The sequence below is a fragment of the Epinephelus fuscoguttatus genome, linkage group LG6 (assembly GCF_011397635.1).
Source record: "Epinephelus fuscoguttatus linkage group LG6, E.fuscoguttatus.final_Chr_v1".
Taxonomy (NCBI): Eukaryota; Metazoa; Chordata; class Actinopteri; order Perciformes; family Serranidae; genus Epinephelus; species Epinephelus fuscoguttatus.
The window spans coordinates 936,035-1,080,213 of record NC_064757.1 but is presented as its reverse complement, the minus strand read 5'-3'; the positions used below and the strand labels follow the sequence as shown (position 1 = coordinate 1,080,213).

The following is a 144,179-nucleotide window of genomic DNA, read 5'->3' as shown; positions in this document are numbered from 1 at the left end:
CATGTCTTTGCAGATGTTCTGATCGAAGTAGTGGTGACGTGAGGGTTCAGACAGAGGAGGCTCACAAGTAAGAATGGACATTGAAAGCACATCGTCAGCACACCGTTGACAGGCAGCGAGTTCGGTGCCTAAGGGGTTCAGAGGGAAACGAGAGGATCCCTGTAAGAGCTGCACGTGGGAATTTTGTTGCGTCAGTGAGTCATAGAGCTCTTGGCTGATAGCTGATGCGTCGGCCCAGGGAGCCAAGGTTACGTCATTGACGTTGGCATTTCCAAGTTTGATACCGTTCACCACTTTTGGGCAGTATTCACTTTCTTCATCAGAATCAGTGAATGAACACAGGAAGGTGTCTCGTTGTGCCAACGATTTGTTTTGATGCCATGGTGATGTTGGCGAAGTTTCAGAAGTTGTGCTTGGCGTATCGTCTTCCCTAGTAACCTCTGGTGGGTAGACTTGGGCCTTGAGTGACACTGACTCGGTGTCAAGAACACAGCACTGAGCTGTACCGTGTTGAGGAAGGGAGACAGGCAGAGGTTGACGAACCTGTGCCCAGATGTTTAGTCATTTGAAATCAATTAGTGGTTCGAACCGATTGAGAAGATCCGACTAGAAGAGGAATGGTGTCGAGCGATGACACGTACACGGGGTGGACAAGAGTCATTGGTCCGATAGTCAGCTGCACCAGTGCCATGACTCTCAAGGTGGTGCTATGCGGACTGTTGGGAAGAGGAGGAGCTAAATATGATCATTGGCAATAATTCATAATTATTAATATTAATTATGGATTATTAAAATATTTGATTAATTAATTAATAAATAATTAATTAATTATTACATAAGCATAATAATCGAATTAGCTTACAGCGGGGCACCACCGGGAAAACCGGACCAATGATCACACGTAAATTCAGTCTCAAGATTGTTCACTTAGGGAGCTAATTCTAGGGAGATATCAGCAACTATAAGATGAACAGGAAGGAGTGGAGCTCAGGCACTGACTTTGTCAACCAGCTTCATCACAGTATACAATGAAAAACCAAAGCAACTTCTCTTTGCAGTATAACAGGGTTTATTCACACTGATGACATTAATTTACAACCAACATCAACATTGCTCTATAAACCCTATCAACTATAAAACATTACCGAATCAACCAGCAAGCATCAAGAAGGGTGTGTGTGTGTGTGTGTGTGTGTGTGTGTGTGTGTGTGTGTGTGTGTATGTCTGAGCGAGTGGGTGTGTGAGGGAGAGAGATGCGTGTGAGCGTAGCAAGATGGCGGCTGTGACGCTGCGAGCTACGTCACGCAATGGCGGCTTGCCAAGAAAGCACGCACTCAGAAAAAGGAGGGGAGCCGGTAGAGAGGGAAGTTCGAATTGCTCGGCTCCAAGTGTAGGTTAGTGGAAGAGAGGAAGAGAGAAAGGGAAGCACTCAGAAGTGTGGTCACGCAGGCGGTATTGAGATGCAGTAACCCGTCTGTGTTACGCAGAGACGCGCTCGGCTCAGCTGGTGAGCGTGAATCTGGACATTGAACCAACACAGCGAAGTACTGATCAATCGCGTGCGGGCGACACAATAGCGGTCCGACGAGGTCGGATCACTGCATATTACAAGCAGACACAAACGGGCAGGAGAATAACAGACAGCAGCAACACAGGCAATATTTTTACAATATCAATGCAGCCAAAATCGGACGCGGCGGTCCGTATCAACAAGCCCTTACAAAACTTAAAAAGAAACACACACTAACTACTATCTGCCCAAAGCTAAAGCCTCTTACTGTTGCAGAAGGTGGAGTGATGTGTCGGTCGTTCCTCGTGCGTCCTTTGTTACGGCAGAGGTGAAGTGGTTAGCGGCTCACAGCGGCTAACGGGTCCTTGGCAAGGGGGCAAGTCTCTGACGAGGTGAGTTAATTCCGGCTCATAGCGGGGAATCACTCGGGGAAAGAAGGGGGTCCTTGTCCTTCTTCTTGAAGCAGGCAGTCCTTGTTATCTACCAAACTTCGCATCCGCGGGCATCCGGGTGAGAGGGTCAATCCGTGGCTGCTCTGTGTTCCTCGGCGCACAGAGTGAGGGAGAGGAGAGGAGATCAGCTCGACCAGCGAGGGAAATCCGTAGGCCTAAAACGCGTCTAACTGTGCACAGTAATAACTCTTTCTAAAGCGTTCGCCACGTGGGACGAGTTGCTAAGCTTTAGGAACAGTTGTGGGTACTTCTATTAGCTATGAGGATCACAGCCAGAAGCGTTTCCCTCAGGTACACTCTGTGATGATATACCCCGGCGTGACGTCACCGGTGCGGGGTTGGCCGTGGCGGATTTCACCCAATGGGAGCTGTGTATTTCAGGGGACCTCTGCTGGTCAGCTGGGGTGCTGTGTTGGGGTTGAATCAGCTGATTCACACAGAGAAAGGGGGTTGACTGATTCCTTTGTTCTTTTGGGCGCCAACATGTGGTCTCAGGCTTTGATTGTTACATGTAGGCCCAAAAGTTTATGGATAAAGTGTAGGCCTTTGTTATAAATCCTTGTACGGCACAACACGGACCATATGGTTGGACCTCGAGAGAGCAGGTCTGCAGTTTCAACTCCTTGTTGGAGTGACGTGCTATTGCTCGCAGTCAATCAATCAATTTTATTTATAAAGCCCAATATCACAAATCACAATTTGCCTCGCAGGGCTTTACAGCATACGACATCCCCCTGTCCTTTGGACCCTCACAGCGGATAAGGAAAAACTCCCCCAAAAAAAACCCTTTAACAGGGGAAAAAAACGGTAGAAACCTCAGGAAGAGCAACTGAGAAAGGATCCCTCTTCCAGGACGGACAGACGAGCAATAGATGTCATACAGAACAGATCAACATAATAAATTAACAGTAAACCGTATGACACAATGAGACAGAAAGAGAGAGAGAGACAGAGACAGAGAGAAATCTGGAAAGGACTGAGCGCTAAGATTCATGGGAGCATTTTGTACCGGCCGAACCGATATGCTGCAAAACTAAACTGAATTATCACCGACTTCACCAACCCAAACTGGAATCGTTCGTGGAAGAATCCATTGAAGATTTGGAACTTAATATCGACACGATCTACGACAATATGTCTAATCGGCACGATAGCAAGCGTGGAAGAGCGCAGCTGAGCTCGAGTGAACAAGATGACTCGAGCATTTCAGAAGATCTGCTTCGCATAAGAGAGTCAATGAACACCATGGAAAAACAACTTACGAAGCTAGATCTACTAAAAAAGTTGTCAGACGACAGAGGATCTAAAATAAGCCATGGACTTTAACAACTCTTTGATCGAAGTCCTCAAGCAAGATAACGCCTCACTCACAGTCGAAGTAAACAATCTTGAAGAAGTGAACTCCACCATGGCTGCTTCACCCCACCATGACAGAGGCACGGAAAAATGACAAAAAGGTCCGTCTTGTCATTGACAAACTTTACATCGACGGGAAGCTCCACAGTAACCCCGAAATTACTTACTGGCTTGGTGGAGGAGATGTAAACGCGAGCCGGTAAAATTTCAACTTGTTGCTGTTTGCTCATGTAAACAGTCGCATACATCAAACGTCAGAGCGACGGGTTACCATGGATACTTGTCAACAAGTCCGGGCTATGCTGTGATAAGAAACTGCAGATTCGTTACGGTGATGTAGTCCACGGTTTTCCTTTTCTTCAATCGTTCTTTTTCTTTTCCTTTTTTTTCTTTTTGCATTTCCTTCTCATTCTAAGTGACTTCAAATTATGCAGCTAGGGTATGGCTGATACATATCTTTTTTTTCTTGCTTGCTTTCTTCCTTAATTTTTTTCTTTTTTTTGTTCTGTCTGTTTGTTCGTCTTGTTTGGTTTTTGTTTTCTCTCTCGTCGGATAATGTTTAATCCCCTTATCCCGTTTTTTGTCTTATGTATTGATCGCTTTGTTTTGTGTTTTTACCTGCAGGAGGGCATTGGGAACATGGGGGAGGGGCTGGGACGGGTCAAGGGGAAATGTTTAATGTTATGAATGGGGAGGAATCAACACACACACACACACACACACACACACACACACACACACATATAAATCAAATCAAGTCACTTTATTACTTTTTCTCAAAAACACAGCAAGAAAAAAAAAAAGAAAACAAAACAAAGCACACATATTTCTGTTTATTGAATCATGTCCACAATTAAATTTGTAAGCTGGAACATATGTGGAATTGGGAGTGAGGCAAAACAACTAAAAGTCATTAATCATTTGCTCAAAATACAAGCTGACATTTGTCTATTGCCAGAAACTCATTTAACTGATATTAGAAACACTGTTCTGAAATCTACACATTTTCCTCATATCTTTACTTCAAATTACAATTCAGGACAAAGAGGGGTTGCAATTATGATTAATAACAAAGTTAAATTCAATCACAATAACACAATTTCAGATCCGGAAGGACGATATATTATTATTAACATATCCACTGATAGCAACCCTCTCACAATAGTTAATCTTTATGGCCCTAATAATGATGACCCCTCTTTCTTTCAGTCTTTTCTCTATCCTTAAAAACCTACCCAGCTCAGACTTAATCATAGGTGGAGATTTCAATACAATACTTGATCCAACAATAGATAAATCAAACACAACAGGAAATATCAGAACACTTAAATCTACTATCGTTTTAAAACAGTATATGGAGGATTGTGGTCGTGGTGATAACTGGAGGCTAAATCATCCTAATGACAGAGAATACACCCATTTTTCAAAAGTACACCATACAAACTCTAGAATTGACTTTTCTCACTAGCAACTCATTACATTCTGACATATTTGAAACACAAATCCATCCAAACACAATCAGTGATCCCGCACTAGTCTCGGTTAAACTGCACACAAAGACAACTTTCAGTACTTCTTCCAGATGGAGGTTCAACACATCACTGCTAGAGGATCAAGAATTTGACAGTTATTTTAAGAGACAGTGGACATTCTTTATGGAAATGAATGACTCTCCAAATACCTCGCCAACTCTACTCTGGCAAACCGGGAAAGCTGTTTTAAGAGGTAAAATAATTTCATACTCATCATACAAAAAACGAAAAGACACAAAGTCACAACTGGAAATGGAAAAGAAAATTAAAGAACTTGAAAACGCTCATGTAACCAATCCTACTGATAACATTTTTTGCGAACTACAGAAATACAAAATAGAACTGAACAATCTGTTAAATAAAAAAAAGAAGTTTCTTATTGAAAGACTCAGACTTAATACATCTCAAAACAGTAATAAATCAACCACATATCCGGCAAATATGGTTAAACAAAATAAAGATAGAACAACTATAACAGTAATTAAAGACTCAGCAGGGAAGCCATACCATAATCCAAAAGATAAACACTGTATTTAAGAATCAAGATTTATACACATCCTCTCACAACCCAAATGCTTCTGACATACATCAATTCCTCATGTGGCAACACGAGGGAATGATTATTAATTTATATAGTAGAGGATCTCTTTACCGACAACGCCACCTTGGGGTAGGGCCCAAGGACCCATATTAAAGGTGAACTATCACCAGAGGAGGAGACGGAGTTCAATGATCATAAAAAAAATATTTTATTTATTAAAACAACGGGGTTTGGCACAATAACCAAAAAGGAGAAGAGAGCCCAACTAAAGGAAGGGGACACAGACTGAGGCTTACCGGCTGGAGGAGGGGGTGACAAGGGGGAGTGAAGTCCAAAAGAAAAGGGAGAACACCCCAACAAAAACGTGAAGTGTACACAAAGCAAATCTCGAACAGGGGTCACACAGCACACAGGGGATCCCCACCACCCAGGGAAACCACCACCACCACCGTCGGCCTTCAGCTGTAGGGAAAAAGGAGAGACAGAGTCAAGGCTCAAGGATAAAAAAGAAAGAAAACAAACAATCTCCCGTAACATAAGGAAACAAACTGTAATGAATTAATAAACTGACAAGTATGGATTTAGATCAATAATAAATCAACCAACAAAAGAACCACAAAAGGAAACTAAGGAGTCTCTGGCCAGAGATATCAACCCAACAGTTAATCATCATAGCTGATATACACAAATAACTGAGGACTCAAAATGAGGAGTTCCCCTCCCAAATGAAACTTAATTACAATAAATTCCCCAAAACAAAACAAGGAACTAAACTAAGAAATTCAGGAGAATCGACCAATAATTAAATAAGAAAATAAAACAATTAAGCCAAACCTTGATTAACACTCACACATACACACGCACACACACACAGCCCAGTCCAGATGGGTGGCTGAAAGTTCTGATGGAGCTTGTGGCGTCCCACTGATCGGGAGCCCGGTCAGCACGAGCGGCAGCCACACACATCCAGCAGCACCACACTCGCAGAAGCAGGAAAGCAAGCCAACAGCAGGAAGCAGGTTGACACACACACAGCCGACAGGAAGCCCAGTCCAAGCCGGCGAAGCAGCAGTAGCCGCAGTAACAGTAGTAGCAGTGGTAGCAGCGGCAGCAGTAGCCGTGGCTAAGAGTAGTAGCAGCGGCAGTAGCGGCAGCAGTAGCCGTGGCTAAGCGTAGTAGCAGCGGTAGCAGTAACCGTGGCTAAAAGACCATAATTAAACAGCAATGCTCCTACTTAGCTTAGCGTCCGTGTGTTCTGGTAGCCAGCTGGGTAGAACCGGCGTCCGCCCAAAGAGGGAGAGGGGTGAAGAGAGTCACTGCGGCAGGGGAAGGCAGCCAACGCGTATCCCACGTGCAGCAGGCTATGCTCCAGTCGGCAGCGATAGACCACCCTGGATAATCGCCTCGACTGCAGGTGAGACGCCAGACCTAATAAAAAGGTTACGGTTTCAGATACATAACATGCAGCCGAATGTAAATACAGTGCTAAGGTGTGCATACCTGTATTCTGCAGCGAGCGGCAAGTACAACGACCTGGAAGTGGGCGGGGTAAAGAGGCAGGAAGCGAGAGGTCAGGAGGAGGGACACGGCCTTCCTTTATCCCCTTCGCCTGAACGGTGATAGGCTAATAGCCCAGAAAGGGCGTGGTGAAGCCACGACTTGCGTTCAGTGTGGCAGTGGTATCTCATACCACTACACTCAATAATATTAACGTACCCCATTTAACAACAGAACAAACTAATTTACTTGAACAACCATTAACCCCAGCTGAATTTCATAACGCACTCAATAAAATGGAAAATAATAGAGCATGCGGTCCTGATGGCTTCCCTGCTGAGTTCTATAAACATTTCTGGTCCATCATCTCACCCCTTTTTCTCAGAATGATTGATGAATTCCTCATAACCAACAGTATACCTCCAACGATAAACACAGCCGTAATTACCCTGCTTTTAAAACCTGGCAAAGATCCTACTCACCTATCTAGTTACCGACCTCTCTCACTAATTAACAGACATTAAAATCATAAGCAAGGCACTGTGAAATAGAATTGAAAAAGTCATTCCCTTCATAATACATCCAGACCAAACCGGATTTATCAAAGGAAGGCAGTCATCTTAGAACACACGGAAATTATTTAACCTAATGCAGCTCTCAAACAAAAAGAAAACCGAAACCATAATCCTCTCATTAGACGCACAAAAAGCATTTGATAGAGTCAACTGGTCCTTCCTATTCGCAACATTACAAAAATTTGGATTCTGAGAGTCATTCATTAACTGGATTAAGGCACTATAGACTTCACTGACAGCCACTATCACAACTAATGGGTTAACTTCACAACAATTCACGCTTCACAACGGCACTAGACAAAGATGTCCACTCTCTCCGTCACTTTTTGCAATTTTCTTGGAGCCACTTGCAGCTAGCATACGACAAAACAATAACATCAAAAAGGTATCAGATCAATATCCACGGAACACAAAACAATCCTCTATGCAGACGATGTGTTGATCCTCCTCCAGGAACCCTACTCATCACTACAAGAATGTCTGTCATTAAAGCATTCTCATCTGTATCCAGCTACTCCATCAACTTATCAAAATCTACCATTCTACCCCTCTGCATGGACCAAAGGGATGTGGCAGCCTTCACCTCACAGTTTCACCTTCCCATAGGAAATATTAAATATTTAGGAATCCACATATCCCCCAAGCTGTCAGAGCTGTTCAATCTAAATTACACACCATTACTCAAATCAATACAAAATGACCTCAGTTGCTGGACAAATCTACCAATCTCACTGTCAGAAAGAATCTCAACAATAAAAATGTCAGTCCTCCCTAAAATTAATTACCTATTCACCATGATCCCTTCAATTCCAAATTTATCCTGGCTTAATTCCCTCAATACAGCAATATCTCAATTCTACTGGAAAAATAAAACACCTTGTATAAAACTGTCAACACTACAAAAACCCAAGTTTCAAGGAGGACTAGATGCACCCAACTTTGAATTATATCACTTGTCAAGTCAGTTAAAATACTTAAAACAATGGCTCACCTCTTCACATCATGATTCTCACTGGTTAGAAACCGAACAGGCACTATAGAAGAATATAAAGCAAGAATATAAACCTTTCAGAGCTCCCATTCATCAGCCAAACAATTAAAAATGACACTTGTTTTCAGAATATTTCCATAGCCTCAGCTCTGACAGCTTGGTGGAAAATATTTCCTATCAAAGGCTCCACGGTTGCACCATTCACTCGCTCACCAATATGGAACAACCCAGATTTTACAATAAACAGGAAACCATTAAACTTCACGTCATGGAAACACAAAGGTATCACACATCTCCACCATATTGTACAGGATTCCAAAATCATCAATTTTCCTTTTACTTACAGCTTAAGTCCACCATTCTCCCCAAAATCAACAGTACATTTAACACGCAAGATCAAACAATTATTATAGATGAATTTTCAAAGATTTCCAGCTCTGTTAAATTACTCTCAAGGATATATACATTTCTAAATGTAGCAAGTACACAGGCTAAATTATGGTGATATGGTATGATTATTATATTAGTATTAAGCTAGCTTTTGGGCCTAGGTCTACAGAAGACAGGTTCGATTCTTAGAGGTAGTGGTACAATAAAACACAACAAATAGCACTTCAGATGCGGTTGGTACCATATATTAATGCGTGACAATACATACAGTGACCAATATTTACAGTCTGCAGAGTACATGAATTAAATAGAAAAGTGCACTTGACACGTCTGATGCATCAACAACATTCAAATCAAAACCAGTCTCAGTTGTAGCCAATATGGCAGCAGTTCCACACACGATGTTGTGTATCGCAAAGGCACAGAATTCATAGAGGATGAGGTGCTCAAAACAGTCCAGCATGTGCGCCGCAAAAGGTATAGTCCAATATGTCAACTGTCCATGGGCTAGAAGCCTCAAAGTGCGAGTGCGTGTGTGTGTGTGTGTGTGTGTGTGTGTGTGTGTGGGTGTAAGAGAAGGTGAGGGGGGAACAAGGCTGCCAGAGCCTCCTACCAGACCAGGAGAGCTCTTAACTGGGACTGCTCGGCTCCAAGCCAGTGTCTTAGCTCGCCATCGATTCGATTCTGCGTCCGTACAAGCACCTAGCCTGTATAATGTAAACAGGACCATATTTCAATAAAACATTTCACTAACTAGTTATATTCAGTGTACACCATAATTAATACATAATTCAATACTTCATGAGCAACAACAGAATAACCATCTCTCAATAAAGTGCATTTGGTTTAAACACCTTAACATCAATCCACTTCATAAATAAGCATGACAAATCTTCAAAAATTAGTGTCACTCATTTCTTAAATAACATGTCAACATTCACAAAATTATTCACAAATCAAAGTAAACATTCTATAATTGTGCTGTAGTGGCACATCAATCTCATGACACTCATTACTATGGATTCAAAAGCCAGCATTAGCATTTAGAAGCTAGGTGTGCCGTAGCCAGTCCATATAAATGCATTGACATGTGCTAATGCTAATGCTAACGCTAACGCTAACAACAAACAGGCAGACTCACCAATTCCAGAATATATCCGACGCACCACACGACCAACTTATCCCTCCCCGACGCTGGTTGATGTCTAAAAGGGTTGAATGATGTAACGGCGGCATTTAGAATGATATAACCAAAAATTTATGAGTGAAAATAGTATTTGTTTGTAGCGACCGACCTGTAGCAGCTGCTCCGCATGCTTCCCCTCACCTTCTGAATGAGAGACGGAGCAGACAGCTTTTAACAGGCGCTACGAGCGACGCGATTGGACAGCCGCGGCCTCCAGGTACGTACGTGACGACGCAACACTACGTGACCGGAACTTACGCACTCATATGGCGGACTTTGTTATATTAATAATGAACATAACATAACATAACATAAAATAACCATTAAATAACGGACGTCCTCCTTGGATTAAATAGATTTTCATCCCGGTTACATAAACACTACTGACACTTTAATTTTTCTCCCAACCTCAAAGTGGGAACAGGATCTTTCCATCACTCCAAATGCAGATTTCTGGTCTCAAATATGCAAAAATAACTTCACTCACTGCAAAATCCCAAATTTACAACTCATTCAATTTAAGGTTAACTACAGAACACACTACACAGGTGAGAGATTACATAAAATGGGTTTCACTACATCAGATCGATGCACTTATTGCACACAGCACACCACATGCATGTTCTCTGGCACTGTACACCAATTAGACAATTTTGGATACAAGTCACAGATCACTTACCACATATACTAGGCTGCCACATTCCCCTATCCCCTCAACTCTATCATCTGTACAAGTACATAATCACATTAAAACTACACTGTTCACAGCCCTAGCTGTCGCCAAGAAAACAGTCCTCCTAAACTGGAAAACAAGAAATCAACTGAACATCACACACTGGAAGAATCTGTGAATAGATCAAATCACAATAGAAAAAATGTCTGCATCAATTAATCACAGCATACCCCGTTTCAACAAAACTTGGTCCACATTTATTCAAAATCCATCTCTACAAATGCCTGATCTCAATTCCACAGAATCTTGCAACACACCTCGTTTTTTTTCCTTCTCTTTTTTTCTTTTTTCCTCTTATTTATTCTATTATTATTATTATTATTATTATTTATTTTTATTTATTTATTTATTCTTTCTTTGCTGCTGTTGCTATTAATATCATCATTATCACTGAAATATCCACACATATATACAAGCACTTATAAATACAGATTACACACATACTTACACACACACACACACACACACAATCACACACACATACACATGTGCAGCATATACACAAAAATCCCCAATTAGTTAGGCTACCTCCTTGTCTATCCATTTGTCTGTCCGTCTCATCATCTGTCTGTCTGTCTGTCTGTCTGTTTTGTCTACCTATCTATCTGTCTGTTTGTCTGTCTGTCTGCTGGTCTGTTTGTCAGTATATATGTAAGGCCACACAATAACCCTCCTACTTGTTTACCATCAAAGATCAATGTTAACAACACAAGGTGTATTACTATGCAAATATTTACTTTCTGTTTGATTATTTACCTTACTTCTTCCTTATGTTGTTTAACATTTTTTTAGTTCTGTAAATAAAAATAAAGTTGTCTTCCAAAAGTGGGGGGGTGGTGGCGGGCCAAAAAAAAAAAAATGAGACAGAGAGAGATGCAGGATAGATGGTAATGGCAGTAGCTTACAACAACATTAATGAAAGTAATAATATAATAATAATAAGTCCTCCAGCAGACTAGGCCTAAGTCAGCCTAACTAGGGGCTGGTACAAGGCAAGCCTGAGCCAGCCCTAACTACAAGCTTTATCAAAGAGGAAAGTCTTAAGTCTAGTCTTAAATGTGGAGACGATGTCTGCCTCCCGGACCGCAACATTTAGATGATTCCACAGGAGAGGAGCCTGATAGCTGAAGGCTCTGGCTCCTGATCTACTTTTGGAGATTTTAGGGACCACGAGTAACCCTGCATTCTCAGAGCGCAGAGTTCTGGTGGGATAATATGGCACTATGAGCTCTCTAAGATATGACAGAGCTTGACCATTTAGAGCTTTATAAGTTAACAGTGGGATTTTAAATTCAATTCTGGATTTTACAGGGAGCCAGTGCAGAGAAGCTAAAACAGGAGAAATATGATCACGTTTCTTAGTTCCTGTTAGTACACGTGCTGCTGCATTCTGAATTAGCTGGAGAGTTTTTAAGGACTTACTAGAGCTACCAGATAATAGAGAGTTACAGTAATCCAGCCTTGAGGTAACAAAAGCGTGGACCAATTTTTCTGCATCTTTTCGGGTCAGGATAAGCCTAATTTTTGCAATATTACGCAAATGAAAAAATGCAGTCCGTGAGGTTTGTTTTAAATGAGAATTAAAAGACAAATCTTGATCAAATGTTACTCCGAGGTTTCTTACGGTAGTGCTAGAGGCCAGAGCAATGCCATCTAGAGAAACTATGTCATCAGATAAAGAGTCTCTGAGTTGTTTGGGGCCAAGAACAATAACTTCAGTTTTGTCTGAATTTAACATCAGGAAATTGGTGCTCATCCAGGTTTTTATGTCTTTAAGGCAATTATGAAGTTGAGTTAATTAATTACTTTCTTCTGGCTTCATAGATAAATACAACTGTGTATCATCTGCATAACAATGGAAATTTACAGAGTGATTTCTAATGATGTTACCTAAAGGAAGCATATATAGAGTAAATAGGATTGGTCCGAGCACAGAACCTTGCGGAACTCCAAAACAAACTTTAGTACGTAAGGATGACTCGTTATGATTGTGAACAAACTGAAAACAATCAGATAAATAAGATTTAAACCAGCTTAGTGCAGAACCTTTTAGGCCAATTAAGTGTTCCAGTCTCTGTAGCAGAACTTGATGGTCAGTTGTGTCAAACGCTGCACTAAGATCTAATAAAACAAGTACAGAGACAAGTCCTTTGTCTGAAGCAATCAGAAGGTCATTTGTAATATTAACTAGTGCTGTCTCAGTGCTATGATGCACTCTCAATCCTGACTGAAATTCCTCAAATAAATTATTATCATGGAGAAAATCACACAGCTGGTCTGCGACTACTTTCTCAACGATCTTTGAAAGAAAGAGAAGATTAGATATTGGTCTATAGTTGGCTAACACCTCTGGATCCAGGGTGGGCTTTTTTAGGAGAGGTTTAATTACACCTACCTTAAATGACTATGGTACATAGCCTGTTAATAAGGATATATTGATCATATCTAATATATGAGTGTTAACGAAAGGTAAGACGTCCTTAAGTAGCCTAGTTGGGATGGGGTCTAAGAGACACGTTGATGATTTAGATGAAGAAATCACTGCGGTCAATTCTTGAAGAGAAATCGGGGCGAAGCAATCTAAATATATATGAGGTCTTACAGCTGTGTTTGAGGTTAGATAGGTACTATCTGAGGACAGGATGTCATGAATTTTGCCTCTAATAGTTAGAATTTTGTCATTAAAAAAGCTCATGAAATCATTACTGCTAAGGGCTAAAGGAATACAAGAGCTCAATAGAGCTTTGACTCTCAGTCAGCCTGGCTACAGTGCTGAAAAGAAACCTGGGGTTATTCTTGTTTTCTTCTATTAATGCTGAGTAATAGTTTGCTCTGGCATTGCGGAGGCCCCTCTTATACGTTTTGAGACTGTCTGCCCAGATTAAATGAGATTCTTCCAGTTTGGTTAATCGTCAATTCCTTTCAAATTCATTCATTCATTCATCTTCTAATCGCTTCATCCTCTTGAGGGTCGCGGGGGGGCTGGAGCCTATCCCAGCTGACATCGGGCGAGAGGCAGGGTACACCCTGGACAGGTCGCCAGACTATCGCAGGGCTGACACATAGAGACAAACAACCATTCACACCTACGGACAATTTAGAGTTACCAATTAACCTAGTCCCCAATCTGCATGTCTTTGGACTGTTTAGGAAGCCGGAGTGCCCGGAGAGAACCCACGCTGACACGGGGAGAACATGCAAACGCCGCACAGAAGGGCTCCCACGCCCGGGATCGAACCGGCAACCCTCTTGCTGTGAGGCGAGAGTGCTAACCACCACACCACCGTGCCGCCCTCCTTTCAAATTTTCGCGATATTTGTTTTAACTTACAGGTTTGAGAGTTATACCAAGGAGCGAACTTTCTTTGCTTTGTTAACTTCTAGTCGAGTCGAGTGTTGAGTGTTGTTCGCAGCGAGCCTACGGCGCTATCGACAAGATGATCAATTCGGGAGAGGTTAAAGTCGGCACGGGAAACCTCTGTTACTGAAGGACTTGGTATTGAATTTAACGACAGAGTAATCATTTCCTTAAATTTTGCGACAGCACTATCTGATAAACATCTTGTATAGTAACTGTTGCTGAGTGGTGTGTAATCGCGTAAAAAGAAATCAAAAGTAATCAAATAATGATCCGATAGCGAGGGATTCTGTGGAAAGACTGTTAGGTTATCAATTTCGATTCCATACGTCAGAACTAGATCGAGGGTATGGTTAAAACAGTGAGTGGGTTCATGTACACCCTGACTGAAGCCAATGGAGTCTAATAATGAAATAAACGCAGTAGCCAGGGAGTCATTATCAACGTCGACATGAATGTTAAAATCGCCTACAATAATAACTTTATCTGATTTAAGAACTAAACTGGATAAAAACTCTGAGAATTCAGAAACAAATTCAGAATACGGGCCAGGAGCACGGTACACTATAACAAATAAAAGTGGCTGCAAGGTTTTCCAGGTCGGATGTAAAAGACTAAGAACGAGGCTTTCAAATGAATTATAATCTAGTTTAGGTTTAGGGTTGATTAACAGACTAGAGTTAAAAATGGCTGCAACTCCCCCTTCTCAGCCGCTGCCTCGAGGAATGTGGGTATTGTTATGACTGGGAGGAGTGGATTCATTTAGACTAACATATTCATCTGGACATAGCCAGGTTTCGGTGACACTGAGTAAATCAATATGATTATCTGAAATTAATTCATTTACTAACACTGCTTTAGACGATAGAGACCTGATATTTAACAGTCCGCATTTAATTCTCCTGTTTTGTCTTTCTGTCACAGAAGAGGTTTTAATTTTTATGAGGTTGTTATGCACAACTCCTCTTTGTTTAATTTTGGATTTAAATAATTTAGGTAGTCAGGGGACAGACACCGTTTGTATAAAACTATGAAAACTATGGGTGGGTAACTGAACTAGAAGCTCAGAGAAGTGTATAGGACTGTGACTCTGAGTCCTGATCTCAACTGTGGGTTGTCAGGGATTTGAATTACTTACAAAATTTGCCAGGTTCCTAGAAATGAGAGCAGCTCCATCCAAAGTGGGATGAATGCCGTCTCTCCTAATAAGACCAGGTTTTCCCCAGAAAGTTTGCCAATTATTAACGAAACCCACATTGTTTGCTGGACACCTCCTGGACAGCCAGCGATTAAATGATGACATGCAGCTAAACATGTTATCACTGGTCAGATGTGGGAGGGGTCCAGAGAAAATTACGGAGTGCAACATCGTTTTTGCATATTCACACACCGAGGCAATATTAATTTTAGTGACTTCCGATTGGCGTAACCAGGTGTCATTGCCGCCGACGTGAATAACAATCTTACTGAATCTACGTTTAGTTTTAGCCAGCAGTTTTAAATTTGATTCAATGTCGCCTGCTCTGGCCCCAGGGATACATTTGACTATGGCTGCTGGTGTTGCTAACTTCACGTTTCTCAGAATAGAGCTGCCAATAACCAGAGTTTTATCGTCAGCGGGTGTGTCGCTGAGTGGAGAAAAGTGGTTGGAAACGTGAACAGGCTGGTGGTGAGCCGTGAGCTTCGGCTTGGAGCTATGCCTCTGGCGAACGGTTACCCAACCTCCCGGCTGTACGGGTGTTACCGGAGGACCGCTAGCGGAGGCTATGCTATGTGACTCCGTACCAGCTACAGGGGGCTGGCTAACTACTGCAGCTACTGAATGGTTTTCCATGGTGCAGAGCTGCACTTCTAGTTCACTAAGCCTCGCCTCCAACGCAGCAAATAAGCTACACTTGTTACAATTACCACTGTCGCTAAAGGAGGCAGAGGCATAGCGAGCAAGAAAGAGCAGAGGGAGAAGCCATCACTAACTGTAAAGCTAATGTAGCTACCAAGGCTAGTAATGTGCAAACAACAGCTAAGAGATTAGCAGGGAAGTCGTAAAAAGGAGGAGAGCTAAAAGTGCTTAAACAGAACTATTGTGGGTTAAGACTTGAAGCAGATGTTAAAGCAACTGAAGTGAGAAAGCAGAAAGCAGGCTAGTAGAATTTACCAGAGCAGTACAGAGACGCTGTCACAGAAACACCGGAAATGACACAACTCGCTTACCGCAATACGTCAGCACGTCAGCGTTACTGCAGTCACTTCTATACAAAGCTATATAGTTCCAGGTTCTGCCAGGCTTCAGCTGATGCTTTTTTGAACTCCTTAACAGTTAAAACTAACCACTGTTAGAATTAGCTGCCCAGGTGGATTCTAATGTTATATCTGAGTCTGATGCCTGTGACCGAGTTGAACAGGTCATAGAGAGCTTGGCTACATACTCTGCCGTCACAGATTCAGACGTTATAGTATAGACGTTATAGAGTAATGTCCACATGCTAACATGCCTGCAGTGACAAATGTGAGATATATATATATATATATATATATATATAAGGTGAGTTGGCTATATATATATATATATATATATATATATATGTGACCGGGTGCCCTTTGGAGCACTCCAAAGCCATCAGACTGTGCGTCGAACACTCCGCTCTACAGCTGGTCAGCATTCAAATGTGAACCATTTGCCGTGACCTGCAAGCCATATGGATGGTGTAGGTGCTGCATTTTATGGGCCAGTGTCCAATGCACAATCAGCTGTGTTTAGACCTTGGTGTTAGAAACACTGTTTGGGTTCGTCATCGGGGCGATGACGCTAAAGTGGGGGGGTAGGTGTGACCGGGTGCCCTTTGGAGCACTCCCAGTCGCTGTGGGGCGCTGTGTCAGTCATCCAGGGACTTGAGGTGCTGGTCGGTGCGCACCTTTAAAAGGGTGTCATCACCGAGCTGGCCCCCCTTTCCCTGGTCCTGGCAGTGAGCGTCGGTGGCGTGGTCGAGGCGGCTGGATTGTTTGGCGTGGGCCGTCACTGTGTTCGTGTGTTTCCCACCTGCCTGAATGTCTCATGGGGAACCTTACTTGGTCTCACTGATCTGCTTGTCACTGCGCAGCATGGCTGGTGTGGCTGTGGGGGGAGCAATTAGCTTGTGCCGAGGGAACCTCACCGCCGTGGTTGGCGTGGCCGGCGGGGTGGTGCGGCACACCACGTTGGATCTGGTCTCCGCCTGGCTGTGGGTACGCGCTTGGAGCGGCGCCGGGGTAAGCTGGCTCATTTGTCTTGCTTGTGCTTAAAAGCATGCAACATCGGGCTGACACATGCTCCCTTTCTGATTTACATACAGATTCCCCCCTAAAAAGTGCAGCTTTCTCCTTCCAATATTCACCAGTTCGGCAACAGCTATGTGGAGGACGCCGGCCTTAATCAGCCATCAGGAGACGGGCACTGCTGTTTTAGTATTGGTTCTCTGGTTATGATTTCTGTTATGGTTTAATTTAATTCAGTCCCTCGTTATGTAGGTTTTCCTTTAATTTTGTTTTGCCACAGTTAATTATAGAATTGTTAAATTTATTACTGTTGGATTTCTTTTCTGTTAGTGATTTCAATTTGAATCTGTTTACTTTCCCCAGTTTTGGCTTTATTCACGTTTAATCTCTCTTTTGTTTGCTTTGGTTCTTTCCATTTTGTCTGCTTTATTTTGGGACTCTAGTTTTACTCTTTAAGACTTGTTTCATTTTGTTCATTGTTTATTCTTTTCTTTCTTTTGGTTAATTTGGAAGATTGTGTTTGTTTCTTACAACCTTGATTCTGTTTTGTATTTGATTTCATTTATTGATTAAGGAGGCAAAAATAATTAATTCTTCCTTTGTGTTACAGGTGCTGTGGGCCAAAGCAAGCGGCAGTCCCTTTCCTGGTGGTGGTGCTTTCACAGTTCAGTATTTGGTGTGCTTCACGGGTGGTGTTTGATTTGGTTTCTCCCTCCTTGGTTTCCTGCTGCCGTGGTAAGCCCCAGCCCTGAACTATTTGGTTGCCTCTGTTTGTTCCAGCCCTTTTTTTTTTTAAAGAGAAATTGTGTTTTTAACTCAAAAATAAAGTATATATTTTTGTATGTGAATCACGTCTCTGGCCCTGTGTTACATTGAACCTGTGTTGCCAGTAAGTAATCCTGTAACAGTGTACTGTTACAGGATTACTCTGCCACATTTTGGCGTTGTCGGCAGGATGAACACAGTTTAAAGGCAGAGACGTGATTTCTTTTTTTTCCCTTTTTCCTTTCTATCTAATTTTCTTTCTTTTTCTGTGGCCTAACAGGTTGTGTGTTATTGTTTCTACAACTAAAACAGCAGTGTCCGTCTGGTGTCTTTGTCCATCGTCATAAAAACAGCTTTGTAAGTATCCAGTCTGGTGAGTCATTGTCTCAATGGAGGAAGAGGTGCAGCAGCTGAGGGAGCTTGTGTTGCAGCTTAAAGCGGACAATGAGCGGCTGCTTCAGGAGCGCGCCGCTTCTGGGGACAGCCCTGGCGGAGCGGCCTCAGGTCCCCGTGCTCCACCTGGTCCCGCCCCATCAGCCGGTAATGCTGCTGCTGTGACTGAGAGGTTAGTTGTGGTACCCAGAGACCGTAAGTGCCCCATGTTCAATGGCAGGAGTGGAATAGCAGTAGCTGACTGGATAGAGGAGATTGAGGCATGTATGCGTTTCCGCCATCTTAGCTCTTTTGACCAGGCCCTCTTTATTTTCGACCATTTAGAGGGAGAAGCTAAGGAGGAGATAAAATTTCGCAGCAGCACAGAGCGTAGTGACCCAGCTCAGGTACTTGGCATCTTGAGGGAGCTGTATGGTTGCTCCCAGTCTTACGTCACCTTGCAGCAAAGCTTTTTCTCCAGAAAGCAGCACGAAGGTGAGACCTTGCTGGAATTCTCCTTGGCTCTCATGGCTTTAATGGAGCGGGTAAAACAGTCTGCCCCTGAGGGTATACCAAATGTACCTGTCCTTCTCCGTGATCAGTTCATAGAGCATGTTCTTGATAGCTCTCTTCGCAGGGAGCTAAAGCAGTATGTCCGCCGTCAGCCGACTGCCACTGTTGAATGTGCGCAGTGAAGCTATCAGGTGGGAGAGGGAGGGCCTCCCAGGTGGGTCTAGGGGTCGAAGTCATTCTCTCCCCTCAGCTTATGGCCTTCAGTATGGGGTTCAGGGCAGCTCCCTTGACGTTCCTCGCCCTGTTCCCCAGCGGTCAGAGCTTACTGAAGTCATGGATCTATTGAAACGGCAACAGGAACAGCTCAACCAGCTAACACAGACAGTAGCTTCTTTGCAGGTTTCCCGGTCACATGGGAATACCCAACGGACTGGTACTTTGCTATGCAGGAGGTGTCAACAGCCAGGCCACTTTGCGAGAGACTGTAGGGGTGGACAGGTCCCCCTGCGTGCTCGCGCTAGCTCTGTTTCTCAGGCTCCTAATGCTTTTCCTTCTCTGTCGGAAAACTAAAGCCTGCTGAGCTGCAGAGCCACAGCTCAGTAGGGGAGTCCACAGGCTCACAGGAAGGTGAGATTGCTGGTTTAATGTTGTCATGTCCAACTGCTGAAGTTGTGTTCAGTGGAGTTTCAGTTTCTTGTCTGGTGGACACTGGGTCTATGGTGTCCACCATTACCGAAAGTTTCTTCCATGAACATTTCGTCCCTTGGGGCCACGAGCGCCTCCGGTCTTGCAATTGGCTGGAGTTAAGAGCCGCTAATGGTTTAGCCATTCCATACATTGGCTATTTGGAGTTGGATGTGACCCTGTGTGATAAGGTAATACCCCGCTGCGGGGTCCTTGTGGTCCAAGATCCACCTGGGGCTGGGTCCCCTGTCCCTGGTATCTTGGGGATGAATGTGATCAGGCATTGCTACCGGGAGCTCTTCGGGAAATATGGCTCCGCATTGTTTGACTTGCCTGTTGTATGTCAGGGGCCGAACGCAGTCATCAGAGCCTTACATGTGTGCCAGCAGGCAGTCAATCAGGCTCCCATGCATCAAAATGGCTTGGTGAGAGTCCGAGGTCCACAGGCAGTGCGTAAACCTGGTAGGTCAATGAAACTGGTTGTTAGCAACTGTCCAGCACATCAACCTGGTCACACCACACTGTTTGAGCCTTCAGAGGCTGGGTTGCCTGCTGGCCTTCTTGCTTCTCCGTGCCTGGTGCGTGTCAACAGGGGCACAGCTTACATTCCAGTGGTGAATGTAGGAACCACTGAAGTTCTTCTTTACCCTCGGACTTGTCTTGGGTCCTTGAGTGGTGCTCAGGTGGTTAGCTTGCCTACTGGAGTCATGGAGAATCCTTGTTGTGCAAGTACAGCTCTGTTTTCTCAGCTCATGAAGATGACCTTGGGTGTACGAACCTTCTCTCTCATGATATACCTCTTGTCGATGATGTTCCAGAGTGGCAGAGGTATAGGCGTGTTCCCCCATCAGAATACGAGGAGGTGAAGGCCCATATCAACCAGCTTCTGGAGGCCCAGATTATTAGGGAGAGTAGTAGCCCCTACGCCTCCCCTATTGTCTTGGTTCGCAAGAAGGACGGGAGTCTTAGGTTGTGTGTGGATTATCGATTGCTGAATAGCAAAACGAGAAAAGTTGCCTTCCCCTTGCCTCGAATCGAGGAAAGCTTGGATGCCCTGTCTGGGGCCCGCTGGTTCTCAACCATAGATCTTGCCAGTGGCTATAATCAGGTCCCAGTTTCTGAGAAGGATAGACCCAAAACAGTTTTCTGCACCCCTTTTGGACTCTTTGAGTTCAATCGAATGCCATTTGGGCTGTGCAATGCACTGAGCACCTTCCAACGGTTGATGCAGAGGATGTTTGGAGACCAGCAGGGCCAGTCGCTCCTTTTGTATCTTGATGACATCGTTGTGTTCTCCTCATCAGTTCAGCAGCACCTGCAGAGGCTCGAGACTGTACTTGGTCGTCTCCAACAGGAAGGCTTGAAAGCCAAACTGGACAAGTGTTCATTCTTCCAGCAGGAGCTCAAATATTTGGGACATGTCATCTCCAGCCGAGGAGTCTCTACTGACCCTGCAAAGATCGAGGCTGTTGCCAAGTGGCAGCGTCCTCAGCATGTGTCTGAGCTGCGATCATTTTTGGGTTTTGCAAGCTATTATCGCCGCTTTGTAGAGGGTTTTGCAAAGCTGGCAGGCCCACTACATAAGCTTGTTGCGGATCTGGGCGGTACAAAATCCAAAAAGGGGTCCAGACAGGCTTTGGATGTGGCATGGACACCGCAGTGCAATGAGAGCTTTGAGGCTCTGAAAGCCAAGCTAGTCTCCGCTCCGGTGCTGGCATATGCTGACTTCTTGCGTCCTTTCATCCTTGAGATTGATGCCAGCCATAGTGGACTTGGGGCTGTGCTTTCTCAAGAGACGGATCAAGTTGTTCGACCGGTGGCCTATGCCAGCCGAGGCCTTCGACCCACTGAGCGCAATATGGACAATTATAGTTCCATGAAGTTGGAATTTCTTGCGCTCAAATGGGCGATGACTGAAAAGTTTCGTGAGTACTTGTTGGGGCACAAGTGCAACGTCTTCACAGATAATAACCCTTTGAGTCATCTTCAGACGGCTAAGCTTGGGGCGACTGAGCAGCATTGGGCCGCCCAGCTCGCAGCCTTTGATTTTGTTGTGAAATATTGGTCGGGTCGTAGCAACAAAAATGCCGATGCGCTCTCTCGGAAGTCCATTCCAGGTGTTTGCTCCCTTGAGTGTTCTTTACCTGCCACGTCTGTCCCGAGCACCCTCCAGGGTGCTTCGTCATCTTGCTTTCGAGTCCCTGCAGCCCAGTCTATCATCTCTGTCCTTCCATCTCTCTCTGGTCCAGACCTCAGATCCTTGCAGGAGGCTGATCCCCTCCTGAAGGATGTCTTGGGGTTCTGGAGGAAGCAAACACGGCCAAACAAAGCTGAAAGGAGGCAGATGTCTATGCCTGTGACGGCGCTATTGTGCCAGTGGGACCGCCTGGTAGAGAAGGACGGAGTGCTCTACCGCCAGATATTCCGCTCAGATGGAGGGGAAGAGTGTCTCCAACTGCTTTTACCCGAAGCACTCAAAGAAGAGACTTTGAAACAGCTGCACCGAGACCATGGCCACCAAGGTAGCGAGCGAACTACCGAATTGGTGCGCCAGTGCTGTTACTGGCCAGGAATGTCTTCTGACATCAAGCAGTAGGTTCAGACTTGTGAACGTTGCCAGGTCGCAAAAGACTCCAACTCTGTACCTCATAGCTATATGGGCCATTTGCTAGCGTCTAGGCCAAATGAGATCGTGGCCATCGACTTCTCCTTGTTCGAGCCATCCCGAAATGGATTTGAGAATGTCCTTGTGATGACTGACGTGTTCAGTAAATACACCTTGGCGGTGCCCACTCGAGACCAACGGGCTTCCACCGTTGTCCTCCTGATGGAATGGTTTTATAAGTTTGGTGTTCCAAGCCGTATACATTCAGACCAAGGGAGGAGTTTTGAGAGCTCCTTGATCCAGCAGCTTTGCTTGTTGTACGGGGTGGCGAAATCCTGTACCACTCCTTATCACCCTGCAGGTAACGGACAATGCAAGCGGTTCAATAGAACACTCCATAACCTCCTGCGCACCTTGCCTGCATCCCAGAAACGGGACTGGGCCTCTTGTTTACCACAGGTGGTGTTTTGCTACAATACCACCCCACATCAGGGTACTGGGGAGTCCCCTTTTCTCTTGATGTTCGGCCGGGAACCTCAGCTTCCCATCGACTTCCTCCTTGGTCGGGTCAAAGACCCAGTGCAAGGGGAAGTACAGGAATGGCTGCTTGAGCATCAGGCGCGACTTCAAGTTGCTTTTGAAGGGGCCCGTGAGCGGTTGCAGGCGGCTGCAACTCGTCGTAAGGAACGGCATGATGAACGAGTCCGTGATACACCTCTCTCAGTGGGTCAGTGGGTGTACCTGCGAGAACTTGGCTTTAAGGACCGATACAAGATCCAGGATGCTTGGAGTTCAGTACTCTACCAGGTAGTGAAGGCTCCTGGTGAGGGGCCAGGCTATACCATTGCTCCAGTGAATGATCTGCTGAAAGTGCGTACAGTGCACCGTGACCTGCTGAAGGCTGTGGTCCAGCCTGATCCTCCTGCCCCTTCGACAGTATGATCACCAACTGCCCAGGTAGTAACAAAGGAAGATTCATTTGTTGAGGATGACCTGTGCTTGTTGGTCCCAGAGACTCTGCTCCCTTGTCCTCCTGTTGAGTCTGGTCCATCTGAGACTCTGGACGCTGGGCCCCGTCGGTGTGCTGCTTCATTGCAGGAAAGATCCATGTCCTCAGTTCCATCTTCATTAGCGATAGCTGGACCCTCCAAAGCCATCAGACTGTGCGTCGAACACTCCGCTCTACAGCTGGTCAGCATTCAAATGTGAACCATTTGCCGCGACCTGCAAGCCATATGGATGGTGTAGGTGCTGCATTTTATGGGCCAGTGTCCAATGCACAATCAGCTGTGTTTAGACCTTGGTGTTAGAAACACTGTTTGGGTTCGTCATCGGGGCGATGACGCAAAAGTGGGGGGGTAGGTGTGACCGGGTGCCCTTTGGAGCACTCCCAGTCGCTGTGGGGCGCTGTGCCAGTCATCCAGGGACTTGAGGTGCTGGTCGGTGCGCGAGCTGGCCCCCCTTTCCCTGGTCCTGGCAGTGAGCGTCGGTGGCGTGGTCAAGGCAGCTGGATTGTTTGGCGTGGGCCGTCACTGTGTTCGTGTGTGCTTGGCGTTGACTGAACCTTGCGTGCCTTAAAAGGAAGGTGAGTTGGCTGCCTTTTCCCACCTGCCTGAATGTCTCATGGGGAACCTTACTTGGTCTCACTGATCTGCTTGTCACTGCGCAGCACAGCTGGTGTGGCTGCGGGGGGAGCAATTAGCTTGTGCCGAGGGAACCTGACCGCCCTGGTTGGCGTGGCCGGCGGGGTGGTGCGGGCGCACCACTTTGGATCTGGGCTCCGCCTGGCTGTGGGTACGCACTCGGAGCGGCGTGGCCATGGGGTAAGCTGGCTCATTTGTCTTGCTTGTGCTTAAAAGCACGCAACATCGGGCTGACACATGCTCCCTTTCTGATTTACATACAGATTCCCCCCTAAAAAGTGCAGCTTTCTCCTTCCAGTATTCACCAGTTCGGCAACAGCTATGTGGAGGACGCCGGCCTTAATCAGCCATCAGGAGACGGGCACTGCTGTTTTAGTATTGGTTCTCTGGTTATGATTTCTGTTATGGTTTAATTTAATTCAGTCCCTCGTTATGTAGGTTTTCCTTTAATTTTGTTTTGCCACAGTTAATTATAGAATTGTTAAATTTATTACTGTTGGATTTCTTTTCTGTTAGTGATTTCAATTTGAATCTGTTTACTTTCCCCAGTTTTGGCTTTATTCACGTTTAATCTCTCTTTTGTTTGCTTTGGTTCTTTCCATTTTGTCTGCTTTATTTTGGGACTCTAGTTTTACTCTTTAAGACTTGTTTCATTTTGTTCATTGTTTATTCTTTTCTTTCTTTTGGTTAATTTGGAAGATTGTGTTTAAGTTGGATTATTTCTCTGATTGTCTTACAACCTTGATTCTGTTTTTTATTTGATTTCATTTATTGATTAAGGAGGCAAAAATAATAAATTCTTCCTTTGTGTTACAGGTGCTGTGGGCCAAAGCGAGCGGCAGTCCCTTTCCTGGTGGTGGTGCTTTCACAGTTCAGTATTTGGTGTGCTTCACGGGTGGTGTTTGATTTGGTTTCTCCCTCCTTGGTTTCCTGCTGCCGTGGTAAGCCCCAGCCCTGAACTATTTGGTTGCCTCTGTTTGTTCCAGCCCTTTTTTTTTTAAAGAGAAATTGTGTTTTTAACTCAAAAATAAAGTATATATTTTTGTATGTGAATCACGTCTCTGGCCCTGTGTTACATTGAACCTGTGTTGCCAGTAAGTAATCCTGTAACAGTGTAGGTATATTCCCAGGGGTGAAATTCCCCCTTTTTTTTTTTTTAACTTTTCTTAACACTGTATGCCCTATACTTCCATGTTGATAAAGCTATTTGTATTGTATTCTGTTTTGTCTTAAAGATTTGAATAAAGTTTGTGGAGAAAAAAAAGGTTGCATCAGTACAGTCCTCGTAGCTTTGGAGTTCTTTTTTTTTTTTAACATGTTTTTATTTGAAGAAATGAACATTCATCACAGATATTCAACATACATCATTTTTCTTATTTTCTTCCCCCCCACCCATCCCCACCATGCTGCCAACATGAAAAATAAATTAAATATTAAAAATAAATTCAGTGAGTGAAAGGCACACCTCCAATGATATACGGAAGAGGTTACAGTTATGAAAATATACAAGATTAAAATAATAATACATAAGTAAAAACAATAATAATGATAATAATAATAAAATAAATAAAAAATAAAAATGAGAAAAAGTGGATATGGAATCATGCCCTCTTAATTTTCAGTCTTGTGGGAGGACTTCACGTTTCTCAAAATAAGATAGTAGAGGGGCCCACGTTTCATATAATTTTTGGGTTGACTAATGCAATATTTTATCGTTTCCAACTTTAGAAATAAAATCAGGTCTTTCATCCAGGAGGAGGATTTGGGTGGATGTACTGATATCCACTCCAACAGGATTCTTCTCCGGGCAAGGAGAGTTGAAAAAGCAAGCACGTTTTTAATTTTATTTGTCATTGATGAACCTTCCCCTGGGACTCCAGATATAGCCATTTCAGCACTAGGATGGATATTTCTGCTAAAAGCTTCAGATAAAGTTTTAAATATTGTAATCCAAAAATTATACAGTCTATTACAGGACCAGAACATACGGGCAAAATCAGCCTTAGCTATATGACAACGTTCACATGTTTCACTGACATTAAAATAGATCCGAGAGAGTCTGGCTCTACTATAATGGATTCGATGGAACACCTTGAACTGAATTAAGCCAAGGCGAGCACATGAGGTTGACCCATTTACTCTATATAAAGCATCATCCCAGGTTGCATTGGAGATATTTATTCCAAGTTCTTCTACCCAGTCTGCTCTAATCTTATCTAGCGTCACTTTATTGAATGATGAGATACTATTATAAATTTTTGAGATGAGACCTTTATGGTGCGTGGGAATTTGCAGAATGATATTTATTCCTTTTTTTGGAGGTAAATTAGGAAAACATGGGCTGATGGTACGAACAAACTGGTGAATCTGGAGATAGCGGAAAAGGTTAGAGCGCTGTAAATTCAACTTGGTGGAGAGAGCATCAAATGTGGCAAAAGTACCATCTATGTAGAGATCACTGAATTTACTTAAGCCTGCCCTCTGCCACTGGACAAAGACATGATCTAATTTGGCTGGGAGAAAGACATGATTATTGCAGATGGGACTATAAAGAGAGAAGTCTGTCAGACTGAAATTTTGACCAAATTTTTAAGGTGGAGATTACAATCAGACATGAGGAGTATTGTTTAGGAGAAAGGGGGAGCTTTGAGGTAACTAATGCAGGGAGTGATGATGATGATGAGGCATTAATTTCTGGTTGGCACCAATCAGCAGCTGGTCTTTGAATCCAATAAACTATTTTTCGTAGGTTTGCTGCCCAATAATAATACATCAGATTGGGCAGAGCCATACCCCCCTCTGACTTATGCCTCTGAAGGAGTTCCTTAAGAATTCTGGGAGGTTTGTTACCCCATAGAAATGAAGATAACAGTTTATCAACAAGTCTGAAAAATGACTTCGGAAGGAAGACACTTTGGAGTTCTTTGACTATTTACTGGCATCAATATGGTCACTGAGTTCATGATTGCATACAGGAAAGACCAGTTTAGAACTCCTGAATTTGTAAGGATGTGGTATTTAGCAAGTACAAATAAAAGATTTATTATGTAACATTTCTCCACTTTTTCTGTCTTTATCTATCCAAACTCTGCAATGAAATATGTTTGGATGAACATTAAAACGTCTGACCAAAACAAAAACCCACTACCACTTCACTACCGAGTGTCACTCCAAATCAAGTTACACTGAGGACTCCTGATTAAGTGGAAGTGTATGAAAGCGAAGCCAAACCATGGGACGCCCTCGCCACTCTACCGAAAAGACGGAACCAGATGTAACCATGGATACCGACAGATGCTTTGTGAAAGCAAAATAGAGCAACAGACTATTTTAAAAAAAAAACATTTAAATATTAATTAAAATGAGTTAAATTGAAAATAAACTTGAATAAGTCAGATAAGAGACAGTGCAGTATAATCAAAGTAATTAACTTAATATTTTCTAGACACAGTTGACACAGATGAACTTTATTAATTAATCTGGGCAAGGGATTACTGTTAACCCCCCCCCCCCCCCCCCCCCAAAATTGATAAAATTAATATTAAAAAATAATATTAAAAATATTAAAATAAAATTGATTGATTGATTGATTGATTGATCTTTCTTTTTTAAACCTCAACACACCACAGCAAAGAAAAGAGTGCTGGCCACAACCAATTGGTAAAACATGTTAAGCATTTTACTGCCTAAATGAAAAAACCTCAGCCTCCTTAAGAAGTACAGCTGGCTCAGGCGCTTTTTGCAGACAGCTCCTGTGTTTGCTGACCACTCCAACCTGCTGTCCAGTACAACACCTAGGTACCTGTATCTGTCTACAATCTCCACGTCACTCCCATTTATGTGGACTGGAGAAGACAGGGACTTATTCCTCCTATAGTCCACCACCATCTCCTTCGTTTTAGCTACATTGAGCTGCAGCTTGTTTTCCTCCACCGAACAAAGCTGTCAATCAGGCCTTTGTACTCCTCATCATGTCCACCCTCAACACACCCGACAATGGCTGAGTCATCGGAAAAGTTCTGGAGCTGACATGAGTCTGTGGTATAACTGAAGTCGGATGTGTAGGTGGTAAAGAGGAAAGGGGAGAGCACTGTTCCCTGGGGAGGGAAAACACATTTCTAAGGTAAAATATTGCTAATTTTTCATGCAACAAAAAATGTGAATTCTTCCCCCGTTAAAGGGGTTTTCCCCCGTTAAAGGTTTTTTTGGGGGGAGTTTTTCCTTATCCGCTGTGAGGGTCCCAAGGACAGAGGGATGTCGTATGCTGTAAAGCCCTGTGAGGCAAACTGTGATTTGTGATATTGGGCTTTATAAATAAAATTGAATGATTGATTGATTGATTGATTGATCGATTGATTCATGAGTTTAAAATAGAATCTTATCATTATGAATTACTTAAGTGCAATTGGGATAACAGCTTTTTCTTTTTCTTCTTTAGAAGGCAGAGGAGCCTAATGATGTCATTCCTGTGAGCAGAGCTCTGACTGATCCACAGTATGCAAATGCAGCATCTTTCTGTGAGCTGGAATGATGAGGGACATGATCAGCGGTGGTGTTGAAAACTTGTGGTTAGAAATATTAAAATGGCTATCAGAGATAATAAATGATTATTAAAAATAATTAATAATTATATTAAATTATATCATTTAATTTCTATTCAGTCCCCTTATCAGGCACCACCTTCTGAAGAGATATATAATAACAAACAAATACAGTGTCGTAAAATATACTTAAATTTCAATATGGCACTCTGATTAATAATTAGAAATAATAACCAAAATGACTATATGAATAGTAAAGATTGGTGGATTTTGGATATCTTCTTCCTCTGCGCAACATTAAATAGGCAGCATGTATATTCTTTTACTGACAATATTATAAAGCAAAAACACACAGTCTAACTAGATATAGGCTATGTGACAGATCGTCTCCCTCCCTGCCACCATATGGCACTGTTCCAACTTGCTGCGCGTCCAGACTGTGGGGCGGCACCATGCGCTCTTACTGTATATATAGAGGTGTGGCCACACCTGTCTCTCTCTTTTCCTCCGCTCCCTTCCTGATGGCTGTGGCCTGTCTGGCGTGGCTGCACAATCCAATAGTGATGGGCAAATGAAGCCTTGTGAAGCACTGAGGCTTTCTTTCGTTTTGTACCGAAAATTATTCAGAGCTTCGGGACGGTTTGCTGTTAGACTCAGGCCGTGTTATTTGCCCAGGGAGTTTTCACATGCCATTATTGTAACTGTTTACATCCCCCCCTCTGCCAACCCAACGTCGGCATGTGACGTCATTCACTCTGCCATGGCCCGCCTGCAGACTAAACACCCGAGTGCCTTCATAGCTATCTCGGGTGACTTCAACCATGTCACCATGGAAACAACATTGCCCACATTTACACAGTATGTGAGCTGTCCTACCAGAGAGGAGAGAACACTGGACTTGCTGTATGCAAATGCCAAAGATGCATACAGCTGCTCCCACCTCCCCCCTCTGGGTAGGTCAGACCACAACCTGGTGCACCTCAACCCCTGCTATGTACCACTAGTCAAGAGCCAGCCTGCGACCATGAGGACAGTGAGGAGATGGTTGGAGGAGGCTTATGAGACACTGCAGCGCTGTTTTGGTGTGACAGACTGGCAGGCACTCTGTGAGCCACATGGGGAGGACATCAACAGGCTCACAGAATGCATCACGGACTACATCAGCTTCTGTGTGGACTCCACTGTCCCAGCCAGGACTGTCCATTGTTATCCAAATAACAAACCGTGGGTAACAAAGGACATCAAAGTCATCCTCAACTCAAAGAAGAGGGCCTTCAGAGCTCATAACAGGGAGGAGGTGAGAACAATTCAGGGGGAGCTGAAGATAAAGATAAGGGAGGCTAAGGAGAGGTACAGGAGGAAGCTGGAGAGGAAACTCCAGCAGAACAACATGAGAGAGGTCTGGAGTGGAATGAGGACCATCACTGGCTTCAGGACCAACAACCACAGAGGAGTTGAATGCAGCATGGACAGGGCCAATGAACTGAATCTGTTTTTTAACAGATTTGACACTACTGGCCCTTACCATCCCCGACTCTTCTGCTGTCTGTCTTGGTCAAAAATCTCCCACTCTGCCCTCCTCCCCCACTCCTCCCTCTCACACCTCAATGCCCTCCTGCTTGACCCCCCCCCCCCCCCTCCTCACACCTCCTCCCCCCGTGGCCAGACTGACTGCACTCTCCATCATGAGGACTACACCCCTCCCCCACATGTCGTCACCTCCACAATGTGCTTCACTGCTGACCATGTGAGAAGACAGCTGATGAGACTCCACTCAAATAAGGCTGCAGGCCCTGATGGTGTCAGCCCCAGGGTGCTCAAAGCCTGTGCCCCCCAGCTATGTGGAGTACTTCATCATGTATTCAACATGAGCCTGAGTCTCCAGAGGGTCCCCTTACTGTGGAATACAACCTGCCTCGTTCCTGTACCAAAGACGTTGTGTCCCAGTGGCTCCAAGGATTACAGACCCATGACATTGACCTCCCCCATCATGAAGACCCTGGAGAGACTCATTTTGGAGCAGCTCCGGCCCATGGTCAAGCCAGTTTTGGACCCCCTCCAGTTCACCTATCAGCTCCGACTTGGAGTTGAGGACTCCATCATCTACCTGCTCAACCGTGTCTACGCCCACTTGGATAAGCTGGCGAGCACTGTGAGGGTCATGTTTTTTGACCTCTCTAGTGCGTTCATCACCATACGTCCAGCTCTGCTGGGTGACAAGCTGACAGCAATGCAGGTGGATGCCCCCCTAGTGTCCTGGATTGTAGACTACTTGACTGGCAGACCGCAGTATGTGCGCTTGCAACGCTGTGTCAGACAGAGTGGTCAGCAATACCGGGGCCCCCGCAGGGGACTGTCCTCTCTCCCTTCCTTTTCACCCTCTACACCACAGACTTCAGCTATTGCACTGAAACCTGCCATCTTCAGAAGTTTTCTGATGACTCTGCTATAGTTGGATGTATCACCAAGGGTGATGAGGATGAGTAAAGGGCTGTTGTGGATAACTTTGTCACATTTTGTGAACAGAACCATCTGCAGCTCAACATGGCCAAGACAAAAAAAACTGGCTGTGGATCTGAGGAGGACCAAGACACCGGTGACCCCTGTTTCCATCCAGGGGGTCAGTGTGGACATTGTAGAGGACTATAAGTACCTGGGGGTACACACTGACAATAAACTGGACTGGAGTAAGAACACTAATGCTCTCTACAGGAAGGGCCAGAGCTGTTTCTATTTTCTGAGGTGACTGAGGTCCTTCAACATCTGCCGGACTATGCTCAGGATTTTCTATGAGTCTGTGGTGGCCAGTGCTATCCTCTATGCTGTTGTGTGCTGGGGCAGCAAGCTGAGGGTGGCGGACGCCAACAAACTCAACAAACTGATCCGCAAGGCCAGTGATGTTGTGGGAACAGAGTGTGACTCTCTGATGGTGGTGTCAGAGAGGAGGATGCTGTCTAAGCTACGAACTATCTTGGACAATGTCTCACACCCACTCCACCATGTGCTGGTCAGGCACAAGAGTGCTTTCAGCAGGAGACTCATACCACCAAGATGTACCACTGAGTGCCACAGGAAATCATTCCTGCCTGTGGCCATCAAACTGTACAACTCCTCCCCCTGAGTGGCCCTGAGACTTTTTCACACACACACTGCAATAATCCAGTGTAACTTGTGCAATAACTCCATTTCACCCTGACTGTATATATTCTGTTTGTGTAAATAGTCTTGTTCAACTTACAATATATATATGTATATATACATATATATATATATATATATATATATATGTATATATATATATGTTTATGTTTGTTAGTAATTCCTGTTTATTTAACTATATATTTGTAAATACTATTGTTTAAATTTCTTATATTTTCACGTATCTTTCCTCTCTTGCAAGGAGCAACCGTAACATAAATCCCCCCCTCGGGGATCAATAAAGTATTTCTGATTCTGATTCTGATTCACTGTGAGGAGGAACAGTGACATCTGGTGGCAGGATGGACTTATAGCAGCTGTTTCATAAAACATCAGTTTGAATCCCAAATGTGTAAAACTCTGCATGAAGCTGCATGTTCATCAACAGATTTGAAGTTATACACAACCTTTAACGATGTGGCTTCTGTCTCTTTGTATAGCAATGACAGTAAATATTAGACAAAAATATAAAGCCATGTGTTCATGGTTGGATTTGATCCTTCACCCAAAGTGAGAGAACAAAACACATTTCCTGAAAGCAATCTGCAGAGCTATACAGGTACAGCATTTGCACATCAATTTTTGTGTGACTATAGTTTTCAGGCTGTATTTCATTCATACATACAAAGATATCAATTATATGTTTTTTCTTTTTATGCCATATTAGAGAAGTGTGATCTGATAGAAGTGTTGGTAGTTGTGCTTTTAAACATGGGCTTTTGTAAAAAGTGGCAGTGCTTTGTGCAACATTTAGTTTCACAGAATTACATTGAGAAACAGGATTTTTTCCATAGTGCCCGGCTTCAAATGGCTCCTTTTTTGACTGACTATTTCCCCAGCCTAAGATAAGATTCTCTTGCAAGGGACAGAAGATGCAGGTGTACATAGACACTTGGGCACTAGTTTGAGTAAGTTGGGATACACTGCTTTCTTGGTCATCCAGTACTTCAGAGGGTCTTCAGCTCTTCCCATGTGTGGTTCCTTCAAATACCTGGGGATGCAAAAAAAATACACATTAGTGACTGGAGAAAAAAAAAAAAATCACGTTTTTAAATTTTTACAGGCACATAGGGAATGTACACAACACCTTACCTCTGCACTTTCACAGTGGCGCTGGCACTGGAGTTGGTGATTTGATTTTGAGCCTCCACATGATTATCCAATAGGGCCAATACGGCCCAGAGGTTGAAGTCCAGCTGGTTAGATGGCCCTGCTCTTGGTGAAGGCACCACAGGAGTTGAAACTGTTGGAGTTTAACTTGCTATCACATTTGCGCACTCACAAGTTGGTCGTTCGACTGCAGTTTGACTGTGTCCCTGGTTGCAAAATGCCAATTCTTTAAATCTGCGGTCAAGCAACGTGGCGACCAATAAGGCTATAACCTTTTCCAGCTGACTTAACTTTTCCATCTAATTTTTGTTTAAATTAGTTGCCAATTTGGCACCAATACCATGGGGCATTTGACCACACTGTCCCGCGATGAAGTGTTTGAGCATTTTAATGAGGGGAATAGCCTTGGACCCTCCTACCCTTTTCTCCTCAGTCAGCTCTATAGTGGCTTGGTTGTGTCTAATACCCAGTTGGTTGACACTTGCAACAATATTGTGGGCCCCATCTGTGATCATACCAGTGACCCTGTCTGTAATACCCCACTCAGCTATGATGCCTTTAGTTACATCAGCGAAGTTGGCTTTTGAACTCCTAAAAGGACAGTGTTAAGTACTAATTTGTCTGACAAATAATGGCCTGTAACAGCCAGGAAAGGTGGATGAGGTATTGTTGTTATATGACAACCTGTGTGTGCATGTCAAGCAACGCACCTGAATGAAAATATATGTAGTCTTAGGTCCCAGGTTGTACTAAGGTCATGATGATGATAAAATTTGAATATCAGAAATCACATCTTGCCTTGGTTGGTGTTATCAAGTCGAAATGCGCCCACACAGCGGACCACCTCTTGCCAATTGGAATACTCGCCATAGCTTGCAACATACAAACTCCTCTCTCAAAACCCACAACTTGAAGTGTCACTGAGGCATCATAGCATAGTAAAGCGCCAAAGCGTTCAAGCTCGTCAGTCGCGTGACAGTTGTTGCTTAATACAAGCTCGGATACTAAGAGTTGACGCATAGCAGTTCATTAGACTAGCACAAGCTTCAGAGTTCTGGTATTGTTTGCCCATCTCTAAAATCCTCTCCATTCAGGTAATGCACTCTGCTCGTCTTCCTTTGTTCATGTGTTCATAAAATGGGCATTTTGGTAATGCGATCTCCACCCTTTGTAGCACGGCCGGCTGCTGGGGCTGTGTGGGGACGCATTGCTCCACCAGAAGCCTTCCTTAGGTGCACTTACCTGTCCCTTTTGGTAAGTCCACAATTGTCTGCCATCCAGCGGCTCTGTCACTCAGTTCCCTGCTGACTATTTCCCTGTGCGTTTTTGGTGCAGCTGACCTGCGGCGCTGAGCCTTTTATCCTCCTGCTCTCTTGGGCGTCACTGTGGCTTTGCAGAGTGGTATGTATGAGTTCATTTTTCCTAAAGTGCTAGTTTTCATTATACTCATTCATCTACTAAATTGCAGCTGTGTGCCTTCTCTTGTAAAAACCCTGGTAAATTGTTTGGCCAATATTCATCCACCTCTCCCTGAATCCACGCTGCTGTTTTGGCTCCTTTTTGTTTGACATTCAGCTTTTGGGATTTTTGATAATATTTACTCTTAAAGGACAACTTCGGTATTTTTCAACCTGGGCCCTATTGCCCCATGTGTATGTGTGCGTATGATTCATGGGTACAACTCGTTCTAAAATTGGTTCAGTATTGAGGGAGGCAGATGCAACTAGGAGCCGCGAAACGAGCTATAACGGTAACGGAGGCAAATGCGTCCCATATAAGTTTGCGCATTAAAAGTGCTTTTTTTCGCCACTGACCGGTTCAGATCGCCAGTGCTATGAGTGCTATGAGTGGAGTCAGTTGTCAGTCAGTGTTGGAGCAGAGAGGGGGAGGGCTGCCTCGCTGGGTACTGTAAGTACCGGATACTTTTAATGCGCAAACTTATACTGGACGCAGTACACGCAGGTCGGACACTGCGGCGAGCCCTCACTTAAACTCGCTTTTAAAACCAACCAGAGCTACAGCAACAAGAAAACATTCAGCCCTCTTCTATGGCTGCATGTTTCATCTGTTCCTTGCTTGCGGTTTATTTCTGCTTTTGATAAAACACCCATCCAACAGCAACAACTACTTTCCCCTCTTTGCAAGCCAACACCTGCTGTTCTCCTCTTTCCTGGACAATGGCTATGCCCGGACTAATCCTGCTAAGCAAGACCAAGCCAGCTTAGCTGGCACATCAACCAGACTCAAATATCTGGCAGTCATTTTGCTCCTGGCAGGCGACATCGAAATTAATCCCGGTCCACCGCCCCCCAATACTGCTAGCCCTGCTAACAACAACAATCTCTTAACCCTGCTAATACAGCTAATGCTAGCACAACCACCGCAGCTAACATCACCCTGGAGCCCGATGTTAACGTGGCAACAGAGTATACAGTTTTCCTGGCTGAAAACTGCCTCTGAACTGACAACTGCCTCACCTTGTGCAGCGCTGCTCCCCCAAGCTCATTCCGCCAGCTGGCTTCGCAATGCAGCATCAGAGGTCCTGATTTCATGCGGCGATACAGCGCTGGCCCAGCGGCCAGAGTGCATCTGAGGGACCAGGCGGTCCTAGCAGCCCCAGGTGTACTTCCAACACCGCCATCTCCAACATGGGAGCGGGTTGGATGCCCGCGGCCTACAGCTGACCATCTGGAAGACGCTGCCACCGAGCCGGCAACCAGCAGTAGCTTAGCAGCGGCAGCTACAGCAACGGCAGATACAGCACCGCTCCAGTGACCAGAGTTCACCTGTGGCGGGGCCGTGCTGAGGGACCAGGCGGTCCTAACAGCCCCAGGTGTACTTCCAACACGGCAACTCCAACCTGGGTGCGGGCTGGATGCCCGCGGCCTACAGCTGACCATCTGGAAGACGCCGCCACCGAGCCACCAACCAGCAGTAGCTTAGCAGCGGCAGCTACAGCAACAGCAGATACAGCACCACTCCAGCGACCAGAGTTCACCTGCGGTGGGGCCACACTGAGGGACCAGGCGGTCCTAGCAGCCCCAGGTGTACTTCCAACACCAGCAACTCCAACCTGGGTGCGGGCTGGATGCCCGATCCAAAGCTTATTGTCCAGCAAACAAAATATCATTAAGACAAAAAAATACACAGTTCTTCCAAACAGTAATCACGCTAAGGTCCTTTGGGACCCAAAAGTTAAACCAAAAGGGGTATTTGGGGGACATATTAATATTAGAAGCATGAACTGGAAAAACTTGTGGCAGACTCCAACTTGGACTTTCTGGGTCTATCTGAGACGTGGCTAACACCAGCTATTCCCCAAGGCATCATTAACATTGCAGGCTATAACACCTTCAGAAGAGACCGCTCCCATGGTAAAGGTGGAGGAGTGTTGTTATATGTTAAGAACAGCTTACAATACAGACAACTCGATCTTCCGAAAAATGCCATAGAATGTGTTGGTGTTAAAATCATGCTGTCCTCTGAAATGAGTTTTAACGTTATAGTTCTATATAGACCACCCAAAGAGAAGGATATATTTTTTAACAACTTGGCAGAAGTTCTCAAAACCTGTAACAACAAAGAACTCATCCTAATGGGAGACTTTAATCTTGATTGGCTTGATAAATCCAGACGTAAAAAACTAAAGGTCCTGGCAGACAAGTACCAGTTGACCCAGACTATTAAAAATCCTATAAGAATCACAAAGTCTTCCAAGACATTACTGGACTTAATTTTCACTAATAGTCCTGATTGCGTCTCTAAAAGCTATAATCTGATCACAGATATCTCCGATCACAATCTGACTTTAGTGTCACGACGGTTAAATAAGCTAAGATATAGAGCAGATAATGGAATAAGAGAGAATACATCAACATCATTTATCCACAAAAAGGATCTGGATCGCTTAGAAAATGAATTAAAATCAGTGACTGAAAGTGTAAACTGTGAGCTGGCATGTAAGGAGTTACAAGCTATTCTCTCAGAGCTCCTGCTCAAATTCACTCAAACAAAATTTTTTAAGCGTAAACGAAGACAGCCTCTGCCATGGTTCACTGAAGAGCTAGGACAGCTAATAAAAAACAGGGATATGGCTCTGAAAAAAATCCTTGAAATCTGGACTAGAAACCGATCGACTAGCTTTTAAAAGCCTCAGAAATAAAGTGACCAGACAGTTCAGAAAGGCCAAAGCAAATTTCTTTTTAAATATCATTCAACAAGCCAAGGGAAATAGCAAGATAATCTGGAACTGCACTGACAAACTATCTGGTAGGGAACAGAAAAAAACACAGCACCCTAGAGCTTAGAACGGCCGCTCACAGTACAGTTAGTGATAGCCATGATGTGGCAAATATTTTTAATACCATTTTTATTACCTCTGTGACTGAGTTGGGTAGATCTTTTCTAAACAATACATCATGTACAATACCTAGAGTACAAACGACGGAAGACCCGGTACTGTATTTTTCTCATGCAAATGAATCATGTGTTACCAAAATTCTTGCCTCGATGTCAAACTCCAAAGCTAAAGACATCTGGGGACTTGAGCCGACCTTTCTTAAAAAACATAAAGACATCTTAGCCCCACCTCTTATGCATATCACTAATCTCTCATTGGATAAGTGTGTTTTTCCATCAGCCCTTAAGTCAGCCATCGTAACTCCAGTTTTTAAATCAGGTGACTGACAGGAAGCGACAAATTACAGACCATTAGTATACTCCCCGCCATCTCCAAATTGCTTGAGAAGGGGTTGCAGAAAGTTGAAGTCTCATATTGATAAAGAAAAATTACTACATCCCATGCAATTCGGTTTTCGTGCAAATCATTCTACTGAAACGGCCTGCTGTTACTTGACAAAGGTGGGGTAGTAGGAGCTGTCTTTCTGGACCTACGTAAGGCATTTGACACTGTGAGTCATTCTGTTCTCCTCTCTAACCAAATTCAAGCTCTCAGATAACATACTTAAATGGCTGCAATCTTACCTGGCGAATCGCTCTCGGTGTGTTAAAATCAAAAATAAATTATCAGACATCCAACCATGTAGTATGGGGGTGCCTCAAGGATCGATTCTCGGCCCTCTTTTATTCTCTATTTACATCAATGACCTCCCCACAGTCTGTGACAAAGCAGAAACAATAATGTACGCGGATGACACAGTCTTATTTACCCATGGAAAAAATCATGCTGAAATTGCTGCCAAATTATCTGAGGCTATGGACAGAGTAGCGGAATGGCTTGATCAATCTTGCCTCCAAAAATGATAGGAGAGGAAAAATGATAAAAAATGCTGATGAAGTTAAATACCTAGGAGTTACTCTTGACTCAAATCTGAGCTTTAAATGACACATTAAAAAAATGGCTCATGTTTTGAAACTTAACATCCTCAATTTCCGTCACATCAGGAGCTCTCTAACAACTGAAGCTGCCAAAATGTACCTGAATGCGATGATCCTTCCTTACATGAGTTATTGTCTGCCATGCTGTACGCAGGCCAACCAAACCACATTAAAGCCGATCAAATCCCTGTATGGACAGGCTCTAAAAATACTGGATAGGAAACCAAGACAGTACCACCATTGCAACATTCTTTCCAAATACAACCTACTAAGTTTTGATAATCTAATTACCTCCTCATATATTCGTTTAATTCATAAAATAATTCACAATGTTGCCCCCCCTACATTGAAAAAATATGTGATAGCCTGTTCTGAGCAGAGAACAAGGGCATTAAGATCTGCATCGAGAGGGGACTGCAAGGTTCTACAAAGAAACTCTGCTTTTGGTCAATCCTCCTTTTCTGTCAAGGCCATCAGAGAATGGAATAGGCTTCACAGTGACATGAAAATTAATGCAAATCATAAAAGCTTCTGCCTTGTCACAAAAAATGGCTCCTAAGTAATCAGTGTTGCCAAAACTAGGTCGTGCTGTCTGATTTCCTGCCAGTGTTGTTTGTTTTCGGTTCTTTGGCTCTGTATACACTTAGAATGTTACTACTGTTCACTGTTACCTAGGCCTGCTTTACTACAACTCTTCTGTAACTCAGTTACCATTGCTGGTATTTGATTTCTCTCTGCAACTCTGACCTACCATAGCTGGTACTTAAAACTGTAAGATGTCAATATTGTCTTTTCACTGTAAACTTAATTTTTATTAATATTTCTAATAGGCTAAACAGCACTTTATATAAGCACAATAGGTGCATTTTACCTCATTGTAAACTTAATACTTTCATCAGCACTATACTGTTTAAAAAATAAGAAATTTCATAGGCATTGCATTGGCACTTTATGTAGGCAACACTGAATATTTATAATAGGCTACACAGCACTTTATATGGGCACGCTAGGTGCATTTTGCCCTGCACCTTACATTAGCAATAATTCTTTAGACTGTGTACGTAGAAAACCAGCAGAGCATATATATATATATATATATATATATATCACATATCACATTTTTCACATCACTGTATCACCGTGTAGACTAATCCGATGTTTGTAAAGTCTATAAACACAATGACTGAACAAACATTATTATTTTTTAGCCATTAGCGTCTGTAATAGGTAATAACTCATTAAACGGTCCGTGAAAAAAATATTTTTTCCAGCAGATATCTTAGTTACAACATGATTGAGCTAGCAAAGCAGTTTTGTGTTGCTATGTGTGGTATTTTTTAAGTTTTGGGAAATCACGATGTCTAGAGAGCATCAGTGGCTGCAACTGACAGGGACAGCTAACACTAGCAGCAAAGCTAACATCAGGACGTCATCTGTTAAAAGCCTCCCGTTGTCGGATACGACATGAAACTACTCCAGTTAGCTCAATCATGCTGTAACTAAGACATCCGCTGGAAAAATATTTTCTTCACGGATGAGCACACGTTTGATAAAACAGAGTTTAATCTCTCGGCATCCATTTTCAAGCTCTCTGTGTGTTTGTTTCCTTGCGGAAGAGAAAAGGGGGTGCGCACATTTCCGAGAAGGCGTGTCCTTTTCAAAAATGCAAGAGGCATTGCTTTGTTGCTGGCCGTTTTCGTCAGTGTGTTAAACACACTTTAGAAAGGAGTGTCCCCAGACTATCAGAAGGCGGAGATCTCTGATTGTCTGGTGGCGAGACTAAATGCAAATAGGTCAGTCTGAGCTGTGCCAAACCGAGACCATAAAAGGGCTACCACTTCAGATGAAGCTTCCACTCTCCTGGGGAGGACCAGTCCTGGACAGGAGATCTGCTGCCTAATTTATGAGACCTGGAATATAAATAGCCCTCAGCGAAGCCAGATAATTAAAGGCAGGAGCTTCTGTGCCACCTGGAGGCAACAAAGGGACCTGGTGCCTCCCTGATGATTTATGTGATACACTGTAGTTGAACTGTCAAGACATGCCTGCCCTGAATGTTGGGGAAGGGAGCTTTCAGGGCAAGGTGAACTGCTCTCAGTTCTAAAACATTTATGTGTTCATTGCCCCAAGGGGGTTTCTACACACCGCACACCATCCTGCCTCCCCAGACTGCTCCCCAACCTGTGAGGGAGGCATCCGTGGTTACCACCGTCCTTCTCTTCAATGGGATGTACCCAAGAGGGACTCTCCGGAGAAAAAAACGCCCTGTCCCTCCATAAGAATAAAGCCTGAAGACATGCACATGTCACCTGAAGTTTCACATGCCTGTCCCGCCTGGGGTGGAGGTTGAAGGCATTCAGCCACCTCTGCAATGGCTGAGCCCCCACAACTTGGCTTTGAGATGGAGCACAAGTCAGCCTGTCGTCCAGATACTGAAGGATTTTTATCCCTGACATCTGGGGAGGAGACAAGACAGCCCTCACCACCCTGGTAAACACCCTCAGTGAAAGGGAGTGGCTGAAAGGAAGAACCTTGAGCTGATAGGCTCGTCTTTGAAAGGCAAAATTAAGGTCTGTGGTCTGGACAGATGGGCATGTGGAAGTAAGTGTCCTGTGGATCTACTGAAGTGAACAACTCCCCTTTTTCTACAGATTCCAAGATCTGACCTATGGTCAGCATCTTGAAAGGCACCGCCTTAGGTCTAGAATGGGACGTAACCCACCATCTTTTTTCGGCACATGGAAATATGTGGAATAAAAGCCAACAACTCACCTGGAGGCATATCCCCCATTCAAGTCACAGGAACATACTGGACCTTAGCTAGTCTCCGGCAGCCTGCATTAAATTGAGGTGCGCCACCAGGGGCGTTCCATACCTTCCTGAGCATCTGCATATAAGCATCAATCACAGCGCAGGAGGCTGCTTCCTGGGACTAAGTGATGCCTGCCCAGACTCTGTCCACTGGGGGAGGAGCCTCAGTTGGAACAATGAGACCCACAATTTTTGCTGCACTCATAACCTTTGAGATTATGTCCATTGCTGTGGGCTAACTGTCACTTATGTTACTAGGGTTGGATGCCCCCTCAAATTGCAAGGGTTTAAGCTGCTCTGACTCAGCAGCATCATCAATCTGCTCATCACTGCCAAAAGGAGAATTTTGAGCATGGATGGAGAGAACATCTGTTGCTGTGGGCAACACTAAAACCCTAAGCTTGCCTGAGAAAGATTAAATGCACAAAACATTTTTTTTTAGCATCCCACGGAGAGAGACTCTCACTGCAGCCTGTTTTATTTTGTTCTGAAAATGTCTGTGTGCAACCCTGTTTTGTGGACGATAAACAAGGAGCAGACTTCCATCTGTGTCATTGTGTGGGATAATTGTGCTGAGTTGGACAAGGAGGATAGTTTGTTTACATGCAAGACCTTGTGTCTGTGAAACAAACTAACTCCTACAAGCAATGGTGAGGCCACTAAAGTTGATGTTACCCCATTAGCCTCACTACCAAGAGATCACAACAATAAAACTCAGTGTACAGTGTTACGTGTACATTGAAGGGTTAAATTGTCCGCTTCGCTTTGTGCATTTCTGCAAACAATATCAAGACCGAGCTGTTACGATACCGGTTCATGAATGGAGGGGAAAAGAGATGCTGTGTTGTGCTGCACTCGTTTGCCATGGGTATGCCAGATTAACTGGTGGCCGAATTAACTGGTGATAGAGACAGTGTGGTAGGTGTGGCTTTTGAGAACCCATTGTCAGCTAACCAGGAAATAAACATTTTGATCGCTTTGCACCTCTATTACAGTCATTTAACTTTGTCGTTTGAAACATGATGATAGGAACAGTTTGCTGGACATTCATTTCATAAATGACTCAACGTTTGCACTGATGCCCTTCAAAGTAACATTGAGCCACGGAGATATCGAGCCAAGACGAGAGCTTGGAGAGCACAATTCTATGTGAGATTCTGTAAACACTCACAAACCGCGGCAGTAGCTCAGTCCATAGGGTCTTGGGTTGGGAACCGGAGGGTCACCTGTTCAAGTCCCTGTCCGGACTAAAATATGGTGCATGGACTGGTAGCTGGAGAGGTGCCAGTTCACCTCCTGGGCACTGCCGAGGTGTCCCTGAGCAAGGCACCGAACCCCCCAACCGCTCGGAGCGCCTGTCATGGGCAGCCCACTCTGACATCTCTCCACTTAATGCATGTACATATGTATCTGAAGCGGCCATTTCCTTTAAGCTTCACGTGGATTTAATGTTTTCTGGTCCGTTCAAGAAGAAAGGGGAGGACGAAAAATGCACCTACTTATTCCTCTGGGTCGAAGAAAAAGGCAGGACATTTACAGCACAAGAAAGGTACTGAAATCATGTTATGACCGCTTCGAAACGTACCTTATGCCAAAGGCGAACATCATATTCGCTAATTACAAATTGAGAAAGTACAGGGAGCTAATGAGCCATTTGAACAATTTGTGATTGATTTGAGACTGCTTGTGAAAGACTGTTATTATGCTAAGAGATGACACGAGACATATGGTTTTTGGGATTCATTCACGGAGAGTGAGGGAGAAGCTGCTGAGCGTCGGTTCACAGCTAATGCTGGAAAAAGCAATAGACATTGCCAGGTCTCATGAAATAGTACAAGCACAGCTTAAAACTATAGCTGGTGGCAACCATGGCCGACATGAGCAGGCTGCTCATGCTATCAGTCAGTAGTCTTCAAAAAATACAGTCTGGAAAACGCAGCAAGACAAGACAAAGAGAAACTCAGGTAATGTCCCCAAAGTAGAGGGAAATGGAGATCAAAATAAAATAAATAAATGAAATAAAAATCAACCAGCCACCCTCCTCCCTTGACAACCAAAGAACAGTCCCTTCATAAGTAAAAAACAGTCCCTAAAGTTCGGTGAGGTTTGTGGACCATTACCTGCCACAAAGAGAGAAATGTGAAAGGATTGTTTCTCCTCTGACACATCACATACTTGTGTGCCGCCACGGCTCGGCTGTTCAGGTATTTCTGGGCAGTCATGAAAGCAGCATATTGAGTGCCAGGTGGCCAGCGCGCGCCGTTATTGGACGGCGCATGGACACTCACCCTCTTGCAACTGGACTTTGAACTTATCCCACAGTAGTGGTACCATGAGGTACCGTAGTACTACGGTACTCCAACAATGCAAGCGCGGGTGGAAACCAATCATGCGGGACATGGTCTCAATTTGTGTGACGCGTGAAAAAGAGACAGAAATGCTGTGTAGTCCCAAACAATGCGGGACGTCTGGTCACCCTACTTCCACTGCCACTCGCAAGCAGCAGCTAGTAGGGGGCCCCATTAGGGGGGATTCCAACATGTTGTTGTTGTTGCAGTGTCTATAGGGGTTCCATCATATTGTCATTGATATGGACCAATGTCAGCTGTCTCTGGGGGCCCCCTTCCAGCTCGGGGCCCTAGGCAATTGCCTAGTTTGCCTGTCCGGTTACGACGGCCCTGCTGTCAGTTCCTGGCACATCTGAGCTATCACTCATGGAGGAGTTTGCAGATGTATTCACAGGGATGGGACTATTTCCTGGTGAGTGCACAATCCACATTGACCCCAATGCAATACCTGTGGTCCACCCACCAAGGTGTGTCCCACTTGCTCTGCGTGACTGCCTAAAAGACGAGCTACGAAGCATGGAAAAACAACATGCCATCATGAAAGTCACTGAACTTACCGAATGGGTGAATTCAATGATGGCAGCAGAAAAGCAATGTAAAGACAAGCTAAGAGTGTGTCTCAACCCTAAAGACTTGAACAAGGTTATTAAATGACCACATAACCCTTTGCCTGCTCTTGACGACATCACATCCAAGTTAGTAACAGCCTGCTATTTCAGTGGTATGGATGCCAGGGTCGGCTATTGGGCCGTAAAGCTCACAGAGGAGTCATCCAAGTTGCACACATACAGCACTATTCGGACGGTATTGACTTCTCCGTTTACTTTTTGGACTGAAATATGCCCAAGACGAGTTTCAATGGAAAGTTGATGAGACATATGAAGGCTTACAGGGAGTCATGGCGATAGTTGATGATGTTCTCATCTATGGCAAAAGCAAGGAAGAGCATGATAAGAACCTCTGCGCAATGTTGCGATGCTCCAGAGAGCGAGGAGTCAAACTAAGTTCAGGGCAGAGTACAGTCTGTGCCACAGAGGTCAGCTACTTTGGGCACCGCATTACTAAAGATGGGATCAAGCCAGACCCAGCCAAGATTACAGCCTTACATGACATGGAGCCACCCAAAGACAAAGGTGGGCTAGAAACTATTCTTGGCATGGTCAACTATCTGTCAAAGTTTGCACTCATGCGTCACCTGTTTAAAGAGTCCAGTGAATTCATATGGGATGCGCAACATGATGAAACATTCAGGAAAATTAAGGAGTTAATCACACGAGAGCCAGGTCCAGTTCAAATATATTTTGACTCCAGTAAAGAGCCCAGGCTACAAGTTGATGCATCTAAGTGTGGACTAGGTGCAGTCCTGCTACAAGAAGGGAAGTCCAAGTACACGTCCAAATCCCTGACAGACAGTGAAGCCAACTGTGCTTGGATTGGAAAAGAGCTATATGCCATTCTGTTTGGATGTAAATGTTTCCATCAGAATGTTTATGGCCATCACATGGTTGTGGAGAGTGACCCTAAGCCACCTGAGTCCATCATGCCAAAACCACTTGCACCTGCGCCTCCAAGGCTACAGAGGATGATACTTCAACTTTAGAGGTACGATTTCACAATCATCCACAGGCCAGGCAGGGATATTCCTGTGGCAAGACTGAAAAAAACACATGGCTAATGTTACTGAGCAAAACAATCAGGGATGGATGGCCAAATGAGAGGAGACTGTCCTCTCAGAGCATAGCAGAATATTGGAACCACCGAGATGAACTCTCACAAATGAATGGCATCATATTCAAGGGTGACAAAATCATCATGCTTACCTCACTGTGCACAGAAATACTGTCCAGAATACATGCAGGTCACATGGGCATTGAAAAATGCAAGCAGAGAGCCCATGACATCTTGTTCTGGCCTGGGATGAACAAGCAGGTAGAAGAAATGGTAAGCAAGTGCCCCACCTACCTCGAACACAGGCCCTCCAACATTAAAGAGCCTATGATAAGTCACAACATCCCAGACAGGCCCTGGCAAAAAGTTGCCACTGACTTACTCACATGTAACAGTGAGAACTACATTCACTGCCGACTATTACAGCAGATATTTTGAGCTTGACAAGCTATACAGCACAACAGCTTCAGGTGTGATGCACAAACTGAAAGCAGCCAGACATGGCATACCAGAGACTGTTAATGTCAGACAATGGCCCTCAATTCAAGTTTAAGGAGTCTGAATCTTATGCCAGCACCTGAGAGTTCAAACATTTCATGATGAGCCGTCAGTATCCCCAGAGCAATGGTCTTGCAGAAAATTTTGTGCAGATTGCCAAATCACTCATGGAAAAGGCCAAAGCTAACCAAAGAGACTGCTATCTGACGACGGCATGTCATTTCTGTCTCTACATGGTCGCGCGTTTACAATTCTCCGCTCTATATCACGCGGCCGAGTTCGAGTTCGGGCACGGGCACGGCCACACACACACACACACACACACACCTCTCTTGCTCTCCCTTTGCCATTTTCATGGTTCACCTACTTGACTGGCTCGTGGAGTGAATAGAGGAGAGGAGGGGAGGGGGCGGTATTGCACATGCGCGGCTTCTGTAGAAGACAAAATAAAATCTACAGGCATCCATGACCAAAAAACGTTTACCCTCGATTTCATTAATTTTGAAATCGTTTGACCTCAAAATCATAATCATGATCATTTGCACAGCCTTACCTAAGACTACCCCTTCCTGGACAAGGTACGGACGAGAGGTCAAACCCAAAATTGGTTGCACTATGTATTGACTGTTATTGAGTTATGTTGGAGTATATGTTACATACTCTATGGGGTAAACAAGCTCAGTAATTCAGTGATAACCAAGAGGAAAAACATGTTAAAATGGTTATGGCAGTATTGCATTATTGCTGAGATTTGGGTTTGCTGTGTTGTGATTAAAACATATAAGCTAGTTTTGTTTGTTATCACCACACTGATTACCTAAAGGACTGCAATTTGGTCCAGAGCATAACCTTTGATACCCTGTCACACAGTTGCAGTGTGTATATGGTTCACCTTTCTATTTTAACAGTCAGCCTGTATGTCACCAGCGTGTTAATAAAACGCTTCAAGTTACAACACATCGTCATCCTGACTACTTTGTAGATATTGTGCAAAACAAGACAGACCACTTGGCTGTTAAACAGTTTTTCCCCCACAGCAATTAGACTCCTAAATCAGATCAAGTGAACATGGAACTGTTTCTACTGGCACTTCATTCATATAAAGTACTCTCTTTTAGCCTCACAGTTTTAGCTTATTCATTATTGATCTTATTTATTAGAATTGTTGCTGTTATTTGTTATAGGGGTAAAACATCTTTAAAAAAGACAAGAAATGTTCTTTATGAAGAAATAAGTTTGCATTTATTGGACAAACCAAACACAGGCAAACTCACACAGTGTAAAGATGGAACATATCATGGGGTCAAAAATAAATGAAGGGTTTTGTTTCTAAAATGTCATCCATCCATTTGAAAAAATACCTGAAAGACATTTCCAAAGTACATATCCATTCTCAGAATTGTTATTACTTTAGACACAGGGTTCCTACACATTTGGAATTTCAAAATTCCATACTTTTCCATACCCTAATTTCCAGACTTCTCAGCGTTTTTTTTCCCCAGAGAATATGCGACATCTGAGTAAATATATCAGTGTATCATATTTCACATCATAATTAATTATTCTTAATAGGTGATTGTAGCCAAGTACCATAATGACATGCAAACAAAAACTCAGGTAAGTTCAATGTCTGGGCTGAGGCAAAAAGGTTGGGACTCTGGGTGAAGCGATGCAGTAACAAGACGTCTGTGTTTTTTCCTTTCATGTACACAAAGCTTGCATCTAGCTTTGTGTGTGAATTGGGAATCCTTGGCCAACCAGTATTTATATACAGTATTGTCAAGCCATCCATCCAAAAACTTGCATCTACCCATTGAGAACCACGCGAAACTCGTCTTCTTGTCTAAGGTGCAGTGTTGGAGTGAAACTTGATACCTGGGGGGCTGGAGGAGGGTCATGGGGCAGCGGACTGGATATACCACTTGTCAATCAGGTAAAAGGGGCGGTATGTTTTCTGAGACGCTTGCTCTCACACAAACTGTGCTTGGCCCGGCATAAAACACGATCCGGATTGATTAAATTATTTTTGGAAATACCTAATTTTCTATTTTAGAAAACAGTATTTTAGAACAGTGATAATAGTCTGGAAACACAAATATTTTCCCATACTTTATTTTTCATTTTCCATACTTTTTAATACCTGGAAATTGATCAAATTTATTTCTATTTATTTATTTTTTTACTTTTCCATACTTGCGTAGGAACCCTGTCAGAATTTTACAATTACCCCTGTTGGATCTTTCCTATTGAGATCATTTATATGATCTCAATCACGTTTCCACGTGGTGTATGGATCATTTTTGGAACAAAGCTCTTCAAACATATGTATCTGTTAATATACTTTATACATTCTTTCCTTGCTGTACATTTAAGTCTCACACTGCTTGAAACTGTGCTTTCAGCATTTATCCTCAATCACATGACAAAAGACAAAAAAGAGCACAGTATTCAGGATCAATGCTGCATAGTTTCAACTTTGGAATATCAAACATAATTTCTTTGTAAACCAACAGAGTGTAACCATATACAGTATGTATGGGAGATGGAAACTGTCTGACATCTGACAGTTATCAAAACAAGTCTAAAAACACACAATTTCTTTAAGATGCAAGAATGCTTTACTTATTTGAGACATGTGGATGATTTCTGGAAGATACTGTATCGTACGTAGTGTGTATCACCATGTACAGGCTGTTAAAAGCAGTGGAAGTAAACCATTGGGGGATGTATAACAGGTTAGGAGATGAGAACAACTGTAACCAATAAAAAGCTGCATGTGTTGACTGTTTGGGACAGTTTCAGCACAAATCACACAAACTTAACCCTGACATTTTCCAACAAAACAAAGTATAAGCAATAAATAACATAAGGATAAAACAATACGGAAATCTTGGAAATGTTACAGAGAAAAAAACAATTCCATAATATTCCTTTGTCAGGGTGGCGTTTTGCTGTTAGGACAAACAAAAGTACTGTTTCACTGCAATCTTATAAGTATAAGCTTCAAAGATGATATAGATCCAGTTTTACCAACAAAAGGCCAGGACAACATTCTGAATCAAACCGAGCTACCTAATACTTTACAATAAGAACACTTAAAAATGATTCATGAGAATAGCGTTACATCGTCCCCTGTATTGACCTTCATTAAGGCAATTGCTGAAAACATAAGGAGAATTTGTGCATTGCCTACAGGGTGAAGCAGGGAAAGGAGGAAAGTGGAGGAAAATAACTTGTACTGTACCAGCCATTTTGACCAGTGGATGAAATCATAAAATCACCAGTGATTGATAACATATGGGGGATTAGTGACTGTGGTCTCTTTCACACCAAGACTACGTCCACACTAAGCTAGCTCATTTTAAAAGTGGTGTGAAAACGACATTACAATTTGTGTGATCTCCATCAATAAACGCCAGGTAAAGCAAGAATGCTTGGAATAAGATTATACAATATTTTCATCAGTCATTCAACCTTGCTGTGACTACAGGACACATTTGATGTTCTTGGGACTGACTCACTGTCTCACCTGATAGCACCAATAAGAAATCTTTACAGATGTAAACAAAGTTTTAGTAACCAAAGTGAACCTGAAACAATTCATGGTCACTGCGTAAGACAGTAAGTGTGTACATACACCGATCAGCCATAACATTAACACCACTGACAGGTTAAGTGAATAACACTCCTCATCTTATTACAATGCAATGTTCTGCTGGCTAACTTTGGATCCCAGCATTCATGTGTATGCCACTTAAACGCAACACTTACCCAAACCTCATTACACACCAAGTATCCCCCCTTTGTGGCAATGACACTGGCTTCCTCCAGCAGGACGACGCACCATGTCACACTACAAAAACTTCTCAGAAATGGCTCGAGGAACATGACAAAGAACTCAAGGTGTCGACCTGGCCTCCAAATTCCCCAGATCCCAATCTGATGGGGTGTGCCCAGAACAAGTTAAATCTATGAAGGCCCCACCTTTTTTAAAAAAGGGGGTGAAGTCCGCACACTGCTGTAGCTCCTCAAATGTTTATTATATAAACATTATTATATCAACGTTTCGATCACATGGATCTTCGTCGGCGAAGATCCATGTGTGTGTGTGTCAAACCAGGCAAAATGAAGTTGTCAAACCAGGCAAAATAAACAGATGTTTTCAGGATTTTGTGAGGTTTCCCAGATACTGGTGGTTGTTTTCCACTACGAAACACAACAAGGGATAAAAAGTCCAGTGGCCATGCCTAGTGCTAATTTTGGCTCCATTATATCATTGTCGAATCCTGGCATTTATCTTATCTTCAGCAATTCAGTTTTTCCGCGAGTGGGAGAAATACAGAAGTGATAAGTTAGTAAAGAGGCAAGGGTGTGGCCGCCTAGAAGGTGCTTGTGATTGGGAAATGCAAGTAGATTTAGGGGGAAAGCTTGTTGAAGGAAATAGTTTGTACCAATCAGAGGCCTGACATAGTGTTGTGGTCAGTGAGTCAACGGATAGTTTATTTCATTAAACTGACAGTGCCTTGGGAACACTCAGTGGAAGAAGCCTATGAAAGGAAAAAGCGTATGTATGGTATGCAGACTTATGAGCAGGAGCTGAGCAGCGAGGGTGGAAAACTAGGATTTGTCCAGTGGAAGTGGGGTGTAGGGGATTCATAGCAAGATCAGCTGTCTCGCTCCTGGGGGAACTCAGAGTGCGGGGACAGATTTTGAGGAAGACAGTAAAGGAAATGCCAGATGAAGCAGCTAGGGTGGATTTAGTAATCTAGTAAGTGGATTTGGATGAGGAGGAATAATGTGAGTTGGGGGCCAGCAGGGTACCAAGATTCAGGTGGAGAGATCCACCAATCAGTGCTCTCGGGAGAAAATCCAGGAAGAGGAAGTTTTAGAGTTATTTAAGTGTAAATGTGCTAGGAAAGGTAGTATCGGCACTGTCACTAACTGGAGCTTGCATAAACGGAGCCTGGGTTTGTTGAAGGTGGACCTGCATTTTTGGTAAATGGACCTGCATTTGTATAGTGCCTTTCTAGTCATCCGACCACTCAAAGCGCTTTTTACACTACGGGTCACATTCACCCATTCGCACACACATTCATACACTGGTGGCCGAGGCTACCATACAAGGTCACCGCTACTCAGTTTTAACACACTCACACACCGATGGAACAGCCATAGGGAGCAATTTGGGGTTCAGTATCTTGCTCAAGGATACTTTGACATGCAGACTGGAGGAGCTGGGGATCGAACTGTTGATCTTTCTATTGGTGGACAACCCATTCTACCTCTGCGTCACAGCTGCACCTAAGGTGGCAGTGTTGTTTGGGCTGAGAAAGCCATGTGTAAGGTAAGGTCAAGGAGGTTGTTGGGTCGGTGTGGGGAGCAGTGAGAGCTGGCATTAGGGTAGTGTCTCTGGGACGCCAGAGATCACTGTCTAGCCTCCTGGAGGTGTTGTGGGACCAACTACACGAAACACTGGTGAAAGGAGGTTCCCACCTGAAGACCCAAAAGTTGTGTTAGTTATCACTGCTCACTGGTCTGTATAGTTAAGCCTTGCCATAATAGTTTATCATAGGGCTTAGGAGGTTATTCACTGAACGCTGATCCTTTCTCTAGAGCACGAATTTCTTGTTTTTATTTTAACTTGGACATCTTTTGTGTGCCACACAGCCTACAAGTGATGAGAAAGACACAGCAGCTTATGCTGGGTTCAGAGTTCACAATACGTTTGTCCGTTCCAACAGTCACTATGTCAGATTAGGTAATTACAGAGTCTTAAAATCTTGCCATGATTTGGCAGACAGACATGACAAACCACACACTGGTCCGCAACCAATTATCGCTGGTTGTCATTGACAACGCGCGTGATTTTGTCAAGCAGCAACCTCTGAGGCTGACAAATGAAGCTAATGTGGAAGTGGCAAAAACTGCAGTTCCTCTAATGGCCACTTGAGGCTGGCTCCAAAACAGAGTTAATCCCCACAGACCCCTATGTTAATTGCCCAACTATACAACAAAAATAAACATATTCACAGCCTGGTAAAAAAAACAATTTTAGTCTCTATAGTTAATTTCAACATTCATTATTTTTTCTGAATTTAATGTCTTGTAGTAATGTCCCTAGAGGAAATATCAAAAAGGCTGGGGTGTTGTTGCCATACAGTTGTCCACAGCAGCAGATCGCTGTCTTCCTATTTGTAAAAGTGACGGCTGTGAGGAAAACTGTTGTGGGCAAAAACAAACAAACAAACATTCTAGTCTTTCTGTCAGGATGTCATGAGGCGTCCCAGATGTGGCGTCGGTTGTCATCTAAATTACTTTGAAACACTAAAGCAATCGCGCAGGACGTTCATTGTCAATCTTGATTCGAGCCAACACCATAGGACGGCTGGGTCAGGCTATTGCCGGGCTGACTAAACCCAGCATAACTCTGCTGAGTCTCAGGTGGTTACACCTCTGTTCTGTCTGACAAAGTCAACATTTATACAGATTGACAAACTGTATTGTTTGATCTTGAAATTAGTGACCACATTAAGAGTTAGAGGAGAACAGAGCTTCAATTATCTACTTTGCTGACACGCAGTAGCAGGTCTTCATAGTGGTTTTGAAAAGACAGACGTGTCAAGTGTAGATGGAGGTCAAAACAAAGCAAACATATTTTTTAAGTGTAGCCAGCTTAGTGTGGACGTACTCCAGTGTGATGAGGGGGAGGTCATTGCCTTTACTGGTGATGGGCAAAAATTCATAAATCAACTCTCTCTGAATTTTTTCTCATTATTCACATTTAAGACACAAGCCTAAATCTGCCATTAACCACTTAAGTCAACAAGAAAGGAACAAAGAAATGAAAGACAGAACACTGTGGAGTCTCTAAGGAGTCAGTCATCACACACAGCATGCTCCCAATATTACCAACCAAACAAAAGTTTAGACAAAATGGTATCCCTATTTACAGCAGCCAATTCGGAGTGGATCACTTGCAGTGTATCAAATCCAAGAAAATATTTCGCCAACATATCCAGTCATGGCAAAGAACAAAGAGCCAATACATGGCTACATCAGTCATCAAATTTTAATGTCACCACTCACTACAGTACGTGTGGGTCTTCTCACTGTTTCCTACTGGCTGGAATGGAAGTGACAGCAGTAGTGCACATGGGGAAATCAGACAGAGTCCTTAACTTATTTTACCTGGGGGTTGTCGGTAGCCTTGCGTATTGCGTATGGCTTGGAGATGCTTTATGCTCTTACAAGTCAAGGAAACTTGAATGCTGTTCTGCAGTTCCATTCCTAATAAAATAAGCTTTTATAGTTCTTCATAATCACCGTCATCTCTTTTGATCAACCCTGCTCCTCCACCCAGGAAGTCCTCCAACTCATCCACTTCTGTTTTCTTGCTCCGGGATTTCTTTTTCTTTTTCTCTTTGTCATCTCCTGCTGCAGCTTCGTCTTTCTCCCTTTTCTTGTGTTTGTGTTTCTTCTTGTTCTTTTCCTCTTCCTGAAAAAGAAGGGACACAATTTATTGTGTTGATATTACTCTCTTACACACGTTATTTCTAACAGTATGTAATATGTACAACAATGACTTTACCTCTTTGCCTTTCTTCTTCTTTTTCTTCTTGTCTTTGGATGAGTGTTTGCTTTCTTTTTCTGAAAGAGGAGCAAAAACATACAATCTTGTTATGGGGATGTATGACTAGAGTGGTCAACAGCTGATTGATCAATCCCAATACAAACATGAACAAATCAACTCTTTTAATCTTTCAAACTAGACTAAAGATGATTTTTTTTAACTATTTGATGTTAACATTATAAAAGGAGAGACTGTATACCTCATTGTTGCTGAAGATTAAAAACATAAAATATAAAAAAATTAACTCAAATTCAGGCTCCCCTCAGCAACGTAATTTTGAATACATTATTTAATATCAGTCCAACCAGAAAAATCTTTCAAACTAGACTAAAGATGATTTTTTTAAACTATTTGATGTTAACATTATAAAAGGAGAGACTTTATACCTCACTGTTGCTGATGATTAAAAACATAAAAGATAAAAAAATGAACTCAAATTCAGGCTCCCCTCACCAACGTAATTTTGAATACATTATTTAATATCAGTCCTACCAGAAAAATGCTTTTGTGATTGTTGTGGGCAAAAATCCTTGATTATGTGGCACGTTTTCTTAAAAAATGTGATGGAATATGCGGGATATTTATGCAATTTCATGCGATGAAATTGTGGGAACTTGCAAAAATTGCAGGAACTTGTAAAAATTGCAGGAACTTGCAAAAATTGCGGGAACGTGCAAAAACTGCGGTTTGATGAAAAAGAGGAAAAAAAGTGATTCCCCCAACACCCTGTTCTCCCTAGGCTACTACCTAAATGTAGTCATTTCTAATTACTTCCTATGATACATCACAGAAAGTGCAGGGAATATTTAAGTTCTCATCTTGTTTTATTTCAGACCTTAAAAAACACATGGCTCCAACTTACAAAACATTGCTGAGTCAAACAAGTTCTGTAGCTAGAATATGCTACAACTTCTGTAAAAATAAATAAATAAAATATATAGTATGTCATGAAGGCTATGAAGAGAGATCCGTTTTTGCACACCCGCTGGTTAAGCGCTTTTTGAAAGAAGTCAGGCGACAGAGACCTGTCACGTGCTCTTTGGCACAGCAGTGGGATTTACCCCTGGTGTTACGCGCTCTGGGAGAACCTCCCTTCGAGCCTCTGTCACAAATCCCTCTCAAACTACTGTCATTAAAGACAGCACTTCTCTTAGCCCTGACTTCATAAGAGAGTGAGTGATTTATGTGCGCTTTCAGTCTCCCCATCTTGTCTCGTTATCAGAGATGACGGGAGCGCAGCTACTCTGAGGCCGAATCCCACATTCATGCCTAAAATCATATCCAGCTCTTTTAGATCGAGAGTTATTTCACTGGAAGGTTTCTTCCCTCCTCCCCACAGGAGGAGAAGAAACATCACACCGACTCTGCCTAGTGCGCGCACTGTCTCATTACGTGACGTGCACAGCGAGCCTCAGACAGACACAACAGTTGTTTGTACATTACAGAGAGCATTCACAAGGAAAACCCCTCTTGCAACGAAAATGCGAGGATTATGAAATCATGCATGCCCCGCATATGTTGCGCATTTCACGTGTAAATTGGCGATTTATGTAGCGAAAGTGCGGTGTCTTTGAAAAAATGCGGCCCCCGCATGAATATGCAGACTTTGGCTGATTATGCGTTGAATTATGCGATCGCATAATCGTGTTTTTCTGGAGGGGCTGTAATATGTAACTATGGCTCTATTAATTCTGGATGACCAACAGAGACAGTATGTAATACCTGAACAACAACATTCCTTGGAGTAAGTATGAACTGCTGTTGGAGCATTATAGACTCAATGATAGTGACTGTACATCACCAATTCTTGAGAACTGAGACAAATCACATCCTGCCAATAAAACCCTTAAATTATAACTTATTTACACACATTGCTTTTAAAGAATTTAAATAAAGGAAATAAATGTGATTTATAAAATGTTTTGATCTGCAATGTGAGTTACAGAGTTAGATAGACTTTGATGACTTGCCTTCCTGCTCCTCGCTGCTGTTGTTGTTGGCTGCGGGAGCCTCTTCTTGGATACCGAGGCCAAAAAGGTCGGTATCATCCTTGTGTTTGAAGGAGATCGCAGTGGCCTTCAGAGGTTCTGGCACCTTGGCTATCTGCACGTCATCGTCAGAGGGGTCAGACAAAAGCTCATCTCTGACTGGAAATATATCCTGGGAAAAATGGAGCAGCCGAAACATTACAGTCATACAAGTAAATGTTCTGGATATGCAATTCAAATCTCTTCAGTAGTGTTTAGGCCCAGACACACCAAACTGTCGTCAAAGAACTAGTGGTGAAGAACGCCGACTGCTGCTTTGCCTCACATCGCTCGTTTCTCAAAAAAAAAAAAGTTGCAACTGAACACACCGCTAAGTCTACGGCCAACTAGCACATGCCTTCTGCAACTGCGTCACAGAAACAAACTCTCTATAGTAGGTGGAGGTGGTCTGTATTCGTCATTCAAAAGGGGAAACTGGGAGACTGACAGGATGCATTTTTTCATCTGCGTAATATTGCGAAAATTAGGCCTATCCTGACCCGAAAAGATGCAGAAAAATTGGTCCACGCTTTTGTTACCTCAAGGCTGGATTATTGTAACTCTCTATTATCAGGTAACTCTAGTAAGTCCTTAAAAACTCTCCAGCTAATTCAGAATGCAGCAGCACGTGTACTAACAGGAACTAAGAAACGCGATCATATCTCTCCTGTTTTAGCTTCTCTGCACTGGCTCCCTGTAAAATCCAGAATTGAATTTAAAATCCTACTGTTAACTTATAAAGCTCTAAATGGTCAAGCTCCGTCATATCTTAGAGAGCTCATAGTGCCATATTATCCCACCAGAACACTGCGCTCTGAGAACGCAGGGTTACTCGTGGTCCCTAAAGTCTCCAAAAGTAGATCAGGAGCCAGAGCCTTTAGCTATCAGGCTCCTCTCCTGTGGAATCATCTTCCTGTTACGGTCCGGGAGGCAGACACCGTCTCCACATTTAAGACTAGACTTAAGACTTTCCTCTTTGATAAAGCTTATAGTTAGGGCTGGCTCAGGCTTGCCCTGTACCAGCCCTTAGTTAGGCTGACTTAGGCCTAGTCTGCCGGAGGACCCCTCTATAATACACCGGGCCCCTTCTCTCCTTCTCTCTCTTTCTCTCTCGTATCCTATTACTGCATCTTGCTAACCCGGCCATTCTGGATGTCACTAACTCGGCTTCTTCTCCGGAGCCTTTGTGCTCCACTGTCTCTCAGATTAACTCATATCACAGCGGTGCCTGGACAGCGTGACGTGTGTGGTTGTGCTGCTGCCGTGGTCCCGCCAGATGCCTCCTGCTGCTGCTGCCATCATTAGTCATTAGTCATACTTCTTCTGTTATTATACACATATGACTATTGTCACACATGTATACTGCCAGGTATTAATACATACTTTCAACATATTGTACCGCAGTAACCAGAACTATAACTATAATATTATTACTTTCATTAATGTTGTTGTAAGATACTGTCATTACCTGCATCTCTCTCTCTCTGTGTCATATGGATTACTGTTAATTTATCATGTTGATCTGTTCTGTACGACATCTATTGCACGTCTGTCCGTCCTGGAAGAGGGATCCCTCCTCAGTTGCTCTTCCTGAGGTTTCTACCGTTTTTTTTTTCCCCGTTAAAGGGGTTTTTTTGGGGAGTTTTTCCTTATCCGCTGTGAGGGTCTTAAGGACAGAGGGATGTCGTATGCTGTAAAGCCCTGTGAGGCAAATTGTGATTTGTGATATTGGGCTTTATAAATAAAATTGATTGATTGATTGATTGATGGATTCAAGATGCTAGTTAGCCAGTTAGCACAAAAACAACACAACCTGATGTTTAAAGAACAAAGGATATCTGCTGTGCCCTACTGAACAATAACGCAAACAATTATGAACTGTTTCTGGTAAAGAGCTCAATGGCTTCTGGACAAACCCCCAAAACTAGCATGATGGGCGCTCAGTGGTGGCCCAACATTGACCAAAGGCCAACCATCAGCTTGGTGTGTCAGGGGCCTCAGCCAAAATGTCAGTATTCTGTCTGCTATGTATCATCCATTATGACTGAGAAAAGAATTCCTGACTCAAATCCAACCATGCTGTCAAAAGCTCTGGCTGTGAACTGAATTAACTGAGAGAATCTGCCTTGATGGTAAATCTGTTCTACTTTACCTTGGTTATTTTTGGTGTGTCTGATGCTTCAGACTCAAAGTCGGGGTCATCCATGACAAATGAGAGCATCTGTTGGGCTACAGGGGCCTCGGGGTCTGTATCAGAGTCCTCAGCTTTGGCTATGTTTCCCTTCTTCTTGGCCTGGTGTCGGCGCAACTGCTCTTCTGCTGGAGTTAAAGTGAGGGAGATGGGTCCTCTGGACTCTGAAGCTTTAGATGCCACCTTTGGTTTTGTGATGTGGATCACAGGCCTGAAACAGGGTGATATGGAAAGTGTTTTACCTTAAAATCCATTACTATTTTATTTGATGTATACACTTAAGACATTTCTTAATTTCTTTCATATTCTTTACATCTTCTTTAAATATTTTCCATGGCTACATCTAAATGATTCATAGCATTGTATTAAACCAAAATTTACAGTAAACTGAAGTTGGGAGTCAACATAATTTGGGCTCAATCCAGTCCTAAAGAGAGAAATAAAAAGAAGAAATAGCACAAATGCCTTCAACTGTAATAAGTTAGCTTGTGCTTGTGGAATGAGAAGTGGAAGAACTATTTAAAAGGTCCAGTGTATAAGATCTGGGGATATTTTGTGGCAACCAGCTAAAACTTCTTCTTCCTTCGGTGTTCATGGTTTATGAGATTTTAACCAGGAGCTGAGTTATCCGCAGAGGTCTCTTCCTCTCCAAAAGAAACCGACCAGATGATTTAAGCTGATAAAAACACTGAATAAAGCAGTTTCATGTTACAAAGACAGAAAAGGAGTCCTGAAGCAAACGTTTGGGCACCCTGCATGGTCAGTACTTAGTATCACCCCCTTTGGCAAGTATTACAGCTTCTAAGTGCTTTTTGTTACCAGCTGAGTCTTTCAGCTCTTGTTTGGGGGAAGTCATTCTTTCTGCAAAAGGCTTCCAGTTCCATGAGATTCTTGCGCTGTCTTGCATGCACTGCTCTCGTGAGGTCTATCCACAGACTTTAAGTAATGTTTACTCACTCACGCCTCTTGAGGTAGTTCATTGTGGATTTTGAGGTGTGTTCAGGGTCACTCTCCTGTTGTAGAAGCCATCCTCTCTTCATCTTAAGCATTTTTACAGATGGTGTGATGTTTGCTTCCAGAATTGCCCCCCCCCCCCCAAACATACCATTGCTCATTGCATCCAGAAAGTTCTATTTTTACTTTATCAGTCCACAGGACTTGTTTCCAAAAGCAGCAGGCTTGCTTAGATGTCCCTTTGCAAACTTCTGATGCTAAATCTTGTATTGAGAACACAGGAAAGGTTTTCTTCTGATGACTCCTCCATGAACATTGTATTTGTACGGGTGTTGCTGCACAGTAGAACAGTGCACCATCACTCCAGAGTCTGATAAATCTTTCTGCAGGTCTTTTGCAGTCAAATGGGTGTTTTGATTTGCCTTTCTAACAACCCTACCAACAGCTCTCTTGGAAAGTTTTGTTGGTCTTCTAGACTTCACTTGACCTCCACAATTCCTGTTAACTGCCATTTCTTAATTTCATTACAAACTGAAGCAACAGCAACCTGAAAAAACTGCTACCTTCTTATAGTCCTTTCCTGCTTTGTGATCATCACTTACTTTAATTTTCAGAGTGCTAGGCAGCTCTTTAGAGGAGCCCATGCCTGCAGATTGTTGGGACGAGGTTTTAGGAGTCAGAGTATTTATAAAGCTTTGAAATTAGCATCTCCTGGCCTTTCGTAACGATGATTCCAGCCAGAGCCCTAACAAGCTAATTAAGGTCTGAGACCCTGGTTAAAGTTGTCTGAGAGCTCAAATGTCTTGGGGTGCCCAAACTTTTGCATGGTGCTCCTTTCCATTTTTTTCACTCTTAAATTGTACAAAACAAAAATAATATGCTAAAGCATGTTTTGTCTTTCACTTCATGCCTTTTGGAGGTCAGTTCATCTTCTACTTACTTAACTTGTCATCGTAAATGAAATTTTGACCAGGGTGTGGAAACTTTTGCCTGACAATGGCAGGGCTATCACACAGTTTTGCAGACATGCACCAAGTAGGAATTACGCAAGTAGTACTAATGCGTTTTCATAATCACAATCTTTTTCATTGGAAGTTAAAACAGTTGCATTTGTCTCATTTGTATGTGATTTTTTTAATAACCCATATGATGCAAGAAGCAGCTGGCCCCCAGATATTTTCACAGTATCTTATCTGACCCCTATTAAAAAGGTTTGGACAACCCTGGCCTGGAGATACTCCACAGAGAAAGAATCAGGAAAGTCTGATGTCCCACATCGACATTTTAAGCCAGTTAAACCACACCTAGGTCTACCCATACACACATCTCCAAACTGGTTAAGGGGACAACAATAACTGAATTCTTCCATGCAAAACAGAAATGTACCTTAATTGAAATGTTAGGTGGAGCTAACATACTTTTATAACAGGAAGTTTGCTATAACCCCCTCCAAGAATCGCCACCTTCACGTGGTGGAAGGGTTTGCATGTCCCTGTGATCCTGGGAGCTGTGTTGTCCAGGGCTAATAGCACCTGTTAGGGTCTCCCAAGGCAAAGTGGTCCCAGGGAGGGGCCAGACTAAGACCGGTTCAAGAAGACCTTGATGAAACGGCACATTTAGAAAAGAGTACCTCACCTGGTATGGGGACACTGTGGCCCCCCCTTTGGAACCAGACCTGAGGGGTGGAGTTAGGGGTTGGGGGGCATCTGGTGGATGGGCCTTGGGCTGGCATTGGTGCCGGGACCATTGTGTGCTGGGCAGCAGACAGGGGCTGAGCCCCAAGCGTGTTGCGACTAAATATAGGAACTAAATATAGCTGGGCTCACCGCTATGCCCAGCACCGGTTCTGGAACCAAACTCCTGGAGAGGGGCTGGACTATTGCATTTTTTTGGAGTTGCCCAAGGCAAGAGGTAGGGGCTAGTGTGGGGATACTCACAAGCCCCTGGCTGAGCGCCACTGTGTTGGGAGTTCTCCCCAGGTAATGAGAGGGTCGCCGTGATGTGACTGTGAGTTGCTGAGGAGTTCTCCAACTGTTGTTTGTGCTTACGCACTGAACAGCAGTTTGGAGTACCTGGCCTTCTTAGAGTCTCTAGAGTGTCCTGGATAGGATACCGGCCAAGGACTCTGTAGTTCTCCTCGGGGACTTCAATGCTCACAAGGGCAACAATGGGGACACTCGAAGGAGGGTGTCTGGGAGGAATGGCCTGCCTGACCTGAACCCATGTGGTGTGATGTTATTGGACTTCTGTGCTAGTGATAGACTGGCCATAACAAACACTGTGTTTTAGTATAGGGAGGTTCATAAGTGTACTTGGTACCAGAACACCCAAGGTCAAAGATCAATGATCAACTTTGTGGTTGTATCATCAGAGGCCGTATTCACAAAATTTCCTAGTGCTAAGAGTTGATCCTAGTGACAAAATTCTAAGAAAAGTTTTAGAATTGCGATGTTTTCTTAGAATTTCCCCTGAAAGTTTAGACTAGGTTCTTGGAAATACAAAAGTTCATCTTAGACCTTAAATGAGCTCCTAAGGTGAGAAACTGTTAGGAGTAGGGAGGAGGACTTTTAAGAGGCTTAAGAGTTTCTTAAGCGGAGGAGAAAATGGTGGAAAGACGAAGAGGTTGGAGAAATATTCTCCAAATACAGGATGATAGTGAGTAAGTGAAATGTTACAGATTAGATCATGCAGGAATAATATGTGCGGTTGATGTCATTAGGGATTTGCACACATTTACCACCTAACACTATAATACCAGAAATAAAATGATCACAACACTAAGATATTTGGAAAACTGGAAAAATGCAGCAGTGCAGCAGTGATGGCTTTGATTTGTCTCAATCTCCCATCAGCAGAGTGATCACACAAACAAAGAAAACACTTTCACAGTCAGAAGTTAATTTTATTTCCACTGGGTGTCCGCACCTTGCAGGCTCACAAAGGGGTGTGTCCATGACAACCAATCACACCTGTTAAAAGAATGTGTCTTACCTTGCAACAAGGTCAACCACACCTCCTCATTAAAAGTAAAAGTTTCTGTCTCTTCCTTGCTAAGAGTTGCTCTGAGAACTTTCCTAAATCACTCCTAAGCTAGGACTCCTTACTAAAAACTTTTAGGCTAAGTTAGGAGCTCTCTGAGAGTATTCTCAGAATGTTTGTGAATACGGCCCCAAATCTGCAGCCATATGTCTTTAACATTCGGGTGAAGAGCGGAGCAGAGCTGTCAACTAATCATCTCCTGGTGGTGAGCACCTTGTTCAAGATCCTCTTAGGAGATCCCAAGGTCTCCCAGAGCAGGTGGAGTCACTCCAGCGTGTGTGTTTGTGTGTATTTAATGTACATTCCATAGCCATTCAGTATATCAACTTGTTGACAGAGCATCAATCATGCGCAGCAGTGCAGCAGCTTCTCAGCTCCCAGTGACAAGTGTGTGTTTTACTCTTTTCTCGTCTACTAACACGGAGAAATAGAGTGCAAGTGAACTTCTGGAACTTGCTGACCCAGCGACAGAGATCCATCAACATCTGAAAGCTGCATTGGGCAGACTGGGGCTTCTGAGGACAACCGATCGGTATGGAAAATTATACCGACTGAGGGGAAGCAGGAAGCGGTGCGCTCGGAGGCAGAAGAGGGGTAAGTGAGTCGGTTTACTGACTAGGCTAAGGGCTAAGAACAGACCCGCATTCCCCACTCTCTTCTTGGCTAAAGTACGTTCGCTGGACAATAAGATGGACTTGTTGCGACTCCGTTTGAACACCTACACGAACATGAGGAACTGCTGTGTGCATATTCTCCGAGCCGACTGCAACCACCTGTCGGGAAAAACATGGGGAGGTGGCGTCTGTATCTATATCAACAGGCAGTATACAGTGGTGTTTCTGGTGGCTGTTTACATTCCCTGGAGTGCTAACGGTAGCGATGCTCTAAAAGAGCTCTATGATCACATCGCAGTGCTCCAGTGCAAGCACCTGGAGGCGTTTTTCGTGGTTGCAGGAGATTTTAATCACCTAGGACTGATGGATACGCTGCCGAGGTTTTACCAGCATGTCACCATAGCAACCAGGGGGACCAACACGCTTGACTGGATGTATACCAAAAGAAAGGACTCATACAGAGCGGTGCCCCGCCCCCACCTCGGCTTCTCCGATCATGATTCCATCATGCTGGTTCCTTCTCACCACCCCGTGCTCAAAGCCTGCAAGCCCACACGGAAAACCATCACTGTGTGGTCCACTGATGCTGCCTCCATCCTACAAGACTGTTTTGAACGCACCAACTGGCAGGTCTTTAGAGAAGCAGCAACAGTCAGAGACGCAGTGGACCTGGAGGAATACGTGTCATCTGTCACTGGCTACATCAGCAAGTGTACCGATGATGTCACCACCACCAGGACCATCACCATCCGCCCCAATGAGAAGCCCTGGCTGAACGGTGAAGTTCGTTCCCTTCTGAAGGCACGGGACTCTGCATACAGGCTGGGAGATGCTCCTGCATTGAGAGCAGCAAGGAAGGAGCTGGGGGCTGGAATTAAAAGAGCAAAAGCCAACTATGCTCAAAAAATTCAAGGTCACTTCTCCAACAATGACCCTCGCAGTATGTGGAAGGGCATTAAGACCATCACTGAGTACAGCAGGAAAGGTGCAGTGTGCCCCTGGGACCCATCTCTCCCTGATGCCCTGAACAACTTATGCGCGGTTTGAGGCCTCCAACACCTCCCCCAGTACCAGGCTCACTCTCACATGAAGTGCTTCGAGCGTCTGGTCATGGCCCACATAAAGGCCAGTATTAACATCAATGCAGACCTCCACCAGTATGCCTACAGAGAGAACCGGTCCACTTCTGATGCCATCTCATTTGTCCTCCACTCAGCCCTTACACATCTGGAGACCAAGGGTTCCTACGTCAGACTGCTCTTTCTGGATTTCAGTTCTGCATTTAATACCATCATCCCGCAGACCTTGATCAACAAACTGCAGCTGCTCTGAATCAAACCCTCCCCCTGTAACTGGATACTGGATTTTCTGACCAATAGACCGCAGACCGTCAAGATCCATGATGTAACATCCGCCTCCATCACCATCAACACCGGCTTCCCCCAGGGATGTGTCCTGAGCCCCCTGCTGTACACCCTCCTCATGCTCGGCCACTCACCCCAGCAATCATACTGTGAAGTTTGCCGACAACACGGTCGTGGTGGGACTAATCTCCCACAATGATGAGTCTGAGTACAGACAGGAGGTGGTACTGCTTGAGGAATGGTGCAGAGCAAACAACCTGTTCCTCAGTGTAGCAAAAACAAACAACCCCGCCCGCACTTTCTAACATGGACCTGCACTCTTATTCTTATTTTTGTAAGCTGCCAGCACCTGACTCACTATATGCACTTTATATAAATATATATATATATATATATATATATATATATATATACTGCACTTTACTGTTATTTGCTGCCATCTTGTGGACACTAGTTTGGACCGTCCAACTGCACTGTATGTTTTTATGTGTATGTTTTTATGTGTTTTATATCCTCTTTTATTCCCTTTTTTTATTACATCGGGACCTGAGTACATATTTCGCTCTGTAGTGTGCAGACATGTACTTAGTGACAATAAATGAACCTTCGACCTTTGACCATGTCTCTTACTGCATGGCATTTTCTCTTTCCGGTATTGTTTTCTGTCAAACTGTTTGACTATTAGATTTTTTATGGTATGTATGGATAGTACAGTAAGGCAACATAATTTGTTGCTTTGTGGTTATTCATATAAAATGCCTTTTTTCCCCACTTTGGTTCCCTATGAGAGACCTAAATTTCTTTTCTCTTAAATCCACAAATTACTGTATATTCATGTCACTGTGAACAAAAGACTTACGCTTTCAGCTCAGGTTCACTGTCCAGGTCTAGGTTCTGTGTGATAGTAGGGACAGCTGGCACTTCATCATCCTCGTCACTGGTCAGAGTGATATCTTTACTGAGGGGCAGGGTCTTAGGTTGGGGAAGGCTGGGCTCAGTGTCGTCAGGATCCAGCTCATCCTGGAAACCAGACACCATGGGGTTTCCTCTGTTTTCACCATCACTGGGACAGAGAAAGAGCCGTTACTCATTGAGAGAGCATCTACTATTGTGATTTATTGTGCTGCTCTGCTGGAACAGCTGGGGTGGTTGAGAGCACAACGTCAATGACACTGCATGTACACAAGCACCTTTTTTGCTGATAAATAGAACTTTTGTAACATGTGACATCACAAACGTTTTCAGTAAACACATTTTATTCTTAACAAGAACACTTGGTTTCTTATCCATGTTAAGACTAACTTTGAAGTTAAAAAAAGGTCAAACGTAATCGACAAATACTAACTTTGCCCTCGAGGATTAACAAGCTTACTCAAAATGATAGAAAAGCATTGGTAAAGATGTCACCTGTCACTGTCCACAGCTGCTGGAGGCTGAGGCATCTTGGTCTTGGAGGGCAAGCTGTCCTCCAGGAAACTTTTATCCAGTCTCTCATCTGGTACAAAGTCATCTACACTCTGAACCTTAGCAGGACACACCAGTGCAGGCAGCTCATCTGAGGAAAACACCATTTATGTGACCTCCATCAAATAAATTTATTTTACATAATGAAATCACGTGAACACCAGCCAGTCATCAGATCATAAAGCTCTGCATCTTTTACTAGGGTCTTGTTAAGTTTAGGTTGTGGCTCAATAAAGTGTCAAGTTGCAAAACCCTGTGTGCCGTTGCCAGTGTGCATCTCTCCTCTCTCACACTCTCTGCACAGCTCCACCCCACTCACTCAGTCACAAGTTCTCCAGCAATTAAGAGAGACACAGAGCTGCCACTTTGTTTAATCTGTCTGTTAATTAGTCTGCAGTGCAACACCAGGGTCCCCCCACCATCCGGGGTTCCTCCAGATGATGGGGGGGTCATTTGAACGGAAAGCAACAAATACAACCGTTGGATTGCTGAGGCGGTAGAAATCCCCAAGCATGCACCCAGAACTGTAAACCGGGATGAGGGGGCATTCCAAGTATCTCACACTTGGGATGCAGTGCTACAGAAGTGCTCCCTGCCGTCTGTTGGACTGTCAGACAGCGGGGGGCCCCACCCCCATCATCTGGAGGAACCCCAGATGATGGGGGGCCCTGCCCTCTGTCACCTGATGGTCTACTGGATAGCAGGGAACCCTGCTCCCTCATGGTGTAATCAGCCAGTAGTCACACAGAACCCTTAATGACTCTTGCGCTGTTTCTCATTGGATGACAATGGGGAAATATAAAAAACAAAGATCAAGATATATGGTGTTTAAATTGTTGTAAAAGTGTCTTGCTAAAGCACAATTAAACCAAACCCATATTTCAAAATATGACGCCACACTGAACAACTGAGTGTTTTAAACTTATACAGCACTAAATAATCAGCACTCCAGGTCGGGGGTTCAAGCAGAGAATCTGAGCTCTAATGTGAGTATCATCAATGGTTGCAGACAGTGTGCACACAACTGCAAAGGTTATGGTATGTGGACTGATGCGGCCTTTTTTTTTTACTGTAGTAGAGACTCACCTGGTGCAGAAGCAGGAGCCTCAGCAGCAGGAGATGAACCAAACCAGCGGGAGATAAAGCCACGTTTCTGGGGGGCCGACACTCCAGATGCAGCTGATGCCTGAAGGTGTTCTGGTGACTGGGCTGATGGCTTTGATTCAAGAGCAGCTGAAGCTTCCCCACTAACCGCTGTTGACGGAGGTAGAGGGGAGGAGGCTGACACAGATGGTGACTGTGGTAGCACCTGGGAAGAAACCAGGGGCTGAGGGGTGCTGGGGCTGGAGCTGCCTGTAGAGGCCCCACTAGGAGGAACGATGGGTGACTGGGAGCCCGAGGAGGGACTCTGACCATTAGCCGGGCCAGGAGAGCTATAGCCCTTACTGCGAGACTCCAAGTTCTCCAGAAAACTGCAGAAATCACAAAACTGCCGGTTAATAAACTATGATTCACCTGCAATATTATCTTAGGCTAGAACACAATGAGGGGACTGTAGAATTTAAATGCTGATTTAGGAAAAGTCATCAGGAATATTTCAATTGTCGTGATGATGTTCTGGTCTATTTTAATCTAAAAAAAAAAAAAAAAAAAGGCAGGTGATACAAAGAAATACAATACAGAACATGACTTCACAAATCTGCATGTCAAGAGGAACTCATTACAGTTCCAAGAAATTTCCAATAAACTGCAATAAAACTTCTTTTTGATTCATTATTTCATGCCCTGACAATGTCACTTGGATTTTTTTGTCTTCTGACAACACATGGCCACTATTAGCTGAAAGTCAATGACAATAACTCCTGCACTAAGTAATTCTTGAGAAAAGAAAGAAAAGTCTTCATAGGAAGGATGTGTACTCAAATGGCATAACAGAGGAATAGCTACAGACTGTAATGTATTCCCAGTCTTAGCACAATGTGGCCCTAAGTTGTTAAAAATCTTGTTCTTAAAGGGAAATTTCGGTTTATTTCAACCTGTCTCCTATTGTCCTAAATTTGTTTCAAGTGATTAGTGATGAAAAATAATAGTTAGCATGTTAGCTGTTAGCCTAGATACAGCCGGGAAAGCAGAGCAAGAGGGATAAACAAACATGGCAGCACACCGGTAAGATAAGACAACACGTTTACATGTCATTTTCTAAATGTTGTCTGACATTTATCGTAACGATATGAGGTGGTCTTTGTGGAAAAAAGCTTGTTTAGTGGACTAACTTTGCACTTAAAGGTATGCCCATTCACTTACACTTTAACAGGTCTGACGCTACTGTGCGCCCCGGCTGTATCTAGGCTAACGGCTAACATGCTAATTATTATTTTTTCGTCACTAGTCACTTGAAACGAAATTTAGGACGATAGGAGACAGGTAGAAATAAACCGAAATTTCCCTTTAAGTTTCTGGTGCTAACCAGAGTGCAATGTGCACATAGAATGCTATCTGCTGCAAGTTTCCACAGACAGTTGTGAAAAATAAGCTTTTGCTCATGTTCCTTCTTCTTGGTCACATGTGGGCTACACGTGTACTTGCAGACAGTGAATCTCAGTAGACGGGGTCAGAGAGCAGGATGAATGATTGATACTGATGTCTGTCTTCTTCATGCTTACATAACGTTACTTTTTCCACTCAGTATTGTGATGTCAGGAGGAATATTTATTGATTTGTTTCCGATGAGATATTATTGAGTTTATAAAATGACTTTGCTGTTGTAATCATGACTGTTGCTACCATGGACTGTATAAAACTATATCCTATGCAATTGACCATAAAAGAAAACATCAGTAGGTGAGGTGTGTGCATGTGTGTGTGTGGGGGAGAGGGAGAGAGGGAGATGCAGGTAGAGAGATAGAGTGTGTTATAAGTTACTGTTTATGCCACTTATTATCCTTCTGTGCATTGATGGCTCTTTTTCATTCTGTTTCTGCATTATGTTGAGTATATATATATATATATATATATATACACAGTACAGGCCAAAAGTTTGGACACACCTTCTCATTCAATGTGTTTTCTTTATTTTCATGACTATTTACATTGTAGATTCTCACTGAAGGCATCAAAACTATGAATGAACACATGTGGAGTTATGTACTTAACAAAAAAAGGTGAAATAACTGAAAACATGTTTTATATTCTAGTTTCTTCAAAACAGCCACCCTTTGCTCTGATTACTGCTTTGCACACTCTTGGCATTCTCTCCATGAGCTTCAAGAGGTAGTCACCTGAAATGGTTTTCCAACAGTCTTGAAGGAGTTCCCAGAGGTGTTTAGCACTTGTTGGCCCCTTTGCCTTCACTCTGCGGTCCACCTCACCCCAAACCATCTCCATTGGGTTCAGGCCCGGTGACTGTGGAGGCCAGGTCATCTGCCGCAGCACTCCATCACTCTCCTTCTTGGTCAAATAGCCCTTACACAGCCTGGAGGTGTGTTTGGGGTCATTGTCCTGTTGAAAAATAAATGATCGTCCAACTAAACGCAAACCGGATGGGATGGCATGTCGCTGCAGGATGCTGTGGTAGCCATGCTGGTTCAGTGTGCCTTCAATTTTCAATAAATCCCCAACAGTGTCACCAGCAAAACACCCCGACACCATCACACCTCCTCCTCCATGCTTCACAGTGGGAACCAGGCATGTGGAATCCATCCGTTCACCTTTTCTGCGTCTCACAAAGACACGGCGGTTGGAACCAAAGATGTCAAATTTGGACTCATCAGACCAAAGCACAGATTTCCACTGGTCTAATGTCCATTCCTTGTGTTTCTTGGCCCAAACAAATCTCTTCTGCTTGTTGCCTCTCCTTAGCAGTGGTTTCCTAGCAGCTATTTGACCATGAAGGCCTGATTCGCGCAGTCTCCTCTTAACAGTTGTTCTAGAGATGGGTCTGCTGCTAGAACTCTGTGTGGCATTCATCTGGTCTCTGATCTGAGCTGCTGTTAACTTGCCATTTCTGAGGCTGGTGACTCGGATGAACTTATCCTCAGAAGCAGAGGTGACTCTTGGTCTTCCTTTCCTGGGTCGGTCCTCATGTGTGCCAGTTTCGTTGTAGCGCTTGATGGTTTTTGCGACTCCACTTGGGGACACATTTATAGTTTTTGCAATTTTCTGGACTGACTGACCTTCATTTCTTAAAGTAATGATGGCCACTCGTTTTTCTTTAGTTAGCTGATTGGTTCTTGCCATAATATGAATTTTAACAGTTGTCCAATAGGGCTGTCGGCTGTGTATTAACCTGACTTCTGCACAACACAACTGATGGTCCCAACCCCACTGATAAAGCAAGAAATTCCACTAATTAACCCTGATAAGGCACACCTGTGAAGTGGAAACCATTTTAGGTGACTACCTCTTGAAGCTCATGGAGAGAATGCCAAGAGTGTGCAAAGCAGTAATCAGAGCAAAGGGTGGCTATTTTGAAGAAAGTAGAATATAAAACATGTTTTCAGTTATTTCACCTTTTTTTTGTTAAGTACATAACTCCACATGTGTTCATTCATAGTTTTGATGCCTTCAGTGAGAATCTACAATGTAAATAGTCATGAAAATAAAGAAAACGCATTGAATGAGAAGGTGTGTCCAAACTTTTGGCCTGTACTGTATATATATACACAGTACAGGCCAAAAGTTTGGACACACCTTCTCATTCAATGCGTTTTCTTTATTTTCATGACTATGAAAACAAAAAAACATGTACTGAACAAAAAAAGGTAAAATAACTGAAAACATGTTTTATATTCTAGTTTCTTCAAAATAGCCACCCTTTGCTCTGATTACTGCTTTGCACACTCTTGGCATTCTCTCCATGAGCTTCAAGAGGTAGTCACCTGAAATGGTTTTCCAACAGTCTTGAAGGAGTTCCCAGAGGTGTTTAGCACGTGTTGGCACCTTTGCCTTCACTCTGCGGTCCAGCTCACCCCAAACCATCTCGATTGGGTTCAGGTCCGGTGACTGTGGAGGCCAGGTCATCTGCCGCAGCACTCCATCACTCTCCTTCTTGGTCAAATAGCCCTTACACAGCCTGGCGGTGTGTTTGGGGTCATTGTCCTGTTGAAAAATAAATGATCGTCCCACTAAACGCAAACCGGATGGGATGGCATGTCGCTGCAGGATGCTGTGGTAGCCATGCTGGTTCAGTGTGCCTTCAATTTTGAATAAATCCCCAACAGTGTCACCAGCAAAACACCCCCACACCATCACACCTCCTCCTCCATGCTTCACAGTGGGAACCAGGCATGTGGAATCCATCCATTCACCTTTTCTGCGTCTCACAAAGACACGGCGGTTGGAACCAAAGATCTCAAATTTGGACTCATCAGACCAAAGCACAGATTTCCACTGGTCCAATGTCCATTCCTTGTGTTTCTTGGCCCAAACAAATCTCTTCTGCTTGTTGCCTCTCCTTAGCAGTGGTTTCCTAGCAGCTATTTGACCATGAAGGCCTGATTCACGCAGTCTCCTCTTAACAGTTGTTCTAGCGATGGGTCTGCTGCTAGAACTCTGTGTGGCATTCATCTGGTCTCTGATCTGAGCTGCTGTTAACTTGCGATTTCTGAGGCTGGTGACTCGGATGAACTTATCCTCAGAAGCAGAGGTGACTCTTGGTCTTCCTTTCCTGGGTCGGTCCTCATGTGTACTAGTTTTGTTGTAGCGCTTGATGGTTTTTGCGACTCCACTTGGGGACACATTTAAAAGTTTTTGCAATTTTCCGGACTGACTGACCTTCATTTCTTAAAGTAATGATGGCCACTCGTTTTTCTTTAGTTAGCTGATTGGTTCTTGCCATAATATGAATTTTAACAGTTGTCCAATAGGGCTGTCGGCTGTGTATTAACCTGACTTCTGCACAACACAACTGATGGTCCCAACCCCACTGATAAAGCAAGAAATTCCACTAATTAACCCTGATAAGGCACACCTGTGAAGTGGAAACCATTTCAGGTGACTACCTCTTGAAGCTCATGGAGAGAATGCCAAGAGTGTGCAAAGCAGTAATCAGAGCAAAGGGTGGCTATTTTGAAGAAACTAGAATATAAAACATGTTTTCAGTTATTTCACCTTTTTTGTTAAGTACATAACTCCACATGTGTTCATTCATAGTTTTGATGCCTTCAGTGAGAATCTACAATGTAAATAGTCATGAAAATAAAGAAAACGCATTGAATGAGAAGGTGTGTCCAAACTTTTGGCCTGTACTGTATGTATATATATATATATATATATATATATATACATACACACATATATACATATATACACACACACACACACACACACACACACACATACGTGAACTACAAAAAGTAGATAGGTTGCTCGCTGCTGAAAATGTGGCCCATCAACATTTTTTGGTTTTAAATCTTGCCCAACTGAATTTGTAATTGAGAAAAGCCCTGCACTAGAGGCTCTATACAACAGTGCACTGACATAGAGAGAAACAAAGCAAACAGTACATCTCGTAGTTTTGATCTTCAGTCTCCTGCTGGACAGAGAGCTCCTCCAAGGTGGCATCCATGTCCAGCTGGTTTGTCTCCAGCTGCCTCAGGAGGGTCTCTCTCTGCAAACACACACACATACACACACAAACCTGGCATGAATGATTGGACAGGATATCAGACTGAGCATTCATAATCACACTGTTCCAAAGCATGATTAGAAACAATGTCAACACAGGCAAAATAATACTGCAATCTTACTTTCTACCATTAAGTGAAAACAGATTAAAGGAAAAACTTGCTCAATTTTCAACCAGGTCTGTGTCATCACTGTGTGGGAAGTGTGTGCAGATGAACAGTGTTTGGCTTCCCCCCTGTCAGCAGTGCTAAGAACTCCCTGCCCGTGCCATGAGCAAAAGTCCACGCATCATTTCATGTCATTCTTCAGATTTTGGCTGGATGGTGGACAAGCAGGAAGCTTCAGGCGCTGAGGGGCACCTTAACACTGTTCTTCCGCGCACACTCCCCCCACCATAGTGACACAGACCTGGTTTAAAATCTGCAAAGTTTCCGAAAAATCCTTAAAAACAAGTACAGGATGGTAAACTACAGAACTAATATAACCCATTATAAAAGTAACAATGACAAATGATGAGTTAAAAAAATAACCTGTAGCTGCAGAAAGGGGATGTTGAAAAACCTGTGCAGATATTTTAAGCCAAAGCCATTCTTCATTGAGGACTCAGCATAGTGGATGTAAGAAGCTCCCATTGGTCTGTTAACACAAAAGTATCACTCGTTATCTTTCCAGGCTATTTCTGACAGTATATTTGTCATAGTAATCCACTTCATTTAATTAAGAAAAAGACTGTAAACATCTTAAAGCAGCATGAATTATTGTCCACCCTTTAAAAACAACATCTATCATAATATCACTTTATTAAGTTGGTGAATGTGTTTGCGAACCATTGTCTTTATACACATCCAGCAGATAAAATGTCCAATAAATGCCCAGTATTTACTCTCTCTGGGCTTTGATTTTAGTCTGTACCAACTCTTGAGGGACATATTTGTCTCTTTAGGTGCTAAATGCTCAACAATGTTTGGCAGCTTGTCTCTGTGTCTGTCTGCTGTTTGCTGCTCTGCAGGTAGTGTACAGTGTACAATGTTTCCCCTAGGTTTACAGCTTTGGGTAGGGGGTGCAGACGGACACCGACACAAACACTTAAAGGAATCATGGTGTTTATGTGTTTCTGACAGCAGTCAACATAACAACTGAACAATTCTCTGAACTGGACATTGAACTAAACATCTGGGGCCTCATGTACAAAGACTTGCGTGGATTTCCTACTGAAACATGGCGTACACTTAAATCCAGAAAACGTCGTATGCACAAAAACATCCAGATGTATGAATCTGTGCGTATGCATGAATCCAGGTACATTTCCTTTGTACATCCCAATCAACGTGGAATTCAGCGCACATGTTAGAGTACCCGACCCCTACCTGTCCACGCCTCCATTTAAATATGCAAATAATATTTAAATGAACCCTGCACCTGAGATTCCCCTCTTTGCACGAGCAGAAAACTAAAACAAAATAATGAGTCAGACGGGAAAACAGAAAAACCTCACAGAATGCGAAGTGGAGACGCTACTCACTGAAGTGGAGGTGCGCAAAAATGTACTTTTTGGCACGCTGTCCTCCAGCATCAATCAATCAATCAATCAATCAATCAATCAATCAATCAATCAATCAATTTTATTTATAAAGCCCAATATCACAAATCACAATTTGCCTCACAGGGCTTTACAGCATACGACATCCCTCTGTCCTTTGGACCCTAACAGCGGATAAGAAAAAACTCCTCAAAAAAAAACAAAAAAAAAAAAAACGGGGGAAACGGGGGAAAAAAAAACGGTAGAAACCTCAGGAAGAGCAACTGAGGAGGGATCCCTCTTCCAGGACGGACAGACGAGTAATAGATGTCATACAGTACAGATCAACATAATAAATTACCAGTAAACCATATGACACAATGAGACACAGAGAGAGAGAGAGAGAGAGAGAGAGAGAGAGAGAGAGAGAGAGAGAGAGAGACAGAGACAGAGAGAGATGCAGGATAGACAGTAATGGCAGTAGCTTACAACAACATTAATAAAAGTAATAATATTATAATTAATAATAATATATTAATATCTGATAGTATACACGTGTGACAATAATCATATGTGTATAATAACAGTAGAAGTATGACTAATGATAACAGCAGCAGCAGGAGGCATCTGGCAGGACCACGGCAGCAGCACAACCACAAACGTCACACTATCCAGGCACCGCTGCAATACGAGTTAACCTGAGAGGCAGTGGAGCACAAAGGCTCTGGAGCATCAATACTAAACGCAAGAGGAGTGAGTGGGAGAGTGTGTGTGAGGCTGTCAATGCTGTGGGGTCAGAAAAGCATACACACGCAGAATTAAAAAAGAAGTAGTCCGACATTAAGGTGGACGTGAAGCGGAGGACGGCTGCCCACTGCCAAAGTATGGCCAAAACAGGCGGGGGGACAGGAGAGGAGGAGCTCACCCCATTTGAACAGAGAGTCACCTGGGGCAGGGGCGAAAATCCCATTTCATAGTTGGGGGGGCAATAAACAGTAACATTTTAGAGAACAATTCCAGGGGGGGACAAGGAAATAAAGTTGTAGCCCGTCTTTTATACAGCATCTTTTACCGCAGTTTGACGCTTTAATCTTCTATCTCTTCAACAGGCAGGCATAGGACGTTTCTTAGCACTGGCTGAGTCCACCTGCACATGTCCAGATTTAAAACAAAATGATTGAAATCAAATTAACACGTACACATCGACAACAGTCAGGTGCGCCGTGCTGTTCAAGGTGCTGAGTGTGTCTGGAGCAGAGCAGGTCTCTGTCTCCCCGTGCATAATAATGTCAATATTTATGCTATTGAGTAACTCATTGTTTAATAGCAGCAAAACAATAAGGCTTCATTCATCAAAGACAGAAACTCGATCTCTCCTTCTCTCCCTTTTTTTGCTCTGGCTCAGGTGTGTGGAATGGATCCTTCGTCTCTGGCTGGCTGCAGGAGCAAACCGTTTTTTGTTTTTTTTTTCTCGTTTTTTTTTTTACCGGCAGTGGGATCATAACTTTATCCGCCCCTGACCTGGGGTCAGTTGAAAGCAGACAAATAATTATGTGAACTGGATTTACAGTTTCCATTTGTTAATTTTATACACCACTTACATGGATCACACAGCACTGTTGTAAATGAATGCAGAAGTGCGCCAGGGAAAAGGTGAGGCTGATTAAGAAATGTTACACTTTACGCACGGATTTATTGACATGAGTACTTTACACACAGAGACAATCAGGGACTTGGTAGAAAGCTCTGAAGCTGTAGTTTAACCAGCAAAAAACAGCAAGTCAATAGCTTTAACCACTGACTAGTACTGATGCTGTGAAAACAGGATAATATTTAGGGGCGCACATGCTCAATGCGCATCAGGGGGATTAATATTAGGTCATTTAAACAAATGAATTATTTACTCACCAAGAAGCCACCCATGCGCACAGTGCCAGCTTGTAGTCTGTTCCCAACCCTGCTGTTACTCAGAATGTATGAATCGTATATGAATCAATTAAACAATATCACACGAGAGGGAGTGATGTTGTACTGTGATATTGCCACGGCTGTGATTCGGTCATAGGCACAAGGCCGCGGGCCGAGTGCCGAAGACAATCAGCTGGATGTGTGCTCAGATGGATTCAGCTTCTCCTCTCCCTCATCTTCCTCTGATGACCATTCATAGTTCAATTCAAAACTTATTTTAGGAAATAAATCCATATTTTTGGCTGTTTGACAGTGGATGAATTAATTAGCCTACAACGCAACTGCTGACCTAACTGACACTAACTGTCAGTTTTGATTTGATTGTTGATTGCAATCAGCTGTGAGGCGGAGTGATACATACACAGTGAAATAACCGTGATGTTGTACTCCAATATCATCACGGTTTTACGGTCTCTCGACCAATCAGATTGCAGGGCCGGAACTAACTGTTGTATAATGTTGGTTAATTGCATTTGCGCATCACATATGATCTGTACATTGATCGAATGAAAATGCTTCTTGTTGAGAAAAATAAATTCATCTTGCGATGGCGCTTTTATATCAATGTTTGTGCAGTCAATGGCTCCGATTACATTAGGAAAACCGACTCTCACTGCAAATTGCACTTTAATGTTGGTCTGTTCAGCTGCATATGGGAATTTGATATACCTGGCTGACATGCGGATAATTCCGTCCCACACAGCTGGCATGGCTCGGCTCAGGGTCGACTGGCACGGTCCCGATTGGTCAGCAAGCTCCCTCTGGAATGCCCCTGTTGCTAGGAACCCCAGTGTGGTCAGCACCTGTATGGATACAGGCAGCGCATGGCTCCTCGCCGTGTTGCACTCCAAGGCCGACCGCAGCTTCGCGCACAGTTCCAGGAGGATTGCCCTCGGGAACCAATGTGGCAAATACTGCTAGGACAGCCATTGTTGTTGTCGGTATTTTCTGCACCACTTTGCGCATACTTTTATATCCACTCATCTAATTGCAGTCACGTGGATGTGTTAATTGTTCATCAGTGTTAATTGTTCATGTGTCTCTGATGTGCACATCACTCTGAGGACTAATTGTTTTCACATTTATTTATTTATTATAACAGTTTCCCAACATCACCTTTAAGTGGTGCCAAAGGATCAACAGCTGTGGAAACATGCATATGTCAGCCATGAAGTTGGCGTGAGGCACCGCACATTTCCACGGTCATTTCACTCTTGATACATCTGAACTTTACTGTGGAAAAGGACGTACGCCACGTTTTTGTGCATACGCACCCTTTGTACATGAGGCCCCAGAATATTTCTTCTTCACCACCGTGGGAGCGTTTAAAAAAACAGATATTTTTGTCTGCCTTTCAGGTGGTTGACATGACATAATTTCAGATGCGTGTTCTCTGTCCGCTGGTGAGAGTGTGCTCCAGAGTGTGGATACTAGGGCCAAAAATTTTGCACGGGTTCAGTTCGGGTTCGGCCCACTTCACATGCTGCTGTGTTGTGCTATGGCCTACTCAAGCGCTGGAATTTGTTATTTACGTGACAATGCCTGAATGCAACACAGGCTCTGCTCCAATTGAGTGTGTATACAGTGCCTTGCTGAGCTGCTGTGCGAGCGGCGTGTTTGACTGTGCTTAACAGCCAGTGGTACAACAGTTCATTGTTGATCCGTGATCCGTATGGATCCCTCTCCACGGTTTGGCACGCACGTGGCCTACAGATTGGTTGATGAAACAAAAAGAAGAAAAAAAAAAGTTGTGTGTGTGTTCACGTGAAGGGCGCATGTTAAATCCACACTAGTCAAACACAGTGGTAGTCATGGCTAGAGGAGGAGCAGAGGAACTTGAAAAACCTCCTGCATCATTTAAGTCACATGTATGGGAGCATTTTGGTTTCCCTGTAAAATACAGTGATGATGGAAGAAGGATGGTGGACAAAGCCATTACGGTGTGCAGGCATTGTAGCATGAGAAAGCCATATGATACTGGAAATACATTGAGCATGGCCACCCATTTGAAGCGACATCACCCTGGTGTGTCAGTGACAGGAGCCAAGACGAAAGCTGCTCAACAACTGCTTATCACCGTGGCATTTAACCCACTGGTCCCCCTCTGACGGAAAACGTCATTTTCAGTCATTTTTCAGTCATTTCAGTTTTTATTTTTTGATAACACTGGCTGTGTTCATGCATATAGCATGACATTTGGTCAGGAACCTTATTTTTGGTGATATTTTTGAAATTTTAAAGCCGCTCCTAAATCAGGTCTAAAATACACAAATGGCAACCTTTTACAACACTCCCTCTCGGACGAAAAACGTCCCCATTGAAACCCATTAAAACGGCGTTTTTTGATTTCCCGTCAATTTACATAAAAAACATGATTTTTTTCTATCTCTGGCATTCAAGTTGGTTAGAGAGACCCAAGAATAGTAAAAAAAAAAAAAAAACACACCAAACAAAACAAAACAAACAAAAAAAAAACAGATGGGGCCAGTTTCCATTTTTGGGGCCCTGCTGTCTTTTCAATGCAATTCCTGGTTTGGCCACTTGAAGCACTATAGGCCCCTAACAGGGAGGGCAAATGCAGAGTAGATCAAAAAATAGGGATGTCCCGAACTGATATTCGGATCGGTATCGGCTGCCGATATTAGCAAAAAACGGGCATCGCCATTGGATCAGACTGCATGGAAAAATGCCGGTCCAAGAACTCCGATCCAGTTTTTCACAGAGTCCAGCCCAGCGCTCCGTGATTCAAGCAGTCCATTCCAGTGATCCGCTCCACCTCTTACTATCAATCCACCAGGCCAGCATGCAGACGGCAGACACGCGGAGAGTAGGAAGAGTAGCGGTCAACTTAGTTAACTGATTGTTTTCTGCTCTGGTTTTTTTGAGAGTGATATTTTTATTTGGTTTACACTCTTACTGTTTAAGTAAAGAGCACTGATGGCATTGTTTTGGGCACAATTAGTGAAATTGGAGCCATGGATGGACTACAAAAACACTACTAAAATAACTGAAAAGGAAAGGCTGCATTGTTTGTTAAATGCCAACAATGTCTTGTGGTGTTAATCTTTTTTTTTATTTATTGGGGGAGCAAAGCATTAGTGTGTGGAGTCCTGCTGCTATTTTAATTTCAATGTTAGACATTTTAAAGATTTCTTGTGTTGATTTATTTTCTATTTATTAAGGGGCCAAAGCAGCCAAAGCAAACCACCTATATTTTTTATTTAATGTTAATGTTCAAGTTTAAAGTTTGTTTACTGAAACCTGTTAACAATAAACAGGTCAGTTTCTCATACCAACTGTTGTGGATCATTCTAACTAACCCGATTAAGTAGTTGTTCTTGTTAGAGTAATATTGCTTGATCAAACCTTTTCTAACATGACTGACAACAAAATAAGTGAGCCTGGATCGGATTGGTATCGGTATCGGCCATACATACATTTTCTCCTGCTTCCCCAGCAGAGCAAACACACACTAAATAATTATAAAATTGCCTGTATTTTTCTCGCATTTTTTCATTATTGAGGTTTGCGAGCCAAAAAAAAAAAAAACCCATTAAAATAAATGCTACGTTAGTGTTGATATGGATGTCTGGGGGCTGTGGCTGTATAGATACTAAAAACTAGTGTGTGTGTGTGCATGTGTGTAATTGTGTAGCTAAAAATTGCAAACTATGAGCTGCAGGTTGCTGCAAGGTTACGTGACTGTTCTCTCCATCTCTCTCTCTCTCATACACACACACACACACACACACACACTGAATACTTGGTATGTATAATCCGAGTAGGAGAAAAAAAAGTAGAAAAAAAATATTAATATTTAATATTTTTATGGTTGTTTTTCAACAAGGACAAAAAATGTCCCGAAGGAGAAAGGTATTATTATTGAAGGTGCACAAAAAATAATAATGCATCAAAATCGGTGTTGTTATTAATCATTCACATATCCCAGACTGTGATAATTAGAAAAGAAAAAATCCATCCAACATTTATTACATAGAAAATAATTGATAATTCATGTTTTTTTCATAAAAGTAACAGTGACTTCATGTAAAGATTAAAGCTGCAAGCAGCGATGAACGGGCCCTTGCAGCCCACGCGCGTCAGGGCATGCTGCCGTTGGGGGGCTTGCACCTAGATGTCTTGTCAGCTATAATAAATAAAAAAATAAACGTTATATCTTACTTACATTTCCAGTATACAGGTAGGCACCCAACCCACGAATGTATTTTTCCAATATTTTTCTGAGTGTTTACAGGTACTAATGTATATCACGCTGCTACTGTGACGGTAAATGACTTAAATATTGAATCTGAGTATATAATGACAACATTCGGACATGTAAATGTGACATCTGGACTGACACCTTCCCTCTGCAGCTGGGTTATGGATTTCCTCACAGACAGACCCCAGACAGTCAGAGTTGGTACCAGGCACAAGGATAGTGAGCACAGGGACCCCCCAGGGCTGTTTGCTGAGTCCTCTTCTTTACACCCTCTTCACCTACGATTGTGCCTCCACCCAGTGCAACACCACCATCATCAAGTTTGCAGATGACACAGCAGTCATCGGACTGATCACTGGTGGGGTGGAGACAGACTACACGGAGGAGGTGGCTCAGCTGGTGTCCTGGTGCCACACAAATAATTTCTCCTTAAACGCAGAGAAGACTAAGGAGATGATTATCAACCCAAGGAAGAGGAGAGACCAGCGCAATCCACTTCACATCAGTGACACTCAGGTAGAAGCTGAATACATGCCCAATAGTTCAAGGTCTTCTGACTCTTTAAAAGTTGACATGGTGTCTCTAGCTCAAAGTATGAGGGACAAGAAGAGGTTGAAAGTTGATGAGTTTTGAAGAGGATTTGAAGATTTTCCAATTTACTTCCATTCACACTAATTAGACTGCCACCAGAGCGCCATCTATTGGCCGATTTGCACCGAATTTTGCACAAACCCTCATCGGGCCATGGAACACAATTAGCAAAAGTGTTGTGGTAATCCAACTGTATTTGGTCAAGATATGAAAGACTGTCTGTTTTGAAAACAATGTGCAGGAATTTGTTGTTTTATATTTTAGGCATTTTTTGGACTATCAAAATTCTTTTAATAACTTTTTGTCAGGAGTGTCCACAGATGCTTCATGCAAAGTTTGGTGTAAATCAGTCAAATCGCCTAGGAGGAGATCGAAATAGTAGGTTGTAATGGAAATTTAATGCAAAAGTGGGCGTGCCTTACATCACACAATTCAGCTGAATTCAGGGAACACTGAGATATAAAGTTTCAAAACGTGCGACATGTTACGTGGGAGTTGTGGGCCAAAAACGCTTTTGCATTGAAAATAGTGCCACCTGCTGGTCATTTCTGGTGTGTGAGTTACAGGGGCCAGTCTTTACCACCCCTATCAATTTCATTTCCATAAGTGTTATGGTGTTGGCACAGTGGCAAGTATTAAATTAGACTGCCACCACAGCGCCACCTAGTGGCAGATCGGTAACTCCTTTGTCAGATATCCTCATGAGGGCATTGACAATAATTGTTCTAAGTTTCATGTTAATCCGAGCAACCGATGTGGAGATATAAAATACTTCAATTTAAAGAGCGCCACTTGGTGGTCATCGCCTGAAATTTTGCACAGCGCCTCAGGGGCTCATGGGGAAGTAGTAAACTGAGTTTCATGTCATTCGGACACACCAATGTGGAGATATGCAACACTTCCTGTTTTGTACCAAATCTGCAGGAAGTTGCTATTTAATAACTTCGGTATTCTTTGGAATATCAAAATGCTTTTAAAAACTTTTTGTCAGGAAAGTCCACAGATGCTGTGTGCAAAGTTTCGTGCAAATGGGTGAAATTGCCGAGGAGGAGTTAGAAAGTAGATTTGAGACATTTTGCGAATTTGTGAAAAAAAACTACAGGCGGAAATGGGCCTATATTGCGAGATTCAGCACAATTCACTGAACGCGTGGACATAAGGTTTCTGAATGTGCCACAAAGTATATGGGAGTTATGAGCCAAAACGCACTTTCCTTGATTATAGCGCGACCTAGTGGTGGAAATTCAGGACAACAATAGATTATAAAATTTTTCGCCAGGTGTGACTTATAGTCCAAGTTTGATGAGTTTTGGGGTATGTTCAGGCAGTGAAAAACGCGATCATTTGGGACAAAGAAAAAAATAAATTAAATTAAAGCTGCAAGCAGCGATGAACGGGCCCTCACACCTGCACGCAACTCAGGGGGGCTGGCAGGACGTCTTCTGACGTGTCAGTTCATTTCTGTCAAAGTTAGACATCGCATGCAGGAGTGACTTTGCATATCTTTGAAACAGTGCTGGAATGACATACTTCACATTTTGTATCACTTCCTCTTTCCACTAGAGGGAGTTGGAGAGCGCACTAATTATACATCATGTTTTTGTACATCAAATATACACCACAGCATTTAACTTTCAGAGAAATCAAAAGATAAGTGTTTGAGACCTACTTCCTGTCACCACTAGCTAACACTATGAGTATCAGGAAATATGGTCATATAAATGTTTTCAGGGCAGAACTGATATGAATCATCTGAAGTTTGATGGAGATCAGAACATTTACAGTAACAATATAGCAATTTCCTGTTTCATGGCGAGACCTCAAAATTAAACCCTCTGCAGCACGTATTGACACTAATGATATGTCATGTTTGTGTACATCAAATACACACCACAGCACTGAAATTTCAGGTTAATCCAAAGATAATTGTCTAGTAAGAAGTATTTCCTTTCACCACTAGGTGGCGTTTTGACTATCACGGAATATTGTCATATAAATGTGTTCAGGGTGGGACAAATATGAATCATGTCAAGTTTGGTGGACAACAGACAATTTACTCCAAATTTATAGCAATTTCCTGTTTCATGGCGAGACATCAAAATTAAACCCTCTGCAGCACACGTAGACACTAATGATATGTCATGTTTGTGAACATCAAGTATAGACCACAGCATTGAAATTTCAGGTTAATCCAAAGATAAGTGTCTGATAAGAAGTACTTCCTTTTGACACTAGGTGGCGCTATGATTATCAGGAAATATGGTAATGAAAATGTGTTCAGGGCGGGACTAATATGAATCATGTGAACTTTGGTGGAGATTGGACCATTTGTGCCAGAGCTACAGCAATTTTGTTTTTCATGGCGAAACCTCAAGATTCAACGCTCAGCGGCGGACGCGCCATTCAACAATGGGCAAATTCTGTGATAACTTTTGGTCACAACGTAGTCACGCTTACATACACCAAGTTTGGAGCCAATCTGATTAAATCTGTAGGACAAGTTCGTTAATTTACAAGCCCTGGAAATGGGCAAAAACGTACAACAGTGGCACAAGTAAATTCAAAATGCCAGACTTCCTGTTGGGTTTGGAGCATGGCTCCAAGAGACTTTATTGTACGTAATAGAGTGTTACAGGTGCCTACCAAGTTTCATACATGCAGGTCAATCCAGCTTTGGGGGCTGCTTAATTGAAATATTCTAGGGGGCGCTGTTGAGCCATCTTGGTGCATCAAAGCACAAAAATCACATCAGACAACAGGACTTGTGACCTGTGATTTGTATGCCACATTTGGTGAGTTTTCAAGCATCCCTTGTCCCTTCAAAACAACATCGTGTTTGATGGCGAACAAGGCGGTGCCACGGTGACAGCATTTGATGAAAACTAAAAAGCTTAATTTTTCAGCATCATCAAGGTCTAAGGACTTATACCAGCAAGTTTGAGGTGGGTCTGATTAACCTACTAGAAGCAGGACATCAAAGAATGTATAAAGTAGCTTTCTGTTGCCAGAAGGTGGCGCTATGCCGGTGATTCAAAATTCCTCTGTAGATGTGTTCAGGGCTGGACTGTCATCATATGTGTGAAGTTTTGGCAAGATATTCCTACGTGGAGTCAAGTTACAGCAACGTTTATCATCATGGCGAAACATCAAAGTTCGCCACCAGGCCGTGGCCACGCCCTTCGACAAAAACTCACAGTTTCCACCATAAAGCATCATCAACGTCTTATGACTTTTTTCACCAAGTTTGAAGTGGATCTGGTCAAGTCTGTAGGAGATGTACATTGAAGTCTAAAACATGACATTTCCCATTGCCAGTAGGGGGTGCTATGTTTATCTCTAATTATTGACATGTAAAAATGTTCAGGGCGGGACTGTCATCAATCCTGCGAAGTTTGGCCAAAATTGGACCATGTATGCTAGAGCTATAAACTACTTCCTGTTTAGTGGCGAGATCCCTAACTTTGACGCCATCCCACGGTCACACGCATTAACGAAAACTCAAGCTTTTGATAACTTTTCATCTTCAAGGTCTTGGGATGGGACAGACCAAGGTTTGAAGTCAATTGGATGAAATCTCTAGGACTAGTTCGTTCATTTATGACCCCTGGAAATGGCCAAAAATGCACCAAAATTGCACAGTAAATTCAAAATGGTTGACTTCCTGTTGGGTTTAGAGCATGCCTCCAAGAGGCTTTTTTGTACGTCTCTGGGCGTTACATAAGCCTGCCGAGTTTCATACATGTAGGTTAAACTAGCTTCAGGGGCTGTTTCCTCAAACTTTGGTAGGGGGCGCTACTGAGCCATTTTTTGGAACCCGCACACGAGACATTTTTCACCAGTTCTGAGATGTGTGCAAAGTTTCATGAGTTTTCGGGTATGTTAAGCCTCCCAAAAAGGCAATTCATTTGGAGGAAGAATAATAATAATAACTAGACCTGCAAGCAGTTATGAACGGGGGCCAAGCCTCCCTGCGCAACTCGGCCCCCGGGTGTCGCGGAGCCCTTGGAAGTCGGCCCGACCAAACATCACTAAGCTTTATGGCTGGCCTCAGGAGCGACTCTGCATCACGCTCACCAAATTTCATGCGAATCTGATCAACTCTCATGTCACTTGATGTTTCTCTGCTTATAGCGTCCCCTACCGGTTAATTTGTGGCAAATTTGGCCCAGAGCCTCTGGTATTCTATATATACCCTGTGAATTTCACAGCCCTCAGCATAATAATTGATCTGAAATAAATATTTGTTTATCTTGTAATAAGCCACGCCCACTTTGACCAGTCGTGATAAACTGCAAGTTATGGCCTCAGGAGTGACCCAGCATCACACTCACCAAATGTCGTACAAATCGGTGCTGCCATTTGAGAGATATAAATTTCCCATATTTGCAGCGCCCCCTAGTGGCCAACATTAGTCAAATTTGGCTCATACCCTCAGAGTCACATGCCAAGCAAGGATCTCAGATTTAGTGTTGTTAGCATTTATTTTGACTGAGATATGCAACAGTTCGCGTTTTTGTAGGTAGCTAGCAAAATGTATTTGTTAATAATTTGTGCATATTTGTACCGAACAAAATTCTTTTGATAACTTTAGATCAGGTCCAGCTGATGACTATCTGTGCCAAGTTTCACGCCGATCGGACAAAATCCCAAGGAGGAGTTTAAAAAAGCAGGTTTTCCAGTTTTCATGATTTTGTGAAAAAAAATTATAGGCGGAAATGGGCGTGGCCCAGCCCAGGTGATTCAGCACTATTCAGGGAATCTAGGGATATGAGGCTGTTGAATGTGTGACATACAGTGTGGGAGTTATAGCCCAAAACGCGTTGACCTTGGTTATAGCGCCCCCTGCTGACGGACCTATGTCATTTTTTGCGTCTGAGGTACATGCAGGGGTCTGGACCAACCCTCCAAATGGCACCACCCTCCCTTGCACAGTTTAGCCTGCAGCATCACTTTTACCAACGGAAAAATAAAAATAGAGAAAAACTATAATAATAATAATAATAAAAACCCGAACAAAAACAATAGGGTTCCCAGCACCGCTGGTCCTGGGAACCGCGTATGCTTGTATTCGCAGTTCCCAGGCCCCGCGGGCTTGGCCCCCTAATAATAATAAAAAATCCTTGCATTTCAATAGGGTCCTCGCACCGCTAGGTGCTCGGGCCCTAATAATAATAAAAAATCCTTGCATTTCAGTAGGGTCCTTGCACCGCTAGGTGCTCGGGCCCTAATAATAACAAAAAATCCTTGCATTTCAATAGGGTCCTCGCACCGCTAGGTGCTCGGGCCCTAATAATAATAATAATAATAATAATAAAAAATCATGCATTTCAAATAGGGCACTCACACCACTAGGTGCTCGGGCCCTAATAACAATAAAAAATCCTTGCATTTCAATAGGGTCCTCGCACCGCTAGGTGCTCGGGCCCTAATAATAATAATAATAAAAAATCCTTGCATTTCAATAGGGTCCTCGCACTGCTAGGTGCTCGGGTCCTAATAATAATAATAATAATAAAAAATCCTTGCATTTCAATAGGGTCCTTGCACCGCTAGGTGCTCGGGTCCTAATAATAATAATAAAAAATCCTTGCATTTCAATAAGGTCCTCGCACCGCTAGGTGCTCGGGCCCTAATAATAATAAACAGTGCGATTACAATACGGTCCTACGGACGACTTCGTCGTTGCTCGGGCCCTAATAATAATAAACAGCGCGATTTCAATAGGGTCCTTGGACGACTTCGCTGTCACTCGGGCCCTAATAATAATCATTCGAAAAACAATAGGGACCTCACAGGTCGAGACCTGCTTGGGCCCTATTAATAAACTTTATTTGTATTGCACCTTTCAAAACACAGTTACAAAGTGCTTTACAAATCAAGTAAAAATAACACAATCATCAAAATCATTGAGAAAAACATAAAACCAAAAACCTGATCTGCTTTACAGAGTGAGATAAAACAGTCAGGATAAAAGCACAGAACCATCATGAGCAATAATGATCATAATAATAAAACAAATAAAAACAAATAGAGTAAATGAGGTAAAATCAGATAAAAAAAACAATAAAAGTGGCAAGCAAGAGAGCTACTGTAAAAAAGCCTTCCTGTAAAAGCAGGTTTTAAGACGTGACTTAAAAGAGGGCAGTGAGTTTGCTGACCTTAGCTCCTCAGGCAGGGAGTTCCACAACTGAGAGGCTCTAATAGAAAATGCCCGATCACCTTTAGTGACTAGGCGGGCTGTGGGAGTAGTTAGAGGGTCATACCAGAGGAGCGCAGGCAGCGGCTAGGCTCATAGGGCACAAGTAACTCTACAATATATGAGGGAGCAAGGCCATGTAGAGCTTTAAAAGTAATGAGTAAAAGTTAAAAATCAATCCTAAATTTAACCGGTAACCAGTGCAAAGTAGCAAGGACGGGTGTTATGTGGTCTTGTCTCCTTGTATTAGTTAAAAGTCTCGCAGCCGAATTCTGGACGAGCTGGAGACGGGAAATGGCCTTTTGACTCAGTCCTGTGTGTACAGAATTACAATAATCCAATCTGGAGAAAACAAATACATGAATGACTTTTTCAAGGTCTGCTTGGGAAAGGAAAGGTTTAACCTTAGCGATACTTCTGATTTGCAGACAGCAGGATTGCACTACTTTAGTAATTTGTTGCTCAAAAGCAGCTCTGAATCAAAAATAATACCCAAATTTCGGGCAGAGTGTTTAATGTTGGATGACAATAGTCCAAAATTCTTTTTTACATCACTGGTTTGGTTGGGGGGACCGAATAAAATGAATTCTGATTTGGATTCATTCAGCTGGAAGTTTTGAGACATCCAACATTTAATATCGTAAAGACAGGCTAGGATACGAGCACATTCGTCAGTATTACTGCCAGCAATCGGTACATAAAGTTGCATGTCATCCGCATAAAAATGGAAATTAATGTTATGATTATTAATAATTTCACCCAGGGGAAGCATATAAATGGAAAAAAGTAATGGAACAAGAATTGACCCCTGGCGAACACCAGATAAAAACGGAGCAGGAGATGAGGAGAATTCTCCCATCACAACCGAGAAGGATCTGTCAGAGAGATAAGAACGAAACCATACAAGGGCGGTGTCCTTAATACCGACGTGAGTTTCCAGGCTATTTAAAAGGATTTTGTGGTCAACAGTATCAAATGCAGAACTTAAATCTAGTACAATTAGGATCGAGCAGACCCCAGAATCAGCAGTAAGCAATAGGTCATTTGTGACTTTAATAAGAGTTGTTTCTGTGCTGTGGTAGGTTCGAAATCCAGATTGATATTTCACAAAGATACTGCAGTTATTCAAATGAGTGATAAGTTGAGATGCAATGCACTTTCCTAAAATTTTAGATAAAAAAAGGTAGATTTGAAATTGGTCTAAAATTGTTTAAAACAAAAGGGTCAAGGGTGGGTTTCTTCAGAAGGGGTCGAATGATCGCATTTTTGAAGCCTAATGGAAAGGAGCCAGTAGTTAGTGAGCAGTTAATTAAAGACAGAATTTGAGGACTGACTGTCTGAAATACCTCTTTGAGAAATCTAGTGGGGATAGTGTCTAACTGACAGGTGGAGGAATTTAAGTGATGGGTTAACTCCTCTAAGTCTGACAGAGAGATTTTCTTAAAGTGGGGCAGATTTGTGGATGGTTCTATAAAGGTGGGAAGATTTCTTGACGAAGGAGTGATACGAAATCTAACGCCTTCTATTTTATTGATAATGTGGTGGAGAAACTGCTCACATTTTTCAGTGGAGGCTTCAATCGGCTGATTGGGTGGAGGGCTAACCACTGAATTTACTGCCTGAAATAAAACCCTGGGGTTGTGGCAGCTACTTCCACACTTCCAGCTACTACCACAAGATCAGAAAAGTATGAGTATCTTGCCTGCTTGACAGCTTGCTGATAGGCACACATCAGATTTTTGAGAATATCAAGCGAAGCCTTCAGCTTGTCTTTCTTCCATTTCCCTTCCGCTTTCCTGTGTTGCCTCTTTATATCCCTAGTGTAATCATTAAGCCAGGAGAGGGCCTTCTGTTTAGTTTGTTTACTTTTGATGGGGCAATGTCATCAAGGAATGTCAGGCATGTGCTGTTAAAATGGTCCAGCAAGTCATCTACGGCTAGATCATTGTGGTTAAGGCTATTAATGGTAGAGGCAGCTAGAAACATACTGTTACGGCCAATTTCCACCAGATGCGTGTTGGTTGCGTCTCCGCTCTGGCATGGCAGCAGAGCCGATAGGATTCAATTCTAGTCAATGTGTGTTTTTCCACCGGCTGCGGCTGTGCTGCGTTCCGGCTCTGTCTCAGCTCCGGCACTCCGGAGCCCTCCGCAACAGATACGCAGGACTTCTATTTTTGCCGGACGCCGGAGCACAACGCAGCAATTCAGCACAGAGCAGATCATGCGGGGCAGGAAGTCGTGCACAGAAACACAATAAAATATCCGGTTAATTTTCAAAATAAAATACACAGTGTTCACGGCGGATCATATTTCCCTGAACTACACCTTAAAAACTACATAATGGGCAGAGGCAGGCCTGAAGTCAACAGGTCAGAAGTTTTCAGACGTCATTTCACCCCGTGAACACCATGGACGAGGAGATATTAATCATGGCAGTGCACCGAGATGTTTTCCGGCGGAGCTGCACTGCACCGCACAGCAAACGCAGCCGGTGGGTATTGACGGATGGCGGAGCACGCAGCGGATAACCAGCACTGCCGTTCCACAACGGACACGCATCCAGTGGAAATCCGGTGTCAAAATGACTAGCTGATTCAGAATTAAAAGACCGAAAGCGAGTACAAGTAGAAGGCTTGACAGCAGGAGGCAGGAGGAGAGTATGGAAGATGACAGCTTTGTGATCAGAGACATTAAAATCACGTAATCCAATATTATCCAGGGAGACACAGTGAGACAGCACAAGGTCTAGAGTATGCCCCTTATTGTGAGTTGGATTTTTAACCAGTTGCTCAAGACTGAAAGACCCGAAAAGGGTAATCTGTGGTAAAACAAGAAGTGGAGGGGCAACAAACGTGGATATTAAAGTCGCCTACGATGATACGATTATCATAATTGACCATAATAAAAGAAAGAAATTCAGAAAACTCTTGAATAAAAACAGTGTTCGACTTAGGCGGCCTATACAGTGGTGGAAAAAAGTTTTCGGACACCCTTAAAATTTTACACAATCTCAAATATTATCATGAAATATTTGTGGAAAAATCTTTTTTGTGTTTCAAAAGGTGTGGCTGCATTAGACAGATACAAACAAATACAAATTATATTTTTTTGTTTATTGTTTACAAGAAAAACTAACAAAACTAAATTCTTGACAGTTTCAATATGTCAGTTCTCAACATTGTCGCTATCAAAGTCAACTAATAACAGAATGTATTCAAAACTGAATAAAAAATAAATAAACCATCACATCATCAAATTAATATTTAGTAGTCCTGCCATTGGCACGTAGTAGAGCTCTAATCCTGGCTGGCATGTTCCCCACGAGCCTTTCACACTGTTGAGGGGTAATCTTGTCCCATTCTTCTTGAATTACTGCTTTTAATTCTTCTAAATTCTTTGGTTTATGCTTTGAAACAGACCTTTTGATAATCCACCACAGATTTTCAATGGGGCTCATGTCCAGGGATTGAGCTGGCCACTCTAAGACCTGGATACTGTGCTCCTGCAGCCAAGTTCTACTGGCCTTGGATGTGTGGCAAGGGGCATTATCTTGTTGAAACATCCAGTTTTTACCTCGACGGAACAGTGCATGCGCAGAAGGGAGCATGTTGGTTTCGAGAATGGTACAATACTTGGTAGAGTTCAATGTGCCATCACAGACAGTGAGATGATCAACACCAGCAGCACTCATGCATCCCCAAACCATGATACTGCCTCCACCATGCTTGACAGTAGGTACTGTACATGCTGGAGATAATGCTTCGCCTGGCCTTCTGCGTACCCTCACATTAGTAGGAGGAAGATAAAACTGGAAACTGGACTCATCTGACCACAAAATCTTCTTCCAATTCTTGGCTGTCCAGTTCTTGTGTGCCTGGGCCCAACGACACCAGGCTAACCTCTGTCTCTCATTGATCAGGGGTTTCTTGATAGCCTTGTAGGACCTTAAGCCATGATCTAAAAGTCGGCCACGTACAGTGCAGGTGGAACACTGGACACCAGTTTGGTTTGACCACTGCTGCTGAAGCTCCTGTGATGTCATTCGGCAGTGTTGCCTGCACATGCAGATCAGGATGCAGTCATTTCTTGCTGAAGAAACCCTTGGACGCCCAGATCTTGGTTTGTCTTCCAAGCTGTTGGTTCGTCTGTATTTCTGCAGAGTGTATCCAACCGCTGAACGACTGCATCTGCATTTCCTGGCTATCTGGCGGCAGCTGTACCCTTCCTGGCTGATAATCTTTATCTTCAGGCGTGTTTCCTGCGTTAGGTTCCTTGTTTTAGCCATTTTTGTGTCTGAAGAACTTTCAAATGTGCTGGCTTTATGTAGACACGAAGCTTGGCAACAAAAATTGTGTCTTTTAATAAAAAGAACGACCTTCATCACTGGTACCAAAATGACCCAATACTCAAAATTTCTTATGTATTTTTATGGAACCAATCAATTTTAAGTTTTTAATGGCTTTTTTAGGATTTATTTAGTATTTTGGCTGTGACTGTACTAAAAGAAATTGCACTTGAAGACCTAAGAGTGATTCTTAATGCAATATTTCACAAATGCATGGGGTGTCCAAAAACTTTTTTCCACCAATGTAGACTAACACACATAATATAGGGTGTTGGCCATTTAACAGAAAACCCAAAGACTCAAAGGAGGAGAAAGTATTGAGAGAGACAGGGGAGCATTTATAGTTATTATTAAAGATAACCCCACCTCCACAACCAGACAGTCTGGGTTGGCTGAGCCATGAATAGTTAGGGGGACATGTTTCAGTAATTGGAACAGTATAACCAGGGCTTAACCAGGACTCTGTGATAAAGAGGAAGTCAATATTGTTAGACATGATGAAATCCTGGCACAAAAAGGACTTGTTTGCAAGGGACCTCACATTAAGAAGACAGAAGACTGCAGCACTGCTATGGATGGCCTCAGCAGTAACGGTTGAAGGGTGAGACTGGTGATGAGCTGAAGTGAAGTCAGGCTTATGTGTTAGAGAGAGTGGGATGGGAACTAGATTTGCTCTTGTAGTCATACAACTGGGTTGGGAGGTGGCACGATTAAATGAGATCCTGGTGGGTATGTTTTGGAGGAAGAGATCAGCAGGACCCGGAAAAAGATTGGGAGTGGCTTCTTGAGCAGGGCCATGCTGAGGTATGTATCAGTCAGAGTTAAAAGCAATATGGTTTATGAAATTTTGTATGAGCTGTTTAGTGCCTTTTTGGTTTGGATGAAGGCCATCAGGTTTGTAGAGGTCATGTCTGGTCCAAAAATAGTCGAAGTTACTGATAAAGCCATGCCCAGTTGCAGTGCAAAAGGATTTCAGTCATTCATGTACACTGTATAAACAACTGAAACGTTCAGGGCTCTTTGAAGTAGTGGGAATGGGACCAGAAAAAATGCAGGTTTTACCAAGGCTCTGGATTGTAACCGCGAGAGACTCTAGTTGATCGCGGAGTGCGATTGATTGTCTGATCATGACGTCATTAGTACACACATGTACGATCAGCGTGTGGACAGAAGGGTGGAGGTCTGTGAGCACTGGGGTCAGTTCATTGAGATCTGCAACTTTGGCACCAGCAAGGCTGTAAGTGATTGCACCTGGGAGCTCAATGGATCTTGTTATGGAGTCACCAATTATAAGGATCTCGGGTTGCCTGTTCTTGCAACCACCGCTGTAGACGGAGAGTTTGGAGGAGAGGTGTTGCTGAATGCCGCTAGCGACATTGGCTGGGATTACGCACTGGCCAGGAGAGTCGATTGAGATAGATGCACCTGGTGAGTGGCTGCTTTCGATGACGTCATCACTGGACGCAGCAGTGACCGGTGCTCCGCTGGGCAGGTGAGACGATGACAAGGGACGAGCAGTAGCACGCTTGGAGTTTAAGACAGCAGGGGGAGAGAAACATCAACGGCGTTTTCCACGAGATTCTGCACTCGTTAGGGATTTATGACGCTTTCCTTTTATGTTGGAGCGAGTCGGGATAAGCTGCTCCGGAGCAGTCGATGGAGCCACTAGCTCTGTTAGCTTTTCCAGCGGTGTAAAAAAGTTTGACAGCAGGATCGGGTCCTCATCTCCGTCCGGTCAGAACAGCGGGAGAGAAATCCTTCTCTGTTTCTTCATAGCAGATGCCCAGGAGAGAGGATGAGCAGCTGATGGACCTGGATTTTCGGTATTTGCCGGACACACAGGGCTGTTGGGCACGTCCTGCTGCAGCACATCTAGCCGGGAGAGGAGCAGAGTTTGCCTCTGGAGGACAACATCCTGGAGGTTCTCAATGTGGTGGAGTTCAGACCTCAGACTGGACAGCTCGGACTCCATTATGTATCTTTTCCCGTCCGTTATGTGTTGGTGTTTCTGTTCTGGTGCTCTGCACAGATCTGATGCCTAAATATGCACTCACTCTGAATTTGGTACCTGCAACACATTCCAAAAAAGTTGGAACAGAGGCAACAAAAAACTTGCAAAATGCTCAAAGACACCTGTTTGGAACATTCCACAGGTAAACAAGTTAATTGGTCACAGATCATGACTCGGTACAAAAGGGGCATCCTCAAAGGGCTCAGTTGTTGAAAAGCAAAGACGATCACTTTGTGAAAAACTGTGTGGGAAAACAACCCAACAATTTCACCATCTACAATCCATAATATCATCAAAAGATTCAAAGAATCTGGAGAAATCTCTGGCACTGCACTAAAAACCAACATGACTGTGTAAAGGATATTACTACCTGGGCCTAGGAACACTTTGGAAAACCACTGTCAGTAAACACAGTTTTTCAATGCATCTACAAATTCAAGTTAAGACTGCAAAGTAAAAGCCGTATATAAACAACATCCAGAAACAACAACAACTTCTCTGGACCTGCTCATTTAAGATGGACTAACACAAAGTGGAAAAGTGTACTGTGGACGAGTGCACATTTTTTTTTCGGAAATCATGGATGTCATGTCCTCTGGGATAAAGAGATCCAAACTGTTCCAGCTTGTTCCGCTAATACAGTGAGCTGAAACAACAGTGGACACTGGAATTAGGGTTTGGTCAGTTCTCGGTAATACCAATTCGGTCCGGTACTCCATCTTGGATCGGGTTTTATTTTTTGAGACCGACCGGACCATATACTCGGGCAGAATGTACCCGGAGCGGACCCCGCGGAGGTCCACCCGGTAAAAGTGGACGTCCGCAAGCCCTGTGTGCGCAAAGCACAACCGCGCGGACTCCACTCCGCGCACCAGTGTCACACAAAAAGACTGTTCGGCATGTATTTTTCACATCGCGGGGATTTTTCACAGACATTTTTACACGGAGTCTGCTCCGCTTATAGTACGCCCAAGTCTGTGAGCACCTGTGTCTGCCTCTTCACCAAGCACACAGCAAGCAGGAGAGGGAGGGGGGTGGAGCGGGGACTGAGCTAGGAGGTGCGAGTGCACATGCGCCTCTCCTGTAGCCTGGAGTTTGCTTAATAGTGACGAGGAGTCGATAATGGCGGACAATTTAGTCTCGACAAAATCAAAGAATGCACCACTATGGCAACACTTTGGCTTTGAGCCAGACGAAGAAGGCAACCCTTGCTTGCACTGATTGAGTAAGGTGCAAAATTTATTTGTAAGGAATAAACAACTTGTTACTGTCACTCTGTTGTCTTAAGGTCATTTTTTATTTTAAATGAGTCAATTGCGCCCCCAAGTGGTGAAAATCCAGTATTACCGACTTGATGCGTTTTTTGTTTTTGTTTTTGTTTTGTTTTTTTTTACAAAAAACGGACCTTTTTTTTTTTCCTCATACCGACCCAACCCTAACTGGAATACAGCCATTCCAATGTAAAAAAAATAAAAAATAAAAAAATTGAATGGTTAGCAGCATCTGAAGTGGAAGTAAAGTGCATACTGACCCTTCAAGATGGATAAGATGGATTACAAGATCAAAAGAGACCTGGCATTAACGATGAAGAAGTATCTGTTACTTTTAACAGGAGGAGATCTGAGCTGAGAGCCAGAAGGAGAAAACTAAAACTCTGAGAATGAGGGGTAGGAGTTGTTGGAAAGGATGACATTAGCTTTCCTTCCTATCTGTTTGTGAAATGCGCCAGATAATGTACTCATCTGAACTCCCAAGATCTTGATACACATTTTTACTAAACTACCGAGTGCATTTTTAGACTTGATGTAGTGAAGCACACAACATGACAGTGAAGACCCTGGACTGCTGAGCAACTGAAGTCATATGTCAAGCAAGAATGGGAAAGACTTTAATTTTCAAAACTTCAACAATTAGTGTCCTCAGTTCCCAAACTGATTTGTTGTTTTTTGTACTACATGTTGTATTTGTTGCATTTTAAAAGTGTTCTGATTGGCTGCTACCTTGGCCAGATCGCTCATCTCTCAGGTCTGTCATGTAGAAGAGATTTTCAATCACAAAGGGACTTCCTGGTTAAATAAAGGTTAAATAAAATAAATAAATAAATAAATAAATAAAAACACTGAGTGTTGTTAAAAGAAAATACAATGTCACACAGTGGTAAACATGCCTCTATCCCAACTTTATTACAATGTGTTGTAGGCATCAAATTCATTTTATCAGTTTGATCATCAAATAGCTTGTCTTTGTACTGTATTCAACAGTATATCGGTAAAAAAAAAATTACAAATCATTGTATTGTGTTTATTTATGTTTTACAAAACATCCCAACTTTTTTGGAATCGGGGTTTATATTTTGTGTCAGCAAAAAAATATTTTATCTGTAGGCTTTTTGGAAAATGCATTGATTACCTATTTTACTTTGAGATATTGCATAATACCATCTATATCTATTGCAGCACTTCTGAACAAAAGTATTTAAGATTTAATAATGCAGGCTTGTTGAACTTTTATTTCCCACGACACTAAAACCATTCAAAAGAAAAAGGTATTTTGTGGCACCTTAGCCCATCTTACACAGCTGCTTTAAGTTTTAGAAGCCACCAAGTGTCACTGTGTTTGGAGCCCCAAAGCTTTCAAAGCTTTGTACACCCATCACTACCATTTAGCCAAGTACTGGTCTCTACCTGTTAAGTCCAGCAATCAGGTCCCTTATATCATCAGGGAGGATAACTCGATGCTCGCCCATGTCCCTGTGGTTTCCCAACACACACACCGGCACATGGGTAGGTACTTTGGGCAGTTCCCTCAGGATGTAGTTAAAAGTCCTGCAATTGACAAAAAAATAAATAAAATACAACACTGATTTGTGGGTGGGTGAAGAGAACAAAAAAGAAGCTTAGACAAATAGAAATTAAATAGTCAAGGTTCAGTGGAGGTGGAAATGGAGGGATTTAAAGAATTCTCCATATTGGTGTGCCAATGGCTGGGATTGTTTTCACCTTGTGAGTCTTTATGTGTGTGTCATCTTGGCAAAATGTCGTCCTGGAGACACCAATTGAAGCGCGAACAACAGTTCTCAACCGGCCAGACATATACAACCTAAACTGAACCGACTTGTGCGAGTTGGAGCCCGAACCCAGCCCGTCCAAGGTCATCGCATAAAATACTGAGTCCGAGTCCGAGTCCGGCCGAGCCCAACCCAACTAAAAACCACTAGTTGGCTTCCAATGCCCGGGACACTCCTGCTGTGTGTTGGTGCAAGCCATGCATGTGTCCGGTGGAAAACTGACCAGCTGACTCTCCACACTGTATTCCTATATTTTATATATATATATACACATTATATATATATATATATATATATATATATATATATATATATATATATATATATACACACATATATATATATACATATATATATACATACATATACATATATATACAGTACAGGCCAAAAGTTTGGACACACCTTCTCATTCAATGCATTTTCTTTATTTTCATGACTATTTACATTGTAGATTCTCACTGAAGGCATCAAAACTATGAATGAACATATGTGGAGTTATGTACTTAACAAAAAAAGGTGAAATAACTGAAAACATGTTTTATATTCTAGTTTCTTCAAAATAGCCACCCTTTGCTCTGATTACTGCTTTGCACACTCTTGGCATTCTCTCCATGAGCTTCAAGAGGTAGTCACCTGAAATGGTTTCCACTTCACAGGTGTGCCTTATCAGGGTTAATTAGTGGAATTTCTTGCTTTATCAATGGGGTTGGGACCATCAGTTGTGTTGTGCAGAAGTCAGGTTAATACGCAGCCGACAGCCCTATTGGACAACTGTTAAAATTCATATTATGGCAAGAACCAATCAGCTAACTAAAGAAAAACCAGTGGCCATCATTACTTTAAGAAATGAAGGTCAGTCAGTCCGGAAAATTGCAAAAACTTTAAATGTGTCCCCAAGTGGAGTCGCAAAAACCATCAAGCGCTACAAACGAAACTGGCACACATGAGGACCGACCCAGGAAAGGAAGACCAAGAGTCACCTCTGCTTCTGAGGATAAGTTCATCCGAGTCACCAGCCTCAGAAATCGCAAGTTAACAGCAGCTCAGATCAGAGACCAGATGAATGCCACACAGAGTTCTAGCAGCAGACCCATCTCTAGAACAACTGTTAAGAGGAGACTGCGCGAATCAGGCCTTCATGGTCAAATAGCTGCTAGGAAACCACTGCTAAGGAGAGGCAACAAGCACAAGAGATTTGTTTGGGCCAAGAAACACAAGGAATGGACATTAGACCAGTGGAAATCTGTGCTTTGGTCTGATGAGTCCAAATTTGAGATCTTTGGTTCCAACCGCTGTGTCTTTGAGAGACGCAGAAAAGGTGAACGGATGGATTCCACATGCCTGGTTCCCACTGTGAAGCATGGAGGAGGAGGTGTGATGGTGTGGGGGTGTTTTGCTGGTGACACTGTTGGGGATTTATTGAAAATTGAAGGCACACTGAACCAGCATGGCTACCACAGCATCCTGCAGCGACATGCCATCCCATCCGGTTTATGCGTTTAGTTGGACGATCATTTATTTTTCAACAGGACAATGACCCCAAACACACCTCCAGGCTGTGTAAGGGCTATTTGACCAAGAAGGAGAGTGATGGAGTGCTGCGGCAGATGACCTGGCCTCCACAGTCACCGGACCTGAACCCAATCGAGATGGTTTGGGGTGAGCTGGACCGCAGAGTGAAGGCAAAGGGGCCAACAAGTGCTAAACACCTCTGGAAACTCCTTCAAGACTGTTGGAAAACCATTTCAGGTGACTACCTCTTGAAGCTCATGGAGAGAATGCCAAGAGTGTGCAAAGCAGTAATCAGAGCAAAGGGTGGCTATTTTGAAGAAACTAGAATATAAAACATGTTTTCAGTTATTTCACCTTTTTTGTTAAGTACATAACTCCACATGTGTTCATTCATAGTTTTGATGCCTTCAGTGAGAATCTACAATGTAAATAGTCATGAAAATAAAGAAAACGCATTGAATGAGAAGGTGTGTCCAAACTTTTGGCCTGTACTGTATATATATATATATACACACACACACACACACACACACACACACATACATATATATATACATACATATACACATATACATACATATACACATATATATATATATATATATATATATATATATATATATATATATATATATATATATATACATACATATACACATATACATACATATACACATATATATATATATATATATATATATATATATATATATATATATATATATATATATATATTACAATTTTTTGGGCTGATACCGATTTCTGTTTGGATGGCCGATTCTGATTTTGGCCGATTCTAGGGATGTAACAATTACCAGTAAAATGATAAACTGCGGTAAAATTCCCGACGGTTAGTATTACCGTTTCAAATTTTGATTATCATTAAAACCGTGTTTGATTACCGCACTTTGAAAAACTCACAGTGATACTGCTCATTGTCTGGAAAAGCAGCAGCAGTAGTCCCTCAGACACATGCGTGCATGCGCCATTTGCAATGTTTGGCCTCTGAAAACACGGTGGAAGGCACCGAAGGCACTCGCACAGACAGTGCTCCAGAGATTTTCCGTGCCGTGACTTGGCTGACAGACATGACACACTACACGACAGTCCACACCAATGATCTGTGGTCGTCTTTCATGACGTGTGTGATGTCATCGGGTTATTCTTGTCCTATTTTTATTACTTTTAAAATGATTTCAGTCACTGTGTCTGTTCATGTGCCAGCCAAAATGTTGTTGTAGTCACCTAAAAAGCTCCAGCAGGAGCTACATTTGAAGTACCGTAGGCAAATTTTTTTGTTACCACACCAGTGCTAGAGGCATACTTTCATGTTTGGCAGCTATTTTGATTAGGCCTACACCAGCGCTTTTTCTAGAGGCATCATTTCAATTATATCAGCGGGAATATTAGATACGTTATATCTACTATTGTAACGCTATTTCTAGAGGCATAATTTCAATTACACAAGCACGATCACTACAGACATTATTTAAACCACACCAGCGCTACGCTATGTCCCCTCCTCTCGTCCCTTTATCAGTCTACATCCATGGTTATTATACCTATATTTCAGTCAAGTGACAATGGAAATGGGGGCGATTTATTCATTGTATTTTTTTTTTTTTTTTTTTTTTTAATTTTATTGTAATGCACAGATGTCGAAAATGATAAATGATGCCTCATCATTATAATTAGCGCTGCAATATACAAGTGGTGTTTCAGACTATAACTGGCTTAATTTGGGGGTCTGAGTGGTGCGGGCAGCACGGCCCACTGTGCAGCTCGCGGTCTAGGGATGGACAGTAAGTCTATCACTGTTGCATTTTTTGTTTTTCTTTTTCCTCATGGCATATTTTATAACGTTCTGTGTTTTGTATTGTTTGTCTTGTATATCCATCTACGTTGGTACAGAATACGCAAGGATGAGACGGTAAATGTCAAAAATATAATTCATGGGATCAAATGGTATTAATATGATAAGTTGGAATGTGAAAGTAATTTCAAACAAAGTGAAAAGGTATAAAATCATCACACATTTAAAATCACTGTCTTGTGACTTGGCAATGCTTCAAGAGACTCATTTAAATGAAATGGAATCAGCTAAATTGAGACAGAGATGGGTGGGTCAAGTCTTCTCAGCACCTGGCAGTGGAGCATCTAGAGGGGTCTGCATTTTGATCTCAAAAAGAATATCTTTCAAGGTTCCCAATCAAATAATCAATAAAGAGGGTAGATACATTATATTGTCAGGTTTCCTCCAAAATGAAAAATGTACTTTGGTTAATGTGCACTCTTCTAACTCTGGGCAGAACACATTCCTTTCCAAATTAAACCTGATGTTGGCTAAATTTGCTGATTGCCGTATCATGATTGGTTGGGACTTAAACCTGGTCAACAATGCCTTAATTGATAGGTCTGGATACCCCCTCCCATCAGATGCTGCACTGTCCAGTGCTTGAATTGAATTACAAAATCACTTGCACTATGTGATGTCTGGCGGATTGTTAATCCAGACACACATGAATACACATTCTGTTCTCATGCCCACAATTCATACTCTTTAGTTGTTTGTTTTTTCACAGTCTTTGGCTGGTAACATAACTGATTCCAAAATTCACAATATTATTTTATTAGACCATGCTCCTTTGTCGGCCCTTTTTACCCCATCTGTAATTGACAGTAGAGCAAGACAATGGAGGTTTAACAACTCTCTATTGAAAGATCAAGATTTTGTATCTATGTTAAAGGAAAAAATACAGGAATACATTTACATTAACCTTAATTCAGTCCAGTCAATACAGACAGTATGGGAAGCATTTAAAGCAACCTGTAGGGGGTGGATTATAAGTTATTCAACAGCCAGGAAAAAGGAAAAATGCCAAAGAAGCATGGTCTGATAACCGAACTTAAGGCCCTCGAAACAAAGCATATGCTGGACCCTGGCAACCAACAATTAAAAAACACAACACACAAGAAGTTTGTGCTCTAGAGAAAGGATCAACATTCAGTGAAAAACCTAAGCCCTACGATAAGATAATATGGCAAGGCTTAACTATACAAACCAATGAGCAGTGATAACTAGCATGTCTTTGGGGTCATCGGGTGGGAACCTCCTTTCACCAGTGTTTCATCTAGTTGGTCCCACGACACCTCCAGGAGGCTAGACAGTGATCTCTAGTGTTCCAGAGACACTCCCCTAATGCCAGGTCTCACTGCTCCCCTCCCTGCACCAACCCAATAACCTCCTTTACCTTACTTACGCATGGCTTTCTCAGCCCAAACAGCACTGCCACCTTCAACCAAACCCAGGCTCCGTACATGTGAGCTCTAGGTAGAAGCAGGGCTGATACTACCTTTCCTAGCACATTTCACACGCTACATAGCATAAGTACAATATAAGCTAAAGTTAAAGGAGCTAAATAAACTTACAGGATCAGCAAACACACTCACCTTGCCGCATGGCCTCAAACAAAATGGATTCAAATAGGCCACTCCCACACTTAAATAACCTTCCTCTTCCTGGACTTCCTCCTTACTTAGACATGGCTTTCTCAGCCCAAACTGCACTGCCATCTTCAACCAAACCCAGGCTCCGTACATGCGAGCTCTAGGTAGAAGCAGGGCTGATACTACCTTTCCTAGCACATTCACCATACTCTATTTCACACGCTACATAGCATAACTACAATATAAGCTAAAGTTAAAGGAGCTAAATGAACTTACAGGATCAGCAAGCACACTCACCTTGCCGCATGGCCTCAAACAAAATGGATTCAAATAGGCCACTCCCACACTTAAATACTTCCTCTTCCTGGATTTCCTCCTGAGAGGAAGTGGATCTCTCCACCTGATCTCAAGGAGTTATGTGCCCTGTTTAGTAGTTCCCCCTGCTGGCCCCCAACTGACATTATTTCTTCTCTTATAGATAAACTGGCTACATTTAATTGCTTCATCTGACATTTCCCTCACTGTCCTCCTCAAACTCTGTCCCTGCACTCCGAGTTCCCCCAGGAGCGAGACAGCTGATCTTGCTATGAATCCCCTATACCCCACTTCCACTGGACAAATCCTAGTCTTCCATCCTCGCTGCTCAGCTTCTGCTCCGAAGTCTGCATATCTAAGCTTTTTTCTTTCATAGGCTTCTTCCACTGAGTCTTCCCAGGGAACTGTCAGCTCAATGAAATAAACTATCCGTTGACTCACTGACCACAACACTAAGTCAGGCCTCTGCCTGGTACAAACTTTTTCCTGGGGAACAAGCTTTCCCCCTAAATCTACTTGCATTTCCCAATCACAAGCACCTTCTAGGCGGCCACACCCTTGCCTCCTCCCTAACTTATCTCTTCTGTGTTTCTCTCCCTCAATTACTAAACTCCTACCCTTAACACCTTCTGAATTCACCTGTCTTCGTTTCCCTTCGATGCCTGCAGCTAAACATTTCAACACCTGGTTATGTCGTCATGTATATCGGCCTTGTGACAAGCTAACTTTACAGCCTGACAAAATATGCTTTAAGGTTGCGGTACGTGAACACAATGGGCATGATGGGTCCTCATTTACCCACAGTTTTAGGTTCTGGGGGGGTTGGTAACACATCATATGTAGCCCTTACCAGGAATCTAATACGATTCTTCTCCATACTCCACAGGTCCCTCCAACTAAGCTTCCTCTTCTCTACACTTTCCCAATTCAACCACTGTCCCTGTTTAGCCTGGGCCACTACCTTTGCATCCCTTAGCATCTCTTCCTGTCTACGTATCTGTTCTACAACCAGCTTTCTTTTATCTTTGAGACCTGTTTTATTCCATACTGGTTTGCCTGAGCCAAGCCCCAGGCCTCCCCGGCCAAACTGAACATTACCTACGATCTCTGCATGCCAAAGAGCTGCCTCTGCCTCCTGAACTGCCGATCTTGGGTTCCACTTCGTCCCCTTGGTTGGATTTGGAACCACACTCCTAACTACCACGTCCTTACTCCCTGATAACAACAGCTCTGTCCTGACCTTGATACATTTAAATTCCTCTGTTAAACTAGATACTGGCAGCTGAAGTATCCCTTTTCCATACAATGCAACACTACTTAGGCACCTAGGAGCACCCAACCACTTCCTAATATAGGAGCTAACCGACCTTTCAATTCTCTCCACTACAGATATTGGAATTTCATAAATTGACAATGGCCACATTAACCTAGGATATAGCCCAAATTGCAAACACCACAACTTCAACTTTCCTGGAAGTTCGGATTTATCTATTCTATCCAGTCCTTCTGCCACATCTTTCCTAAATTTCACCACCTGTTCCTCATCATTCAACTCCACATTGTACCACCTACCTAAGCTCTTTACTGACTTTTCCCTAATTGTTGGGAAAACATCTATGACAAACTTCCTATCACTTAACTTCCCTCTACGTATCGAGATGCTTCTAGATTTACTAGGCTTGATCTTCATGCTGGCCCACTTGAGGTTCTTATTTACCTTCTCTAATAGCCTCTTTGTACATGGCATTGTTGTGGTCACCAGTGTCATGTCATCCATGTAAGCCCTAACTGGTGAAAATGCAACCCATTCTGCCGTCTCTCCCCACCTACAACCCACTTAGAAGCCCTGATGATTACTTCCATTGCCATAGTAAATGCTAATGAAGAAATTGTACACCCTGCCATGATGCCTATTTCTAGCCTCTGCCAACCTGTTGTGAAACCTGCTGTACTTAGACACAGCCTAATATCCTGAAAATATGCTTTCACTAAGTTAGCAACTACCTGTGGCACTCTGAAGTAGTCAAACGCACTCCAAATGAGGCTATGCGGTACTGAACCAAACGCATTTGCAAGATCTAAAAATACTACATACAGGTCCCTTTTCTTAATCTTCGCTGCCTGAATCTGGTGCCAGATCATGCTAGTATGCTCTAAACACCCTGAAAAACCTGGTATTCCTGCCTTCTGAATGAAATAAATCTGAATGAAATCATTCGGAATTAAAGTTTTTCCAGGTAGTTTACATGGGAAATATTCATTCCGAATGAGGGTTTACACAGGAGATCAGTTTAATTGCCTTTATTCAGGTCTGCGCAAGGTTTGGGGCAGGGAAGGTTTCTGATTGGACAGGGGGCGGGGCGGATCTTACGTGTTTACATTTGCTGGAGAAAAAAAACAGTAGTCCTTGCTCCGGATAACAAGATGCTTGACGGCGCTGTTCTTAGTGCCTTTTTTGGGGCGTGTTTTGCTTATATTCTTGAAGCACCAGTACGACAACAACCTTGTTCTGCTAATGCTTCATCTGTTGAGGAGGAGAAGGGAGGTAGAAGACCGTGCTGTGGCGAATAGAAACCGGTGAGTGCAACGAGTCCGACTGCTCTATCTCAGCCCGTTGCTATGCGCGCTATATACGTCATCGCGCCAGAAAGGCAAGGAAACGAGCATGCACAGAAAGACCGGAATGAACTTAAAGAGGAATGAGTGTATACATGCACACAAAATTCTTTCATTCGAAATGACAAACGGAGTAAACCACCCCCTTTAATCGGATTTAATTTTCAACCGGAATGACCATTTTTCAATCGGAATGACCGTTTACATGACTACTTTTAATCGGAATGGCCTTTCATCCCGATTAAAAGTGGAATTAAACTGTCCATGTAAACGTACTGAGTGTCTATCATTAAAACAGAACTACAGGCTATTTTACATGAAGAAAAATGCATTTGCTCTTTTTCAGTTATGCCGAAAATACTATGAATCTGGTGATAAGGCCGGTAAAATGCTTGCGCTCAGATTGAAGCAACGTGAGGAGATGGAAAACTTTTTTAGCGATCTTCACCTACCAACTATCTGTGAAGAAGAAAGGGAATCATTAGTGGTACCTATAACGGAGGATGAAATTAAATCGGCTATTAAATCCCTCCCTCAACTGGTAAAACAGTATTGGGGAATATGAATTCAAGGCCAGCATGTTCGCCGATGACATATTGTTAACATTAACTGATCCAGCACACTCCATCCCACAAGTACTAAAACTTATTGATATATTTGGCCACATTTCTGGCTATAAAGTAAACTACAGTAAAAGCGAGGCTATCCCACTGAATCACTTTACCTGTCACATTTGGGCACTGCCCCCTTTCATTGAAAACCAAAGGGCATGAAATATTTGGGAATCAAAATCCAATCACCTGTTGAAAAAATGGTTGAATTAAACGCACCTGACCTCTTGAAAACGATCAAGGAAGACCTCAAAAGATGGACAGTATTACCCTTATCTTTCTGGGGAAGATCAGAAGTAATCAAGATGAACATACTGCCACGCCTGGCTTTCCTTATGTCATTTATCCTACTCAAGTTCCCTCCCAATTGGTTCAATTAAATAAACTATCCAGCTTTCTATGGAAGGACAAGAAACCAAGGATCTGTTACAAAAAATTAATACACACACGAAATAATAGAGGAATAGGCTACCAGACATTCAACAGTATTATATAGCATACAATTCAAGATACCCACTGCACTGGGCCCATAAAAGTGCGAGACAGATTGGAAGTTGGGACTGGTTAGAAGAACAAATCATAACAATAAGGACCTACTGTATCTCTGTCAAGCTTGTGGTATAATCCTAAAATTACTCCTGAATTAAATAACCCTTTGTTAAGAGTTTTCATGTGAAATTATCAAAACATTACAAAAACGATTTTCTTTCAGTGGTGATTCCTTACCCTCGTGCCCACTGTGGAATAACACATTATTCACTGCAGGTGGCAAAATACTTAAAAATAATAAATGGGAACAGTGCAATATAAAACATGTGGGACAGGTTGTATCAAATGGAGACATTATTCCTTTTAATGAATTAAAATCACAATTTATCCTAGAAGACTCTGATATATTTAGTTATTTGCAATTGAAATTTATTATTAAGCCACTACTCACCAGGGGTGTAGGAACCAAGAGAGATTTATTTTCATGACTATTTACATTGTAGATTCTCACTGAAGGCATCAAAACTATGAATGAACACATGTGGAGTTATGTACTTAACAAAAAAAGGTGAAATAACTGAAAACATGTTTTATATTCTAGTTTCTTCAAAATAGCCACCCTTTGCTCTGATTACTGCTTTGCACACTCTTGGCATTCTCTCCATGAGCTTCAAGAGGTAGTCACCTGAAATGGTTTCCACTTCACAGGTGTGCCTTATCAGGGTTAATTAGTGGAATTTCTTGCTTTATCAATGGGGTTGGGACCATCAGTTGTGTTGTGCAGAAGTCAGGTTAATACACAGCCGACAGCCCTATTGGACAACTGTTAAAATTCATATTATGGCAAGAACCAATCAGCTAACTAAAGAAAAGCGAGTGGCCATCATTACTTTAAGAAATGAAGGTCAGTCAGTCCGGAAAATTGCAAAAACTTTAAATGTGTCCCCAAGTGGAGTCGCAAAAACCATCAAGCGCTACAACGAAACTGGCACACATGAGGACCGACCCAGGAAAGGAAGACCAAGAGTCACCTCTGCTTCTGAGGATAAGTTCATCCGAGTCACCAGCCTCAGAAATGGCAAGTTAACAGCAGCTCAGATCAGAGACCAGATGAATGCCACACAGAGTTCTAGCAGCAGACCCATCTCTAGAACAACTGTTGAGAGGAGACTGCGCGAATCAGGCCTTCATGGTCAAATAGCTGCTAGGAAACCACTGCTAAGGAGAGGCAACAAGCACAAGAGATTTGTTTGGGCCAAGAAACACAAGGAATGGACATTAGACAAGTGGAAATCTGTGCTTTGGTCTGATGAGTCCAAATTTGAGATCTTTGGTTCCAACCGCCGTGTCTTTGTGAGACGCAGAAAAGGTGAACGGATGGATTCCACATGCCTGGTTCCCACTGTGAAGCATGGAGGAGGAGGTGTGATGGTGTGGGGGTGTTTTGCTGGTGACACTGTTGGGGATTTATTCAAAATTGAAGGCACACTGAACCAGCATGGCTACCACAGCATCCTGCAGCGACATGCCATCCCATCCGGTTTGCGTTTAGTTGGACGATCATTTATTTTTCAACAAAACAATGACCCCAAACACACCTCCAGGCTGTGTAAGGGCTATTTGACCAAGAAGGAGAGTGATGGAGTGCTGCGGCAGAAGAGCTGGCCTCCACAGTCACCGGACCTGAACCCAATCGAGATGGTTTGGGGTGAGCTGGACCATAGAGTGAAGGCAAAGAGGCCAACAAGTGCTAAACACCTCTGGGAACTCCTTCAAGACTGTTGGAAAACCATTTCAGGTGACTACCTCTTGAAGCTCATGGAGAGAATGCCAAGAGTGTGCAAAGCAGTAATCAGAGCAAAGGGTGGCTATTTTGAAGAAACTAGAATATAAAACATGTTTTCAGTTATTTCACCTTTTTTTGTTAAGTACATAACTCCACGTGTTCATTCATAGTTTTGATGCCTTCAGTGAGAATCTACAATGTAAATAGTCATGAAAATAAAGAAAACGCATTGAATGAGAAGGTGTGTCCAAACTTTTGGCCTGTACTGTATATTGTTGAAAAGAACAATATAGAATGTCACAATCTCATCCTTTAAGTTTTAAAGCAGCAAGTATTTTCTTTATGTACTAAACTGGAAAACGTTGGCATGAATACACACTGACATAGATACCAATACTATTGGTACAAGGAGAGTGACACGCCAGTACACCAGGGAACAGTCAAATATCTATTGGTCTATCATGTCCCTCGTAGCTAGACATGCTAGTATTTATATATTTAAAAAAAAAAAAAAAAATCTCTATCTATTCCCTCACACATGATGTCCAAAATAGCCATGTTGAAATGTCTTAGAAGGGTTTTGCCTTTGAAGCTGAAAAATATCCACCAGTGCAGGCTCTCAGCTGAAACCTAATCTGCCCATGCATATTGTAGCATTAGAGTTCACTGATGAGACAGCAACTCAGATGGACGACTCTTACCACTGCTTGGTGATGTCAAACATCATGATGACTCCATTACAGTTCTTGTACACATCCAGGAACTCTGCATCCAGGGCCACCTCATCTGACTACAACATACATATTCAACAAATGTACTATTAATCACATGATATAGGAAAGGTCTCTTAATGTGGCCTACTCAATCACTGACCCACATAATATAAATGAGCCTATTTTTTAACACATGACTGTCATATTATTGTCACCTCTTGGGGCTCATTCTCCAGTTTCAAATTATCTCCGCGCCTTTTGCCTTTGCCTGAAAGAACAAGAAATCAAAAGTCTTAAGTTTTAGATTAGCTGACAAGAAAAACATCATGACATACAGAGTTTGTTGCTTTATGTTAGATAATGGTGAATAAAACAAGCAGAGCAGCAGACAGCTGCTTTTTCTTTGGAAAAGCTTCTTGCAGTCTAGTTTGAACACACATTATCTTTAAAATACACACTGCTGGCATTAAGTCATGGCTCACACGGTGCAGATGCTCAGGCTCTAGCTATACACAGCAGAAAGTTCAGCCAAACTCAGAAATGTAGCCACACAGCAACCCAGGGAAAAGCCGAATTTTGAGAATATTGACATTCAGATTAGCGTAGAATGAGGCGGGATAAAACCCACAGCACACAGGCAAGTTCAATTTCTATATACTATAGTGGCGCTCACCTACACCTTCAGGAAGAGGATATTTTTGGCCTGAGATGAGTGCAAAAGAGGTGCAAAAAAGACAACATCAACACTGAGTACAGAAAAACAAACAAACAACCATGCATCCATCTGATGTCATGAAATACTGTAGCAGGTTGACAGCAGTAGGTAGAAAAGGTGTAACTTCTTAGAGTGAGGTCAGCCTCAGTGGAAAGTTTGGTCCTTTAACTGGCATGTGTGTCAACACTCACCTTTGTCTACGACGTCCCACACCTCTACCTTGACCACATCATCAGTAGCTAAGAGAAGCAGAAAAAGAGTATTTGTTCAAGTTCTTGGACCACAGAGGAAAACATTTTAAATGTGCAGGCTGTTTAGTGACTCTAATAAGGATTCAATAACTGAAAACACTAGAAGAAGTAGTGGTGGATAAAGGTTTGCTGAGGCTAAATCTAAATGTAGTCTATTTTTTTTTTTACCTTGATATGGAGCCACTGAAATAAATCACCGAAGCACAAATAGCAAATGTCATATATTCACCAAACAGACACATGACCAAAGCAGTGGTGATAAAATAAAGTAAGATGTAATATTTAGACGTTATCTGAGCTGCAGTTACTTACTTTTGTAATTCCAATGGATACTTGTGGCTTGGATCTCCTGAGTGGGTAAGTACTCCTCTACAAACTTCTTGCCCTGCAGTCGATGCCACAAAGTACTCTTTCCAGTGTTTCTATCTCCCCGGATGACTATTTTCACTTGAGTGGAAAAGAGATTGTGCATTGGGTTTGTCAGAAAACAGTCCATCAACTTTACTAAGCAAATTGAATTAACTATAAGTGGGACAGACATATTTGACTGCAGAAGCCTGTTCCCCTGATTTGCTGCTAGACTTACTATTATACTGGACCCCTTTGGCAAAACGTCTCTGCAAACTTTGGTTCATTGACTGCAGGCCAGCTGGAATGTTCTTGTCCCTGAGCTGGACTGGCTCAGATCCCACCAACTTCTTAAGCGCTGAAAACATCTTGATAAGGCTTCACAAACTTGTACAGTAACACACGGTGGCACAGTGGAACTCTTTTAACAATTTGTCACACAACAACTGAAGGAAAGGTGTATCTTGACAGCTGAGGAAGTTAAGAGTCCATGCTTAGAAGCAAGTATGATGCCAAATAACTAAATGTTGACTGTTAATATAGCAGGGTTCTCTTAAATCTGACGAGATGTCCTTGATTGCCAGTCAGAGATGGAGGTAACTACTACGTTGTTTTGAGCATCATCTGTGAATACAAAACAAAACAAAACAAAAAACAGAGGTTATGGTTGAGAATATACTTTGGTCTCCTTTCAAGGTGTAGGCACCATAAAAAGGCAGGTTTGTCAAACACAAAACATACGTATCCTGTTTTCATACAGGAATAGAAATGTGCAGCCAGACTTGGTAACTTAAAGGACACAGACTCATACCAATAATTTTCTGGTTATTTCAGTTGACAAATATCAAGAAACACAGAAAATGGTTTCCCTAAGATGGAAACAACAGCATTAAGACCCAGTTTGATGTAGCCCCAGGTTGTGCCTTTCATGTTTTGTCAATATAATCAAGTCACATGCATTTTTCTGCATAATAATTTTTCTAAGTAATTACACAATGACCAACGAAAAACCAAGACAGTTGTTTATCCTGCTCTTGAACCGCGTGGATCAAATAACAGTCCATCTGCTGCATATTAAAAAAGATTTTTCACCAGTTTTCAAAGTTGTGCCATTGTTTCCTAAACCACAGGAAGATGGTAGACTGAAATGATACCACAGCCTATGTCTGTGCTCCACTTGAACAAGGTGAAGCTACATTAAACGTTTGGTTGTCACTAAGATTTATCGATATTGATGTTTTACTATATTAAAGCCACAACAATCAATCAACTATAAGAGAAATGTTTGTGATATATTTGACTTCGCAGCACCTACTTGTCCCATTAAATCCTAATGGGAGCTGTGACAGTGTCCCACGAGCTATTACATTATTCACCATCAAGATCAGCTTCAGGATTTGTCCCCAGCTAACATTATTGGTGCACTGGTGTCTTTGTTCAGTTTAAGAAGAGCCTAGCTCAAATTCAAAGCCAAGCTGTGCAATATGACATCACAGTGACTTTATCTCTTTCGAGGTGAAATTTCCCTTAACGTTATTAACGCTAGGTGGATACCTAGCAATAGCTGCCTCAACTGTTAGCTTTTAAGAGAGGGCTTCAGTTAAGTTTAGAAGCAATTTGATTAAAACATTAAAGCCATATGCTCTAAAAAATATGTCAACAGTGATGCGGCAGCCCGGTTTGTAACCTACCACGGCTAAAAGGTAGCATTATCCTTCGGTTTCTGTTTGAGCTAACCTAGCTACCCAGTAGATGTTAGCTTAGCTTTCCCCCCCATGTACGCTCAGTAACATTGAACAGCAGCTAAACTGGATGTTTTCTTCCTGGTGGTATCAGCTACAAATACTCACGGTTATTAAATAGTTTATGACACTGCAGTCCCGACATGTTTTTTTCTCAAAACATCTGTCAATCCCCGGTCCCAAACAGAGTCGTAGCCGCCAAGTTACATTCCTTTGCAAAGACAGTTAGACAGACCCAGCGTCAAGTATGACATACAAACGCGTTATTTCCGTTACAATTTTCAAAATAAATCGTATGTTTTTGCTCATGAAAGCATGAACAAAATACATTTGACAAAGGGTGAGCAATCTCACCGCAAGGTGTACTGTCCATTGACATTTTAGAATTTCTTACGTGAGCACAATATCCCATCCTAAAACTGTTGGACGTCAACACTTTGCTTTTATTTTGAAGACAAAATATCACACTTCCGAGATTATACTGGATAGGGTCCGTCCCAAGTCTCTTAAATTACTGCTAGTTATCTTCCCTAGCCGACTTTGCTAGCTATTTAGCCCCTCCCACCTAGGAAAAAATGTGAGGAGCAAGGGCTAGGAGCGATGAGCGAGCATTGTCGGTTTAAGACATAGACATATATACATGTATATTTGTCTATGGTTTAAGAGACATGAGACGTCCTTTCCACTGTAGCGTCTCGTGAAGCGACGTCCATTCCTGATGACGGCGGCACAGCTGGATCTGCTGCATAACGGAGCCAGCGTTTGGCGTACATCCCAAGTCACATTATATTCTCTGATCAAAGCCGTAACCCCCCACTGTCACTGTGATCAGCATCATTATCATTATTATTATCATCATCACTATTATTAAATCCACTCGCCATCATTCAACAAATCAGCTTCTGAGTGAATAAGACATCAGACCTGTCAGTCTACCTCAATCAATATAATTTTATTTATAAAGCCCAATATCACAAATCACAATTTGCCTCACAGGGCTTTACAGCAAACGACATCCCTCTGTCCTTAGGACCCTCACAGCTGATCAGGAAAAACTCCACAAAAAAAAAACCCTTTAACGGGAAAAAATGGTAGAAACCTCAGGAAGAGCAACTGAAGAGGGATCCCTCTTCCAGGACGGACAGACGTGCAATAGATGATGTACAGAACAGATCAACATAATAAATTAACAGTAATCCGTATGACACAATGAGACAGAGAGAGACAGAGAGAGAGACAGTGACAGAGGGAGATGCAGGACAGACGGTAATGACAGTAGCTCACAACAACATGAAAGTAATAATATTAAATAATATTAACAGGGGGCGGCACGGTGGTGTGGTGGTTAGCACTGTCGCCTCACAGCAAGAGGGTTGCCGGTTCGATCCCGGGTGTGGGAGTTTGCATGTTCTCCCCGTGTCAGCGTGGGTTCTCTCCGGGCACTCCGGCTTCCTCCCACAGTCCAAAGACATGCAGATTGGGGACTAGGTTAATTGGTGACTCTAAATTGACCATAGGTGTGAATGTGAGTGTGAATGGTTGTTTGTCTCTATGTGTCAGCCCTGCGATAGTGTACTCGGCCTCTCGCCCGATGTCAGCTGGGATAGGCTCCAGCCCCCCCGCGACCCTCAAGAGGATGAAGCGGTTAGAAGATGAATGAATGAATGAATGAATATTGAATATATGAATATTAACAGGCTAATTAATATTACCTACAAGCTATTAAAAATTCCACTCACATGACATGCAGGACAATTAATGATGGGCAAATGTGTTTGTGTGTCTGTCTGTGTGCGTGGTGTTACATCAACACGTGCGGTTCTGGACACAGAACATTTACAGCTGCACATTTAACAGCCACACATCACCGACAGTCCGCTGAACAACGCAACGGGTTGTGAATGAAATAAACTTAATTACAATATGACAGTCTTGCACGAAATATCATTAACGTTACTCTTTGTAGTCACGTAGGCATGTGAATTACAGCGTTTGATTGCAAAGAATGCATGAAACGCGTACACTTGCGCTGTTTCTCCGCCATCTCGTTCAATGAGCCAGATGTAGGGGGCGCGTATTTAGGCCTATACGTCATGGCGTTCAGCTGAAAAACTCTTCCGGATAGGAAGCTTTCGACCATAGACATATATACGTAGACGCCGCATCGAGTGGGTTTGTCCCATAGATATATATACGTGTATATATCTATGGGTTTGCCAGCTTCTGCGATACGTCAACGTCGCTGCCATATTGGATGTGGCAAGGCTGCATTGTAAACTAATAGAAGTGAATGGACTTAACTTCATAAAGCGCCTTTCTACAAAGAAATTTACGTTAATGCCTCTCGTTTATTCATTCACACATGCACTAATATACTTGGGAAACAGTTAGGCACCAAAAACAATGTATTTGATCTTCTCAGATGGCTAAGATAAGAACTTTATTGATCTCACACAGGAGTAATTCACCTTATATCAGCTATAGAAAACAAGGTAGTGCCGAAAAAAAAATTAAATATATATATATATATATATATATATATATATATATATATATATACACACACTACCTACTGTAGCGTCCGCCAGGACGTGTGGAAAGGATGACGCAGTTATTCGGCAAACCTCCGTTTATTACTGAACAGTACAGGTTACTGTTGGCCGTAACCACGCCAGAACAACCAACAAACAAGAGCTGTAACTCCAACTGTGCACTCCTGCTCTCTCCTCCAGCTCGTTCCTACACACACCAGCACCCTCACACATTGTCCTCGTTCCCGTCGCACTCGCCCCCCGCCCCCCTACCTATACTCATTCAATCCCAAACATGCCATTAACTCACAGAACACTGACATTATAACAGACGGCTACTGCAGGGTCGCTACAGTACACACACACACACACACACACACACACACACACACACACACACACACACACACATATATATATATATATATATATATATATATACATACAGTGCTGGAAAAAAGTTTTTGGACACCCTTAAAATTTTACACAATCTCAAATATTATCATGAAATATTTGTGGAAAAATCTTTTTTGTGTTTCAAAAGGTGTGGCTGCATTAGACAGATACAAACAAATACAAATTATATTTTTTTGTTTATTGTTCACAAGAAAAACTAACAAAACTAAATTCTTGACAGTTTCAATATGTCAGTTCTCAACATTGTCGCTATCAAAGTCAACAAATAATGTGTTCAAAACTGAACAAAAAATAAATAAACCATCACATCATCAAATTAATATTTAGTAGTCCTGCCATTGGCACATAGTAGAGCTCTAATCCTGGCTGGCATGTTCCCCACGAGCCTTTCACACTGTTGAGGGGTAATCTTGTCCCATTCTTCTTGAATTACTGCTTTTAATTCTTCTAAATTCTTTGGTTTATGCTTTGAAACAGACCTTTTGATAATCCACCACAGATGCTCCCTTCTGCGCGTGCACTGTTCCGTCGAGGTAAAAACTGGATGTTTCAACAAGATGATGCCCCTTGCCACACATCCAAAGCCAGTAGAACTTGGCTGCAGGAGCACAGTATCCCGGTCTTAGAGTGGCCAGCTCAATCCCCGGACATGAGCCCCATTGAAAATCTGTGGTGGATTATCAAATGTCTGTTTCAAAGCATAAACCAAAGAATTTAGAAGAATTAAAAGCAGTAATTCAAGAAGAATGGGACAAGATTACCCCTCAACAGTGTGAAAGGCTCGTGGGGAACATGCCAGCCAGGATTAGAGCTCTACTACGTGCCAATGGCAGGACTACTAAATATTAATTTGATGATGTGATGGTTTATTTATTTTTTGTTCAGTTTTGAACACATTCTCTGTTATTTGTTGACTTTGATAGCGACAATGTTGAGAACTGACATATTGAAACTGTCAAGAATTTAGTTTTGTTAGTTTTTCTTGTAAACAATAAACAAAAAAAATATAATTTGTATTTGTTTGTATCTGTCTAATGCAGCCACACCTTTTGAAACACAAAAAAGATTTTTCCACAAATATTTCATGATAATATTTGAGATTGTGTAAAATTTTAAGGGTGTCCGAAAACTTTTTTCCACCACTGTATATATATATATATATATATATATATATATATATATATATATAGATAGATAGATAGATAGGTAGATAGATAGATACTGTGTATTGTTTTTCGGCACTACCTTGTTCTCTATAGCTGATGTAACGTGAATTACCTCCTGTGTGGGATCAATAAAGTTCTTATCTTAGCCATCTGAGAAGATCAAATACATTGTTTTTGGTGCCTATCGCCCTCTAGTGGGGAGTGAGGGCATTACCTTTCCTACCAGAAACCCATTCAATGAGTTTGTCTGACACGCACTTGCTTGTAAGTTGATAAAAACGGCCTTGTTTTTACTTTTAGGTGTTGTTTGTTTATACCTGTAAATGGGTCACTGATACTCCAATAGTGTGCGCCAGGGCTGACGTCAAAACCCGGAAGTTTAGCATCGCGCTGGTTCCCAGAAGAGAAAGTGAATGTGATTTTTGCATTGTGTTTTGGATTCATAGCTGTCAAGTCTCCCGTTTTGGCTGGGAAACTACCGTATTTTACCCCTCTTTCCCGTCATCCTCCCGTATTAGTATTTTCCCGTAAATCTCCCGTATTAATATAATTTTAAAAAAACAAAACATTCCTCTGCCTCTCCAAACTGAACTCTATCACTAGCCTCGCGAGAACTGCCACTTGCAGTAGCCTAGGTAGCAGTTGTCGTGAGGTTAGTGTCGACAGCGGGTCTGGTTGACAAGTGGTTATTTTAGATTTCCTGTACACCCAGGGACGGGTTTTGCTATGGGCAATGTGGGCGACTGCTCAGGGCGCAATCTATGTGAGGGCGCACGAGCGTCCTCCAAAAAAAAACCCAAAAAAAACAAAACTTTTTTTTCTAGACTACTGCTCATTTCCATTACCCGTGCACTTTTCGTCAGAGGCAGGCAGAGCTGAGCTGCTTCTGTAGTATCTTCTTCATCAAACCGACTACTTATCCTATCTCTATATATTAATATAATCCTATCATCATCTCAGATATACTCAGAACATTGTAATTATGCTCGTCATTAATCAGCCGCCAGTTTAGCTAGTGCTAGCTAGTTTATTCTGCTCGATGTAACGTTAGCCTTCCAGCCATCAGTAGCCCACTGTTGTGTCTCGTCAAGTATGTTACTTTTATTCATGTTCATGTTTAGTGTTTCATATTTTATGTCATGTGTTAGTTTAGTTTCATGTTTAGTCTTTTGTTGTCATGAGCACTTTATGTTAAGTTAAAGCCACTCATGTCCAGTCTCGTTGTGCACTTCCTGTTTTATTTTGTACTCACCTTTTCCCTCTCGTTTCAGACCCTGACTTCCTCCCTTTGTCTGATTTTCCCGCCATTGTGATTGTCTACCTCACCCCTGATTGGTTTCACCTGTGTTTCCCTATCTCATGTATAAATAGCAGAGATGGGGACTCGAGTCATTGTGACTTGGACTCGAGTCGAAACGAGTCGCTGTTTTGATGACTTGTGACTTGATTTGACAAAAAATAAAAGACTTGAGACTTGACTCGGGCTTGGAAGTTAAAGACTCGGGACTTGACTTGACTTGAGACACGTTGACTTGAATGACTTGAGTGTTATTCACATCATGTTTTCGGTCAGAATATAAGATTAATAAATTCATTTAAAAAATAATGTTGATTACCCGGTAGGAGCGCAGGCTGAGAATGGCGTTGTTATGATTGGAACACTACCCTGTCAATCAGTCATGCCCTCTCTACGTACCTTACGTGTTTATTGGAGAAACATGCCCTCTTATATCAGATATGCATCAACATGTCAGCGGGAGGGGTACCGAGAGTCATTGTCTTTGGCTTTCGGAACTACCATTAGGTTGTTCGAGATGAACTGCGCCTTGCCTGAAAAGTAGATGAGAGCAGGCAGCCTCAGCGGGGGGCGGTGACAAAAAGTTTTAATTATGATAGATTAATTTTTTAAAATGCTTTACAGGTGAGCTGTAGTTTATGTTCATGGTTTATCCTCCATTTGAAATGAATTCTCCTGTAAATCAGCATCATATCAGTTTGACCTGTCCCCTCAACTACACAGGCTGAATAAACTTTGTTTAACAATAAGGTTCATATTTTCAGAGGGAAAAAAATAATAGACAACAGCTTTCATTAAGGCTCAGTCAGATACAGTCAAGGCTTCACATCTGATGTTATTTTAAGAATCCTCACATCCCACTGTCGGTTTGGTGGAACTTGTTTTTTAATTTATTTGCTAACATTAACCCTAGAAAACGTGAGCGAACATTCCGACCGGTTCATCACAAGTTGCTGTACGTTTTATGAACAAGCAACACGGTTAAATGAGCTAAACAGGTGATTTTTGCCGCTGGCTTGGATAGTGTGTGTGTGTGTGTGTGTGTGTCTGTGTGTGTGTGTGTGTGTGTGCACGCGCGCACGCATGGGGGTCGTCCAAGCAAAGAAAATATTGCAGCGTTGAAGTCAATGTTTACTGACAGTTACTTATATCTTGTCTTTCACTTTATTAAGATCAGATTCTGCAGGTGAAATTACAATAATAAAGTGACTTGACTTGGACTTGAACTATTACAGGACTTGACTTGACATAACCTGTGACTTGACTTGACTTGACTTGACTTGCCCAAGAAAAAATGACTTGGGACTTACTTGAGACTTGAAGGTTAAGACTTGAGACTTACTTGAGACTTGCACATGTGTGACTTGGTCCCATCTCTGATAAATAGTCCCTGTCTCCCTTTGTCTTGTTGCCAGTTCATCTTGTTCAGTCTGTGTGATGCCAGGTTTTCATGTTATCAGGTTTGATTCTAAGTTGTGATATTTTTTGATCCTCATTGTGAGTGTTTTGTTTTGAACTTTGAATATCCTCCATGAGAGCGCCTTTTGTTTAAATTGATTTTGCCAAGTAAAATACTTTTGTTAAACCTACTGCGAGTCATGCATTTGAGTCCACCAGTTTCGTGTCTGAGGTCGTTACACCCACTTGATCCAACGTCAAGAGGTGGACGTCATTGGATCCCTCTTTCCCTGCATAATCTAGCTAGCTAACTGCTATTGTCGTTATAAGAACAGAGTTGGACTCGGGCCACAAAGTTTCCTCCGTTTTGTTGTTATGGGAATAGCCTAGCCAGCCTAGTGGCTAACTAGTATAGCCTGTGTGTATGTTTAATCCAGATGGCAGCCCAAATTGCAGCCAAAAGAAGAATGGTGGACATAAAGAGTTATTTCAGAAGAGTAAGTTGGCTTTAAAGAAAATGTTTTCTCAATTGCCAGAGTCAACAATAATCATAGGCTAATAATAATAGCCTACTTAACTTAGCTTTTCGTTTTTCCTCACTGTAAATATGCCATGTATCAACATGTAGGTGACAGAAGCAGTGCCAGGCACTAGTGCAGGCAGAGGAGAGGAAAGTGGAGAGGCAGGGACAGGGTCACAGGTGAGCTGGAATGATGTATTAGTTAGGCTAGATATAGTACTTTATTGTGGCAAATGTTGATCTGATGATGTACTGGTTGGTTCATCACCGTCTGTTTGAAATGGGAATTTTGAATAGGCAAGTTTCACTGGTCACATGCCATGCATCAATGTGTTATTCTATCAGTCAGCAGTCTCAGAAGCAGTCCTGCCAGGTATTGGCACAAACAGAGCAGGAGCGCAAGAGTCACAGGTGAGGCCCAGGCTTATAGGTTACAAGTAAATGTAGACATTACTATACTAATATATAAACAAGTGGTAACTAGCATCATCAGTGTGTAGATCTACATCTATGTAACTCTAAATACGTGTATTTCCAGGTGTAGTTACAGTAGTTGATAGAGTGGCTGACACTGTTTACTGACGTCACGCTCACTGCTACTCTCTGTTGCTGTCTTCTCCATCTGGAGCAGTTTCCTTTGATAAACACAACAGTAAAGGCTACAATTAGCCACTCTATCAACTAACTACATACATAGATGTATTTAGATAAAATTACATAGATCTACACACTGATGATGCTAGTCACCACTTGTTTATATACTAGTATACATTTACTTGTAACTTAAAAGCCTGGGCCTCACCTGTGACTCTTCCTCTCCTGCTCTGTTTGTGCCAATACCTGGCAGGACTGCTTCTGAGACTGTTGACTGATAAAATAACACATTGATGCATGCCACATGACCAGTGAAATGTGCCTATTCAAAGAACCCGTCATCAAGATAATCTGATCTGACTGTACAGCTTAAAACTTATGCGTTATTTTATTTTAGAAACAAGCGCCAAAATTTAAAGCTCAAAAATATGCCCTTGCTTCCCTCACAGACACTTTGCCGAGAAATATTGATCTGCCTCAAGATGCTATAAGATGTGGTAATGGGAATTGCAGTAACCCACAACATAGTGTTGATTTATGTTTGAGTATGAGTCTATTGTGAAGTCTCTTAGTATCTCTAGTAAGCCTTTTATAAACCTCAGCCAAAGAGATATAATATCAAGCCTGGCTGGAATGAATGTGTGGCAGAGCTCCATGCCGAAGCTAGAGCAGCATTTAAAGCATGGGTAGACTCAGGTAGAGGCAGACAAGGGCCTCTATTTGAACAGAAGAAACAGGCAAATGCATATTTTACACACGCTCTTAGCTTTATTAAAAGGAATGCGAATTCTATGAGATCTGACTCACTGGCTAAAAAGTTGCTAAATAATAGCTATAATGACGTCTGGAAAGAGATTAGCGCTGTGAAGAATTGCAAAATGTTCTTATGGCAAATACTGATGGAGCCAGTGGTTCAGATGAAATCTCTCAGATGTGGCAGCAAAATTATCATGAACTGTTTAACTGTATTGGGAGGAATACTTTGATGTGGGTATTATTGATAATGATGAAGATATTGTTTTCAATACAGAAGAGGTTCACTCTGCTGTCTTGGCTTTAGATGGCAATAAAGCATGTGTAGCTGATAACTGCTGAACATCTAAAATATGCTCTCAAAAAACTTGCTTGCTATCTTTCTGACTGTCTTTTTCGTTCATGGAATTTTGCCTGACTCCATCCCATCTGTTTTATTAGTGCCTATTAATAAGGACAAAGCTGGCAAAATAAATAGCATGGAAAGTATAAGCCTATAGCCTTAGCAAGCATTCTATCTAAAGTGCTAGAGTGAATCCTCCTGAGCAGGCTAGAAAAATACATGACTAACACTGACAATCGATTTGGCTTCAAAAGTAAACATTCTGTCTCTGTCATATTCCACTGTTTGTTAAGTATTTTATTTTCTTCCTCATGTTTCATGTCTTGTCTTCCTGTTTTATTTTGTGATCACTCACCGCTGTCTCTGTTCCAGGTTCCTGTCTGCCCTGCCCCCTCCCCTCGTGTGTCTTGTCTCATTGCCAGTTTGTCGATGCTCTCTGCTCACGTTCCAGCGTTTCTCTCAGTCATAGTCATAGTCATAGTGTGTTTGATCCTTGCCTATTTTTTGACCTTGCCTTTTTGCCTCACGTCTTGGATACCTCTGCTTGGTTTGTACTGCTTCCTTGTGTATTTACCGCTGCCTGGAATAAATCCTGTTTTACTGTGTAAAACCGGTCTGAGGCGTGCATTTGAGCCCTGCCTTTTCTGTGCCAAAGTTCATGACAGTCTCCTTTTCTTTTTAATGTATACATGGATGACTTGTCTCAACAGTTGAATGCATATAATACAGGGTGTTGGCAATATTTTTAATAAATCATCCCATGTATGCAGATGATTTTGTAATCTTCTGCCTATATAGTGCTAGCCTACAACAGCTGCTGAAGATTTGCTCTAACTGGTGCAGACTTTGACAGCAAGTATAATGCCAATAAGAGCAACATTTCCACAAACAGAAGTGTGCAGGTGCTGAGCCAAAAATGTCTGAAACTGCAAAAGTGAAAAAAGCTTGCATACTTCAGGGCTCCTATTTAATGAGATTTATTTCACCTAGTAGTGACGACGTTTCGAGCCACCGCTCTTCATCACATCATATAGACAATGGAAGACACCATCTTAAATAGGTAAGTGGTCACATGATACACAACAGCTGATTCCACTTACCCAGTAATCAATCTTAGTGTAAAATAATAATAATAATAATAATAATAATAATAATAATAATAGAAATTAACCATTGGTCATACAAAAATATATACCCTGTATCCAGTGTTGAATGTGAATACCACACAAAACCACACAATACACAGTTTTGTAAGCACATGAAAAACACACTTGAAGTAGTTTGAATACAGGTAATCAGGTCAGACCATCATGAAGTACCAAACATACTAAAGAGGTGGCTCTTACAATTCAGACAGGTGAAACAAAAAACAGCCAAGGAACGGCACAATAAAAATCTGTATCTATACACTCATAAGTACATCCAGGAATGCAGAGACCACACAGTTTAGAGAAAAGGCCTAATGTCGCATTCTTCATTAAGACCTCTAGGTGACAAAGTGTCCAAAGTATACATCCAAAACAATTCACGTTTCAAAAGCAGATTGTTGATATCTCCTCCTCTCTGTGGAAGTTGAACATGCTCAATACCCATATAATTATGAGAAGCAACAGGGTCGTTCATAAGGTTGAAGTGACAGGCTACCGGAAAAAGACTTTTAAAGACTTTATAAACTGTTCGACCCAGCAACCATCACCACCGGCTGGGTGATTTCTAATGATGTTACCTAAAGGAAGCATATATAGAGTGAATAGGATTGGTCCGAGCACAGAACCTTGTGGAACTCCAAAACAAACTTTAGTACGTAAGGATGATTCATTGTGAACATGAACAAACTGAAAACGATCAGATAAATAAGATTTAAACCAGCTTAGTGCAGAACCTTTTAAGCCAATTAAATGTTCCGGTCTCTGTAGCAGAATTTGATGGTCAATTGTGTCAAATGCCGCACTAAGATCTAATAAAACAAGTACAGAGACGAGTCCTTTGTCTGAAACAATCAAAAGATCATTTGTAATTTTAACTGATGATGATGCACTCTAAATCCTGACTGAAATTCTTCAAGTAGATTATTATCAAGGAGAAAATCACACAGCTGGTCTGCGACTACTTCCTCAAGGATCTTTGAAAGAAAGGGAAGATTAGATATTGGTCTATAGTTGGCTAACACCTCTGGATCCAGGGTGGGCTTTTTAGGAGAGGTTTAATTACAGCTACCTTAAAAGACTACCTTTAAGACCCTTAAGAGGGTGAAGACACCACTGAAGCTCTTCTCAGAAGACTTCAAGGAGCAAGCAAATTACAAAGATGCCTCCCTTATCAATATAGGATTTGTTGCAGTTAAACTACTTTCAGAGTTGTAAGTGAGGAAGAAGGTTTCTGAGTGAGATGCTCTTATGGTTAGGATGGAAACCAAAGAGTTCCTTGTCACAGCTGTGACAAAGCTGCTGGATAAATGCCCCCTGAAGTACACTCTGGTGAGAAACCTAGCATGACTGGATCCACAGAAGATCAAAGAGAAACCAGACACTTGCGAGAAATAGCTGAAACGCTGCTTGCAGATCATCTCCAGGGCTGGACGAGTCAGAGAGAACAAGTGTGACAGACAGACAGGGACTTCGCTGTGATGTGCAAAACAAGTGAGGATGCCTCACAGTGGTCTGCAGGTGCCCACTCCAGACTGGACACCTTCTTCTATGTACAGCTGGCTAAGCAGCATCAATTCAGAGATCTGTGGGAAGTTGTCCAAAATATTTGTCTGTTGTCCCATGGCCCGGCTCCTGTAGAAAGAGGGTTCTCTATTAATAAGAACATATCATAAATGTGGCACAGAAGGGACACAAAGGCTCAATTCTTCTCCGGTTTGACAAGAGCAAGGTTTATTACAAAAGACAGGCAGGGTTCGGTACACAGAAAATCAAACAAGACAGGCTAAGGTATCCAAATCGTGAGGCAAAAGCTAGATCAATGACAAAACTGTGATTACCGGCAAGACGAGACAAGAAAGAGTGCTGGGATGAAGACTGTGACGTACGACGAACTGGCAACAAGACAGGGGAAGACATGAGGATTAAATACATGAGGTGATAGGGGGTGATGAGACACAGCTGGGGAGGAACAATCAGGAAACAGGTGTGACAGCGCCAGACAGGAAGTAAAACCTACAGAGACAAGGAGAGACAGGTGAATCTTCAAAATAAAACAGGAAGTACAGGACAAGACAGAAAACATGAACACAAAATGGGTAACCTAACTAACTGAAAGCAGGATCATGACAGAACATTGTTGTCGAAAACGAAGGAAGGAGAGAACCTCGATTGCCCAGCGGGTAATTGTAGACCACTTGCATCATGTGGGTGGGGTAGCTAAGGTACAGTACAGATGACCAAAGAACTACTACAGTCTGCATGCCTTGCACGACAGAGATACCATTTGTACCTTGAGGAGGAGAAGAAGAAGAGGGAGCAAACACGGCAAACACAGAAATGGAGGGTCATGCAGGATCAAGTGGACCAACTCAAGAAGAAGGGAATGAAGCTTCAGACACACATAAATGCACTCCTGGCATCAGCAGATGAGCTTGCAGTTGAAGCAGAGGCCACTGACAAGATCTCTATCCTTGGTAAATCAAATGCCCTCAGGAAAGCTGCTAGAGACAAAGAACAACAGCTAATGCAGTATGACAGAGACACTGAAAAGAAAATCTCTGAAGTTAATTCACTTTGAAGGTATAGCCTAGCCATGTAGTACAAGTCAGACCTGTACTGAACCAAAGTAGCCTTCATGTGTGTGTGTGTGTCTGTATGTCTGTGTGTGTGTGTCTGTCTGTCCCTGTGTCTGTGTCTGTCCGTGTGTCTGTGTCTGTCATGTGTCTGTCTGTGTTCCTTTTCCCAGTTTTGATGTAAAAGCAAATCAGTTGAAGTATGTTATACCTGCTGTTTGCATTTTATTACATTTTTGCACGTTAAGGTCTCAAAAGGCATTCTTTTAATTTATTACCAGGGCTCAACAGTAACGATTGCCTGATTGCCCGGGGCAATTAAAACTCAAGGTCGGGCATGTAAACTAACAACTCACTTGCCCGATCGGGCAAGTTGCTAAAAATGGTAAAAGTTAATAACTAATTGATAAAATAAATGTATTTTAAAATGTGCTCCTTCCGCTCTGATGCAGCGGTCTCTCTGCCTGAAGTCACAGGCACATGCTGTGTAACAATGTCCTGCCCACAGCCCCCATTGACTGGTTACATGGCACAAGTGAAGCACAGAGCGGCACAGCATATAAGAGGAGAGGAGAGGGCTCTGTCTTACCTCTTCATAAACTAAAGTCATATTATTTTGCGCGACGGATGCTTGATATAATAACATAACAATATACGATTTATGGTGTTATGTCATCGTGTCATTTCTGTCTCTACATGGTCATACGTCAACAATTCTTCTCTGCTCTCTGGATCGCGCACAGCAGAGTTCCGCTACACACAGGTGAGCACGCAAGAGCAGCTCAGGCCGCATTTTCCTGACCAAACCTGAGTGGGGTCGGTTTGGTGGGGGGGGTCGCCCAGGGCGCCATTTAGGCTAGAACCGCCACTGGTAGTGAGCACAATTTCACAATTTGTAAAGCACAATTTGTAAAATACAGGATGTACTGGGCATGTTGGACAGTGGAGAGATTTGTTCACGTGTCTGGAGAAAAAATTCAGCTGCTCTTAAACCCCCTTGCGCAGGCACATTTGTATAGGGACTCTATGTCCATGGTCACCAGCCGGTGGTGATGGTGGCTGGGTGGAACAGTTTGTAAAGTCTTTAAAAGTCTTTTTCCAGTAGCCTGTCACTTCAACCTTATGAACGACCCTGTTGCTTCTCATAATTATATGGGTATTGAGCATGTTCAACTTCCACAGAGAGGAGGAGATATCAACAATCTGCTTTTGAAACGTGAATTGTTTTGGATGTATACTTTGGACACTTTGTCACCTAGAGGTCTTAATGAAGAATGCGACATTAGGCCTTTTCTCTAAACTGTGTGGTCTCTGCGTTCCTGGATGTACTTATGAGTGTATAGATACAGATTTTTATTGTGCCGTTCCTTGGCTGTTTTTTGTTTCACCTGTCTGAATTGTAAGAGCCACCTCTTTAGTATGTTTGGTACTTCATGATGGTCTGACCTGATTACCTGTATTCAAACTACTTCAAGTGTGTTTTTCATGTGCTTACAAGACTGTGTATTGTGTGGTTTTGTGTGGTATTCACATTTAACACTGGATACAGAGTATATATTTTTGTATGGACAATGGTTAATTTCTATTATTATTATTATTATTATTATTTTATACTAAGACTGATTGCTGGGTGGAATCAGCTGTTGTGTATCATGTGACCACTTAAAAATCTGTTATGATGTGATGAAGAGCGGTGGCTTGAAACGTCATCACTACTAGGTGAAATAAACCTCACTAAATAGGAGCCCCGCAGTGTGCAAGCTTTTTTCACTTTTGCAGTTACTCTCATTACATTACAATACATTATATTAATATACATGAAGACGTGATTCACTTTATGGGAATGAGATGTTACCCTTCCTATTACCCGTACCCTAACCTTAACCATTCATAGCTAGGTAAACGCTAATGAAGCATTTTCATCAGGGTTTCTGTTTCTGGGCCAACGAAGGGCGAAGTACATAATGTTATATAAACATATATAATGATACAGATACAGTTATCGCATTATGTTATAGCCTATATACATATATAATTATAAAGACAGAGATACAGTTTTCACATAATGTTATACGACTATACAAATATAATGATAGAGACACAGACCCAGTTCTCAGTAACAGAGCAGCAGTGTTTTCTCTCTGTCTAACAATCACCTGCACATGAACAACAACCTGCATTCTGTATTTATAATCTGTCCTGTGTCCTGCTCAGAGTCACACAGTGTCTTTATATGATTTATTCATTATTTGCATCTGTATTTATTGGTATTCTGATTGTGAGTTCATTATGTTTAAGGGAAAATTAAAATTCTTTAACTGATCAACCTGATGCTCAGGAATGATCAGCCTCAGTGTGACTGAATGGAAAAGGCGATCACTGATGTAAAAGTGTTTCTTGCTGGCAGGCAGACTCTTTGATTGTATCCATAATTAAAATTGATGACGGAAATAACAGATGATAAAGAGAAAATCTCTTTGCGATAAATGAAGAAAGTTGTTTGTTACCTTTTTAACTCGATGGTGAATTAGAAAACAAATAAAATATAAAACATGGCAGTGATACACTTGGGTTTAATCTCTTATCTGTCTTCATTCTAGGGATGGGTCACAATTTTCGAATTTTGAATAGTCATTTTATTTTTGAAAAATTGATTTTTTAATGCGACTACTATTATTTGCTGTCTTATTTCCCCCCCTTTATTTGACATGCAATTCAGCTCCTAACCACACGAGGGCAGTATAGGATTGCTACAGTGGTGTGAGATGGGCTACCAGCTAGTTTGATGCTCTTCTACAAACAGGAGAAACATGCAGAGACTACTACAGTCATCAAAAAGTTCCGTGTAGAGAACAACTTCGACAAAATAAACGAAAATGAGGTGCAGTGCAAACTCTGTGAGGCAAAGCTTGCGTATCACAAGTCTACAACAAGTATGCACAGTCATTTGAGAGCGAGGCACACAGGAGGTGGCGATGGACAGTAATGCCAGGGCCACACCGCCCACGGAAGTGCTGCGAATAGCCTCAAAGCAGCGAGAAGCGAGGCCAGTTTCCTTTTGGCGCCCATGTTAACCGATTGTGTCATCCGCACTGGCGGCGCAGCGCAGCTCTGTCGCTGGCTTGCGCCCTGCACCAATTGTTTCGGTGTCTGGTCTATTTTCTGCGCGAGCTGCGAGCGAATGTGTCAAGCCTGGTGACAGTGACAACAGCTGGATTATTCGAAAAATTATCGAATAGTTGCCATGATTTTCGAATAGTGTTTGAATAGCGCTGTGCAATCAATAACTGATATCCAATCAGGGGGTGTGTCGGTTGGTAAAAGACTTCTGCGAAGGCTGTACTCGTGTATCCTAGCTTCTATCCCAGCTTCTATCCCCTCTGAAAGCCTGCTCTCTCCTCAACTCCTCGACTCTTCCAAGCGCATTTAACAAATTGAGACATCCTACAAGATGTCGAGTCTTGATCGATTTCCGGGTCAAGTGATCGAGGACAGAGGAGTCGAGGAGGAATATGGGGATGAACCCCTACTCTCTTGGTCCCATTGGTAAGTTCGTCTTGATGAGGTGGGTGAGATTTGCAAGAGCTTGAGTTCATCCCAATACCGAATCTCGCATCCATGTTTCCCTCACTTGCGTATCTTCCTCGTGTCTTAGCTCCGCCCTCGTCGGATAAGGGGGAGAGATGCAAGGATGAGACGGGAGGAGAGATGAAAAGCCTCCTCTCTCCTCAACTCCTCGAAGTGCAATTAGCGTATTGAGACGTCCTACAAGTGGCGAGTCTCGATCGATTTCCGGGTTAAGTGATCGAGGATAGAGGACAGAGGAGTTGAGGAGGGATATTGGGATGAACCCCAAGTCATCCTTCAGTCAGCCTTCAGTCCATACAGGAAGTCACAGAAACACTTACATCATGTCCGATATGATGTCAGTTTATTATATCATCAGACTTATATACAAGTTTGTTCTCAGTCTCCAATTGTCTTAATTATAATAGATTGATTTATTAAAATGCTTTACAGGTGATCTGTAATTTATGTTCATGGTTCAACCTCCATTTTACATGAATTCTGCTGTCAGTCAGCATCATATCAGTTTGCTGCTGCAGAGGCTAAATAAATTGTGTCTGACTACAAGAATAATATTTTCAGAGGAAAAAAATACAAGACAACAGCTTTCATTACAAATCAGTCAGATATTTTAAGATTTTAAGAATACTCACATCCCACTGACCACAAGTCTCTGTGATGATAAATACTTCAATAATTAAAACAGTCCAATGTTAATATCTACAGTAGATTATGTATAGTTTATAATGAATGTATTTAGTCTCTGACCAAATAACTTCACCATCAGTCACACAACATGTTTTCTGCTCACAGAATAAACCTTCAAATCAGACAAATAATATTTAAATATCTGAAATTTGGCAAAAATTAAAAGTTTCTCTAAAACATCATATTGTTGAGTCGACATCTAAACCAAGCAAGTCAGGATGAAGTCAGACACAAAACCAACCGGAAGGGACTGGTCCAAGATGGCGGCGTGAGAGGACGATTTTTGTCGAGCTCTCAGCACAAAACTTTAATATAAACTCTATTTAACGTAGTTGATGAAATAAAGTTGATATATACGCCAGAGTCAACATTTCCTGACCTTACTATGAAATGATATGATATGACACCTCGCACCACTGAAGATGCCTAAATCTGGTAGAAGAAGTGACGCTAGCAAAGAGACCGGAAGCAACATTAATACTTTTGCTAGCGACCATGACTACAGTGACGGGGTTGAATGCACTATGAATGTTCCGGATGATTAAGAATTCCCGCCACTGCCTATCACTCCAAGTAAGCCTCCGCTTGCCAAGAAACCTGCTTTTTCTAAAACCCACAGTATAGACAATGCTCTGGCATCCAATTATACTGTCCTCACACTGGCCAACTTGATTAATTCAAGACGTGACGCGCTTGAGAAACTGATGAACGCCGTTAGTACCGAGATAAAAGTGATGAATGAAAAGATGATCCTTATTGAAAAACAGGTGGAAAAAAGTGAAGAAACTGCTCAGAAATGCATGGCTCGCATGGCTGATTTGGAAGGCTGTGGGCGATGATGGAATTTGCGACTTCAAGGGTTACTAGAAACCGAAAAAGAAAATGTGCGGGCTGAAGTCATCAGTGTTTGACAAAACGTGCTACCATCTGAGAAAGAGAAACTGCCAGACACCATAGATGTGGCTTACCGGGTGGGGAGATGACGCCAAGACGACGGTGTCATCATCAGGTTCATCTTCCGGCGACACAAGGAAGAGCTGTGGAAAGCTGCCAAGAACAGCGCCTTCTATCTATAGAGAATATACTCTTAAAATGGTTAACCGAGTTTCCAAAAGCCACCTTACTGTTAGGAGGTGACTTTAATATTGATTGTCACAGTCCCTGTCTCTCATTCCCCTCCTGTCACTCTGCTGCAGTGATTTTCCACTCTCCCGCCCTCTGCTCCACTCTACCTGCCAGCCACGCCCACCTTATCAGCCCAACTCTGCTCACCTGCCTACCCAGCTGCAGCTCATCATAATCAGCCCTGCATATAAGCCTCTCCAGCACTCTCACTCGTTGCCAGATTGTTCTTCAGTGTCATGTGAGACTTTCCAGCATTCATCTCCTGTCTGATCTCCCGGTGCTGACTCTGCCTGTTCCCGACCTGCTCTCCTCGTCTGCCTCCCGGTAAACTCACCTGCCTTCTGTCCCTGACCTCGTGCTCTGCCTCAGCGTTTCTGGCATCTGACTGCTCGGCTGGTAACGACTCCTCCGCCTGGCCTCGTCTATCCTCCTGCCTGCTCCCCATTGGTGCCTCTGCCTTCGCGGACTGCTCATCTGGCTACGACCCCCCCCGCCTGCCTCCGACCACTCCTCTGCTCTCTCCCCGTCGGCACCTCCGCACGTGCAGCCGGCTCTTTGGGCCACGGAGCTTCCTTCTCGTCATTGGCTGAAGTAAGCTACTTCTCTTCCCCTCACACCAAAAGAGAACTGAACTGTTTGGAGCCGGGGGCTAAGGAGCTTCCCCTCGGTTCCACGGCTGACTCTTCCGCGTCTCTTCCCCTCGTCTGAGCCTCAGACTATATGAAGGCTTTCAGCCCGAAGAACGAACTTTATTCTGTGTTTATTTTATCTGCTCCGTACCTTGTTTGCTGTGGTGAAAATAAAGGTTATTACCAACTGTTCCTGAGCGCCTGTGTACTGCATTTGGGTCCATACCTCACCCGTTTCAATTGATAGCACCATGGAAAAATGGCCTCCTGATTTTTCGAATAGAACAAATACTAACCTGATTGCATTTATGGATAAGTTCAACCTTGAAGACATCTGGAGAATAAAAAAATCCCAACAACAGAATATTTACCTGGAATAACAAAGCAGGGTCAAGTCAATCAAGACTTGACTTTTGGTTGATTTCCAAGGGTTTTAACAAAGATAAAACTGAGGTGGACATACACCCCACTCCTCTTACAGACCATAAAGTTATATATATCAAGATAAATTTAACCGTGGGAGCGTATCTTCTATGTTTCCTGGGTTCTGTTTCCCGGGGTCTATGTTCCCCACTTAACCCTGCCAAAAAGGTTCGACGTTCCCCGCTTACCCGGGAAACATAGAACCTTTTTGGGTGGTAAGTGGGGAACATAGACCCTGGGAAACAGAACCCAGGAAACATAGGGATGACCCCAATTAAAAGAGGTGAGAGAATTTTATTTCTTACTTTTGGTCTAAAGCAAAAAAAGAAGCAATTTTGTACTAACTGTGAGCTCCTGAAATTTGAACTTGGTAAGGTTTTATAGAAAATACAGTGGTAATTTAGCTAAGTCAAAAAGAGCAGACGAATTAAATGTTATCAAGGATCACCTATCTATCGTGTAAAACCCCAGGTACGTTGTCAGAAGAGGAAAAGTTAGAACTCTCTGACTTACAAACTAAATTAGATGACCTGTACAATCAGAAAGCTGTAAAGGTGCTTGTCAGGGCCAGAGTGAGATGGCTTGAAGAAGGAGAGCAAAATTCTCACTACTTTTTTAATCTAGAAAAACATCACTGTAAAGTTAATATAAGTTAAATATTGATGGGATGCTTACAGAGGACTATAATATACAATTCAATTTTATTTATAAAGCCCAATATCACAAATCACAATTTGCCTCACAGGGCTTTACAGCATACGACATCCCTCTGTGCTTATGACCCTCGCAGTGGATAAGGAAAAACTCCCCAAAAAAACCCCTTTAACGGGGAAAAAAACGGTAGAAACCTCAGGAAGAGCAACTGAGGAGGGATCCCTCTTCCAGGACGGACAGACGTGCAATAGATGTCGTACAGAACAGATCAGCATAACAAATTAACAGTAATCCACATGACACAATGAGACAGAGAAAGAGAGAGAGAGAGAGAGATGCAGGTAATGACAGTAGCTTACAACAACATTAATGAAAGTAAAAATATTATAGTTATAGTTCTGGCTACTGCGGTACAATATGTTGAAAGTATGTATTAATATCTGGCAGTATACAAGTGTGACAATAGTCATATGTGTATAATAACAGTAGAAGTATGACTAATGACTAATGATGGCAGCAGCAGCAGGAAGCATCTGGCAGGACCACGACAGCAGCACAACCACACACGTCACGCTGTCCAGGCACCGCTGCGATATGAGTTAATCTGAGAGACAGTGGTGCACAAAGGCTCCGGAGAAGAAGCCGAGTTAGTGACATCCAGAATGGCCGAGTTAGCAAGATGCAGTAATAGAATACGAGAGAGAGAGAGAGAGAGAGAGAGAGAGAGAAGGAGAAAGGGTGCCCGGTGTATTATAGGGGGTCCTCCGGCAGACTAGACCTAAGTCAGCCTAACTAGGGGCTGGTACAGGGCAAGCCTGAGCCAGCCCTAACTATAAGCTTTATCAAAGAGGAAAGTCTTAAGTTTAGTCTTAAATGTGAAGACGGTGTCTGCCTCCCGGACCGTAACAGGAAGATGATTCCACAGGAGAGGAGCCTGATAGCTAAGGGCTCTGGCTCCTGATCTACTTTTGGAGACTTTAGGGACCACGAGTAACCCTGCGTTCTCAGAGCGCAGTGTTCTGGTGGGATAATATGGCACTATGAGCTCTCTAAGATATGACGGAGCTTGACCATTTAGAGCTTTATAAGTTAACAGTAGGATTTTAAATTCAATTCTGGATTTTACAGGGAGCCAGTGCAGAGAAGCGAAAACAGGAGAAATATGATCTCGTTTCTTAGTTCCTGTTAGTACACGTGCTGCTGCATTCTGAATTAGCTGGAGAGTTTTTAAGGACTTACTAGAGCAACCTGATAATAGAGAGTTACAGTAATCCAGCCTTGAGGTAACAAAAGCGTGGACCAATCTTTCTGCATCTTTTCGGGTCAGGATAGGCCTAATTTTTGCAATATTACGCAGATGAAAAAATGCAGTCCGTGAGGTTTGTTTTAAATGAGAATTAAAAGACAAATCTTGATCAAATATTACTCCGAGGTTTCTTACGGTAGTGCTAGAGGCCAGAGCAATGCCATCTAGAGAAACTATGTAATCAGATAAAGAGTCTCTGAGTTGTTTGGGGCCAAGAACAATAACTTCAGTTTTGTCTGAATTTAACATCAGGAAATTTTTTTTATGTCTTTAAGGCAGTTATGGAGTTTAGTTAATTGATTAATTTCTTCTGGCTTCATCGATAAATACAACTGAGTATCATCTGCATAACAATGGAAATTTATAGAGTGATTTCTAATGATGTTACCTAAAGGAAGCATATATAGAGTAAATAGGATTGGTCCGAGCACAGAACCTTGCGGAACTCCAAAACAAACTTTGGTACGTAAGGACGATTCATTATGAACGTCAACAAACTGAAAACGATCAGATAAATAAGATTTAAACCAGCTTAGTGCAGAACCTTTTAGGCCAATTAAGTGATCCAGTCTCTGCAGTAGAATTTGATGGTCAATTGTGTCAAACGCCGCACTAAGATCTAATAAAACAAGTACAGAGACAAGTCCTTTGTCTGAAGCAATCAGAAGGTCATTTGTAATTTTAACTAGTGCTGTCTCAGTGCTATGATGCACTCTAAATCCTGACTGAAATTCCACAAATAAATTATTATCATGGAGAAAATCACACAGCTGGTCTGCGACTACTTTCTCAAGGATCTTTGACATAAAGGGAAGATTAGATATTGGTCTATAGTTGGCTAACACCTCTGGATCCAGGGTGGGCTTTTTTAGTAGAGGTTTAATTACAGCTACCTTAAAAGACTGTGGTACATAGCCTGTTAATAAGGATATATTGATCATATCTAATATATGAGTGTTAACTAAAGGAAAGACCTCCTTAAGTAGCCTTGTTGGGATGGGGTCTAAGAGACAAGTTGATGATTTAGATGAAGAAATCAATGCGGTCAATTCTTGAAGAGAAATTGGGGAGAAGCAATCTAAATATATATTAGGTTTTACAGCTGTGTTTGAGGTTAGATAGGTACTATCTGAGGACAGGAGGTCATTAAAAAAGCTCATAAAATCATTACTGCTAAGGGCTAAAGGAATACAAGGCTCAATAGAGCTCTGACTCTCAGTCAGCCTGGCTACAGTGCTGAAAAGAAACCTGGGGTTGTTCCTATTGTCTTCTATTAATGCTGAGTAATAGTTTGCTCTGGCATTGGAGGCCCTCTTATAAGTTTTGAGACTGTCTGTCCAGATTAAACGAGATTCTTCCAGTTTGGTTAATCGCCAATTCCTTTCAAATTTTCGCGATATTTGTTTTAACTTACGTTTGAGAGTTATACCAAGGCGAACTTTCTTTGCTTTTAACTTCTTTTTAAGAGGAGCTACAGAGTCAAGTGTTGTTACTTGGCGAGCCTACAGCGCTATCAACAAAATGATCAAAGTCGGTACAGAAACCTCTGTTACTGAGGACTTGGTATTGAATTTAACTATGGAGTAATCTTTTCCTTAAATTTTGCGACAGCACTATCTGATAAACATCTAGTATAGTAACTGTTGCTGAGTGGCGTGTAATCGAGTAAAAAGAAATCAAAAGTAATCAGATAATGATCCGATAGCGAGGGATTCTGTGGAAAGACTTTTAGATTATCAATTTCAATTCCATATGTCAGAACTAGATCGAGGGTATGGTTAAAACAGTAAGTGGGTTCATGTACACCCTGACTGAAGCCAATGGAGTCTAATAATGAGATAAACGCGGTAGCCAGGGAGTCATTATCAACGTCAACATGAATGTCAAAATCGCCTACAATAATAACTTTATCTGATTTAAGAACTAAACTGGATAAAAACTCTGAGAATTCAGATACAAATTCAGAATACGGGCCAGGAGCACAGTACACTCTAACAAATAAAAGTGGCTGCGAGGTTTTCCAGGGCGGATGTAAAAGACTAAGAACGAGGCTTTCAAATGAATTATAATCTAGTTTAGGTTTAGGGCTGATTAACAGGCTAGAGTTAAAAATGGCTGCAACTCCCCCTCCTCGGCCGCTGCCTCGAGGAATGTGGGTATTGTTATGACTGGGAGGAGTGGACTCATTTAGACTAACATATTCATCTGGACACAGCCAGGTTTCAGTGAGACTGAGTAAATCAATATGATTATCTGATATTAATTCATTTACTAACACTGCTTTAGACGATAGAGACCTGATATTTAACAGTCCGCATTTAATTCTCCTGTTTTGTCTTTCTGTCACAGAAGAGGTTTTAATTTTTATGAGGTTGTTATGCACAACTCCTCATTGTTTAATTTTAGATTTAAATGATTTAGGTGGTCGGGGGACAGACACCGTTTGTATAAAACTATGAAAACTATGGCTGGGTAACTGAACTAGAAGCTCAGAGAGGCGTATAGGACTGCGACTCTGAGTCCTGGTCTCAACTCTGGGTTGTCAGGGATTTAAATTACTAATAAAGTTTGCCAGGCCATCCAAAGTGGGATGAATGCCGTCTCTCCTAATAAGACCAGGTTTTCCCCAGAAAGTTTGCCAATTATTAACGAAACCCACATCGTTTGCTGGACATCACCTGGACAGCCAGCGATTAAATGATGACATGCTGTCATCAGTGGTCAGATTTGGGAGGGGTCCAGAGAAAACTATGGAGTCCGACATCGTTTTTGCATATTCACACACCGAGGCAACATTAATTTTAGTGACCTCCGACTGGCATAACCGGGAGTCATCGCCCGCTCTGGCCCCAGGGATACATTTGACTATGGTCGCTGGTGTTGCTAACTTCACGTTTCTCAGAATAGAGCTGCCAATAACCAGAGTTTTATCCTCAGCGGGTGTGTCGCTGAGTGGGGAAAAGCGGTTGGAAACGTGAACGGGCTGGTGGTGAGCCGTGGGCTTCGGCTTGGAGCTGTGCTTCTGGCGAACCGTAACCCAACCTCCCGGCTGAACGGGAGTTACCGGAGGACAGTTAGCAGAGGCTAAGGCTATGCTATGTGGCTCCGCACTGGCTACAGGAGGCTGGCTAACTACCGCAGCTACTGAATGGTTTTCCATGGTGCGGAGCCGCGCTTCTAATTCACTAAGCCTCGCCTCCAACGCAGCAAATAAGCTACACTTGTTACAATTACCACTGTTGCTAAAGGAGGCAGAGGCATAACTGAACATCTGGCACACTGAGCAAGAAAGAGCAGAGGGGGAAGCCATCGCTAACTTTAAAGCTAATGTAGCTACCTAGGCTAGTAACGTGCAAACAACAGCTAAGAGATTAGCGAGAAAGTCGTAGAAAGGAGGAGAGCTATAAGTACTTAAACAGAACTAGTGTGGGTTAAGACTTGAAGTAGACGTTAAAGCAACATTAAAGCAACTGAAGTGAGAAAGCAGGCTACTAGAATTCACCAAAGCAGTACAGAGACGCTGTCACAGAAACACCAGAAATGACACAACTCGCTTACCGCAATACGTCAGCACGTCAGCGTTACTGCAGTCACTTCTATACAAAGCTATATAGTTCCAGGTTCTGCCAGGCTTAAGCTGATGCTTTTTTGAACTCCTTAACAGTTAAAACTAACCACTGTTAGAATTAGCTGCCCAGGTGGATTCTAATGTTATATCTGAGTCTGATGCCCGTGACCGAGTTGAACAGGTCATAGAGAGCTTGGCTACATACTCTGCCGTCACAGATTCAGACGTTATAATATTAGAATCCACCTGGACAGCTAATTCTAACAGTGTTTGCACAATCTCAGGGAGTGCCATGATCTGTGATGCGTCCATATATCAAATGTGCACACCGCCCCCTACCGTATTAGATGGGTAGCACGGTCAGCACGGAGCTGAAAAAGAGTGGCTACTGACGTCCCTCTCCTGTCCCGCTCAGATTGCCAAATCGTTTTCGAATCACGGGCACTATTTTGCGGGGCAGACCACGAAAACGAAATAGCAATGTCCTCTTTGTTTTCTTTTTGATTATGGCATAAAATGTGCAGTCTTGAAGAAGAAAATCAAAATGCAATTAGGTTGATTGATTATTAATTTTATTTATGAGTCAAATAATGCAGCCACATTCTTAAAATGTAAAAGCATTTCTGCAAATGCATTTTAATTTAAATATTGGTCACCATTCGCTTCCATACCTCATCAGATGATCATTGATAATTCCTGACCGTGTTCGCTTAATTTTTTGCTCCTCTCCAGTTTGTCGAGGTCGACTGATGTTACACAAACACACCTGGTGCACAGAAGAGTCCTGGCTTTCCTTTTCCTCATCCTCTCCTGATGACCACTCATAATTTAATTCAAATGTAATTTTGGGGAAAATAAACATCTTCTTGGTGTAACGCTAGTGTGACAATTGGTTAATTAACGGTTGTGTTTATATTTATAACTGTGAGCGGAGTGATTTTACTGTTACAAGTCCCAGTGCTGTTATACTCTATATCAGCACTCACGGAATGCTTCTCATCCAATCAAATTACTCAGTCAGGAACTAACTGTTGTATAATTAAGTTTATGTCGTAGTCAAACAGAACACTTAAAATCAACACTATTTTACCACATTTTGTAATTTATAGACAACTTAAGTAGCCAAACATACCCCATACGTCACATCAAAGTGCAGTGTGTGGCATATCCGATGTACATGAGTTATTACCTCATTGTTTTGAGTTAGTATCCCTCAATGATGTTATCCATTGTGACTGAGAGATGAAGAGTATGGATTGTCGAAGGCCGTAACTGTCTACTCATTCACCTCATTATTGGACTTGGTATGTCATTATTTTGACTTAGTAAGTCATTATTTTGACTTAGTATCTCATTGTTTTGAGATAGTATCTCATTATTTTGACTTAGTAAGCCATTATTTTGACTTAGTATCTCATTATTTTGACTTAGTATCTCATTATTTTGATTTAGTACCTCATTATTTTGAGTTAGTAAGTCATTATTTTGACTTAGTATCTCATCATCATCATTATCCTTTGTAAGCGATCAAGTTTGCCATGACTGTTGCTGTTCATACTCAAAATAAAGTTTGGGGGAAAAGAAAGAAACAAACAAACACAAAACTAGTCTCGCCACCAGACAATCAAAGATCTCCGGCTTCTGCTTTAGTTAAGCAAAGCGTCTGAAGACTGATTTGTGAGTCTAACACAAAACTAACCGGCATGCATTGTGCGCCGATCGCCGGTGATCGAATCTGCGCAGGCCTGGCTCATCTCGAATAACCCTATTCCTTCATTTGGGTTTGCGGCGCCTTGCGATTCATCATTGACCTACAACTAAACTGAACATAGCATCCTGGGCTGTCACAATTATCAAACGCCTGGTCTTACCATATGCAGATAAAATATCGTTGCGCGTGTTTAACATAAGCAGGAATTCATATTTTAATAAACTGTCAATGAGAGATGGGTCGTTCCTGGCGATTATTTTCAAAAATATATTCAGCTGTGTTTGCTGTCTTGAACACACCCCAATAATGGCTGCACAGGAGCCGTCTCCACCATCTTCCCTGGAAGGGAACAAACCGGGCTTCCCAAAGAAAATTTTGGCCAACAACCTAGAAGACAAGCATTTTTGCAATGCGTGCCAGAAAGTTTTGAGGAGACCGTTACAAGCTCAGTGTGGTCACCGCTTTTGTTACTTCTGTTTCAACAAAATTGTGAGGTGAGTAGTGTCATGGTTGATAGCAAGCTAACTAGCTGTGCAACGTTAGCCCATATGAGCAATCAGGGCTCGTCACCAGCCCCCCTTCAAATATCTTTCAGCTCAAGGTTGCCCTGCTTATGGTTACAGGTAATGCAGTACTACTACGAAAACAAGTAACGATATATAGATTGCAAAAGTCCACTGCAAAATTCGGCGTACAGGTAATTCACCAATCACCACCAGATCCCAGTTAAATCTCAACTTCTACTGCGGGTTGGCCAGGTGTCCTAGTATAGTCCTGCTATCCTCTGTTGTAGCTGGCCCAAGCAAGCAGTGAAATGTCGAAAAGCTGAACTTCACAGTGTATTATATTAAAGTATTATCTAGTTGATATGCATGCCGAGTTTACCTGAAGGTCCGGCAGCTGTTAAACCTTTACAGTAGCTTGTTTTCAACTCCGTGTATAACGTTATCTTTTTAGAAAAGCGAGCCAACACTAAACTGGGCATTTTCTCATCTGAGTTTAGGATGACCTTTACCCATATGGTGGATAACGTGACCTTACAAGGGTCTATCCAGTCCCTGCTCACGGGTACTTTTCAGTAGTTTCTCTACACTAGAACGACAGCAGTCGGAACAGGAATGCGACTGATTTTCTTTTCTCTTTTAAATCGTGACAAACACACAAAACGTCTTACATATTGCTATTATAATTCGTTTTGAATTAACGGTGCTGCGAGGCGACAGGTTGGTTGTGATATCACTGAGATCATTTTTTATTCTTACAGTGCGTATGTGTGTCTCTTTTAATTTTCAGATTTAGGTGCATTTTAGATCAGTTATTGGTGTTGCAAAAGCCGCCAAGAGTGATGTTTGCTGCTGCCAGAGCTAGACATGTCCTGTCTGCAGTCATTGGGAAGCACATGCCCTTATTCAGAAACATCTCTGCATAATTGCTCTGAAATCACAGTTTATTGATCATCCCTTTCAGTGTAGTTGTCTAGGTGATTACAGGGAATACATATGCAAATGAAATAAATAAAGTCAACATAACTTAGTATGTATAGCCAAGAAATCAGACTTTCTAAGTGGAAATCCAGTTGTGTTGACTCTTTTGTCCCCACCTCCCTTACAGAAACCTGATTTTGTGTTTACATTGTTGTAAAATCTATAAAATCTAAAAACTAAAGGAAGTCTTGCATTATGCCCTTTCTCTTATGTAGAGAGCAAAATCTGTTGAAATCTAGAAATTAATAATGTTAGTTTATATGATGTTTACATAGTTCATATGCCTCAATATTTGTTTAGGTAATATCATTTCCACAACTAAATGACAGAAAATGTGGCACCAGATTTTATATTACATAGGCCCTCAGCTGCATCTAACAACCTTTGTCAGCAAGTGGAGTGGTGATGGGTTTTGGTCTGGTGTTCCCTTCTCTTGACCTGTAGTTTAAGCTCAGACAAAACCATCATTATCACTGATCCCATGGTCAAGAGTGAACTTGACAGACTTAAACAGCATTTTGGGAGTACTGATGATATGCATCTATATTGTCTGACACATGGTAAATGATAGTTTGATATTGGCACAGTATCTATACTAATGTTATATTTGTTTTTTCTCTCTTCAAGTTCTGGACCACAGAAATGCAGTGCTTGCATTAAAGAAGACTTATTTGAGGAACCCACCTCCATTCTAAAGCAAGGAGGCGTAAGTACATTTTTTCACCCCTACATTGCATCACAGTTACATTAACTACTGCATTAGTATGCAGTTAGGTTCAGACAGTAGTTTGTTAATGTAATGACAAGTCAGAGTAGAGTTTGGCCTGGTTTGGTATCTATGGGTTGCAAGTGATAAGAGCCAAAGTGGTTCTATATGTATAAAACCCTGTATTGTTAGCACTGTAAAATCGTAGTCATTGTTTGCATTCAGATCCAATGTATCGGAGTACAGAGCCAACACAACATCTTTTTATACATCTTTTGATTACTGTATAATTCACGGCAGAATAGATGATAGATGGAGCAACTGTAGTTCTGTGTCCTGAGAATGACCATATGTCGCGTAGACATTAGAGCCAGGAGAGAGAAGTATTGTGATGCTTAGTAATGTGAGTGTTTGTAACACTACTGTTCAGACTGTAACTGTATACACAAAGCGATAACAACCTCTGCTCTCCATGCAGGCTTTCCCTGACAATGCAGCTCGGCGAGAAGTGGAGGCCTTGGCAGCTGTCTGTCCCAATGAAGGATGCACGTGGATGGGAACCATTAAAGAATTTGAGGTGCGTACTACTGCAAAGCAGGCTGGAAAATGAACACCTGCTCCCAGTCAAATCTTCATTTAATTTTGACTATGGCTGGCAGAGTTGTCTGCTCTACTAGCCACGTTCTAGGACCTCTGCCCCTTCAGAGCCCTGCAGAGTATTATTAATAATGTCTCTTTCTCTGATCACATGTTGGTTGAAGTTCTACATATACAAAATGACTCTGGCACAGTGATGAGTGACATTATTGGTCAAAAAGTTCAAGCTATAAGCTAGTTTTCTGTGGAATGCAGAAGGGCTCTAAAACTCTATTTTGATGTTTGTATTGATAAGTCAAACTTGTTCATCTTAACAGATAAAAATATAACATCTTTACGTGTAAAATGCGAGTTTAGATGACAGAAAATGCCCTGTTAACACTACATTCTGATGTCTTTTCACGTTTAATATTTGATGCAACTATTTCACGAGTTTTGGAGGGGAAACCAATGAAGTAGTATTCAGTATACATTGTATTCGCATAAGTGTCCACTAGACATCACTAGAACTTAATCAGTTTAGTGTACATTGTGCGTAGTCATCTATTCTGAGTGTATTACTGATTTGCCTTCATTCTTTCATATCATATAAAATACCTAGAATACCTAAAGTTATTTGTTTTACTACTGCTGTATATTATAGATATTATATTATTATATTGTATTGGTAGAACTCTAATTTTAACAATTTTTTAACAAGTCAGCAGTGATAAAAATGTGTAAACTATGTCATTAAGGCAGACAAGCGGAGCATTAGCTGGTATACATCATGTTTATTCCATCTACATAGAGTTAAAATTAATGAAGAATTACAAAAATGTTTGCCTCATGCGTTACTGTCTGTTTATAAGTTGTAAGAAGTCATAAGTCCGCTTGGTTCTGCGCATTCTTCGCTCCGCTGTGCTCCACTTCATCATAAATTTTATCCCGCTCCACTCCGCTCAAAAAAACTGCGTCGTACTACCCTAACCTGTAATCTTCTATTCACAAATAAAACATGAGCTTGGTAGATTCTCTGGGGAAGCCCTCTCTCCGCAGTTAGGGACCGTTCTATACGGTACCGCTGTCGGCAGGGTGGAAATAAGCATAGAGGAGAAGGACTAGGTTAAGCGGCCGACCTCCAGGGAAGCCCTCTCGCCTCTCCCCACAGATAGGGACCGTTCTCCAAGGTACCGCTGCTTCTCTTCTCAGTTTCTTTTCTGAAGTACACAGTAAACTCCATAGTTTTGAAAGAAAATAGTGTGGGTGTGCGCAGGTGCAAAGATGCATTCTGGGTGGGGCATGAGCGACCGGAGCAAAATTGGAGTGAGAGATAAGGCTCCGCTCCACCTTTTTTTAAAAAAAAAAAAAGCCGCTCCTTGCTCAACACAAAATCCCTCCACTCCCCGCTCCAGCTCCGCTCCGCTCACATGCTCTGCATGTAACGCGTTAGTACCCAAAATAAACAGATTTTTGTTTTCATTCATCCACGCCACTCCACTTCTGCCAGTGCCAGGAAAGTGTCCCACGAAGGTTGTTGTGTTTACTATGTGTTTCCATTCACATCCCCCTACAACTACAGAGCAATGCAGGCACACAGTCCTGTTCTTATGCATAACTCTGTCTCTGGTGCTTTTGTAGCTTACCAGCACGTCATTGTGACTGACTCGTCATTGTGACTGACTCACACGTCAATCCATATGTTGTGCTAGCTTCAGCATTTGTCCATAGATATTCATATGATAGGCCCACAAATATTTATCCATATTTCATAATTTGTCAGACTTTGATTCCCTGCCTGACTCTTTCAGTGTCCAAGGCTACTGGTTTATTTAAAAAGGTCTAGGCTATTAACAAGTTCTATATCATCACACTAATATTGATATAACCAGGGGATTTTAATAGCCCACAAAGTGGTTACCATGGTATGTTAATGCTTGAATGGGTCAGACCTGCGCAGCACTGAATTTGAAATGAACTATAAGAAACTGGAGCTTCCGTGTGTTGATAACCTGCTGTGATAACCTGCTTTGTTTGTTTATAATGCATAGTCATTCTTCTCGGATCAATTTGGTGAAAGTAATGCAAAAGTAGTGATAAGTAATAAGTAACACATTGCTCTACACAAAGAGTAATATTGTACAGTCACTCGTTACTTTTAAATGAAAGTAACATTAATATGTAAAGTATTATATATTAATATATATATATATATATATATATGTATACACACACACACACATGGCCCGTCCGGGCCAGTGACTGGCCAATCAGTCATGGGATGAGTTAGACTATTTTTCAGCGCGATTATATCAATTGCCCGGAAAGCTACGTTACAGCAAACAAAAAATGTCTGTGAAAGACAAATACGAGGCGGAGAAAAGAAAGACTCTTTCTTCCATCATGGAAGGAGCAGTATTCATGGGTGGAACATGGCGGAGGTAACATGTTGTGCAGCATTTGTCCGAGATTCCCAGCGAAGGCTGACAGAGCGGGGGCTTTTTTTAAAGGGACAGACAATTACAGGAAACAAGCACTCGACGCACACGATAGAAGCAGAAATCATCTGCAGTGTATGCTAGCCAAGCAGGTGGCAGACAACCCGTCAGCTGGCCCGCTTAATGTATGGGCAAGATGGGCGAGCACCCAGTGTCATCACCAGATGGAGAAGCTCATTAACACAGCATACCACACCATCAAGTCTGAGCTGCCCTTTGTCGCTTTTGAAAAGACGGTCGCTCTTCTTAAGAAGACCGGATTCGACGTCGGATCACAGTACATCTCGGATGTGGCATGTCGAAGGTGAGTTAAAGTTCCGTACTACTGTAAATTTGCTCATACATCATATAAACGTGACTGTTGAGAGTGCAATGTCATATAGCAATATTTTGGGATATTTGTTATGCTTCGTGTGTGTGTGAGAGAGAGAGTGAGAGAGAGTGTGTGTGTGTGTGTGTGTGTGTGTGTGTGTGTGTGTGTGTGTGTGAGAGAGAGAGAGTGTGAGTGTGTGTGTGAGAGAGAGAGAGAGAGAGAGAGAGAGAGAGAGAGAGAGAGAAATTATAAATAGTCTGTTAGGTTGCATGTGCAGGCCACTCAACAATACTTGTGAATACATTGTCCTAACTACTACTTTTTATTTTTCAGGTTTGGTAATGTCATATATGATGAGCTGTGGGAGGCATGTGCTGCAGAAATTAAAGCAGCACATTTCATTAGCGTCCTGGCAGACACAGCAACAGATGTGAGTGGCAGAGATCTGGAGGGGGTCTACATCAGGATCCTGAGCAAGGAAGGAAGGCCAAAAAATGTGTTCATCAGAGTAGAAGAGCTCCAGCACGCCACTGCGCCTGGGCACTATGCTGCAATAAATACTGGTAAGACATGTTATTTAATATATTGTTTGTATTGCTGTTGTCACTTTTTAAGTGTATTGATAAAAACAAGTGTTCCTCTGTCTATAGTGCTACAGAAGGCAGAGCTTTCTCAGTGGAAAGAAAAGATTGTGGGTTTTGGCTCTGATGGGGCTGCTGTGATGGTGGGGAGGCTTGGAGGTGTTACCACGCTCCTACGAGCTGAAATTCCCCATCTCATTAACATCCAGTGCCTGGGACATGTCCTGGAGTTGGCAGTAATGGATGCCATGAAAGGCAATGACAGACTGAAAAAGGTGAGTATTAAACCACCCTACAGCAGTGTTTTCTTCTACATAATCCAAACTGTTAAAGTGATTCTTACCTGTACAGAGAAGTCCAAGTGAATCCTAGTCCTTGCATAATCAATATGATGTGGAGATAGTGGTAAAAGTAATAGGGCTTCAAAATTGAAATTACAACATATTTTTAAGACGTATTATTTTAGTTTATTCTCTCTTATAATTCTGTCTTCATTTTTCAGGTGATGGATGTTCTGAAAGCACTGTACAAACAGTATCATTATTCCCCGAAGGCACGGAGAGAACTAAGAGAGCTGGCAGATGTGCTCCACCAAAAGATTTGGAAGCCAACGAACCTGGAGGGGACAAGGTGGCTCCCACACTTGCAGAGGGCACTCGGGACACTTTGGAAAAATTATCCAGTGCTGCTTGCACAGCTGGAGAACACTATTGAAACAAGGTAAGCAATAAATGCCTACCTACAGCTGTTAAAGGACTTCCAACATCTGCTCTTCTTTGTTCTGGTGCAAGACATCCTCGAAGTCTTAAGTTGGTAGGTTTCTTTTAAATGCATCTGTCAGATGTGTTTATTACAATTGAAGTGTAGAGCTGAGGGAAATAATATTTTTAATTGTTGCAGTCTGATTCTCAAGCTGCAGGAGGATGGGCTAACCCTGCCAGAGGCACTGCATGCCTTTGAAACTGCAGTGCTGAAGCTGATAGCCATGTAGGCAGAGGGTTTCTAGCACAAACTCAAGAGGGAAGCTTTCACAGGGTGCAGCTAGGGAGGTTCAGTGAAGGAAGAGAGGAGTTCAACAGGTAGATTTGTAAACATGATGAGGGAAATTTTCTTAAAGTGGACAATTCTAATTTCATTTTCAGCATATCTCATGGAGATTATACTTTCCCATTTTATTTCCCCAGAGTGAAAAGGGAGCTCCTGTCCTCTGTGGTTGCCAGCCTGCAACACCGTTTCCAGGGTGTTGAATCCCATCAAGTGTTGCCAGCTGCATCAAGGCTTGTGGATCCTTGGGAGTGGCCTGTTGACCAGCAGGAGCTGGCCAGCTATGGAAGTGACCATGTCAACACAGTTGCCGAGCACTTTGCGGATGTGCTCGACCGCATGGGCTGTGACCAGGAAAAGGCAAAGTGCATAGAATGGCCCAGTGCTAAGGTCATCATCAAGTCCCTACCACAGGGCCTTCAACAGAATGCCTGGCAGGACTTTTTTGTGGATGATGATCGAAGAAAAAAACTTTTTTTAACCTCCTTCTCATCGTGGAGCTGATCCATGTCATGCTTCTGTCAACAGCAGGACTAAGAAAGAGGATCGAGAATTTAATAGAGCAACGCGTTTCGCTTACAGCTTCATCAGGCTCGGTACGTAGCCACAATTTATGTGTTTTTTTTCTTTACACGTTTGTACTTCTGCCGCAGTACCAACACCTTGATTTCAGCTGTGCACGGGCATTTTTCTATTTTTGATATATA

At 42.6% G+C, this 144,179-nt stretch overlaps 2 protein-coding genes and 1 long non-coding RNA gene across 4 annotated transcripts in view; 1 reads left to right on the top strand and 2 right to left on the bottom strand.

The window, feature by feature from the left end:
• Positions 1 to 4,144: 4,144 nt before the first annotated feature.
• On the bottom strand, positions 4,145 to 10,176 carry LOC125890295 (uncharacterized). The gene is made up of 3 exons (XR_007449535.1): positions 10,140 to 10,176; positions 9,986 to 10,049; positions 4,145 to 9,551 (listed from the first exon to the last, which is right to left on the bottom strand). It is a non-coding gene; the product is annotated as an uncharacterized LOC125890295 (long non-coding RNA).
• A 36,505-nt stretch (positions 10,177 to 46,681) lies between these two features.
• Positions 46,682 to 110,104, bottom strand: rabl6b (RAB, member RAS oncogene family-like 6b). Of its 2 annotated transcripts, XM_049578777.1 has the most exons (17): positions 109,948 to 110,104; positions 108,336 to 108,721; positions 108,062 to 108,196; positions 107,690 to 107,737; positions 107,457 to 107,486; positions 106,999 to 107,051; positions 106,772 to 106,860; positions 94,909 to 95,049; positions 71,903 to 72,008; positions 71,252 to 71,355; positions 65,835 to 66,220; positions 64,692 to 64,839; positions 64,144 to 64,347; positions 57,275 to 57,524; positions 55,066 to 55,255; positions 53,054 to 53,112; positions 46,682 to 52,960 (listed from the first exon to the last, which is right to left on the bottom strand). In XM_049578777.1, the coding sequence occupies exons 2-17, from the start codon at positions 108,463 to 108,465 to the stop codon at positions 52,769 to 52,771; spliced, it is 2,265 nt and encodes a 754-aa protein (XP_049434734.1). In that variant the 5' UTR covers positions 108,466 to 108,721; positions 109,948 to 110,104; the 3' UTR covers positions 46,682 to 52,768. The 2 variants fall into 2 exon arrangements, with proteins under 2 accessions (XP_049434734.1, XP_049434736.1); XM_049578779.1 differs by lacking the exon at positions 107,457 to 107,486.
• Positions 110,105 to 136,351: 26,247 nt separating this feature from the next.
• traf2a (Tnf receptor-associated factor 2a) overlaps positions 136,352 to 144,179 on the top strand; it is a 185,055-nt gene continuing 177,227 nt past the window's right edge. The window contains exons 1-3 of the mRNA XM_049578795.1: positions 136,352 to 136,764; positions 138,382 to 138,460; positions 138,939 to 139,037. Of these exons, the coding sequence (XP_049434752.1) occupies positions 136,499 to 136,764; positions 138,382 to 138,460; positions 138,939 to 139,037 (444 nt within the window). The 5' untranslated portion in view covers positions 136,352 to 136,498. The remainder of the gene's footprint in view (positions 136,765 to 138,381; positions 138,461 to 138,938; positions 139,038 to 144,179) is intronic.

What these genes read in the sequence shown, in the direction of transcription:
- rabl6b (XM_049578777.1), bottom strand. Translation starts at nt 108,465, where the DNA reads ATGTTTTCAGCGCTTAAGAAGTTGGTGGGATCTGAGCCAGTCCAGCTC. An exon ending in GAAGATCAAAACTACGAGAT is followed by an intron (nt 66,221 to 71,251) that starts GTACTGTTTGCT and finishes TGATTTCTGCAG; the next exon opens with TTTTCTGGAGAACTTGGAGT. An exon ending in ACACACCAAAAATAACCAAG is followed by an intron (nt 55,256 to 57,274) that starts GTAAAGTAGAAC and finishes CATTTTTCCCAG; the next exon opens with GATATATTTCCAGTCAGAGA.